Source organism: Bactrocera oleae, chromosome 2 (genome assembly GCF_042242935.1).
Source record: "Bactrocera oleae isolate idBacOlea1 chromosome 2, idBacOlea1, whole genome shotgun sequence".
Classification (NCBI taxonomy): domain Eukaryota; kingdom Metazoa; phylum Arthropoda; class Insecta; order Diptera; family Tephritidae; genus Bactrocera; species Bactrocera oleae.
In genome coordinates, this window is record NC_091536.1 from 13,640,838 (window position 1) to 13,762,952 (window position 122,115).

Genomic DNA, 122,115 nt, shown 5'->3' on the forward strand with positions numbered 1-122,115 from the left:
AAATAGTAGAATATTATTATAAAAATATTAGTTTTTGGAACGCGGCAAGTGATCTAGACATTTAAATAAGTAAATATAATTTGACTACTTTGACAATTAAATAGCAGAGAATACATGCACCCACGGTACAGTCAGTTACAATATTTTCTTTATGAAATTATTTTATTATACTATTACATTTACAATTTAATATTGTATTGTAAAAGTGTGAATTATTAAATAACATAACTATTTTAGACATTGCATAAAACAAAGAACTTAAGAATTATATTACAATTTAGGTGTGAAAACAAAATTATTGAGTTGAATTTATGTAAGAAAAATGTGTGGATATCTCAAGTAGTGACAGTGCTATCATGAAAATATGATACACCTTCGATATTGATCCAACAGTGGTCGGTACGAGAGGAACTGCGACTGTGTAGGCAGCTCGAAATAAAATACACCCACAGAAAACTCTGTTGCTTTAAATTTTGTAAATCTTTTTCATTTTATTTTTAAACAAGTACTTTCTGATATATTTTCGCTGAAAATAAATATATTGGAGCCTAAAAGCCTTAATTTTATTATTTTAAAAATTTTAAAAATAATCTAAATCTAAAACATTAAATGTAATTCATAACACCATAAAGTATTCATAATGACAAAAAATTTCGTACAGGGCACCATTCTGTTAGCTGCACGCCCATGCGTGTTGTTTTTTGGTCGCTGTTTCGACAACGACTGAACGATAGTGCGTAAGTGTACGTGTGAAGTCGACTTGAACAATTATTCTATGAAATGCCGAACACTGCATTAAAGTCATAGATTAACGGATGTGTTTTATGTACTATACATCTCGTGGCATTACATGCGTTGGCATTTCAAATTCGACATCTGGAGTGTTAGTTCCAGGCTATAAAATGAGGAATATTCTGATGTTGTCATTTGTTGATCAACCCTGCTGGAAAACACATCAATACGGGAACAATTTGACAGCCATTGTATTTATAGATTTTAGTTTCAGAAGTAGCAAAAAAACTCTCAATCGAAGAGGAAAGAGTCTAAAAACATTTAGAATATAAGATAGTTTAATATCTTGGTTGTAAATATTAGTTTTTAGTTGCCCCATACACAAACAACCCTAACCCACAAACGACCTAAAATCGTACGTACCTGGAACCGATCTTTTAACCTTGCTTTAAGGAAAAGTGAAACCAAAAATTATTTCATAGAACATATATATAAAATAAATAATATTCATGCATTAGATGACCAGATAGTGAGGTAAGTATAGGTTTATAAACCTTTTAAGTGTTTTCTATAAAAACATTTATGAAATTGTTGTTGTGTGTCCCTTTAAAGCACATTATCATAAAACACATCATCGTATGTCGGTTATTGAAAATTGGTAGCAATAATCTGATTTAAACGTCGCCGTTGTCCGGATCGTAGACGGAAATAGTATCGCTGTGTGTGGATAAATTCAGCACGATTGTGCAGTGGTGGCCACAAGGTAGTAATGCACAAATGTCTAATAAAGTAAGTATAAAATTAATATGATTAAAAATTCATAAGCCTCATAAAATGTACCGATTGAAACGTGCAGCTTCGTATGCCGTGTTCAAATTATTCATTAATTGAGCGATTTCACGTTGAAACTGCTCCTCATACTCCCTTTTACTCCTATGATAGCGATCGCGACATTTGAAGTGGCTGTGGTAGATGCAAATTAATTAATGAAAATATTTTTAATTAAATAGTTTTAGTCTGCTCACTAAGGCACTGTAAATTTCGTATAGCTCGGATGCCGACTATCATCGCGCCAGTCTTCTTTCTTCTTGCGGTCCTTGCATATTTCTTCATACAGCAATTCAAGTTCACGTAGTGAGAATGGCACATTGTCGTCATTGCCAGCTGATGGTATTATTGAGCGGTTTATTTGGGAAGATTTGATATCACTCGGCGCAGTTGTTTCCGTCATTTTTAAAAGTTTTGTAATTATTTTTATTATTTATTATATATTTTGTGATTTTATTTTATCTTTTTACAATTATTAATTATTTCAAAAAAATTTTTTCTGCTTATGACATTTTTAGAATTATCAGATATTTTTGAATGACTCAATAGGCTGGAGTGTTGATTTTTTTTTTGTATTTTTATACCCTCTACAGTGTCTTGCAAGTTTGCCGAAATATTTGTAATATCCGTTTTTTTATTATCTAAAATATACGCTATAATACCATATAGCATAATATATATGTATACGAGTATATGTTAAAAGTGACGAGCTAGTTGATTTAGCATTGTCAGTCTGTATATACGCGAACAAGTCACTCTCTTTCTAAATTGTTCAAATCTGACCTTTTCATTTGCTTAACTATCTTAAAGAAATTTGGCATGGTGTTTTGTCCAAAGCAACGTTACAATTTTCGGGAATTTTTTTTAGAACTGATCACTGTAGCATATAGCTGTCATACAAACTGATCAGTAAAAACCAAGTTTTTGTGTGAAATTTTTTTTATTTGTGAAGGGAATTTAACGTTTTGTCTTATTTTTTGCCATGGCTGACTGTATGACTTCGTAAAGCTCACCTATGTATACTGTTTAATTATTTATTTTAGTTAAAGACGATTCGAAATATTGATTGAAGATAAGTGATTATCCATTTAATTATTCCATTAATATCCAGTAATTCAATTAAGCATTCTTCGGGTACTTCATTATCATGAAGGCATTATAGTAGGGTATTTTTCTCTTATATCCTCACATACTGTCGATACATTGTCTAAGTCAGGCTAGTCGTTGTGTTATAACAAATTGAAATATATATGTTAGTATCTGAGTTAAGTGTTAACTTGTTGTTGCTTTAACATGTAATTTTTTGACAAGCGAGCAGAGAAATGGCGAATCGAAAACAGCTGATATTTTCAATAGGCGTACTACGTTTAATTCCTAATTAAAACCCTTTAGCAGAAGTACCGACTAAGAAATTGAAGCACTTTTGCCACATATACCTATATCATATATGACAACTTTAAAGTGGCACTGGAACTGGACTGGACTCATATATTGTACTAAATATATAATATTTCTTCGTTAGAAGATCATTAAGGATAAAATAAATATGTATTTCAATTTATTAAACCACGCTACATTGTTGGTATACATTTTTATTCACACAGGTACTGAAGTATATTTGCAAATATGTAAACATGCATACGAAAGTAAATTTTTTCATTTATTACCCGCATGTAATCACCAAACCATAACAATATATAATGAGAAAGTAAACCAATTAATTTGATTGAATTATTGCTAACAAATAATTAAAAAGCCCTGCACTGTATTCCTTCGTGCTATTCAATTGAGTAGTTCCACTTACAATGCCTGGTCGTTTTATGTGTAAACTTGTGCACTTTTTGTAACGCGCTGTATACTAAAACCATAGTTACACATACATATACGAGGTATGTTAAAAAAAATAACGAGAATTTTCATTTTATGAAAATAATACCATATTTATTTAAACGTCTACACTAATGTTGTAGCCTACATTCGACATTACGCACTGATGCTAGCGCTTGTGCCAATCATCGAAACAGTTCTCCAACAGCAGCACTTTTAATGTCCTCTATGCTGGTGAAACGACGGACCTTTAAGGTTCTCTTTAATTTTGAAAATTCAGTGAAAGTCACACGGAGCCATGTCTGGCGAATATGGAGGCTGGGACATCGTTACAATATTGTTTTTGGGCAAGAATTCATGAACATGCAACGAAGTGTGAGCTTTTAGCAAACTAAAATCGCTCAGCTCATAAAAACTCAGCTAACCTTAGCAAAAAATTTTAATTTTTAAACTCCCGTTATTTTCTTAACACACCTCGTATTCATAAATACTTATTTACTCATTTTAACATTTCATTATTTGCCGCAAAAAGACACAATACTGCAAGTGAATATTGCAGAAAATTTAATAATTTAAGCGAACTAAATAGTTGAATTTAAATGGATTAATTAAATATGAAAACCATTTTTATAATTTCATTGTCCTTGGTAGTTTTAATAGCGGAATAAAGTATGTAAGAGCACAGGTTTTTACTTTTACCGGAAATTTGCATGCCAAGCACAGGATCAAAATACATATAAAAAATTGGTACATCTGTTAATCAACTACAGGGTGCATCATCATTTGCGTTCGTATGTAAATAATGAATGAATTATTATATTTGTTCTTTGAAAACTTTGATGCACTTTTTGTTTCTTTTCCGAGCATCTTGGTGTGTCTAAGAATGATTTCGGCAGGAATATTTACTTAGAACTCATTAACGGTCCATATTTCGCTGAAATCCACTAACACTAACACTCCGAAAAAGAATATTGGGTAGTCAAACCTGGAAAATTGATCGCCAGTCAATAAAACACCTCTTTGCGACATCAAAGCTCTAAGATATTTTTGTCTTTTTCTTTTTGCTAAAAGGTATATGAAGGTTTTCGTAGATCTCGAATGAAGTTTCTGTTCCCGAAATGAAATACTCAAGGTTAAGCGTCACCTTATCTGCGCGTTGTTTTAGTGTGAAACGAAGTCATATTTAAATGTAAATAGAATTAATGTTTCTAAAGCATGTTTCAGCAACTCAATCGGTAAATATCACAATAATTCAATGCATACTTATCGACTTCAAAGTTAGCGCACCCTGTATATCAATAGAATATAATATTTTTTGTTCCCTATAATTCCATTGTTCGTTAAATATACTCATATTTGACATCTATACATATGTATGGATCTACTTATAGCTTAATTGAAAACGTCAAACGGTACACACGTAGCTTCTCTTTCTCAGCCAGTAGTCAGCGAAATCACACCACTTCTCAACGGTTGAGCTTTACAGCCGAACCCTAGCCAAATACCATTCAGTTAAGCCAGCATCAATTAGCATAAGTGCATTAGTGGCAAACAGGATGCATATTACATCAGCAACTGCAACACGATCGCCCAAGTGTCGAGCGATTTTGCCTCGTCGACTACACAATACAAATTGGTGCTTAATAATGCAACTGCCGTCAAGCAAGGCAGCTGTGCAACGTTTGTATGCAATCAATTAATTAGTCGCTTAAGGATTGTATTGTTGCGCCGAAGGGCATCTTGGTGGAATTATAATCAACACTTCACACTCGGTGTTGAATTGCTTAGGTTTCGGTTTGGGTACGCGGTTTGCAAATGGCAAATCTTATTTACATACATGTGGCTGTATGTGTGTATGCCTGTAAATACAAATGCGTAGGATGAGTAAGTAGTTCAAAACACAAGGTATTTTGAGACGAGGCACGTAGATTTGAGGAATACCTAAGACTACTTACTCCAAAGGTATCCTAAATTTACTCTCTCCGGCTTAGAGCACATTGACCTACTGAGGTTATTATCCAAGCAACGCGACAATATCGTAAAGTTTCTTCACTGCTGAAGGCGATGAGCTTATATAATAGAGCTTACACTCTTAAGAATTGAAAAATAAAATTATTAGTATTATTTACATTAAGGGCCTAAATTTTATGAATAGCGTTGAAAGCCTCCATCCATAGCATGCGATATGATTCAAAATATAAAGCCAAAAACCTGTTAGTATTTCCATAATTTTTCTCTTGAGCGCAATGTTCTCGTAGTGCATACATACGTAGTACATAGTTCTTCACAAGTATTTTTGGAAGTTCAAGAGTAAGAAAGTTCATACAGCATTCGCATTTTTGAAAACATGTTTAAATTTTACTTTGAAACATTAGTCGTTTCCTGGCATTCTTCAGGTCAGTATTTCTTTATTTCTAATTCTATATTATTAAGACCAGAAATTTTCCGGAAATTGTAAATAAAACGAACAATTTTTAATCTTCATCAATATTTATTTGGTCGCCTTCAAAATATGCGCCTTCTAAGGCGATACACATATGCCACCTCGAATTCCATTCCATCGAAACATGCCTTGTAGGTGCTGTTCGGGATCGCCTTCAGTTCCGTCTACGAATTTTCTTTTACGGCCTCAATCGAAACAAAAAAAAGTCGCATGCTGCCAAATCTGGTGATTACGGTGGTTGATCGGTTGTATTGAACGAGTTTTTGGTCTTAAAATCGTTCATTATACTCTGTAGCAAGATGTTGTACTTAAGAACAGAAGGCTTCCGTAAATTGTTTTTTCTTTCGATACTCGCTGTTTAAGTTCATCAATAAAGAATACTATTTGCGCGTTTTGAGGCGTTTGCGTGAAACCATCCGTCGTAAACAGCCGGAATTGTGGGCCAACAATTTCTGGAAACTTTCTGGTCTTAAACAAACTTCAAACTTTACTTTCACTACATTCGTTTTTTTTTATTTAACCGTAAAACCCCTAAGTGGTTCTTTCAGTAAAAAGAGTAAAACAAGTGTGAAAAGCAAAATCATTTTGTAAGGGTTTCAGAAACAAAAAAAACTCGATTTTACCTCAAGCAAACATGAAAATGTCGAATTGGAATGCAAGTTTATCAATGCGGCTGGTTATATGATAGTCGAAAGCATGCAGTATTTGTTAACACTGTTTAACAAACTAATAATTTTTTATTATTTTTTATAACAGTCTGCCAACAAAAATAACATTTTTGCAGAATAAAAATAAAACAAAATGAAATAAATTAAAATATAATAAAATCTACTAAAGCAACTTCTTAAATATTTTATTTTGCCAGAAAAAATTTGCACTTAAAACAAAAATTTTTTAAGTGAAATTAGTCATTATTTGTTTATTTTAACCAGTTATTTTTTTACAAAATCTCAAACTGGCCAACTTTTGATGTTACACAGTGTGTTTGGGTAGACAATTTTTTTGTGGAAATCACCGCAAAGCTCTTGGCAGAGCACTCAGAATCTGAAATGAAAACAAATTTGTAGAGCTTCCGTGTTAGCCTATACCTCGTACCAATTTTGCTTATTTACGTTCAAACAAATGTAGTGGCGACAAATTCAAGGTAAACAGGAGCAAAAAATATTTGTGTGTCTGAATAGCAAATTTTAGCAAAGCCTTAGGAACTGATGCATTAAGCTTGGGTGTCGCAATCGCTACAGTTTTTAGGTTAGTTAACTATGATACATATGAATTAAAATTGTTTAACTAATGTAAAATTGGTTGCCGAAAAACTTCAAAATTACTTCCTAAAAGGCAAACATTGTGTGGTCCATTTAAATGGTGTTACAATTAAAATTGTTTAAGCAAATTTTTCAAATGTCTACAAAACGAGATTTTCTCGCCGGGTACCATTAAGCTTCCATTACACTTCACACACACACATTCCAGTAAGCCCCTTCAAACAAATATACGCATATACATACGCACAAAAGCCGCCCGAAAGTAGTTGTCTACATTCATTTCCTCTTAAATATGAGTTTTTCGATTTCCTTTTACTCTAGTTTGAGATAGGTGCATGCCTTGATTTGCACCCACTTTTTCCGTTTCTCTTTCACTTGGCTTCGGCGTTTGCATTGAAGACGTTCCTGTCTGTTGATCTCCAATTGTTTTGTTTATTGTTTATGCTATTGTCAATCGCTTAGAATTTGTGATGATTTGTGTGCACTTAATTCAATTGCTCCAAAATCCGCACAAAGACCACTTTTCATGTGAGTAGACTTGTGGGTACCTGTGATACCTATAATACTTGCATACATTTGCACAATTTATAGATAATTGAAAACATAAATCCTTATGGTTTTATTCTGGTGTATTTAAGCTACCTTTTACTCAGCATTCATGAAGAGACTGAGTGTTTTGAGATAGTTAGGTACAGAAGTTTGTAAAGAATATAATACAATTATAAATTTACAATGATATATGGGAAATAGACTATTATTTTTGGGTAAGTCTAGTACTCCTAAATGGAGTAAGTTAAGTCTAAAATAATCTCCCATTGAAGTTTCGACGAAATTTTATTAGATTTAGTCATCCACCCCTGAATGCTATATGATGTGAAAAACGTTTAGTTATGTTCGGGGGTTGAAGGAATTATATCCCGAACTATATTGTTTTAATATTATCAGAATGGAAATAAATAATCTTTCTGAAAATTGTACCTACATTAGGGTGGGCTAAAAAAGGAGGCGAGATATGAATTTTTATATCTCATAATAAGACAAAAGTCGAAAACCATTAGGCGGAGTAACTCCCGTTACAATTAAGAGCTCATACTTGTAGACCCTAACTTGTACACCCTAACCTACATTTAAATGATTTGCATCGCTACTTTATCCAGTTTATGACATATTGAATTGAAAATATGCACGCGCTCTTTTCTCTCCAAGAAACTGCTTATTGCGGAAACTCACTATATCGGACCACTATAGGACACAACTCCCATACAAACTTAAGGATCAAATACATGCCTTTGCATGGCAAACTTTTTATTTTTCAAGACATTGGCCAAACATTTGGAAATAAGATCGAACTATGGTATAGCTACCGTACGACAACTTCGGCAAAGATTATTGTCCCAGGCAATGAGATATAGAATAGAGCTGCCGTAAAAACTGATGGCTCAAAATCAAAATAAAAATCTTCATAAAATATATTTTTTCTTTATTATTCGACTTAAAGTATGAAGTTAATATCAAACAACGTGAATAGAAAGGACTAGCAAAAAGTTTTCCGTTGAATATCTAACTTTGGCCGGTTACGTTTTCAGATTAACTCATATACAAGTATATACATTAATAGCTGCCATTCACCTTATTTCTAAGTATATATTTATGTAAGCGGTTTCGTAAATAACAATTTACACAATGGCCCCGTTATATTTGCTAAGCGCTTTGTCATTTGATTTTCAACTCCGCGTTAACGATAATTATAAGTGTAAATACATAAGTAAACAGATCAGAGGGATAGTGAGTTTTCAAGCTAGCATTCCCTTGAAGCGAATTTCTGCACAAATAGATATGTATGCGATTGCAAACCTAAATATACATATGTTGCAATTATCACACACACACGCATACTTATATGTTTATATGCATAAACCAAATCATAGGTAAGTGAATTTGTTTGTAATTGTAGTTAACGGTAATTCCCAATTCACAAAACAATATTTTAATTAATTACCCCACATTACCATTTAACTGCTGCAGCAATTGTCGAAGACGCACACAAGTGCCGTTCTACTCACATACAACACACACTGTATAGCGTACAGATTTGAAAATACAACCCCGCAAAAAATTGTGCATGTAATCTGTAAAGAGAGTACAGCCGGCTTACTCTCTATAGGGTACGATTGGGAATGAATTAGTCGACAACGCATATCATTAGGATACAATAAGTTATCAATTAGTCCCAAATACAATACATAGCTTTAGGATATATATCTATATATCGGATTTTCCAATAGGGATGATATGATTTCTAAGTGCCGTTTCAGCCATTTTTAATATGTCATGGTCTGTAATTTTCATTCATTGTATTTAGTAATGTCTACAATTTTATTATGAAAAGTTATACGTAAGAACAACGTTTACAAATTATTCTATTTTATTGTCAAAATAAACACTCTCCAGTTTATGGTCGTAATAATCGTCCACCTGTGCCCGCCAAGTGTAAGACAAAGAACCACTCGAAGTAATGAAAATATTGCTGCCGTTCAGTCAAGTGTTGCTGCCCAATTTGTCAATTCCAAGCCATTCTCAAGAATTGGGACTGACTCAAACTACAACCTGGCGGATTTTAAGAAAGGCTTTGAGCTGGTATCCACGTAAAATTGTTCTCAGTCACGAACTGAAGCTAAATTTGCTGATTTTACTTTAAACAACTTGAAAAAGATAACGATTTTTTTTAAGAAAATCATCTTCTCCAATGAGGCTCACTTTCAGCTGTGTGGTCGTGTAAATAAACAAAACTGCCGATTCTGGTGCGAAGAAAATCCACAAATTCATGTAAAACTATTACATTCACCTAAATAGACAGCTTGGTGTGGTTTTTGGTATGGTGGAATCATCGATCTGTACTTCTTTCGAAATGAAAATGGTTACTTAGCGCTATAATTAGATGATAACCATCTTTTTATGGCCGCAATTGGTAGAAGTTGATTTTGATAACATCTGGTTCCAACAAGACGAGGCTACGTGCCATACATCACGTGCAACAACTGAATTATTGCGAGAAAAGTTTGGAGATTCGTAATTTTAAGAAATTTTGACTTTGAATGGCCTCCAGAAAGTTGTGATTTTTTGCGACTAATCTACCATATTTTTGTAATCTACCATCTTTAGCGACTAATTGCGAACACATCCCAGATTTGTCGCAATTCTTGTGGGGAATTGTTACCACATAACGCTCGCAGCAGCATACTTTTCTAAACAAGTGTTAATTGTTAGTTGTGTAATGAGTAGTGCAATTGTAATCGATCGTTTCGTAGAGCCGTAAAAATAATTGGTCCAATCGATACGACGCCCAAAAGCATTTCACATTATTTTCCAGTTGTTCATTTAACACTGGCATTGCAGCTATGTAAAAGTAGATTGCAACAATGTGGAGAAGCAACTTGAATTTTCTTAATTAATGTGCTGGCGAAAGGCTTGCAATGCTTGCTGCGGTCCATCACGGCCTGCAACTGAACTGTGTCCCGCAGTACGCAGTTTGCACCAATCGCCGTTATTCGCTTGCACATTTTCAGCGTATTTCCTCTGCTGAAGTTTTATATTATTATTTTAAAAGCTTGTTTTTCTTTGGCGCGCCATTTCTGCAACCTCATCGTCGCTATATCACTCTGATTCTTTGTCGCTCTTAATCTGCCCGCTCGTTTGTCCTTCGTGCCATCACTGTGATTGTGGTCGCAGAATAGCTCGCCACTAAGCATAGCATTTACAATTAAAAACTTTTCCAATTCTTCGTTAAGAAATGTTCGTAAACAAAGAGAAGTTTTAAAATAACGGAAAATTTCAACAAATCTCAAATGATTGCTATATACTGGTAGCTATTTGTTGCGCAATTATTCGGGGTATATAATTGTTGTAATTAACTGACATTGAAAATTTGTTGCTTTAAGAAGATTGACAATATTAAACTACACATATTTCTTTCATATAAAAAACATAATAAGTATTATTGGCATTATCACAGTGGACCAACATTACTGGACTATTTGAGTAGCCGGTAACAAGTTTTTGGAAAGTCGAATTACCGTAGATGATGGAGTGAAGAGCAGAACCTCTATATTACGTTTCTTAATCAGTCGGGATCCGAGAATGAGTGTTCTTCAAGAACTCTCCATTGGGTCATCTTACTTAATAGATCTTCCGACATAAGCATTATGTTAAATACTTTCTGTATGTTTTTTGTTATAAATATTGGCATACTACCTCTGTTGCACAACGAAAGCTTAGTACCTGGTAAATAATTACCTTTCGTTGATGCCTGTGCTGCCCCATAGTGTATGCTGTGGATTAAAGTGGTATCCAAATATCATGCACTTGGATGTCTCGCTGTACCGTACCACCTTTTTTAACAACAGCGTTGGCACTTGTCTTCTCTTCGTTTGACACCAGCTGGTATTTATTTGTGTCCATATCCCAGCATATTGCTGTGTTTTCTTGGTTGCTATAGCTATGTCACATAAGAACGTCTAGGTTTTTCTTAGCCATTATACATTCCGTAACCTTACTCTCTCAATTTCCTATGTATAGTTTTAAGCTCGGTGTTCTCAGTTCGCGAATGGGACCCCATTCACTTGTGGCTCCTAAGTGCGTTCAAAATTCTGTCGGCATTTGCTTAATTAGGGCTAAATTAGCTAACTTACTATGTTTGAGTAAATGTTGAAGATACCACATTAATTATTCTTTTATCTGCATCTTCTTGAGAGATCTATCTCTCAGCATATATAATTTAGAGAGCCTATCTATAAGCTCTGACTTCAAATAACACTCACTTTGCTCAATGCAGCATCGGCGCCTGACTTGTAAGACATCATTTTTTCTTTCTTGAATCCATAGTTTATCTCCCTGCCAATATTAGCCAGCAGTTGGTTCTATGGATACCTTTGTTAGGTGGTTTCTTTTTAGATTTTCCGATGTGTTGTAAGACATCATTTTCACTTTCTTGGTTCTATGGATTAATTTGTTAGTCTCCACGCCAGATTCTGCTGCGGTGTTCTCGAAGGCCTTCTCTATCCCACTGTTAGCGTATTTGGGTTGCAGGGATACAGACCCTTGCCGTGGCGTGGATAGGGTATCTTTCTTGTCGACCGCTAACAGCCTGGCTCCGGTGTATATCTCTACAACCATGGCTATTCCCATTTTATAAAATCAGACCGATCTGACGACGTCACACACTATCATAGCCGTGGTATCAGCCAGCATCTATGCAAGACGGTGGCGGACACGGATATATATTATACTTTGGCTGCAGGGTTTGGTTACGGCTTCCACCGGTGCTGTTACCTTTCTTTAGCTAGGCTTAGCGTCAGCTTCACTCTTAATGTCAGCCCTTGTACCAAGACCAGGCTTTGTTTCTGGCTATTTTCGGGCTCGTGACAAGCACTGCCCTCTTCTTGGAACAGCTATCTTCTTCCGGCTTTCTTCCAAGAGATCCGGACTTCTTAAATCTTTTATTTTTATTTTCGATGTTGTGATTCATTATTTAGACCTACGAGTGTAGGGGGAAGTAACTCCGCTTACGCATAGCCTCCGCTACGCAAGTAAGGCTATCTTATTACGGAGAGCGCCCGTCGCTGCCAACGTCGTGGTACTGGGGTATCTACTACCATTATACACCCTCGGGAAGAGTTCAGCGAGAGATTTTTAACTTAAGTATAACAGTAACTAATTTCAAAGCAAAAGCAAAATTAGACTCATTCATTTACAAGAAACTGCCGTTGAAATTTATAAAAACTTTTCCTTCTATGCCGAGCGTATTTGTAAAGCTTTTGTAAGTATTTAATATGGCTATTAGTTTTACTGTTATCCACATGTACTTGTATGGTGTGTGCATGATCTGTGCAAAGAATTGAAATTATTTAAGCCCATGTGATACTAACAGCCCCAGCAAAGGAGATTTTCATAAATTGGTGCAACGCAGCCGCGGACACAACGATTATGTGCGCATTTGCTGTTCTATGCTTTTGTATTTTAATACATGCACTTTCATATGTATACATAAATATATGTATATAAGAATAAGGCCACATCGGTTGCTCGCTAATCATTTGGTCCCGCAACGTGGATTGAAATACGCGTATTTCGCTCTTCGGAGTAAAGGGTGTATTTTAGAGCAGTATATCATTATTTCAAATCAAACTCAAAACGATTAATGATAGGATTAGTACTGTGGAATGCAAGTTTTACAAAATTTTTGATTCTTAGACATTTTTGGTTGTCTTATGAAGATCATACAGTTGGTGCAAATTTTTACCACATTTTCCAGCATAGTCAGCCTTACCTCGCAAGGCAATACTATTTATTTCCAACTAATCACTTTTAGTTCATTGTCAGATATAAGGTATCATTACAAAATTAGTCCAAGAGTGTAAAATTACCTGATCTAGGTGGCTAATTTATAAGTTCGTTGCTCTATGCGATGCAGTCAAAGAAAAAATTATCTTTCATTTGAAATTGACAAACACATTTTTATACCCAAAACAGGGTATATTAAGTTTGCTAAGAAGTTTGTAACACCCAAAGGAAACGTCGGAGACCATATAAAATATATATGGTACATATTCCATACAATAACTGACAAACTGAACGAATTTTTGTTTTTGTATGAACATTTTTTCTATTTGACAAGATACCTTTGGAAAATTTGGAAATAACCGTAAAATATCGGTAGAAATTTTCTAGATCGAACCACTATAACCTATAGCTGCCATACAAACTGAGCGATCAAAATCAAGTTATTTTACGAAAAACTTTTTATTATATGTGGTTCCGCTTATATCTTTTTACGATAATGCAGCAAATACACTCGTTATTTTGAAGAACCAGCTATAGCTGTAGGTAATTTTATACCTTTGAAAACACCCTATATGAGAGCAATATTATCAACTATCATATTTCCGATTCTTATGGGCAATACAACTTTTGTAATTTGCTACCTATTAAATATATTTGTTGTTGCAATATTTCGATTATGGTAGGCTCTATTCGTAAAAGATAATAACTGCAATTTCCCAATGGTATTACCACTTCATGACATGAAATGTACTTCCAATAAATTTGTTTTTTTTTTTTTGTTTGCGAATGAGCTACAAGCAAAGCATACCAATTTTCAACATGAATTTTTTTTTGAATTTGGTTACTAATGAACGGAGTATATGTTACTAGTCATAACATATAATACCAGCATTTGCTGGTAAGCAGCATGCATTGAATTGCAAATATATTAAAATTATCAGAAATCCGCACAGCAGCCTATTTATTTCCATACAATATTACTAATATTGTACTTTGATCTTTCCATCGTGATAATTTTTGAGTGTGGTAATGTGCCCTTCACTACGATTTTCGAACACAAAATGTAAACGCAGCGGACCCGTATTTATACTCCGTTAAAGACTGTCAATTTGGTAGACTTCAGCACACATACTCATGGAATGTTTAGGAAGTTCGCTGTAGCATTTGCATATAAAGTATCTTGTACATGGACGTTAAACAAATTTTTTTGAAAAAACTTAATATAACTTTCAAAAGTTCGCATCTAGACTCTAGAAAATATTTATGTTAGAAAAGCGCACGACCCTTCTTCTTTAGTGAATACTGAGAACACTATAATAAGACGAGATGACAGTAAACTCAAATTGTTTGACCGAAAAGTTTGTTTGCGTACAATTTTCGAAAATTTTGTGATACAATTATGGTTTATGGTTAAGGTGATGACCTCAACACTATCCAGTGTACAAGAGATAGCGTTGAGTTGCAAACAGTATATTCTAAGTATTTATTGAGCAATATGAGAAAAGAGAAACGGCAAAGTCCATAAAAATCATTTAGTTAGCTATTGAAATCGACTAAAACATGCAACAACAAAATTCCACTTTTATACAAATTGGTGAGAATGTAGCAAAATGCGTTGTGATTTGATAAACATATTTGAACTGGTACTTTGGGTAGAAATATGGGTAAAATGCACCTCATGGAAAATTGGCGGATTTAGTTACTAGACTACAGCAAACGAAATATTTTTGAAACTTTTATGGTGTACATTTTTCATTTCAATAAGGTAAGTTATTTAGTATTAAGTAACGTCTTTCGATTGGAAAACTGCTTATTTATAAAATAATGACCTTTTAGCTGCGGAATGAAAATAATTAAAATTTATTATTGCATGTATTAATACTTTTCGAAAAATCCGTTATCAGCTCTACTTTTATATTAACATTTAAGTATATTGAGCTCAAGAAATTTACGCAATATTCTTGAGATGTGAGAATTTCTTCAGAGGGGATTGCGCAACGATGTCTTTATTTATTTCTTTGAATATGACTCAGAAATCTACACCGATAAACGAAGAGCGGTGCGTCATGTTGAAGATATTTGATTTTGATGATTTTCGTTTTCAGCAGGATGACATGCCAAGCAAACAATTTGTGTTATAGTCTCGCCTAACACTAGTATCTCCAATATATAATTAATTAAACCGAATAAATAAGTACGGTTTCGAATGTAATGTAAGCCTTTCTAGGTTCTATATTTTATTATAATGCTATATTTTACTATAAAGATCAATGCTTAGTGCAAAAAGCAAAATTCTTTTTTCAACTACGGTATTTTCCAGCAGGGTATCCATGAACGTGTGACATCGCAAAGTTTTATGCAAACTAAAATCCTGGCGCGGGCAACACAAAACACATTTACTCGTACCGACTGGAATTTGAATAGCTCTCGATATTTCACTGCTATTGTGTACACTATTTTAGCCACAACATGTTACCACTGGCTTAGCTTGTTATCGGCAGCACACCTGTGTGGCGATAAAAAAAATATTTGCTTTAGACGCTTTTGCCAAATAATTTTTTTATTCCAGTTTTTATATACATTGTGTATTTACCAATTTTATTGTATTGCCTCTGAGCATTAAGAGCATTGTGCCAGCTATATTTTCCTATTTTCAGGCGATAGCATGGATTTTAAAAATATTTTCACTACCTCGCTATGGGGCCGTTAAAATGTTATTAATATGAATATTTAAATATTTTGCATCGACAATGATATTAAAAAAATGCTCTAAAACAGTTATAGTAAACCCCCTGAAGCTGCACATGTACCAGAGGAAATATAATGGCATTTGTAGAGAGATGCGAATGAATGAAGTAAATATATTGACAATTGTTTATAATTCAATAGGCCTACAAATATTATAGCAATAGTTAGATGATTTGATATGTGCAATACCATTGATTTTGAGGAACTGTGATACCTTGGTACTAAATGAAAGGAAGAAGTAAAGTTATTAAAAACTTTCTAAAATATTATCTTTGTAACTCTGAATCACAACTAATCACTTCATTCCAAAATCTGAGGAAGATGTGATTGCCCGGCTGGTTGAAACCCTGCAAAACAAAGTAATGGCATCACTACTTTTCTATATAAAATGCATTTGATGCACTGTCACCTGACAAATCGAATAAATGCACTTAAATACCAAAGCAAAATTTTCTGAACTTATAGAACGCAATTGAAACATACTATAAAGTATGTGACCAGATCGAAACATATATAACTATATCTATTATGCTTCAGTATGCTAGAAGTTCGACGGAAGCAGGGTAGCGTTATCCGTTCTGCGCAAAGAGAAAGGAATTTAATAGCCACAGAGTTATAGCGTTCTAAGAATGTTTAAAGAACGAAAGCATGCAAAAATTGTTCCTTTTGATGCAAAACTAAGTGTTAGGTAGTAAGCATTGCATCGAGCCCGAAAAAAAGAAGTTAAGAGTCCATTGTTGAACTGACAATAAAACGGCTTAATTTAATCGATTATCATAAGCCATGGTACGTAATGCAAAGTACCGAGTAACATGAAATTGAAAGTTGGAAAAATGTGACACTTATGTTCTCGCAAGATGAACTAAAATTTTCCACGAAGATTTCAGGACATGCAAAATTCCCCTAACAAATCAAAAGGAAATTTGATGACTAACATTCAGAGCATATTTAGGTTGAGAAAACCGGTCACGAAAAAATCACAAAGGCAATGTATTTTCGAATGCAATGATCTGGATCAAAAAGTATATTTTCTCCGCGATAGGAACTGATGTCAATATATATAGCTCAAGGAACAATCAAACCAATTGCTGTTTACAAATTAAAAACAAATATTACCAAGCCAACCATTGCCATCGTCGGAACCAAAATGAATGTACAAGATCGACGAAAATATATTGAATAACTTCAATTCTGACTAACAGACATAACAAGGAGGCAGCCGAGTACCGTTGTAGTATAGCCAAAGGTTTCGGCATTTAATCTCAAATCATCATTTTCCAATATGTTTTCAAACGAAACGAAAAAAAAATTAACATATTCAGTCTCGATAACAAATATTATATACGAAATAAACGCTTCAGTTTCTTCAACAAAAACGAATATTGACAAAATTTAATTTCGCTGACCTCAAAAAGAGCTCAAGTTAACATATGGAAAATGTAAAAAAAAAGTAATGAAAGAAGTCACTTGAGTGATGTCGTTTTCAACAGAAAATTTAAATACCTCGTGATAAAACCAACAATATTTTAAATGAAAAAAATAATCAAACAATTTTCGATATTCTCCAGCCGATATAAAATTTGGCGCACCCTTTATAAGTATGTCTGCGTAAGTACAGAAATTTGCGCGAATTTCGAACTATAACATCACTACTAACCGCTCATTCATCACCGTCAGTTGAAGCGCGAGTGCAGCTGCAACAAAAGCAACCAAATGCGCACTAAATTATCAATATCAAGCGGCAGCTAAAAGCAATTGTATCTAAAATTGCTGACAATACTTTACAGTTGCCACACAGCGCGCATGCATATTAACATTTACACAAACCGTTATATGCATGTGCGAGTATTTAATAGAATTCCATATGCTGTTAAAAGTAGCCAAATTTTAGCTATCGATTTAGCCAATGTGGGAACACACATTGAAATGCTCCTTTTGCATAACATTTCATTTCAAAACTATTTACGACTTGCAACAACTACTACTTTAATAGGTTGTATGATTTTCTCATAATTTCACTACAGTCCTGCGCAACAATTGCAGTGCATGTGTGCATGTCTGTATTGTGACTGAATATTGCACATTGTATGCTCGCAGCTAACAGCCAATAAAAGCCATTTTACATGAATTTAGTGAAGCCCAATATTTGCATTTGGCAAAGTACAGTTCGAATTCGTTTTATGTTGGTCTATTAGCTCGACTTTCATTGTGCTTATGCATAAGTAAATGAAATTTTCAGTTAAATATATTTATGAGTAGGAACAATGTTTCATAGTTTACATGCATTCTCTCAGAAAATATATTTAATCTAAAAATAATCTTTTTTCTTTCCGCGATCAATTCGCGGAAAACTAACTTTTTTTTCTTTGCAAATGAAGACATGTTCTATTCCGACCACTGATCCGTAAAATGCGGTAATTTTTTTCGATCTTCTTAATATATTAGGTTGTGCCGTGAAATAAGAAAAATAAGTGCTTAGTATAAGAATCATTGAAGCGATACATCGTAAAGGTCCTAAATGGACTATTGAAAAAAGGATAAAATATTTGAATACGAATTGTTGATTTGTGCAGAGGTAATTTGAACCATTTGATTACAAGCCAGGCAGTGGACGGAATCACGTTACATCTACAAGTGAAGACTAACCTTTTGTTCTCCTTTTCGAGAAGAAACCACTACTCAGTCTTAGAGAAGCAAAAAAATTTTTAAAGTTCAAATAAAACCTCGTAAGTAAATCATGCGACTTTCATGTTTGTGGACTTCTTATCGACATATCCATGCCATGTTCAAACTCGAATGTGATCGATGTTCAGCTAGGTGTAACCGAACCGCTTTATGCTCTTAAGCTTTATCTAAATAAAACAAGAAATAGCGCTAACTACGGTTGCATCGAACCAATAATACCCTTCACAAATACTAAAGATCTATACAAGAACTTAATTTTTAATGGTCAGTTTAAATGACAGCTATATGCTACAATAGTCCGATTTAAAAATTTTTTTCGGAGATTAACTCCAATTAACTAGCGAATGCTTTAAACAATAATCCATGTTAAAATTCTTGAAACTATCTTTTATTATTTGCTATAATGGTCCGGAGTAAAGGATGTGAGCAAACTTAAAATACCCTGTTCATATAAGGCTAATACCAAAAATCTTGGCGACGTTAAATCTTTATCTGTGTTCTAATACATATATATCCATTATCGGCTCAGTGAACAGCTATGAATTTATAGAATATTTTTCACGATTAAAATAGAAAATCTAGTTTTGAGCGCAAATAGTTTTAATCCTTATGCTTCAGTTAGTGACCGACGTTTCGCAGTACTGTCATTAACACCCGTATCAAACGAAAATTGTCAAAAGTAATGCCCGTAATGACAACGTAGAAATCAGTTGTTCTCTTGTGTTTTTATTTCAGCAATGTGGTCATTGCTCAATACGTATATACGGTTTTATACTCATCTAACTTTTTTTTAATTTTTAATTCTTAATAATGTATAAGAAAAAAACTAAAATCTAATTATTCAAAATAGTCTACATATATAAAAATAATAGTATTCGACGATGATTTTGAGTTAGTTTAAGAATATTTTAAATACACTCAAGTTTAGTTTTTAATTACTACGAAATAAAGAAACTGGCAACACTGCGTTGTAAGAGAGCAATCAGCTGACTAATTTCTATGGGAAAATACAACTTTCGTGGATATCCCACGGTAACGGAAACGGTGGGGAATGTTTATTTACATTGCGTTCTCATAAGATAGGTCGTATCAGCTGATACGGTCTGCACCGGTCACTAACTGAAGCATTAATACAAAATAGAAAATTTATGCTCGTATTAGATACGAACAAAGTCTTCCACACAACTTGATATCACTGAATATACAATATTTATGTACATGAACAATTTTCTATATTGAGCCTCATAATTATCATATGTCTTGATTTAAATTCATAATTGCCAGCTATTTAAAATATTTGAAGGCAACCAATCGTTAGCAAATACCTTGTATTATCATTGCTCTCTAGTGAGTGCACTCCCATAAATTATACAAAGACAATAACCACATTATTTCCGATATGTCAGACATAATACCATACAAGAACAGGTGTAAATAGAAACATAAAGCTGCAGCAAAACATATGACCACAGACCACACAAAAGTACTTATTACACCTATGCAGTGTTGTGAAATTAAATAGCATATAATGTAAAATTCAATCTAAATTTCCTGTAATTTCAATGTGGTTTTTCAATAAGATAGGTCCATTTTGATCAATTTTACCACTTGTATAAATTTTGCACAGCAGTGATGAAAGAATGGCCGCTCGTTAGCACGGCTGATTTAACTGCCGTCTGAGTACATATAATATTATTCACTTTACACCGAAAGAAATCGGTTGTCACCATAAAGTTGTACTCAACTACTGTGAAAAATTTAGGTCTCACTATCGGTTTTTTAACTAAAGTAGTAATACCACTATTAACTTTAAATATCCAACAAACAACAACTAGTTAATCCTAGTGCAATTTATGCGGATGGTTTGGTCAAAGATTGAAAGTCGTTAAAGATGGTTTTTGGGCCTAAATGAAGCCTTTTTTGCATTGAGGCATGAGAGAATATGCCGAATTGGGCATTCAAAATCATTGCCAGTTTTTCGCACGATAACATATGAGTATAGAAATATAGAAGATAGTAGTAATACAAATATATATACAATTATCATTGTTCAAATGTAACAGTGTTCATGTTTCATTGAACATATGAATTATGTATTATTTATTGCTACTGATATATACGCATACAGAATTACAAACTTACTCATTTAACTTAATTCGATCATTTGCATCAGTTGCTTGTTATGTAGAATTATTAGTTTTGAAGAGATGAAACCTTAAGTTTTTATACCCTAAACATGGTATATTAAATTTGCAACGACGTATGTATTACACAAAAGGAAACGTCGGAGACTATATAAAGTGTATACATACCTATATAAATGAGCAACGTGACGAGCTGAGTCGATGTCTGTCTGCTGATCGGATAACTATAGCATATAGCTGCCATATAAATTAATCGATCAAAATACGGTCGTTGCATGGAAAACTTTTTTATTATTATTCAAGTCAAGTAAAATGCTCAGATGAAACTACTATAGCATATAGCTGCCATATAAACTGACCTATGAAAATCCAGATAAATATCCTTTTCTATTTTTTAATGCTATAAGAAATGCACCTGTAGAGGGTATATATATATTATTTCTACATCAAGTAAGAATCACAATACAATTGTGTATGTATCATAAACATGTTAGCGCAGGATTTCACAACCAGTGCTGCCCGTTTATTTGAACATCTGTTTTAGCTTGTTCGATTCACTACTCTATCATGCTTGGCGAATCGAAGAAAACTAATGCCAAAACTAGAGCATTGAAATCGAGACTATTTTTCGATAATTATGCAACACGCAGTTCAAAACTGATACTCAATACGTTTTTCCTTTCTCCCAAATAAGTAAGAAGCTGTTTATAAAGCTTTCGGAGTCAGGAGAGACTGCTAATGCAATCACAATTTGATTTTCGAAAATGCTCCAATCCTAATCGACAAAAGTTCGTTACATTTTTATTTACTCGTAAACGACAACGGATACGTACTAAACTTTTGATTTATCATCAATAATCTATTAGCGTCATATAAGTCTTACCGTATCACAAACTATGTGCTGCAGTTTGTTTAAGCTACCCTTACCACAGTTATAATAATCATATATTACGCTCGTTTAGATCTAAATATATTATACCCAAATATATTTGCAATACCTAAAATTCTCCCATATGAATAATTAAACGCAATCATATACCATAATACCCTTCTTCAAGACAAAAGTTTAATCATCAATCTTAAAATTTTGTTTGTCATAACATATTTTGAATATCATTGTGATACATATCAAATTGTAAATGTAGATGTGAACAAACATTTACACTTGCTCATGCACTGTTGTGAAAACATTAATAATGAAGGTAAGCTGGTAAATATTTGCAAATTAATTCGTATTATTCTACATTTTACCGTTTAATAGGTGCTTTTACATATTATATTCATCGTCTTTTAAATAAATAATTTGTTAAGAGAAAAACAAACATTGCGAACATAAAATACATTACATTACATAAATGAGAATATTATTGTATCATATACTCATAGAATATCCAGAATTAGGTTAATAACAAATTAGCAAAATTAATTTTCTAACATTTTAAATAAGCTTTACATAAGTTGTAGCGAAACGAGCAAACAACTGGTATAAATATCAAATAGCATAATTAAAACATTTACTGCCAAGCCCATTTTTTTTTTTGCATCCATATTATCCTCATAGTTTTCATCATAAAACCTGCAGAAATCATCATAGCGCTTTGAAAGTTGGACCAAATTTTTGTGCAGATATCAATGCACAAGATTTCAGACCAATATCTTAAAAACGGAAAGACTAGTTCGCCTGTATATACAGACGAAAGGATAGGCGGACAGATAGTTGGACATGGCTAAATCGACTCAGCTCGTCAAGCTGATTTTTAGGTATTACAAACATCGTGAGAAACGTAATATGCCCTGTTCAGGGTACAGAGAAATAGTTATATCTCTTTAATGAATTAATTATATGTTTAGTTGAAGCGAATTGGACAACTTTGTTGTTGCTTTCTCATGAATATTATTTTTCAATATTGCCGTAATGAGCAGCCGATAAGTGTCGAATCGAACTGACAGCTAGTGTACAAATAATTTTGAGTAATACTGCCTAGTTGCTAATTCTTGGCCGGACATAAATTCGTGCCCGTAGCGTTTATCGAATTTCGTGAGAACATTATCTAGTACTTGACTGTATTATTGTATTTACTGCTTTAAGGTTGCTAAAAATTTCTTTTTAAAGTAAATACTTCTATTGAGCTTTATCTTCTCAATTAATGCAGACAACTTGTTATTTATTATTTGGAAACCTGCGTTTCTTAGTTGTAATGAACTTTGTTGCAAGTTTTCGCCTTCGACCACCAATTTATCAACAAAAAATCGCAATATTTAGGTACATACATAATACATATGTATATATAGTTATTTTGACTGGTATAAGTTCAATTTTTATTACAATAATGAAAAAAGCAGCTAAAGCAAGCGTTTAATTTTCTAAAGTTGTGCGTAAAATTTGGAGCTAAAGGCTAAGTGCAAATAGTGAAGTGAATGTGCTGCCTTTGTGTAACCCATCAATTTCACGCCACACGTTATAAAAGCACTACTGATGATGCCAGAGGATGGACAATTGCGAAGATGATAAATTTTGTCTTCGCTGTGTGTATACAAGTATTAAGTATACTGCTTTACTCGATGGCAGTAGCTAGCTAACAATACATATTCACACCCGCTGCAAGCGTAAAACCACTCGGCCATAATGCATATACATATTTATGTTTCAACGTAAAAACCAATAACTAGAGGCAAACAAACTATACCCGATTTCAAACTAAAGTAATGTAGTTTGCGTTGAAAGAAATTACTTAGAAGATAAACAAATGCAACTGCAGAAAATAGAAAGATTTATCGACATTTAACAAAAAAGTAAACGCGCTCACACTCACACTGCCAGACCAACAACAACACGTACGATTTAAAATTGTATTGAAATCGATACAAAACTAAGGCAGTGAAATGAGAACGAAAACTTAAGAGAAAATTAAAGCAGCAAAAGTTTATAGAATGTAAAGCGACGAGGGCAAAAGATCGACCGTATGATGTGTTAACAGTGGTTTGAATGCATGCTGTGCGGTAATTTAGCCCACCGGAAATGACAGCAAAGACAAAAGCTAAGCGCAAAAATAAAAGCAATCGATGAAATGAAAAAATCCAATGAAAAAATTTCAACAATATGATGCAATCAGATGAAATAAAATAAATAATTGAAATGCATTCAGGGAAAGTGCAACTATGAAATGCATTGCCTAATTGAATAGAAACTTGCTTTTGCAAAGTATGATGCAATTTATTTAAAAAAAAAATTGCTTAAAAAATAGTATTTAGTATTTATAATTGTTTAACGATTTGCTATAGACTATAAGTATATAGAATTAAGAGAAATGTTGTTCCAAAAAGGCTTAGTAAATCAATCAAAATCAAGGTGTGTTAATGTAGTCTATAAGTGAAGGTGCGACGCCATTCTAGGGCTTTGATAAATGAACGAATTGAAATATTTTTTTGAAAAAATAATGACAAGAAATTAAATGGTTTTAGTTAAATTAAATATACTTGTAGTGAAATATTTATTAATTATTATCACAAAATACGGCTTTTTGGGTAGTTTATTATAATCAAAATTAAAAAAAATTCTTTTGGAGTTTAAGGTATGGAATGACCTCACAAATGTTTTGATTGCATTAAACGAAAAAAGTTTTGAGAAAAAAGCATTTTGTTGATAAAAATTTGCAATATCGCCAAAAAAGCGTTCTTCAGTTGTATTATATCTAACAAGAAAACACATTTTTTATGGCGAAAAATGCTTTCCTATATAAACATTTTTTCCCTACAACGAAAACAGTTTGTTAATTACGTTTGGAAAATGTATAATATACCACTTAAATATATTGTATATTGCTACCATCTATGGTTCGAAGATGTTTTTTTTATTATTATCACTGTCGCTGTTGATTCGCAGGGTAAATTTACGATGACCTATAATAGAGTTGAAGTCAGTTCCATTATGTTTCATATAAGCCGTTAAATTTGTAACTCACTCTCGGGTTCGAATACAATATATATTTTTAAGACTTTGTAAAATGTAGCTTATGATAATCTCAAATAATATTTGATTTGAATTGTAATTGGCGAAATTTTAATTATTTCTATGTGAAGGCAAGATAAGCAAGAGAAAGAAAACAGAAAAATACAAAAATTCCTTACACAAAGTTTAGCATATACATAAAAAGATTGCAGTCTGTGATCGGACAGTTTTTATAGCAGCTATATGCTAAAATAGTCCGATATCGACCATTCTCTTAAATGCGCAGCTTCTTGATCGTTTATATATTTATACTTTGTAGGGTCTCTCATATTTCCTTTTGGGTGTTATAAACATCGGGGCAAGCTTAATACAGTACAGATTAAAATAAATCTATAATTTTTTCCCAAATACGAAGAGAATTGCTGGCTTCTAATACCAGAGGTATTATAAACATTTAATTAACTGATTTAAATGGCATTAAACTAATTAACTAAAACCTAAGTATTTACAAATATAAATATATGTGCATAAATATTTACTTCTAAATGCTGAATGCTATTTTCATCAGCCAGTAATGAACTTTGTCACGTACCGCCTACACCAACATCGCATTCCAATTAACTGCTCCCATTTTCCTTTGCTGCAAACAACACAACAACTTCAAAAGGTTTTCAGGCGTTTCTTCGCTTTTTCTTAAAGAGAGAGAGGGTAAGAATATCCTCACCGGTGTTGATTTAATAGATACGTAGTTGCTTGCTCATGCAACATAGCATGCATAATCTCTCATGCGGTTGCCTCATGAGAATAGCAGTGTCTTAAATACCACTGGAAATGGTGATGGAATGACAACTGACGAGTAGGTTCGGAAAAATGCAAATAAGACATACAACGCTAGCGTGGCAGTGTACAAAAGTGAATACATTTCTACGCTTTTAACCGCCCGTTAGTCGTACGCTTTCTGTTTCAAGTATTTTCAATTTGTTGCGTATACGCCCTGTACGTGTATATGTTCCAGCGTATAGAATCTTATATTTTTTATAGAAAGCTTCCGCTGTGCACAACATTTCCAAATTCATATATGTATAGTATTGTTTTCTGCGAACAAAAAAATGTTCACAGTATTTTTTATTAATCAAAAGCACAGGTTGTTCCTTATTCACGTCTGCATGGAGCTAGTATCTACAGTCAATGGTAATATTATGGAAAATTTAGAAATAGGTAAAATATTTAATGATTTCAGCAAAGTGTTTAAACTTTTCACAGTAAGAGGTTGCAACCCCCAAGACAATACATCTGAAGACCTTCTTAAAAGTTTTTGTTTTTATTAGCTGAACTCTTCCTTTGATGATGAATTGATGAAACCACAATTACGCGTGTTTAGCTATTAAGGCATCAACATGATAAGCACTATTTATTATTTACATTAAATATTATTATAGTTATATCAACACTTAGAAGGCACAAGAAGGATGTTGAAGACCGAAGGCAGATTACTTTTGTCAAGGAGAAAGATTTTTATGTCTTTGTTTTGTTGTTGTTGTAGTGATAGATTTTAATTTTTAACAATACTGTTTAGTTGACAATATTTGACCACATAAAAATCCGGCATGGTACATAAGTAACATTTGCCATAGTAACGGCAATTACATTGGTACTACACGTCGTATGAGTAACATTATGATTGGAGCTGAACTTAAGTGCAATAAATATATGTATGGTTTATTATTAGACATCCATTGTTATACTTTTAACGCGCACTGTTTATATATGTGCATTCGATTATTATTTCAACCAGTTTTTGCGTGGGCTTCATTGCGCCAGCTTGCCACCAACATCGCAAAGGGCGCGTAAATCTAATTAACTTTTGCCTGTCAGACGCTTGTTGCGCAACTGACAGATGCGCTGCACACACTGAAGCTGCAATGCAAGTGCAACCTAAATGGTAACATGATGAGACAATAGAGAACGTTGCATTTAATAAGTCGACAAGTCGGGCTTTCGCTAGAAAGATCAAAAGGGGATGTGGTGTTCAACTAGGTGTTTTTCAATGTATAAGTGTATTTATACTATTTATACGCTGTTATTTTGAAATACATTGAACATTGCAGAAGCAAAGCATTTACTTAGAATTTGAGAAATTATATTTTGCTTTTAACGAAATATTTTGTTTATTTGTTGTTGAGTGGCTGCCGCGCTAAGTATTTGCTGCTGAGAAACTAATTTCTAGAAGAATGAACTTTACTTCGAATACTTATATGGTTTGGTTAAAACTTCAACAAATAAACGGATTATTTTATTCGCAATCGCTTCTACACCCAAAAGAAAACTAAATAGCAAAGAAAAGAAACTTGATATATAATGAAAATCAGCTTGCGCGTAAACCTTAACCAACGTCATAAAACGCCACTTGGCTATGCTGTAACTAAAGCGTCGAAATTAAGCGAAAATGCAAAGCTAAAAGCAAGCATTCATCCTCATTTTCATCCTTATTTACTGCAGTAAATTTTCTGCTGATTGAGTTTTCACTAAGCGCAAAAAAATGTTTAAACTTTCTCGTACAGTTTTTTGTTTTTTTTTTTTTGTGGTAGTATGTGTAATACAATGCATGCCAAACTACTGGTAGGGCAACGGTTTTAGCTATAGGAAATTCGTTAATTTATACAGAATGTTTTAAGTAACAACAAGCAATAGTGTGTTAACTTAATGTACTTTTACTAAAATATAGCAAGGTCAAGTTGTTTCAAACTACATATTCACAAAAGCAGCTCACACTGCGTTGTCAAAGTTTTGAATGAGCTTATTTCAGTGTTTTGGTTGTACATTTCGGTGCAGTGCATGAAATACTTCTGGCATGTTTAGCTCTTAAGAGCAATTAGTTGGTTAAAAATTGTAATTGGCAATAGCGCATTTTTAAAGAAGAGTATTAGAACTCTTAGAAAAACACTGTTTTGATCACATAGCGTAGCTTAAATAATTGTTTATGCATTTTAACGAGGTGTGTTCAAAGTATAACGGGAATTTTGGTTTTTTTGAAAAAAAAAATTTATTCGTTTATTATTATAATTATATAATAAAATTATTTGCTTAATTGAAAGTACAATGTCTTGGGAATATACTGTAAAAATTTTAAACAGAAATTCCAAATATTTCGGGAGTTATAATGAGCTTCCTAGAGCGCCACGGAGTCCAACCTTTACGGTTGTTGAACTTTAAACGCGTTTTTCTCAAAACATTGTTTTTCTGTTCGACCCGGGTCCTTAAATTTTAACATGCTGTTCTACACACTTAGAGTTCTCGTCGGTACTAACGAGAATTTTTTTCACCCCTAACATTTTATTTTACAACCCTTTCTTTGCTAAAATAAAAGGACTTTTTTTTCAAAGTCCGCCATTTTGTTATTTACCCTTGAAATTTAACTTCAGTAGTTCGGGCAGAATGACATGTCTATAGATTCAGATAACATCAAGTGCCCAAATTACCCGGGCCACCCACGTGCGTATTTTTTTTTTTTTTTTGATGTTCCAACTTCTAGTGACATTATTAATAGTAATAAACTATTAAATATTTTCAAATAAATTTTTTTTTATATTTTCAATATGTAAATTAAAACACTCTAAATGTTCAAGATAATTTATTTTTATTTTCCTAACAAAAACCACCCTCCAAAGAAGTCATGAAAATAGGCATAAGTTACCAAACTACTACCTTTAATCGTAAGAACATTTCTCCTACTCGATTTTTGGTATAGCCTTTAGCTCTTTCAGCGATTTTTATGTATATTGTAAAACGGTGGCCCTTAAGGGTTCGTTTTATTTTTGGAAATAGCATAAAGTTACACCGAGCCACTTCTAATGAAAAAGGAGGCTGTGGCATCGTTAGATTATTGCTTTTGGCCAAAAATTTACGAGCCAGCAACAAGTAAGCTTTTAACAAACTAGGGTCGCCAATTTCAGAAAAAACACGTCTGACCTTAGCGACTGCTATAGACAACGTAATGAATACAGCCAAAGCTTTTATCGTACTTCAGCTGCATGTAAATCAACATAAACAAAATTAACAATTGGAATTTCCAAACTATTCCCTTTATTTTGTGAACACCCCTCTGGTCTCTTAAATAGTTTGCGCTTAAAATAAAAATCTTACTAATTCTTCTGATGTTCTCAATTCGTGAAAATTGTAGATTCCGAATGACTTTGTCCGTGAATTTTTAGATATCGCATGAACAATTTGCACTGTTAAGGCAATAATCATAAAGGAGGTTAGTCTAACTAACGATTCTTTTCTATGCAAAGTTAGACATGGCAATATGCATGATTTAAAAATCTTAGGCATAGTTTTTAACCATACAAATTACTACTATTTGAGAGTTTTTTGACATTATTGTCTTTAGAAGCAACACTGGATATTTGTATTTCAAAATAAATCTAGTAACATGTCTATGATAAAAAAGATTGTTGCCACATGTTATATATAGTTTTTATTAACCTTGCATCCGTGTGTCCACCAGACCTAAACTTCAATACGCATGTAATTTTACAATTGAGGTTGGAATGAAAAAAGTTGTTAGAGATATAGCTAAGGAATATGTGGATATATTTGAAAACATTGTGCAAAGTGCGGCATACACTTGACCAAAAACAGTTATGAATTAACGATTATCAGCAGTGTTAGTAACAATGAAAAAATATTATTTCATTTCGTTCACCACAAAAGTATCTTAAAAAAATTAAACAAGGGAGGGGTAACTCCATTTCCAGCTCACATTTATTCATTTATTATAATGTACGTACAACGTAGCTGTTGGTATTTGTGTTTCTGTAGCTGAACAGATCTCGACGCTAAAACACTTACTTGCCTTTCATAAGTAGCCTAATTCCGCTTGTATATGAATTGCACCCCTTGCGTCAATTGAGCGGCAGGAAGGTAATCTTTCGGTTATTATTATGAACCTAGTAACCTTAAGCAAAATTTTACCTTACTATTTTTGAACATATGTAAGCATGCATCATTTCTTATCACTTTGTACAAATGATTTTGAGAATATTGAAGTCTTTAGACCGACAATCGAATGCTGCTGAGCACGTGGGACTACTTACTACAAATGTACGCCTATTTCATTGCACAAATTCATATAATAATTGACCTACATTAGCCACGCCTCTAATTATTTTTATTCTGATACAAAGGAAGCAAATTACATATATGAAGGTCTGTATATTTATGTGTATGAATTTTTTTCATTCTTTGGCATTGTGTCCCTAGGGTCTAATTTATAGCCAACAATATGCTTTTATTAAATACTATAATATGAAGCAATGTGCAGTGAGTATCGCGTACAGTTATAGCTATATACCATATATGTTAATTTATCTCTAACTCAAACTGGATACAACTTTGAGCACACACATGCATTTGCATATACTAGGGTTGCAATTATATTTCGGAAACATTATTCGTTACATATTTAGAGAATAAAAAGGAATATGATTTATCGAAAATCGCCTTATTGTTTTTCAAAATATTCTTTATCAATATCTGTACACTTTTTTGGCTGCAAAATGACCAGCCTTTCCAAAAACACAGGGAACTATTTGCTTCAAAGTACTTCGTGCGCGCGAACAACTTTTGTTGGATTCGACTCATCTGAAACCATACATAGAGTCGACTGCTGTTTACTTTTGGGCTCAGACGCATAAATTCACGATTCATCACCTGTCACAAGATCACAGACGTGTGTCGAAGCACCGCTATCGTAGTTATTAACATTTCTCTAGACCAATCGACGCAAACATTATTTAAGCGATTGACAAATTGTATGGGATCAAACGTGAATAGTTTTTTTTTTTCAAACAAATATTTATGCAATCTGGAATACTGGCTATAGCCGACTTATTTCTACAATATGTCACGTGACGTTCTTGCAATATTAGTTTGCGAACAATATCACTAGTTTCCAGAACAACAACTGATTTCGGGCGAACTTCACGAAATTCGTCTTGAAGTGCTCTACGACCTTGATTGAACTCACCATACCATCGAACTGAATTAAGTTCGTCGATACACTGTTGCTGAGTAATTCCATGTTGAAAGTTGTAAAAAATAATCGCACGATGATGTTCGTCATCTAATTTCATTTGTTGTACGTGATGAATATTTTAAGTTATTGTAACCAGTACAAATGCGCTCGTATGTCAAAACGTTCGTATGTCAGTTAGCAATACTAGAGTTGCCAAATCCAGAAATATAGAAGGCAACCTACGTATAAATCCGAACGGACGTTGTATGCACAGGCACATTAACATACCCCTGGGTAATGACAATAAAGGAAATTAGTACGAAAGCCAACTTGCGGTCAAAAGAGAAGGAAGCCTTATGCATAGTTGACCAACTACAGATGAGAGTGATTGTAGTATGTATAAGCATAATTGAATCGCGGTTATTTCCGAATGCATAATGTTTTATTGTCGGCTTGTGGTTAATATGCATATACATTCGTATATGTATAAATAATATAAATTGAATGTATCATATATAGAATGCATAAGGATTAGGTATGGTACAGATATTATATATACTTTTATATCGTATATTGGCATAATATTATATTTGTATTTGTGGATTAAGATAATATATTTTTAATTAGTTGCGCTGACATGATAAAGAAGAGTGTTCTCAACGATAGAAAACATGTTTGGTATTTAATGGATTTGTGAAATTTCACAATATTTGGAAATGCCAATGGAAATTTTTTTGTCTTATTTCAAAATTTCTTATTACATTCTACACAGGTGTCATACAAATTGAACGATAAATTATTTTAATTAACGTTTTTCCCGTGCTTTTCTTTTTTTAATAATTAATTAAACTCTTAACTTCAGCTCAAAATATATTAACACTTCGATTTGAATGCTTGATACGTATCTATGTATGAAACTTATTATTTCCGCAATCATTGGACGTACAATACCCATAATGAATTGTTATATACCTTTTGACTGGATTCAAGAAGTAAAAACTTAAGTCTTGGAAACAAAAAAATTGTGGCATGAGGCCAAATCCGGTGAATACGATGTTTGATCGATGGTATTAAACGAGTTTCTGGTCTTAAAATCGTTGTACATGACGGTCTTTTTGCAAAAAATTTAGCTCTTTTGGAACAAGCCGAGCATTGCTTGACGCGTCTCATGCCCAAATTACCGGTCAAAATCAAAGGAGCTGCTTCACGTCCGATGATTTTCGAGCACGATTTGCTTCACTTTTTTGATGTTATCGTCAATCGTAGACCTCGAAGGATGACCGGAACGAGGCATGTCTTGGACGGTTTCTCGACCATCCCTAAAGGCTTTGTACCAATCGTAGACTTGGGTTTTCGATAGAATAGATTCACCATTCTAACATTCGCAACGATTCCGCACACGAAATTTGTTTCGAAATACAAAATTTTATTCTTAGGTAAAATTTTTTTTTTTAATTAAATTCTTTGTTCAATATTTTTTTTTTCATTGTAAAAATCGCAAACCTCTACTGAGGTCGACTGAATTCAACAGCTGCTGCAAACAAATTGGTTGACAGATCGCGCTCATATTTGGCATAATAATTAAGGACAATGCTACGAACTTAACAAAAAAAATTGCTGAAAAATATTCAGCGCGGTCAGTTTAAATGAAAATTTCGGGAAACTTGTTGGTCGCAATATATATCAAAAGATAAGTGATGTAAGCCAAATCCAAATATTTGATACTCACTCAAATTGTAAGAATAAAGATATTCACATATTTTGATATGTGAAACAGTCTCAATTTTTTTGGTATCTAAAGCGTTTCCTTCTCTTTATGCATTCAATAATAGCGACCAATCTTCTGCAAACAATAAATAATTGCTAAAAGAGTTTTTGCCACCAAAAGTCTTTTACAAAATTAAGAAGCCTTTCGAAAATGGCCTGATATGACAAGAGTTTACAAAAAGAAGTATGATCTATAGTTGGAAAAATTATTTCTTATAGTTTTATTAGAGAAAATCAATATTCGATTGGTTGAGACTACTTCTCGAGTTCTTGCTATTATATATACTTCTTTTTATGTCAATTTTAGCGCTTTATACCATACCAGTATTTTTTTGATTCTACACTCTAAGTATTATATGTATACACGTTTCAACTAACTTACTCTACTTACATTCTCTACTACCCAAACTCTTAACCTATTAAAAAGAATTGTTTCACAAGTAGTTGATTAAAGTTTTATTCATTTATTATATTATATTTTTATTAATTTCCATTAGACTTGCATACACTTTACTTAAAATTGCATGATTAACAACTAACAAACCAATAAACTGTAAATATAAAACAATCGGCACTTAGCGTAAATATCCTTGCTGTAAGCTACAGTCCGTGCGCGAGAAAAGTAATTTCGCCGTCTACTTGTCGCAACTTTATTGCACATTAAGCAACATCTACGGACGCAAACTTTGCGCAATCCAATCTGTATAATCGGCAACATGCGTATATACCGCTGGCCAGCCTTCCAGACCGCAACGATTGCCAAAAGATACCACACCCTCAAGGTACCAGCGATTTTGAGCATTTTGGCGCATCAATGGACCACCAGAATCACCATCACAACTATCCTTGGAGAACTCACCGCCCGCGCATAGTTGCGATGTAATCAAATTGACATTTCGTGAGGAAAATTTACGCGCACATGAATCATGATCCACCACTGGCACGGCCAATTCTTGCTTGACATTACTCTGACGCGCTGTTGCAGACGAGCGAACAAGAAGCATACATTTAAGGTCCAACGATGAGGAAGCATGACGCACATAAAAATGAAATGAAAACAAATATTATAAAAAATGTCACATTGAGCAATGAAAATACACAAGCGTAAAATGTAAATATATACATATACACTTGTACATACACTACATAAAATGGGCTGAATCATTACTTGTGCGCGTGTGTGTGTCGGTGGAATTGTAGTTCAGCCAGTAACGTCTCGTCCGCCCGCTCTCAGCAACATGCTTACGCCTCTTTTTCAATTTACTGCTTTTGCCCAACTACCTTCACACTCACGCATACACACACACATACACTCATTTTTGCGCTTATCTACATATTTATATACTGGCTGATGCTTAATACACACTTACCCAATAATGTACGCCCCCAGCCCGCTACTGTGAGCAGCTCACCCACGTTAATGGCTTGACGTGTGCTGGCCAACGGCAAGCAAACTGGCCTAATGAAATCCGAGTACGTCACGTCCGCAGACATTCGTATCAGCGCGATGTCATGATGACGGTTATTGTTGTTGGGATCGTACTGTGGATGTGGCATCACCTGTTCATAGCCCATTTTTACAACTTTGTTGTTGCAATCATCTTGTATGCAATCGATTTCCTTACTGATATCATACTCGCCCAGATGAATCGTCGAGCTGCAGATTGTGCGGATTGTGGATTACGAAATTTCCGGTGTGACAACGGTCGCAGATAACGGTACGTATGAACGTGCGTACGTACAATGGTGGTTTGCGGTTGTTGTTTTTTTTGCGTATTCGCAAGTATATATGTATGATGGTAGTAGATGGTGAAATCCAAAAGAATCGGAAATCCATTCATTCGTGTGTAAATTGAAAAATACGAGGAATAAAATGAAATTAAATTCAAATTAAATAAACTTTAAGTGACGATATTGCTTTTGCGAAATGATGTGTGAAGTTATTGTGAATATGCTGGGTAATTCCAAATGTAAAGGGTGGTTCAATTGCATGCAGCATATTTTTTTAATAAAATATAATATTTTGCGAATCGAACTCCAATCTTTTTCTATCAATCTCTGCCATAATATATACTATGTACCCCTAAAGAACTATATACGATGCTTTGATAATTTTGAGAGCAACTTAAATCATAGTAGGTTGAAAACTGTTGTAGAAGGTAGATAAAATAATAAAAGAAAAGGAAAACCACGTACGTGCGATCTGAAATCGGGAAGAGGAAGAGGAGATGGTTGAATTTTCGAAGCTTAAAAATGGTTTATTTAGATTTCCAGCAAAACTACGGGACCTATCGAAACAAGTTATATGACTAAGTTGTAGGCAATGAAAGGATTAACAACTTTATATTAACAACTCTTTCACCTAACCTCGAAATTTATGTGAATAATGAAAATAGCCAATTTTTTGGTTTTTTATTTCAAGAAATTTGTTGTAAACTGACTTATTTATGTTCGCAACACACTTAACTTAACTTAGCATCTTAGTTTTTTCTCCATATTTGGACTTAAAATCGAAAAAATCTTACTTGTTAATTAAAAAAATTTTACTTAAAAATATCATTACTATGGTAAGTTTTCTCAGAAAATGCAAAACAATATCTCAATAAAAAAGCAGTTTTAAAAATGCAAACATTTGTCTAGCCTTTCTAAGAACTTGGAGAACGGTTCTTCCCTCTGTCTTATAATTAGCCTGCTCAGTGCTCTAAGGGCTTAAAGCCCTAATAAATTGTTTCTGTAACTTTTAGTCAACAAATGCCTAAAGCAATAAACTACAACACAGAAGAATCCAATTATACTTATGCCTCCTCTAAAATAAACAAAATATAGTTTGTGGGCCAATGTGGTGTTTTAAAGTTACGTTATGTTTTATTCTTTATGGACACATACTTGTAGGCTTTTTGGAAATCATTTATCGAGCTCATTCACGTTATTTATGATAATTTATCCAAACTTAAAATGTTAAATTTTTTCCAGTTCAAAATTATATAATCTTATGATCTTAAATCATTTTGCGACACAATTCTTTCCACTTCTGTTTTAAAACTTTTAAGCAATAAACGAGAGTCCGCTTTTTATTGTATATAATATATAATACTAACATAGCTAGCAGAACACTCTATAATTCCTGGTTATATTGAACAAAATAGTATAATATACACGCCCGCCTCCCATAGAATAATTCTGTTCAGAACTACTAAAAGTACAATAACCGTTTGAACCGAGTTTAACCAATTATAAAAAATATTAGTATCAACAACTGTGCAGTTAACTAAGTACTCGTATATAATGAGTATAAATATCTGAGTGAAATTAAATACTCTTCGACATATGTACTACAGTTTGATGCTAAGCATAATTGAAATTGGTGCATACGTTTGCTCTCTAAACAAATACCCAATTCAATTATTTTCATCCTAATATTCATATTTTCTTAAGCAAACAATGACTTAGTTTTAAAAAAACGCCTTATTTTACCCCTAATATAGCAACAATGCAGCTACTTTCAATTATTATTGAAACAAGCAAGTATATAACCTTTAATATAATGCGATTGTGCACTATAAATTAGTCTTCTTGGTAAATACCTTTCCCAATCACTAATCAAGAAAATTTTCTTCTCAAAAAAACATTTTATGTAGACATAATCACAAAGGACACTTAAAATCTGCAATACTAAATAACGTTAATCAAAATTTATACTATCACAATGAATTCAAATTCCTCATATTCTTATGAAATTTATGGCCCAATAATGCTGGTTACAACAGGAAAATTCTTGTTAAATGTGTTACACATGTATAGTACCATATAATACACGTACTAAATATTCCCAACCAGCTAGAAAATTCTTATTGCCTGCCTGCTTAGGTTGTACATAATATTTATGTAATACGTCTGAAAATTTAGAAAATTTAGCTGATTTTCCATTAAATTGTGTAATGAATAAATTACCATAATAAATCAACTACACGGAAATAAAGAAAAATTATGATTTATTCTTTACTGCTGATTAGCCAAAAACGGCATATCCATAGATTTCGATACATTGTTTTCAAATTACAAAGCAAATTAAGCAAATTTCTATGTGAGCGCTTGATCGCCTCGCACAGCTATTAATCCATTTGGAAATTATTTGAGAAATTAAACAGAAATTTAACTAAATTAAACTGAAATATGTTTATTAGCCATTAAATTATTACGAGTGTTTGAGCAAAATATTCACATAAACATAAAATACTCGTCAAGCCGCATTTATGCAGACACATTTAAATAGGAGCATATCACCGTATGTGTGTGTTGATCTGTTTCAGCTTGGGAGAAATATATAATGCGCTTTAAATGGTATAACATTAAATGCTTGGCATTCGAAAATCACCCAAATCGATTATGTGCGATAACAGCATTTTCTGATCTAAATAATTTTGCCAGCGTAGCTTTATATGGTGGAGTGCAACAGTTGCTGATTAACTTTATTTCCAGGAATTTGATTTATTTACAATATTAAAATTTTAATTGAATCCAAATGCATTGTGTAAAGCTGTCTGCTATGAGAAAAATTGATTGCACCAGTAATTATAATACATGAATTCTATTGCGCTAATGTTGTTGTAGCGGCAGGTAAAAATTGCAAAAAAGAAGTTTTGAGCAGTGCTGCGGAGCATATAGTCATTGGTCGGATAAAAAAAGGAAAATTCCTGCACGCCATGGCGTATGAGTTACTGATGCTTAGTGAAGTTATGAAGTGAACCTTTTTGTACATATTTAATCATATAAAGCAGTTGCTGAGTGTTGCTTATTAACGCAGAAAAAGCATAAATTTAAATATTTCCTATGTAAAATAAAACTGTTGCTTATTTAATTGGTTTTATATGTATTTGTTCTGTAAATTTTGGCCTTCAGTTCTGCAAGCAGTGCAGTTGAAACTATTTTCTGCTCTTAAATTGGCTCTATTGGAGCTATTTTTTAATTACAAAAACATATATTTCCGTTACCAATTTGCCAATTGCGACCTTTTTGAGAAAACAAGTACTGTCAATGATGACATTTAACAACATTTGAGTGAAAAGATAATCTAATTTTCCTTATATGCTAATCTTTAAAGTCTTAAAGGACATATTTACTGAACTTTTTGTAAATGAAATAAAAGAAAAGTTACGGTGAACGACTTGCTCAGACACAATTTTAATTTCAACTTCGGAAATAAAATAAAAATATGTTATTGTGCAGAAAATAAAATTGATTTAAACAAAACAACGTAATTCATTTCATAATTTCCCCGAAAACAATCTTGGAATGAGTTATTTTTTGTGCACTTCAGAGCCGTGTAACCCCTACCAGAATTCAATATAAACATAACAAGATAATTCAAGATACCATACATTATGTCCCCGGAAAAAAATGTAAATGCGTTATTTTTCTTGCACGCCTTAGAGCAGTTTCACTGGCCCTTTTTTAAATTTTTGTTGTCACAACTTTTCCTTAGTTGAAAGCTACAAAGCATAATGCCCTATAAAACGAATGATTTACCGCAGCTTGCCAACATAAATTTTTAAATTTTTTTAGAGCAATTTTTATCATAACACTTTCAGTTTATCAATTTCATTAACAAAAATATTTGTATTATATTTTTTTATTATACAAGTAAGTACAGTAAGTCTTTGCACAGTATTGAAAATCCAGTTGTAAGCATTTTGCTTTTTTAGTAATTTGGTGCCAGTAATATTCCGTTTTGCCAACATTTTAGACTTACATATATACTTATGTACTATACCTTTCTATCGAAACTATTCAATTAAAAAGTAAGTAGCTTATAGGTGAGTATTTCTTGTGAGAAAATCGAGCATTCATTCGAATTCCATGAATTCGTACTGCACGTTGGAATGAACAGATCTTTGCACTTTTTACACACACGAGTATATAAATCGAAAATTGAATTACCACATAAAAGGCTTACGGTTATTTTAGCACGCAAACATATCAGTTGACAAAGTTTGCATTTATATCCTTACTTATTGAGGTACAGATATCATATGTTAATGCAATTATGGCCACACTAATGTTGTTATATGAACAAGTATTTCTATATAGATAAATATATGTAGGTAAATATGTATGTGCGTATTAGTGTGACATCTATTCCATAAATATGCCAGAGCACGTCTACTTACAGTGGACCAATTTCCGTTTCGATAGCTCCCACAACACAGTGTCCTGCTGTCAGCACATAGCGTTGATTTATCAAACTGCCGCCACAATTGAGTATAGGCTTGCCATTCTCTGTGTAAGTACAGGGAAGTGCGAAAATAACAAAAGCAAAAATAAACACAAAACAAGAAAATATGTTAACTTCGGTTGCACCGAAGCTATAATACCCTTTACAAATACAAAAGGTTCCTTACAAGAATTTGTTTCCGATCGTTCAGTTTGTATTGTAGCTATATGCTATAGTAATCTGATCTGAACAATTTCTTCGCAGATTACATTGTTGCTTCAAATAATAAGCCATGCCAAATTATGTGAAAATTGTTTAGTTTTTATGGCAGCCATATGCCATTGTGATCCGATATTGGCCATTCGACAAATGAGCAGCTTCTTAATGATGAAAGGTAAGGTGTAAAATTTCAGATCGATAGCTTAAAAACTAAGGGACTAGTTCGTATATATACGGAAAGACAGACGGACATGGCTTAATTAACTCAGCCCATCATGCTAATTATGTATGTATATACTTGTATTATATTTTATAGGGTCACCGACGTTTCCTGCTGGGTGTTACAAACTTCATGGCAAGCTTAGTATAAACTGTTCAGGGTATAAAGACGGTATTAGTATGAAAGACATTGAAATTCAAATCAATAACGGCGATTTAATCTACAGCAAACAAGAAATAACAACAATAGCAACAGAAAAGCTATTAGTTGCCTTCCCCTCCAGCTATAAAGCCCCACACACACACACATAATACATAGTACACTTACTCTGCATATATTCAAGCAAGACCATCCATGGATATTGATCCAGTGCCGTGTCTTTACCATTGTATATTTTATCACTTAATGAAGTTGGTCCACATTCGGGCGGCACCGGTAACACATTGCCTCTGCCATTGCTTGGCGTTGGCGGATTGACGGTCGATGGGCGACGTGTTGTCGTTGTTGTTGTTGAAGTTGGATTTTGGTCATCATTCGACGAAACATAACCTTTATCAGGCGTACAACAGACATACGGTGAACGTCCATAACCATTAACGCACTGAGATTTTTGCAAAAACTCACGATCCGCTACAGCTAAGTTATAGCGTTGTACTACTTCAAGCAGACTGGGGCATTCGTAAATGGAGACACAATAACCCACTTTGGCATTCGGATTGCGACAGCGTGCTAATCAAGTATAAGAGTTGAGAAAAATACATGTTTGAGTGAGCGTAACTGTTTTTAAGAGCATTGAAGAGAAAAAATGGCGTAAGAAAGAGCGTATAAAATTTACGTATATTGTGCTACTGAGAGCACAACACGCGCAAGTATAAAGAGAAATGAGAAAATTTCCCAAAATGCTTCGGCGCGTGCACGAATCTCTGTTGAGAGCAAGCAAAAGACGATAAGAAAAACGACAACAGCTGCAGTGGCGGCAGCAGCTGGGCGCTACTTGCGGAACAGCATCTGTAGGCTGCTTCCGAATGCCACTATTACACGTTACGCTCCAGTCAAGCACCCTCCCATCGTGAATTGTCGATGTCGCTGTCGTTGTCGTAGTCGTTGATGTTGTTAGTATGACAGTGGCAATGGACTCAACTAAAAACAGCAATTCGCATTGATTGCATTGAACTTTGGCGCTTTGTTTGTATTATATTTTTGTTATTTGCTTAAATCGGTTTCTTTTCTACTCGTCTTATGTTGCCCTTTTTGCGGCTTTGATTTGCTTGCTATTACCCGCGTCAATGACTCACCGACTGGTGGGATTTGCGTAAATGTGCGACGACAATGATACCAACAATCGACGCTGAGCTAACACAAACTAACAAGCCAGTAGATAGGCGTCCAACCAGCCAAGCAGCCGCAACGCTTATAGCGGCAACAACAACAGCAACAATAAACCATTTCATTCAACTCAATTACACTAGCAACTTTATGTTGTAAGATTACTTGTAATGATAATACCGAAGTTAAATACAGAAGAATTATGAGTAGCTGCTGGTTCGTGGCCTCTGTGTATTGAAGCCTATCTACTGATACTCTATGCATACAATGGGCAAGAACAAAGTAAGGAAAAAGGAAAAAATAAATTGCGTTTTCGGATTGAAAGTATTGTAGTAAATGGTAAATGGGCATTAAGGCGTATGACAGGATATTTATATCGATCGTGTGGCTCTAAATTAGCTTGTTTCAGGCAATAAACACAAATTAACGGTTTCTCTGATTAGCACGCACCTAGTGATTGCCTCAAATGTTGGTATTAAGCGCTTTATTTTATCTCAGCAGCCCTAAAATTGCGCTAAATCACATTTCGTGAGAAATTTACGCTGTCGAAGGAGCATTCATTATAAGAAAATTTACATTTGCATTACATAGATTTGAAAACAGAGGACTTTAATTATTTGACTAAGATTAGTTGGGCATATTTGCAAGGAAATTTTTTGATAGATTTTGCTTTATGATACCAATAACGCGCCGAATATAGGACAATCGTCTCGGGCTAATCTTTTCCAGGTATGTTAAGTCGCACGAGAGATAAACGAAAAATAATGCGCTCACCAAAAGTATCTTTCAATAAATTGATTGTTTTATTGGTTGTATGCTATGCACGTCGCCATTTTGTTAGAAGCAAAAGTCGTCCAAATAAACATCCTCCAATTCCGTTAAATATAAACTATAATATTATATAATGGCCGGTTACATTTTTGAAGAAGTATGGACCATTTGCCCATAGAGCACACCAATCAGTGACTTTTTTAGGATGTAACGGCTTAACAATTGCTTGTGAATTATCATCACACCAGATGCGACAAGTTTGTTTATTAATCTACTCATTCAACCAAAAGTGAGCTTCATCGCTGAACATAACTTTCTTGTGAAAATCGGCAGCGGTGGCCATTTCGTTTTATACTTCAATTAGTGAATACGGAAAAGCGTATGCCATTATCAGCTGATACGATCTACAAGTATGTTATGAGAGCGCTTCTACCGACCGCTTTTGCTGTCCGTACCGTCGAATATCCACGAAAATTTGATTTTTGCCGTAAAAATTAGTTGACTGTTTGCACTCCTACAACACAGTAATTGAAAAATAAGCCTGAAGATATTTGAAATATTCTTAAACTAAATATTTATAATATTATATATATTTTAATAGCAACAGAAGGAATTTTGTCTTGATCTTTTACATTATGAAAAGTTATAACTGAAAAGCTGGATGTGTGCACAGCCATATATATTTCATTGCTAAAATGTGAACAAAAGAGAACAACTGTCACTACAGGCGTAAATTTTAAAAAATTTCATTTGATACGGACTGCAAGCACGAAATTTCTGCACGTCGGTAATTAGTTCCAGCATTAGGCGCATACACCGAATGGTCGTTCGACTTCATTTCTTGAACTAGCTGGATTTTGTAAAAACGTATACTATAATACTTCGGAAATTCCATACATTGGATAACCACAGCTCAAATTGTTGCGCGCGTGGCGGATGGACCCATTCGGGTCTTCTTTGATTCACATTATCAACTAAAGTAAACGTATTGTGAAAGCGACCCTTTGAAGCTGATTATAAATCAAGTAACAGTTGTTAAAACACCAACTTTAAAAAATATAGCTTCATTATAACCTCAATGCGCCTAAAAAAACACACCCTTATTTAATTGAAATGGAGACTCTACAACTGACGCAACTTATAGATAGCTCGTTTAATTGACTTAACTTTTCCGGATATTTCTTTAAAGGTCATAAAATCAAAGATTCTTGTTGGCTGAAATTCTTCACAGATATCTAAGAAATATGCCACTTATTTCAATAATAAATATTATATATGTATATACTATATATGTTTATATACATATGATATATGTATATAAAAACTTTTTAGGTCAATATAAGATCTACAAAGGTCATTATGTTTTTCCTCATACATATATCGAAATTAAATCAGCGTCAAAAAAAATTACAAACTCGCTTTTTTCAATTTCACACCTTCACCGTTATAAGAACATAACCCTTAAGTGAGTTAAAAGAGTTCGACAAAACCCGCTGCGTTCCTACTTTTCTTTGAAAAATTACTTACTTAAAAGATTCTTACATGTAGATCTGCAGTTTTGGCTGAATCAGTCATTGCATATTGAATGAGTCCGCTTTTTGCATTTAAGTTCACAGTCAAATAAATGAACGCAATTATTCGATTTTTATAATATTTTTATAATAAATTTTTATAATATATATATTCATAAATGCGTATGTATTAATAAATTCTCAGTTCTTCAGTTAGAGAAATATTTAAATTTATTGAAAAATTATTATTCTGACAAAAAATTCTCTTTGAAGGTATTAAATTTACTTTTCGCTAGCGTAAACAAAATTTATGACGACTACTATAAACTGTTTACCGTCGTATCGAATAAGTCACAGCAGCAACGTTGTCATTTTGTTACACATTTTGCTTTCATTGGGATACCAGGTTGTCGATATTGAGTAGTTGTTGTAAAGTTTTGACCAATTTGAAAGCACAAAAAACAGTATATATATTCTCCTACAGCTCGCCATTCGCTTTGTCTTATTAGTATACACACTCTCCTCTCTCTCAATTTAAAAAATTAATTAATTAGTTCGTATAAAAGTTTCGAATTCTACTTCGTTAAAGTTATCATCATCATTTTTATAAATTTATCTATCAAAATCAATTACATTGTCCGATAACTAATAAAGACATATTCATTAAATGCATTGTATTTTACATTATAGCAGCTTCCAATTATTTTAAAATAACTACAAGGTTTTTAATTACCGTGGTTCAAATGAATTCAACTGAAAATATGAGTAAAGTACAATCAAATTACAAAACAATTTATTGGGATTTCGCATGGTTTTAATTAACGAAATCGGTACTTCATTTATGCATACTCACTCGAAATAAAAATGCATTATATTCGCGTCTATTAACAAGGATGGGAAAAAAAAAAAAAAAAAAAATTACAATTCGCTTACAGTATTTATATGTGTACTAAATTTTATACAATTAGCGAACATGCGAATATAAAATAATTTTAGTTTTTAGTAAAGTTTAATTTTGATTGAATTCACAGAAGATGGGTTGGGACTACTACATTAGAGTGAACTCAGTATTGATTGGTTTGAGGTTAGAAATAGACGAAAACTAGAAAAAACAATGACTTCGGTTGCACCGAAACTAGAATACGCTTCACAAATAAAAACGTTTTCAAGCAAGCACTTTAATTTGATCGTTCAATTGCTATGCCAGCTATATGATATAGCTATTCCGATCTAAAAAGTTTCTGCGAACATACACGGATATGACTGAATCGTCTCAGCTCGTCACAATGCTCATATAAATATATAGACTTTATAGGCTCTCCGACATTTCCTTCTGGGTGTTGCAAATTTAGCCTGTTGCGAAATATTCACCGATTCACGCGACTATTTGTGCTCTGATTTATCCAATCTTACATTTGACTAAGTACACACACCATTATTATCAACGCTTTACTGTGTTCTTAATTAAATTAGGGAAACAATTTCATGCATCTTTTAACACTTTTAAGTCTGCACAACAGCTGTGGTTTTGTATGAAAAGTTAGAGCATATTATGCGCCTCTAAAATTTTTTCTACGTCTACTTTACTTGTTGCTGCCACAAAACCACACACATACGCATGCAAAACTCGCAACGCTAAATATTTATAGCGGCTGTGTGTTGTTTTTGTTGCTGCATGGCTATTCTAGATAGCTTAAAATAGCCACTGAATATTTAATGCTCCAATTCCCCTTCGTAGCACTTTTGTACACGCATCCATACAAATGTTGCGGTGGTTGCCCACCTTCCTGTCGTTTATCGCCTGTCGCCTGCCTCCTGTGGCGGCCTTGTCACACGCCTGTCGTACATATGTTCGATGAAATTGTGCTTACTTAGCTTGTGCTTAAATGTATTTGTATGCTAACGTATGTGCGTGACACATATGTGATTATATATTATTTATGCATGTGTGCGGTGAGCATGAGTATGCAAGTACGCACATACATACTTATACCATACATATTTACGCATTCCAGGTACTTACCCTGCGCTGTGACCGTCGCAAATAACGCAGCGATGAAAACAAGGCAAAATAGCCATTGCGGCATATTAAATTGTGCGGATTTTCCCACATTGAATAACCGCATATTGAGCGACTTTTATTTGCGTTTGATTGTTTTTGTCTGTTTTTTTGTTTGTTGCTCACGTTTGTGTTTGTTATTGTTTTCACTTTTTAAATCGGTATTTTTGTGTGTGTGTATGTGTGAATTTTTTTGTTTATACAATTATTTTCGGCTTACAATAATTTAATTATACGGCGCAAATTAGTTGAAAAACTATCTGCATACACATTCAACTTCATTTATTAACTTTCATATCATAAATATCAATATTTTATTAAAAACCAAGAGTAATTGGCTGAAAATATAATTTTAATTTATTTCCCACATATAAGTTTTACGAAATTCGTTTAAATTCTACTCCAACGTTTCGCCAGCGACTGAGCGTATTTGATCGCTAACGCTGAGATTATAAATGTCAGACATATAAAACTTTGATATAAAACCGGCCGATCGATGAGCTACTACTTGTAGTATAAGGCATCCGACGAGAACACAAGTCTATATTTACTAACATCTGCATGTTTGTACGTATGTGTATGCTGACCCAGCATCGTGTTGTGATAATCAAGACAGACTTGTATTCTATTTGCATGCACAATAGCTCATATACACATATGTACATATGTATGTATGTATGTGTATGCATTTAGTATATACCCGAAGCGTGTTCTGCTCAGCAAGACTGTAATCAAGATGAAATCGCTACAGTTTGTTGCTTTTATTCATGTCTCCACCTCACCTATCGATTGATAAACTTGTCATGTTTGCTGGCGTTTTCACTCGTTCTTATTGTTTACTTTTGGTACATACTGCGCTTCATCAGGTTAGCACAACTCGGTTTTAAACAGTTTTGTTAATTTATATTAAAACCAACGAAGCTAAAACTCCAAAATTATTAGCACTTATTATTAACTCATCAATTTGCTACTAAGACAGCAATTAGTGTTATACCTTTTTCTATTTTGTTTTATAAAATTTTTCCAAAATCAAGAGAAAAATTAATAATTTAAATTAGGTATTCAGGTTAGCATATATCGCCTTTTTAGTGTATTTAAACATTTTAAGCAGGAACATATTTCAAAACCCTTGTGTGCAGTAATTAATTTAAACATTTGTATATTATTTTCATAGTGATCTGAAAGATGCAATAGGGTAGCGATTCATGCAATTTTCCAATTGATAACCTTTCGTTTTTAATACCTTCAAATAATTCCTATTTAGTGGAATAATGCCGACCAGCTTGAAAACTTTGCAATCCAACCATCCCCACGCCTTTTCTATTAAATTGATATCCAGTGAATAAGGCGAACACTGCATTTTATCGAAAATGTGTCCTTCAGCATTTGCCCGTATCATAGCAGTGGATTCATGAGCGTTATAACGAGACATTCCTATCGCAGGTTTTCTTTACCAGTTATTGTTCATACATAGACGAAAAAATCTGAAAGCAATGAAGTAGCTGCAAGTTATTAACAAAAAATAGAAGCAATTGTATTAGGCTAATGAAGGTGTACTAATCTGGTGACTCGCAGTGTATACTACATGTTTACTACACATATTCTTTCGGACTATACGCTCATCTTTATGCGTTGAGTATGCATTGAGCGCTGTTGCTGAGATTCCTAAAACTCATTACCAGTTATGAATTTTGTTGATTACACTGGAAAAAATCAACACACACAGTTGCGTGTCATTTTTCAGCAATAGCTCATAGGCATATCAAGTTGATATATTGTACATACATATTTATAATGAGCTAAAGGCTATTGTTTTAAACTGATATTTTTTGCAACTACAAACACGTACATCTTTTCATACAAACAGATGTACTTATTTACATACATACATACATACGTTAGTATATAGAAACTTATAATATATATTATATAAATGATGAGCTGAGTCGTGTCAGCTACTTATATGTATATATTTATCTGTCTGTCAGCCCAACTTCTGAGTTATCGATCTGAAAGTAGTATTAGTACCCCAAGAAGTCACTCATTTGTCGGAACCGCTGATATCGGACTACTAAAACATATAGCTGTCATACAAACTGAACTATCGCAATCTAGTTATTTTACGAAAACCTTTTTATTTGACATTGTTATTATTGTTCAAGACAACAGTAAAGTCTTTGAACAAATTGTTCAGATTGAACCACTTTTTTAAAGCATAGAGTTGCCATACAAACTGCACGGTCCTAATCAAGTCATTGTATGGAAAACTCTTTTATTTGTGAAATGTCTTGCTTTAAATAATTTTGAGGGATTTTCCCTGCGCAGCATTTATCGCTCTTGCTATTGTCTATTACCGCAACTTGTTGCTAATGACACTTTTTAAAGCTTATTTTATTTTGTTTGCTTATCACTGTTTCATTTGACACACGCAACAGCACGAACGATTACGTATGTAATAAATTGTCAATTGCGTTATTTGCATTTTAATTTTTTTCCCAAAGGTAATGACTTTTGCGGTAGTCAAAAAGTGATTTGCCTTTTTAAACAAAAAGCTAACGGCTAAAAAAATCATATTCAAGTGTTAAATGAAATTAATTTGCAGAATTAAAAAGTAAAACCTCAAAAAAATATATATAATATATGTACTTTTAAAATAATAAATACTTAAAAATGTAATTCGTGCTAAATAAATATAAATAAAAAAAAGAATCTTCCAATATTCGAATAAGAACAAATAAGTTCTGATTCTTTTTGAAACTGTGGGTGGACTTTTATAGAAAAGTTTTTGTTCTTCCAGACAACTCCATCAATGTCAGTATACATATTATATAATATGTCAGTATTTATATAACAACAACCAAGAATATACAAATACATATAACTGATACAGAGCACGTCTCAAAAACAGCTTAACACTTTCAGAGAGTCTTTGAAGAACGTAAGTAATTCACGCGAATAATGTCACGGCGATGTATGAGCGAGACTTGCATATGGTGAAAGATGATAACTACCCTCTCTGTTCATGCAATTTCAATTGATATTATCTAAGTAATTAAATTGCAACTTTGGTGTCAAAATAACCATTTATATTATAAAATATTAAACCGTCTTGTATAATTTAACTATGAGCTAGTTGGGATGCCAAAGTCAGCCTGTCTTATATTATATATGTAGTCTTGGATTCACCAAGCGTTAGAGAGCAGCGAATCGAACACACTATGTCAGATGTTCAAACAAACAAGCAGCACTATCAGTGTAAACCTGTGTTAACTTGGTTTATTACGCAGGCATTTTTGTGGATTTTTATTAACGTCATATTTATAAAATATATGTATATACACATATTGTCATTTTGTTGCAATTTGTTATGTAAAAAAAGTATATATATGCATTTACGAAGATGAGTTCATTAAATAATATTTTAACTATGAATTAACATATCTGGAGTATTTTTTTCTCATTTAGCTATTTTTATTAAGTATTAATTTAAAAGAGATTTAAAAAAATTATAGAAAATGTATTTATATCAAACGGTTTTTTATTTCTAGTAATTTTAGAATATGAATAAAATATTCTCATTCAAAATTTTTTTATTATGAGCATTTTCATTTTGATATATTTATTTCTTTGCACACACACAATTATGTCTGATGATATGATTTTGTAGAGTTCCCCTCCTTACCAGCTATTGGGTATATGTATTCGTTTATTGGTAGCAATTTTCATATCTAACGATATACATTTTCGCACCCCTTATTCACTAAAATCGAACGAGTTATACACACTGACAAAATGCCGAATAAACTACTTTCTGAGATCAAAAAACTAAATTCATATACATATTATAATAATAATCTGTAAACTACAACTTGATTACTGAAAGTAGCGCCAAATTGCAACAACACTCTTTTCACGCTCGCATCAAGCAATCAGCTAATGACTTTGATGAATGTAATTCGAAATAAACTGCTCTTTAAGCAGGCATATTTAAAGCATCTGCATAGACAGTTGAAGTATGTTCCATCCGCTTCCAAATTTTGTAATTCACTAACTAAAATGCTCTCGCACTTCTCAGACATGGAAATTTCGCAGTTAGCATTCAGCAGTCAACCATCAAGACAGATGTTACAGCATGTTACAAGCGCGTTGTAAATAAACTTAATTAGCTGCTTGAAATTCCAGTTCGCAGTTCATTGGCCAATTACTTGTACTTGTATACGAATGCACGAGCTAATTGTATGCCGTTACGCGCCGATGATGCAGGCGCTGCAAAATGACTTTAACAAACGCGATTGCCAATGTTTTGGAAACAACTTAGTATTAAGATATTATATTATACATTATCATACAAACTTTTATACCCTGAATGGGGGTATATTGAGTTTGCAAGGAAGTGTGTAACACGCAGAAGGTAAAGTCGGAAACTCTATAAAGTATATATTTCAATGATCAGGGTGGCGACCTGTTGTATTGAAAAACATTTTTTGTGTGCTGTACTTCATAGACATTTTTCACAAGAAGTGTGATATTTCAGTAGTTGCTCTTGGATTTATTAACAATATATATTGAATTAATCAATCCAAGACATTGAAAGGCTTTGCTTTATATCTGATGCCAACACATTGATTTATGATCATAAATTTCAAAAAATCTTAATTATTACAAGATTTCTACGTTTCACACTTGAAAATTTGTGTTATTGAAGTAATATTTTTACATAAAGTACAAGTAGTCTCAACACAAAAACGTGTATGCAACAGATTCCGACAAAGATATTAAGCTGTCAAGACATCATTGCAGATCAAAAAGTTTATTTTTCTTTCAAATTGTTTTACTTTAAGAAATAAACAACGCTAGAAGTTGTGCTGTAAACTCCTATTTTAGAAAAAAAACAATTGAAAATTCACTAGTAAGTATCATATCAGCTTAAGTCATTGCTTTTCCCTATGTTTACAGACGATATCATAAAATTACTTTGGCCATTTACTTATATAACAAAACGTCGCTAAGAACTGAGTAATTTCCATTGAAACTGAGTTGATTTTATTCTTTTTATTTCCCCACTAAGTAAATTATTGAACTTTCTGAAAAGTAACTTTGCGCAAACGAGTCGAGCAACTGATTGCCTAAACTAGGGATGACATTTTATTTTCCCAAGGTTTCATACAACTTGGCAACTCACCTTACAGCAGCCACTAGTTCACTGCCAGCCACAGCTGTTGCTATTTCCACAGCCTTTCGCTTGAAGTACAAACCATTTGGCAAAAGCGTTCGTCGTTCGCCAACTGCCGTTACTCTCTAACCAAAGGTCAGTGCACACTCAAAGCAAAAACAAATACTCGTACATAGTCACATAAATACACAAATATATGCACTGAAATACACAAATATATAAACACAAAATATGAACACTAAAAAGGATTGGAGTAGTCTTGCGTGTCTGTGAGCTTGTGAGTGTGTGGAAAGTGCGTGCGAAAACTTTTCGGCGAGTCATTAACATTTAAACAAAATTTTCAAATGGAATGAAAACGAATGTTATTTCCCATTAAACTACACTTAACAGGGTGCACAGTGTTAATACCGCTCTACCTACTTACATAATAAGTTTCTAGTATATAAATAATGCATAAAGTGTATGTATTTGCTGTATATGTTTTTTGTAGCTTACGGCGTTTGTGGCGTTGCTAATTGCTGCCATAAGTATATTTATATATATATATTTTTCATATTCAGTAAATAAACATATATATATATATATAGTGTGTTTTTTGTGAGCTTCAGAATTTATTACTGCGATAGCTGTCATATCCGCTGTCAAAGGAAATAAATACATACATATGTTTTACAGATACATGTTGACAGATGTGCATTATTTGTTGGCAAACTACACATCAAATGCTTACACCAAAATAGGCTTTAAAAAATGTGGAATTTTTTAATTTACCAGTTCTGTGCGAAAAACATATTTTTTTACATTTTTAAAGTCAAATCATCTTCAGCGAACACATAATTTTGGTATAATCTCTGAGTACAACTGCTCTCAGACGACGACTCTTTTGCCGCGAACTTTTACGAGCAAAAACGCAAAGCGTGCCACCCGAACACAAACGGCACGGTGCCTTCGTTTTTCGTCGTCGTCCCCTCGCCTACAAAAACCAGTTTGGACGGCAAAAGTTCGCGTGTGAACATAGTCTCAATAAATAGAAACACTAGAAGTATTCGATTTGCAATTTCTCGAAAACTCAATTGATCCAAAGTAGTATGAGGATATCGCATTAATTTTATAATTAAAATAAATTATATTTATTTATAAAAATACAAGACTCGAAATTAAGAAGTTACTAAAATGCTTTTTGTCACCAAAAGCAAAATAGACGAATCAAATGTCTTTCGAATGTGAGCAATGCTGAGCAGACTTTAAAGGCTATATTTTATCAATCAAAAATTATTGCGTCATAATTTATTGAAGATATAGATAATTCGCTGATTTTTGGTTAAGGCTAAAACAAAACAAAAAAAAACATCCTGTCCAAGTTTCAGAAACACTGTAAAACAAATTATAAAGCTGAATACTAGTCGAATATGACATTAGCCGCCTCAACGAATTTGAGATAGGCTCAAAGCGCTTATTCGATTTGTACGGGTCTTATGATCAATTATGGTATATAGCAGTTTTAGGTACCTCAACAGATCGGAAATTTAAGCTATTTAGGTGAGATCGCTGTTAGGAACGAACTCTTAACATAAGCTAATCTAAGTCATAAAGTCGATGAAACCGACACTTAATTGTGACACATAATTTTGAGCGAATAATATTAAGGAATAGATCACTAAAGAACATAGTCTTTAGACTTTTGACTACATTTTGCAGAGCCAACCACTACGGAATTTGCTAAAAAACAACAATCAGCGCGTTATTGATGAATTGGATGCGCTATGCTGGAAAATGTGTTAGAAAATTGGACCAATAGTGCGGACTTCATAAGACGCAGTCGCGTGTGCTTTATGTTCAAGATTCTTTTTGACCTAATGTCATAAAATTTTAAAAATGTTTATGTATAGTAGAATATTGACAATTCTTATCATGCTTCTTCTATTTGTATTATCCTAAAAAAAACACCCTTTATGCAAAAATAGCGAAAGTTGGCATTACAGGTAGACATTTGTTGGGAATTGTTAAATTCGGTTGACACTGCTTGCAATGTGCAATTTGGCGGAAAAGTTAATTTGTCAGAGTGTGCAAAAAATCACAACAAACACAAAAGACATATAGAATAATACAGTTGCTAAATTACTCGCATATATGTATATATGTATATTATACACGTGCAGACCGACCGTTGTTTCATCGGTACGTATATTAGGTTGGGTTAGAAATAAGAATATTTTTTTGCGCTTAGTACACGTCGCTTGACACTTTTCAAATAGTTAAAAGCGAGATTTGAATTTTTCTATCTGATAGTACAAAAAAAAACAAAAATGGAAAACTCTAAGGCGGAGGACCTTGCCGTTAAATTAAGAATTCATACTTGGAGAAACTTTCTTAGAGGTGTCTAAGAATCTACTCTCTCTAATATATATACATATGTGCAGTTACTTTTTGTGCACATGTCAGAGTAGGCTATGTATTACAGTAGTACCATATATATGATATCTATGTATATATGTACATACATATACATATATTTATGTATAATTATGTTGAGGTAAGCTTCATATGCACTTTTGTGTCAACGAACTGACAATTTTTGGGTATTTTAAGCTTACTTGCACTATACTGTGTCATCTGTACCACAATACAGATTCTTAGAACATTAAACTACTTTCACTTTAGTTCTTTTATGTTCAGCTTCTCTGCGACTTCTCTTCGTTTTAGTTGACATTTTAGTTTTGCAATTCGGCAATTGTAATATCCCTTACAAAGTCCTTTGAAATTGTTGTGCGTCTACATAGGGTGTAGCGTGGCGTAGTGGCAACTTTGCAAGTCTAATTTGTTAAAATGTTACAAGTAATTTATGTGCTTCACGACACTTTGCATGTTAAAGTACTAGCGGTGGCACAACCGCATACATGTGTACAAGTGCACATCTGCCACGAATGTATGCAACAAGGCTGTAACTTTGGATATGCCACTCAATCGTACAAGTTTATATGAGTTGTAGCTTGGCAAAACCAAATTGTAGCACATTCAAGTGTCTGACACACGCACGCAGACAACTGTATTTATTTGAAAATTTCAAGAGATTCCAAAATTTATACGCATATATAAATGCAATGAAATGTTGTTTCATTAAAATGACTACGCTTTATAGCACACAATTGTTAAATTGAAAATTGAAATTCAACGTAACTTTTATGAATAAAAACAAATAACATTGCTTAAGCTGTGTGGGTCACGTACTTCAGACTTCTGATTTTTATAGTTTCAATCAAACAGTTTCAATAAAAGTCGAAATGTTCGGTGGTCTCAATTTAACTATCAGGAAGACTGAAAATTTGAGTAAAAGAGTTTGTACATAGAGCTGAATCCATATGTTTCATTGTTAGAACTAACGCTCAAAAGACAGCTTTATAAATTATCAATAGTCAGTATAGCAGGCAGTATGTTATATGTATGTTCGACAATGGGCGAGACAAGGCTCCAACTACTTAAGAAGAAAACTAAGTTAGTTAAAATATTAACCAAGACAATTAAGGTGTTAATTGAGTTCATTAAAATGTCAATTAATTAAGGTGTCATTTGAGAAAATTATAGTGTTAATTGACTCATATCCTATAATATTGGAACATATGTTTTTTAATGTTTTAACAGCAATTGCGAGTAGTCTGTTCTAATGCTTTATATATGGTTATGCCAGTTTTGAATTTGTAGGTAACAAAATACATAAAAGCAACCCACGAAGTGTTATTATAAATATGAAACACAAACACGTTTTTTCACCAACCAGATGTTCACTTCGCAGCTGTAGAGTTAACATTTAAATTAAAGCCAAAATTTTGTAAATGTCCAAGAACTGTATAAACTACGCTTCGTTGCACTTACACTTGCAACAGAAAAGCAATTTGGTAATGATGCCCTTAAGTGACTGCGTATACATAACCATATACATGCAAGTATGTTGAATGCACACGGCTCATGTCTAGTCAATGCAGAGTTGTATATATGTATGTTTATAAATATGTGTATTTATAGACATCGATACATATTAGCTGTAGCTAAAGCGCAATCAACCGAGTGTCATTGCAATAAATGACACATGGCATGCCGCACATCCAAACACCGAGTCCACATACATACATAAAAATTAAACAAAAAAAGAGAAAGAGGTAAATAAAATATTAAAATTTAGTAAAATATTGGGAGTAATCGTAAGGAAAGGGCGCGATTCGTGTTGATTTTATGGGAAAGTGATAGTCGGAGGTTTTCATACTAGCTGGGAAAGCTGTAAGTATAAAGTTGAAACTATGCTAAGTTATAGCTATGATATAGTCTAGTGTAAATAAATAATAGAAAGTGAGAAAATAAAAACCTTTTATCTAATGAAATAAACAATATTGCTATAAATTACACTCTTCGTGAAGTATGTTTTTTAATATTGCTGTTTACACTTAAGAAAATACGTACTTATTCTTTTAAAAAAACTTATTCACAATCGCATTTATTTTCCAGTGATTCAAGGTAATTTAAGTTAGACACATATTTCGGCGTATTTATGTAAAATCCACAAGGCTTTATTGCTTCCAAAAAAAAAGTTATTCTGGCTGATATAATTCTAGTAATTTTCATAAGACGCAATCGTGATCGCCCGAAGCTCAAAAAGCAAATTAAATAAAATTTTATTTGTATTAAAAAAATCCTGCAAATAGAATTACATGTATACAATAGCAGCAGAAATACTTACATGAAACTTTTCATTTCAGTTAAGCTGGCAACTCCTATGTGCGCTGCTTAGTCGGTGAATGGCTCAACTGTGATTAGCTGAAATATGCGGCCAAGAGAACAACTTATGATCATATGTTGGTTATCTGTCATTGATTGAAGTATAATAAAGAAATATTTATTTGAAATTGTTTACAAATATTAAATTAAAATTAACTTAAGCTCCTTAGTTTTATATTTTTCATTTACACAAATTTGAATTAAAGAACCCTAAGAAAAAAAAATAACTGTTAACACAAAAAAAAATATTTTCATTAGCCAAACTATCTATTTATTTGGCTTGCTGCAGTATACACTTTTTCATTAGCATGACTCCATTAGTATGCGTTTAGTAGAAATCAGTCTGTCGAAAACTAATTAATATATAACTACTTAAAAAACCAATAAATCTAATGATAACGTTATACTTAAATTCAAATAATTGCTATTTTTATACACATGAAAACTACAATACTTTCTGAAAACGTGTCGCCCACAAAGATAAAAACGAATATAAGTTGCGCACCATTAAACCTATCACATCGTTGACGATTACACCGTCTATACATAGATAACTCCATCAACAGCAAATAAACGTACTCAAGCGGTAGTTTTCATAAACAATCGGTAACAGCGATAAGTATATAAGCACCTGAAAAATTAACACCGTGCACAGTCGATCAATTTGTTTGCATCCTATGTTGTTTCAATTCAAGGAAAGGACGGTGGCGCCCCTATCTGTGGAGGTGTTCTCATTAATGAAAAAACCGTTCTGACCACTGCACAGTGCCTGACCTCCTACGACATTGAGAAATTCGTTGTTTCTGTGAACAACGGCTCTCAAATCATTAAGATTGCAGCTCACACTTTCGATACGGCATTCGATTTCGTTACTATGGAAAATAACATAGGCATTTTGAAATTGGCAAAATCAGCGAAGGCTAATGTCATTAAATTGGCTCAGGAACAACCAAAAACTGGTGCTAGCGGTGTTATCTACAGTTGGTCTACCAACGGCATACTTAACAGTGTTGGTGTTGAACTCATAAGCACGAGTGATTGCGCTTCTGGAGATTATGGCTGGAGTGAAGATGAAGTCATGAAAACAATGGTGTGCGGTGTGGTGAAGAACAGCAATACTTGCGTTGGTCGTTTTGGCAGTCCAGTAGTCTCTGACAACAAGCTGGTTGGTTTGACTTCATGGGGTGGTTGTGGCACCAACGGCCAAGCAGCTGTTTTCACCGATGTACCATCTCTACGCTCATGGATCAAGAGCAGCCTATAAACATAGGAGCAATAACTTTAATAAATGTTTTTGTTGATACCTAAAATAATAATAAAGTATTATGATTTGTTATAATTTAGTTTTTAATTTAATGCTGCTGAATGCTATAAAAGGGTTGCAAAGTCAAAACAGATCAAATTCTCATATTATTATGCAAAAATCCTAGTGGTACATCTTTTCCTAGCGTAAACAACTTCACTTTATCTTTAGATAATTGATAATTGTTTGAAGTTTTATTCTACCTAAAGTTTTTAAAAATAGATCAATAAAAATGTAATCACGAACCTGACTATCAGTAGTAAAGTCATGAATTAAAAAATATATATAATACATATATTAATTTTAGGGAAAAAACTTGTATCAAACGTTTTCTCAAATAATCTTTTTAAATATTTTCTTCTTGACATTGCTATTGTATTACTTGATTGGAAAATTAGTACTTGTACATTTTTAGTTTAAAGTCGGGTGTTAACCATAGCTTAAATAAGGTTTTACTCGTATATATTATGTAACTATATACATAATATGTTTTAAAATACAAGAAAAAGAAAAAATTTGTATTTTCATTTGTCTTTTGAACCATTCACAATAGTAAAACTTATCTATCATATATAAAACAAAACTTGGTAGCATTGAAGATAACGGCTATACCACTTTAATGCGCCGACCGAATTTTAGGGTTCAACTTATCTATGATAGCTAGTTTATCACTATAAATCAGCTATACTCTAAGTGTGTTCCGCGAAAGCCTAGGGTTCCGTGATACCTCTGTCAGGGTTCCACAAGAATTTAGAAAAAAAAAATCAAAACACCTCTCTCTGGTCGCTGCGCGGCTGCGCGGACTCCGCGGCCGCGCGGAGACAAAACGCTATGAACGTTATTTATTTTTTTATTTGTGTTTGTACAAACATGTGTTACAATAGCTGGTACAAAATGTCATAAGTTTGGTATCAACAATTTTATACTTGTACAACCCGTTCGCTCTAAGTTTGCCGGTCTGTGGAATGCGCGCACCCTCCCCCATGTGACAACAAAACTTATAATATGTCATAGTTTTACCCAAATACATACACAATTTTTGTTGTTACAATTAAATAAAAAATATTTTGTATTATGTTTTACCGATGACGCTACTTTTCGAACGTACTAGGTCATACCTATCGCCAGCGGCAAACTTAAAGTAGCCGCCTCTGAATTAGCGCTATAGTTGTCAACAAGCGACTTTCGCCTCTAACTTTGAAAGGATAAAGTCGATATTGTTTTCAACGCAATTTTTAAATTTCTGTTTTTTTTTTTGCTTTTTGTTTATCAAAGGTGCCGACTCGAGTATTTTTGAGAATATTCGAGATCAAGTCTAGGACTAAGTATAAAAGCGGCGATTGCGCGTCGCGCGTCGTCAGTTGACGATTAGCGTTCGGAGCGATAAGTTACTACCTACTTACAAGCTCGCTAGCGAGAAACTAGTGTTCATTGTTTTACTGCCTGCTGTATTCTGTTGTCTCAGTTTTATCGGTACATTTCTTCACTGTAGGTGCTAAATTTAGTCTCTTATACGCAGTAACGATTGTGCATTATTTAAACCCCACTATCCTGACGTGTAACATTATAAATAAAGAAGAATGGAACGTTGGCTTAAAGGTGTTAAACGTGTTGCAACAACATCTTCTAATAACGCTGAATGTTCAAAAGCAGAAAAGACCACGGAGGCATCATATTTAGTTAGCTATCGCATTGCACAAGCAGGTGAAGCGCACACTATCGCTGAGAATTTAATAAAACCATGTGTATTAGACATAACAAAATGTATGCTCGTTGAAAAATCTGCAAAGCATCTATCTACCGTTCCGCTATCAAACGATACTGTTTCATGACGAATCCATGATCTGGCAAGCTATGTCAAACAAGAACTAGTTACACGTCTACAAAATACACGATTCGCCTTGCAAATGGACGAGTCGACTGATGTCGCTGGTTTGGCTAACCTGCTGGTTATTGTGAGATATCCATATAAAAGTTCTTTTGTAGAAGACATGCTTATGTGTTCACCGCTGTTTACAAACACTACCGGGGAAGAAATTTTTAATAAACTAAATATATTCTTTGAAGAAAATAATCTCAGTTGGAACAATTGTATTGACATTTGTACAGATGGGGCCAAGGCGATGACAGGTAAAACAGCAGGAGCAGTGTCACGAATGAAAAATAAAGCACCTAATTGTAGTTCCAGTCATTGTATTCTGCATAGACAAGCACTTGCGATGAAGCAAATGCCGTCAAATCTAAAATTAGTTATGGATGAAGCTGTAAAAATAATTAATTTTATCAAATCACGGCCACTACAATCCCGATTGTTCTCATTATTGTGTGAAGATTATGGCAGCAAACATAAAACACTGCTGCTCCATACAGAAGTGCGATGGCTGTCTCGGTGTTAAACTTCAACAAGGTTATTTGAACTCAGAGCCGAGTTACAAATGTTTCTTTCAGCAGATACTTCTTTTAATTTGAAGGACCGTTTGTATGATAAAAATTGGTTGTTTCGATTGTCTTTTATGGCGGATATCTTTCAAAAACTTAACGAATTGAATTTATCGTTGCAAGGCAAACAGGTAACAGTATTTCAGGTCTATAATAAAATAACTGCTTTTAAAAGAAAATTAGATTTTTGGATCATTTGCATTGGTAAGAAAGAAATAAAAAGCTTTACGTTACTCAGTGAGTTTATAAGCGAAAACGACTTAGAAATGTTCGAAGATGATATGTTTGCAGAATTGGTCAATAATCTCAGTTCGTTGCGCGCATTTTTTGAAAAGTATTTTCCCGAAGAACACAATACAAATATTTAAGTGAATTCATGGATTCATAATCCTTTTTTACTTAATTTGGAAAAGCCTGAAAACATGTCAAACGAGATATATGAATCTCTTTTAGAAATGTCATCCGATACAAGTATGGAGTCACTATTCAAAACGACGCCTCTCAATGATTTTTGGTGCAGAATCCAAGATGAATATGCAATGCTTGGCCAAATGGCTCTGGATATTCTTCTCCCGTTCCCAACTATATATTTGTGTGAAACAGGATTTTCTACTTATGCAGCCACAAAAACAAAATGTCGCAATAGATTGGACGCCGAAGCTGATATGAGACTCCAACTTTCTTCCATCAAACCTGATATCAACCAATTGATTGAAAACAGTTTCATACCTCCCACTAGTTAGATTTTTTCTTTTTTAAAGTTTTCTATTATCGTCCTTGCCAAGTGGTGAAGTAAATAATAATTAGTCACTGTTACATTTAACTTTTATTATGCTGATTAATAAAGAATACACTTATAAAAACAATTGTTTTATTGTAGGGTTCCATCAAGTATTTTGCTTCCCAAAAGGGTTCCGTCATTAAAAAAGTTTGAGAACCACTGCTATAAATAATAAATGTAGGTTGACAATGGATAAGCCTGGAGATTTTAGTATAGTTCGGGTCAAAGATAAAGAGATGCCCAACTCCTCTCTCACTGAAAATGAGAACGCAATTACTAAACGTCAAAACCTCCTAAACTCAGGCAACTGTTAAAGTTCAGGAGGTCTGACTTTTAGCAATTGCAAAAAGAGGGACGTCAGATTGAAATCCTACAGAGAATTAATTAATTTTTTCACTTTTTAAACATTGAAAGTTCAAAAAACCGTTGCTTTTAATATATCACAAAATCACAAAAATGCATTTAATTAGTTTTTCCATACGTTTAACGGATACATGTTTAATAACATTTTATCATAATAAATGTTGGGTATTATAATTTAAATGCCCAAAAATTATTATTTTATCCGATCTGGCTACAGTGCAATATGTTACAAAAAACGTTAATTTTGAGGTGCTCTCACACTGGAAAGAGTTGGGCATCCCTTTGACCTTGGTTCGGGTACTAAACTTTTGTCCCCATCAAGTAAAATTTTCCGGCGCTGCATGACGTCAACGTGTTTGTAAGGAACCAGAACCACCTTACAATTATTATTGACGACTAAAATCATCACCATTAATAGGAACGTTGTTTCCATCCTCAATATAAAACAAGTAGGTATTTTTAAAATGCAAACTTCTTATTGAATGCAATTTCATTAACTCTCCAAATAAAACCACTTTTCTTTTTTAAGGTCCCATTAACGTGGAAATTTTCCGCATTGCTGAAGGTGATTTGACAAAAAATTTGTTAATTTTATTTATATAAGTTTAATTAAAAGTTTGACGGATAAATTTAAGTCCAGCTTTTTGATTAAAGTTGCACGATTTCTGATTCTGTAAGTAAGTTACATACCTCTGATGGGACACCATGGATGAAGGTTTATTTCAAACACAGCGTTGAATGCCAATGTCGATAAAAAGAGGAATATATAAACATATTTCACAATTTTTTAAATATAGTGCTAAAATAAACGACTTATAAGGAATGGGATGTGTGAAGTATGAACTCATCTTTGCAATGGCAACAGCAGTTGTAATAATTTTTTCGCATACAAAAAAATTATCAAGTGTCATGCATCTAGTATGTATTATCAGAATTATTTTGTTTCAGTAAGTCATCTTAATGATGAACAATTGCTGAAAAAAAGTTTCCCTACTATTCAATATAAATTTGTAAAAATTAACCGACTTATTCCAGTGTAAAAATTCAAAATAATACTCATTCCATGTGGGCATGTGGTCCAATCCAGAAAAATGTGCTTTTTTTATTATTTACTATATTTCGTGCGACGCAGTCTACCCGAAACTGAATATTACTATATTATACTACACATTGCTTTATAATCTCAAAACCGTTTGGCACGTTTTGCCAACTGTTTAGACAACTGTTTAGTTAAAAAGTACATAAACCATTTACTTTTAGTTTTGTGTATTTTGGCACTGGCTGGAAACTGGTTGTCTAGGTATTATTTAGTAGATCACATTTCTTTTTTAGCAATAGATTTTTAGGAACTCAATAGGTGTTGCCAAACGAAAGTGGCCAAATAGATGGCGGTATTCTGTTGTGACCCATATAGTGACTGTTCAGACTCACACACACAGACTTATAGACGAATATAAGTCGCGCACCATTAAACCTATCATATCGCTGACGAAGACACCGTTCATATGTAGATAACTCTAGTTTAAGTATAAAAGCTCTGAAAAATTAACACCGTGCACAGTCAAACGATTTGCTTCAAGTGAAACATACGCAAAAATTCCAAAATAGTTTACTTATTTTGCAAGATGAATCAATTATTCGTTTTCAGTTTTCTGTTGGCGATCGCATCGTCTTACGCAGCCGTAGTTCCTGCAGCATCCTATGTTGTTTCAATTCAAGGAAAGGACGGTGGCGCCCCAATCTGTGGTGGTGTTCTCATTAATGAAAAAACCGTTCTGACCACTGCACAGTGCCTGGCCTCCTACGACATTGAGCAATTCGTTGTTTCTGTGAACAACGGCTCTCAAATCATTAAGATTGCAGCCCACACTTTCGATGCGGCATTCGATTTCGTTACTATGGAAAATAACATAGGCATTTTGAAATTAGCAAAATCAGCGAAGGCTAATGTCATCAAATTGGCTAAGAAACAACCAAAAACTGGTGCAAGCGGTGTTATCTACAGTTGGTCTACCAACGGCATACTTAACAGGGTTGATGTTGAACTCATAAGCACGAGTGATTGCGCTTCTGGAGATTATGGCTGGAGTGAAGATGAAGTCATGAAAACAATGGTGTGCGGTGTGGTGAAGAACAGCAATACTTGCGTTGGTCGTTTTGGCAGTCCAGTAGTCTCTGACAACAAGTTGGTTGGTTTGACTTCATGGGGTGGTTGTGGCACCAACGGCCAAGCAGCTGTTTTCACCGATGTACCATCTCTACGCTCATGGATCAAAAGTAGCCGATAAACTTGAAGCAATAACTTTTGTAAATGCTTTTGTTGATATTTATATTAATAATAAAGTATAATGATTAAAAATAATTTAATTTTTAATTTAATGCTGCTGAATGCTATAATAGGGTTGAAAAGTCAAAACAGATCAAATTCTCACATTATTATCCAAAGATCCTAGTTCCAAAATAGTAGTTATGCAGACAGAATATAGTTCGGAGTCGTTGATCAATTCTTTCCCAAGCATAAAGAATTTCATTTAATCTTAAGTTATTTTCTACCCCAAAATTTTTGAAAATAGATCAGTAAACAAAGTAATCGCGAACTTAGCTATTAGTAGTGGAGACGAAGTGTACGAATGGCCCTCAAATAACCCAGTTGTTTCCCGCTTACAAATATCGTAAGCTGAAACTTAATTCAATTTATGGATAAGTTTTATTATAAATAAGCGTGTGTTATTATTGCTGTAACCAACGAATAACAAATGTAGTATTTGATTTAAGTGCGTAAATTACATAAGTATTTATCACTTCTGTTAAAGACAGTTATGCATACAAGTGTGCATCTGAAATTGGGACTTAAATCTTAGAACGCCATTTATGAGGAACGTGTCTTAGTTCTGCTTTCAGCAGGTGTGTGCAGAGGTGGGTTCGAGCGGACATAGAGCCCGTAATTGCGAGAAAAACATTAATTCTGGAAACATAACGTTCGCCCATTCTCATGGTGTAGGTGTTTTTCTAGGGATATTATGATAGCATCCCCGGAGCGCGGTAGTTTGGTAGGTTTACTTAACAAGTATCTGCATCCTGCTAGTTTCTAGTGACTAAATGTATGCTGAATAATAATTGACAGCGCATTGAGTACTTAGTGAAGATATTCAGAATATCTAATATAAATCTAAATATTTTGATATTACAGGTGGTTAGATGGATAATTTTTAGGACAGTTACCAAATGCGAAAGTACCAGGACAATGTAAAAAAAAATTATCAGAAGTATCAGCGGCTGGTCTCAACGATAAATAAGCAGTCAGTGCAGTTGACCATTACAAAAGCATGAATATTTATCATGCCAAAAACAATACTTAATTTTCAGGTTGAGTAGCTTCGGTTCAGGGCTTCGGAGTAACTATGTTTTGCTCAGTACATTCAAGTTGAAGCCTTCCCTGTTCTTTATTAAAATAAGAGCAGCTGACTAAGTCTCTACTAAAAAATTCTACAGAGTTTTACTTTTTTTTAATTGGCTCTTGTTACTCTATTTCTAAACAAATTGTGACCTGTTACATAAGGTAACGACAACCTGTACAAATAAACTTCGTGCAAAAAGTTTTCACCATAATAAAAAAATAAAAATTAAACATATTTATTGTACTACTGAATTGTAAATATCACTACCATATTCAAGTTAGTTTAGTGAACTGTTTATTGAAATATCATATTTGTTCGCACTGAAATGAAAAAGCTTTCTAAGAAACAGTTAACAAACAACTATAAATTATCTAGAGGTAAAATGAAGTTGTTTATGCAGGGGAAAGATGCATAACTACCTTTTTGGAACTAGGATCTTTGGATAATAATGTGAGAATTTGGTCTGTTTTGACTTTTCAACCCCTTTATAGCATCGTTGCATTTTATAGCATTCAGCAGCATTAAATTAAAAATTAAATTATTTCAAATCATTATACTTTATTATTAATATATTGTATTGTAGATATCAACAAAAGCATTTACTAAAGTTATTGCTCCTATGTTTATAGGCTACTCTTGATCCATGAGCGTAGAGATGGTACATCGGTGAAAACAGCTGCTTGGCCGTTGGTGCCACAACCACCCCATGAAGTCAAACCAACCAGCTTGTTGTCAGAGACTACTGGACTGCCAAAACGACCAACGCAAGTATTGCTGTTCTTCACCGATCCGCACACCATTGTTTTCAAGACTTCATCTTCACTCCAGCCATAATCTCCAGAAGCGCAATCACTCGTGCTTATGAGTTCAACATCAACCCTGTTAAGTATGCCGTTGGTAGACCAACTGTAGATAACACCGCTAGCACCAGTTTTTGGTTGTTCCTGAGCCAATTTAATGACATTAGCCTTCGCTGATTTTGCCAATTTCAAAATGCCTATGTTATTTTCCATAGTAACGAAATCGAATGCCGCATCGAAAGTGTGGGCTGCAATCTTAATGATTTGAGAGCCGTTGTTCACAGAAACAACGAATTGCTCAATGTCGTAGGAGGCCAGGCACTGTGCAGTGGTCAGAACGGTTTTTTCATTAATGAGAACACCACCACAGATTGGGGCGCCACCGTCCTTTCCTTGAATTGAAACAACATAGGATGCTGCAGGAACTACGGCTGCGTAAGACGATGCGATCGCCAACAGAAAACTGAAAACGAATAATTGATTCATCTTGCAAAATAAATAAACTATTTTGTAATTTTTGCGTATGTTTCACTTGAAGCAAATCGTTCGACTGTGCACGGTGTAAATTTTTCAGTGCTTTTATACTTAAACTAGAGTTATCTACATATGAACGGTGTCTTCGTCAGCGATATGATAAGTTTAATGGTGCGCGACTTATATTCGTCTATAAGTCTGTGTGTGTGAGTCTGAACAGTCACTATATGCGCCACAACAGAATACCGCCATCTATTTGGCCACTTTCGCTTGGCAACACTTACTTTTACATAATGTCTAGACAACCTGTTCAAAATTTCCAGCCAGTGCCAAAATACACAAAACTAAATGTAAATGTTTTATGTAATAATTAACTGTTTGTCTTTAATTTAACAGTTGTCTAAACAGTTTGTAAAACGTACCAACGGTTTTGAGATTATAAAGCAATGTGTAGTATAATATGGTAATATTCAGTTTCGGGTAGACTGCGTCGCACGAAATATAGTAAATAATAAATAAAAACACATTTTTCTGGATTGGCGCAATTGCGGATCTGCAATTTTTACCGATGCTCCGTTGTTGAGATCTTGGATTAATTAAACCACAAACCAATTGTGCAATGAGTATTATTTTAACATTTTACACTCGAATAAGTCGGTAAATTTTTACAAATTTATACTGAATAGTAGGGATACTTTTTGTCCAGCAATTGTTCATCATTAAGATGACTTACTGAAACAAAAGAATTCTGAAAATACATACTAGATGCATGACACATGCTAATTTTTCTGTATGTGAAAAAAAACTTACAACTGTTCTTGCCATTGCAATGATGAGTTCATTCTTCGCACATCCCACTCCTTAAGATGAATGATACTCTTAAAATTATAAATAAGCACATTTCTCAAGATGGCCAAGTAATTTTCGCACGCTTTCTTGCATCTCGTGATCATCATCAGCGCAAGTGCGGCAGCCATTCCTGCAGATTCTTACGTCGTCTCTGTTCAGACATCCGACAACACTTCACACTAAAGCACATAGTTTCAAGGTAGATTTCGATTTTGGCATGATCGAAAATGACGTGGCCATTCTGTAATTGGCACAAGCAGTGATAACCCGTTTCATAAAATTAGCGAGTAAGGAAAGAAAAACCGGCGCAAGCGGTGTGGTCGTAAATACAAATTTACTTGAAGTACCTCTGATCATAATAGAGTACAAAGATTGCGTCTCTGGCAACTATGAATACAGCAAAGGTGAAGTGTTCAGTACAATGGTGTGCGGCTTCACGAAAATAAAGAATGTTTATGCTTTCATTTTAAAGCATGTCATTTGTATACTTATCCTATAACAAAAAAATACCATTAGCTTAAGTCGAGACTGTTATTTATTTTCTCAATAAAAGCTATAGGCATCTATTAAGACAATTTCCGAAACGTCAAGAAATGGTAAGATAACCTCACAAATTTGTCATCTCTAAGGAAAGGGGACACCAGCTCTCTCAATGTAGTTTGAGATCATCATCAGTTTCATAAAGTCTGAGAAAAACATTATTATGACAATAACATAAATATATATATACAAAATTTATATTTACAGAGAGGTTCTGCTGCCATACAAGAATTCAGCCGCTCGTATGTATGTATGGCTCAGTCTAATTTAGTCGTTCCCTGGAAAACTGTCGACCAAACAGTTTATTGCGATATAGGGTCTACCAACAAGAAATTGCCCCGGTGTAGAGTTTTGGCTGGTATTTCGGTTTTAGTGCGCGCGCTGAATGCATACCTTTGATTTAAAATGCTGTCAGAGAAAGTAATCTTTAGGTGTTAAATCGCATGATCTGGGAGGATATTTGACTGGGCCATTTCTCGAAAATTACGAGTCGCCAAACTTTGGACGCAATGTGTTCATGTTTAGACGTGAAACATGAGACAGCCTACCGTTCTGTTGGAAATAGAGAACGTCTGCGTCGATTTTAACAAACGGTTAATATTTGGGGCTGCAATTGCGTTTCTTGAATAACAAGAAGATCTAACTTGCCCCAATAGCGACAACTTTTTTTATTTGGGAAGCCATTAAGCCAGAAATGGGCTTCCATTATTTCCATCATTTTCCAACAGGCTTCAGTTGTTGTGCCAACACAATCTTTAATGGATGCAAAGTCAAATGCGCAAAATTTACTATGTCGGCATCGAAGAGAGACCGAATTGTGCAGAAGGACGTTGAACCGACTGATTCGGATTGTCCATCTGATATTTATTTCGTATTATGAAAAGGAAGCCTTAAGAATATTGAAATATCATTTATCTTATATTTATATAAGTTTATGATACATTTTAATAAAATATTTGGATTCATCTCCATCTTCATTTGAAAACATAGGAACACCTGCGAGAGAAAAAAGGTAAAACTTTATTTCTTTAACCGATCAACTTTTACCTACGAAAACAATTAATCGTCTAACTCACTATTGCTTTTTGTTTTTTGTTTATCACACCAGTGAGATCATGTGGCAAAAGCGTGTCCATGACGCAAGATTACACAAATAAAATTTATATTAGCTCTCATTTGTTTACAAAAAAAAATAAAAAAAATTCCGTTATTTAATATGCATATATTTGTTTAAACTAAGCTATAGAAATAGTTAGAGTATATGGATTAAAAAAAAAAAATTCTTGAAATTTAAAAATAAAAGAAGTTTAATACAAATGACTATATTCCAAAAAATATATTTAGAAGTCGAACATATTTTTATAAATTTGACAGAACTGCGAAAAACTTTTTACTTAAGAAAATTTTGTGTAATGCTAGATAAATTGAAATTCATCTCAAAAGAATGAAATTTTTTCGAATTGGATCCGCAATAATCAGGCCAGCTCTCATTGCAGACCTGAAGGAAAATGCCATACTAAACGGTAATCCATTTCGAGGTTTCCTACTTGTTTAAAATAAAAGAAAACAGAAAATTCGAATTTAATGGGGAACGTTAATTATCATTCAAATAAACATTATTTGGCATTTATATTTTGAAGATTATCTCTTTCAAATGTTAGCTACATCTCAGATGGTCCATGGATTGTCCGCACAGGCTTTAGACTTTACATATTCCCACAGGAAAAAGTCTAACGTTGTGATCACACGTTTGATCGCCAATCGAGCAAACATCCACTGATTGATGCGATGTGTGGGAAGTGGCGCCGTATTTGTGAAATCAAATGTTGTCGAGATCACGAACCTCAATTTCAGGCATCAAATAGTCGATTATCATGGCGCGATAACGATCGCCATTGACGGTTACGTTCTCAGCGGCATTATTTTTGAAGAAATATGGACCGATGACACAAACCACACTAAACCGTTATTCTTTCTGGATGAAATGGCAGCTCTTGAATCTCTTCAGGTTGCTCTTTGTCTCAAGTGCTGCAATTTTGCTTATTTACACACCCATTGAGTCAGAAATGGGCCTCATCGCAGAACAAAATTTGGCTCGAATTCTTGGAACTTTTCAAGAACCGATAGAGCGAGTTTTCGTAATAAAGTTGAACTATTTGTAAACGTTGTTCAGGTTTCAGTTTTTCTACGATAAAGTGAAAAACAATGCTGAACAAAATTACAATGACTGCTTGACAAAACTCACGCGTGAGCTGTCAAAAATAGGCTATTGAAAACGTACCTCTACTCGGATCACCCGTTAGAAGCGAGAGACAAATCAACTTATGGCAGAATTTATTATCTCCGCTTTTGGAATGTGTGGAAGTTTACAATTTTTGCAAACTGCAAAGTTTCGCATGAAAGGTATCTGAACTTATCGACAGCGACGTATCTAAACTGTTTTAACCGAAATTGTATGGATTTTAATATTTCTTCTATTTATCTATTAAACTAATCAATTTAAAGCCCTTCAATTATAATTCACTTGTGTTTTGTGATGGAAAAATTTTTTATTTAATTATTTACTACAAAGCTCTCATTTGACCAATAGATAAGCTATATTACAGATAATGAGTTTATTTTAAATTTTAATTAGAATTTTATTAAATAATTTGGCACACCATTTCGATACATAGATAAAGAAAAAATTACGTGCAAAATACTTCGTAAAATTAGTCAGTTGGTCGTTATCTCTTTGACTAGCCGACATCTCAACGGAAAATTGTTTAATCGGCTCTGCTCTCTCTCAGACCTTGAAGTTATTATTGCGCATTTGATAGATCAGTGCGAATTTAAATATATTTTTACGTGTTTCCTTATTTTTTAATGGTAGTGAAAATCTGTGCTATATATATTAAAAACAATACTATTTAAAAACAAGTAAAGAAGGACCAAGTTCGGATGTAACCGAAACATTTTATACTCTAGCAATTTGTAAACTATATACTTATAGAGCAAAGTTCACTTAGTAAATATTACACATTAACCGATACATAACGTATTTATAAAGCCGGCCATAAGGTTGAACAGTTTTTTGTTAGTTGTACGGGGGATAGAGGAAGTTTTGAATCAATTTTATTCATTTGAAGCCCCAGACACTTGCTATTATTAGAAAACGATGCTCTCTAAAATTCTCAATTATAAACTCAACCGAAAGTTTGAAATTTTTGTGTATTAGATGTATGAGAGTTAGGTGAAGCACTGACTAGATTTTACAAATTTTCGGTAGCAGATCATATTATTTTTAACTAGTTTTACTTTTACTAACGAATTAGCGCACTTTTAGTAGTTTTCAACATAACCTTTACATGACAGTGTGGGCTACCCTTACATGGGTTGTGTCGTTATTACGCAATTTCACTCACAGTGTATACGGAAATACTTAGAATAGAATAGATAAGGGTGGAGGTTTGCACCGCGACCTATGGTCTATTGTGCCCTCCCCTAGGGCACAGCGACTCATCTAGCCCCAGCATATTGATGAAATCCAATATACTGCTAGGTGATAGTGAGGCGAGGCGATCCCTGTTGGGAAACATGGATCCCAGGGCCTTAACTCTGCGTCGGCGGACTGTTGTGCAGTCCACTAGCAGGTGATCTGTGGTCACAGAAATACTTAGAAGAAACGCTTCCACCAACTTCGAGTGATATAGCTTTAATTATGTGTGAGCACGTGCTGGTCGATTAAGCCTTGTCCGTTTGTCTGACCGTCGGTCTGTTCCTTAGTCTTTAAGAAATCAATTTGAAATTTTGCATATATCCTTTTTTCTCCTAGAACACATACAAACTGAACGATCAGAATCAGGTGCTTGTTTGGCAAACTTTTTCATTTGACGACATATTTTTACTTAATTTGACATGGGCTATTGTTTAAGGCATAGGCATTATTGTTTTTTCGCCGAAGAAATTGTAAAGATCGGATTACCATAGCATATGGCTGCCTTACAAATTGAAAGATCGGTATAAAGTGCTTGTATGTAATATTTTGTATTTGTAAAGGATATTATAGCTTTCGACAACCGAAATTAATGTTTTTTTTTTTTTTACAGTTGGAGGATTCTTTTTATATCCAAAGAGCTCGGCAAAGTGTACGGTGTGTAGGTGCTGCTTTTTTCATATGTGTACATATAAATATTTTCGTGAAATGCGGTTGCTGTTGGTTATATCTGGCAGCAATGTAAGTACTTAAAGCTTTCTGAATATTTTGCCCTTTCACGTAATCCAGCTGAGCCGACTTTGATAAAGAAAAGTTACCGCTGAGTACACTAAACCGCCTGTAAGTCGCAATTTTTTGTAGCATCACGATGAAAACTAAAAAGGTTACTGAGTCATTCAATACCGCCAACATTTGCAGTAAGTACTCGCTTTGCAGACTGTTGAAGTAGAAGAAGAATTGGTAGAATCATTCATTTAATTAATGTTGACAGGCTTGTAAGTATGCTCGCAGCGCGCCACGACATAATAAGCAAAAAATACAAAAGTAAAAGGAAAGGGGAAAATCACAGCAATCTTAAAGCCGTAGGATGCGAAACGGTTACTTTTGTAGGTGTGTTTGTGTGTATGTGTTTGTACGCCTGAATGATTTTCATAAAAGCACAATGCGAGTGAGTGTAACAAATTTGAAATCATTAAAATCCAGCTTGTTTGGCTGCCTGCAGAAAATGTTCAAAGCACGCGGGTAGAAACTAAACGAAAAATGCAAAGCAGTAGAAAATTAAAAAGAAAGAAAAACTGCATTCGCAAAGAAATCAAAGCCTTAACGTGATTTGCTTTACTGTCTTGCTTCTTGCAGTCGTTTTGTCAAACAGCTGCACTACTACATAGTAGGAAATTTGTTAATTCATATACTTATGTTTGTATGAATGTGTGCGCGCAACGAGATAACAGTTGCAGTTGGTTAAAGCGCTTTTGCCTTCGACGACGAATTTTTAATCAAAGCAAATCACGTTGAGAGGTGACATAGACTTTGAAAAGCAGTTGAAAATAAGCAAATGAAGCTTTTGAAATTGTTGTTGTTGTTGCGTACGGCGTTGGAGTTGGCTGCTGTTGAATAGGTTTGTTACGTGGCACTTTTGCACATTGCACAAAGCCATTCACTTGAATGAGTGCAAAATTTTCAAGTAAAAGGTAACAATCTCTCTGCGGAGTATAACAGGAAATTTTCATTTCCGGTCCAAGTGGCACACTTGTTGCAAAAACTGCTGGCGTGGCAATGGCGCTCGCTCAAGGTAAGACCGAGCTGATGAATAAATTAAGAGCGAAGCGCTCACCGCTCAGCACTTGTACTGACTGAGCAGAAGATTGGTAGTACATGTCAGATTGTAAATATCACGCTGACAAGTGTGGTCACGCAATTGGTCCCACTGCGTCACTTAACAATCACTGCCACTGACTGTTACTGTTGAGTACTGCACGCTTGATTGTGGCATGTCAGAATGCTATTACGGACAATTACTTGTTGCCGCCAGTTATTCTAGTAAAATTTAAATCAAAACTGTTGTCAGTTTTACAGTAGGCGGCTAGAATTTGCACCTGCTGCCGAACTAATGAGTTATCAGGCTTTCGGTGCATGCAACTCTTTACATATAGAACACTTTATAATATTATATTATATGCACACATATATATGTGTGTATGCATTACACACAATTACTTGTCGGCTAAGCAGCTGGGTACTTCATATTGTGCATACTTTTAGGAGCCACAACTACCAATTGGTGACAGCAGTGTACAACAGTTACAGTTACTCATTTATACAACAGATAAAGCCACAAAACGGTAGCCATGAAAATATCAACAAAGTACACACCAAGCTTTATTTGCTTTTTGTAGCCTTGTGTTTGCTGTTGGTGTTGGACAGAAGGTAAAACGAATATTAAATAAAGCAAAGCAAGACACAAAACGGCAGTGCGGAATAATAACAGCAAAAGATAAAATTGCAAAAATCTGATAGTGGTTTGCTAAAAGCATTGCAGCTGTTGCAGGCAATCCAGAAAACGACTGCATCACAGTTTCATGACGGCTGCACAGGTCCAATTAAACTTATGAGTTGGCTAAGAGTAGCTTAAGTGCACAGGCTTGTTGTATTTCATGAGAAAGAACAACAATGATAGGCCAAAAAGAATTATTACGGACTAATTTCTTTTACAAAGTCTAAAAATAAAAATAAAACAAGTTGTATACATACATATTTTTAAAAGCAATTAAATATCGCAAAAAAACAAAAAAAAAAAAAAAACAGGAGAACTGGAGTCTTCTGATATTGAAGAAGCAAACTGTCTAAAACACACACACACACTCCTACATATTCATAAGTAAGCGAAAAGTCATACATATGTATATTTATATACTTATACAACTGTGTGTAATGGCCATTATACCACTACATACTATGCATATGGAATACCAGACATGCTTTGAATCTCTGTTGCACACGTTCTCATTTATTTCTCCATTTTCGTTTGCTCAATGAATATTCACTGAATTTTTAGTTTTGACTAAAACTCACGCACACAAACGCAAGCGCCAAGCATAACTGCATAATGCATGCATGTATGTGCTACTTTGTTGCTATCACAGCAGGATCTGCACTCACCTCAGCATGAGCAACAAACGTCAGTGCCAATGCAAGCAGGCATTCGTCTGTGTCAGCTCATAAGCGTCAAGCAGAAAATATGAAATTTTCATACAAATGAATAGTTGAAAAATAGCAAATAGAAGAATAATTTAATAAGTCTGCTGGCAAAGACATAGTTGCACGGCGGGTATCGTTGGTGAACGTTGCACTGTCAGAATTATTTTTTTTATTTTTAATTTACGCTAGATGTTCAAAAGTGCTTGCTTTGCTGCCAAAATTAGTTGTTAGTGACTAAAGCTACTCTTGCATACATTCTCTCTTATAACCAGCAGTTTCCTTTGTGGTTCGGCAATTCAGTTGCTGAGTTGTGCTTCATCAATCTGGGGCTTGAATGTGTGATATCATATTCATAATTCATCAATTCTCAAATTTTATATTTAATTTCGAAATTCGAAACAGTGACCCAAAACAGCATTTTGCTGTTTAGTGCACTTTTCATATAGCTAATTTTCACCGCGTATATACAGATAGACGGACATGGTTAAATCGACTCAGCTCATCAGGTTGATCATTTGTATATTTACATGCTTGTACTTTATAGCGTCTTCGACGTTTTCTTCTGTATATTACAAACTTCATGGCGCCAACAACGCTGTTTCGAATATCAGCCGATTACTTCACCTTACGTTAAATCATGCAATAAAACAAGCAACAATACAGAAGTGAGGTAATTTACAAATAGTGTTTTCCTAAAACGTGGTAGCTCTCATAAAAAACAATCGAGAATGCGTTCATACTTACTCCAGCTCTCATACATATACCGAATATGAGAATTCGCATGCCTGTGGCTAACTTTAAACCGAAAACATCAGCAAATTCAGAAATAATTCTAGAAATATTGTACCTTGAATGTCTTGAATTCTCACAATTTCGAAGAGTTTGCAATAATCTCTTTACTTGATCATAGCTCTTCCACCTTTATGTAGCGAGGAAGTTTTACTTGTATAAAAATTAATATGATAAGTGCAGTCATTAAACCAGCCTATCTATAACAATATTCATATTTCAGACCTTCAGTTTTTTTTAGCTACCGTTAAATTCAAATTTCCCTAACAATTTAAGTTAATGACGCGTAAAAGCTGCCGACATTAACTAGTTTAAAAACCATTAATTTGCTGTTACTCTAGTTATTTTGCTTGCAAAATCAATATCGGTTGAATGATTTAATTTACCAGCACTCGAAATGACCAACTGAATGCAAAACAAATCATCAATCAATCAGTATCTGAGTGACGTTATAATAGATATCAAATTATCGACAGCATAAATAAATGCCATTTCATGTTTTTTTTTTTTTTGTGTTTTTCGCTCGGCAGTGTTATTTATTTACCATTAGCGTAGGCAATATTACTGGACCATGAGTGACCACTGAACCAACACCGTTACGCTTGATTAATAAACCTTCGCCGGGAAAGTGGAAAAGTTTTAGGTAAATGAAAAATCATGCGTTTTATTGCCATTTATAGCGGGCACGATGAAAGCAACCAATCGAACAATGAAACAATAACGTAAATAAAGTTCAAGCCATTTGTTTTCTCGATTAGGATAATTTGATTTTTATTGCTTTTTAAGTTTTTTCAAGATTTAGTATTTTACCAATCCTCGTATGTTCGTTTCCACATCATATTAGCCAAGTTGACACAAACTTTTGTTAAGAAATAAGTAAATTTATTGCGACTCAAGTTTTACAGAAACTCCGATTGTTAATGTTATTACAGCATTTATTACATAATCACTTGAAAATCATTGTGCTGAAATCAAATGTAAATGGAATTAAAAAAAAAAAATTGTTTTTTATTACTTACATGTGTTGTGAGAAAAGTGGGCAGGTATTACAGAGAACTATAAGATTTAAAAAAAAAAATTTTGGCGTATGTGTGAAATTTTAGAAATAAACCACTCAAATAACGTTAATACTACAAATGTGATGAATATTGTACAACAAAAAATAATAATAATAATTACTGTGTTGAATACATAAGTATACGGACTAGCTTCGGTGTTTCTATAATCCTAATGTATTATATATATAATAATAAATTGGCGCTACCACGTCCATTATACAATTTTTTAACTGATCCTGATATTTATACCCTGAACAGGATGTATTAATTTTACTGCGAAGTTTGTGTTCGTCTATCTGTCCATCTGCATATACGCGAAGTAGTCCCTCAGTTTTTGTCCTTTTCTCTCCAATAAGCTGTTCGAAAACGCCGATATCGTACAAACATAAAATATAGCTGCCATACAAACTGAACGATCAAAATAATGTCCTGATATAGAAAACTTTGTTAAATTACGAGAAATTTGACACAGAACTTTATCTAAGGCAGCGCTATAATCTTTGATAAAATAATTCAAATCGCACAACTATAGCATAAAGCTGCCATACAAAATGACCGATTAAACTCAAGTTAAAGTTTTTTCCATACTCTTTTATGCCATAAAAACTGCTTCGATGAAGGGTGTTATAGCTTCGTTTTAACTGAAGTTAACGTTTTTTCTTGTTTTTTGATTATTTGCGTTTTAACCATCAATCCATATTGTGCTATGCAGGGTCCTTAGCTTTAGGTATTTTTCAAAAAATCGCTAGCTGAAAAAATTTATTATTTTCTATGTAACTAATTGCCAGATTATAAAAACTTTTATTTTCCACTTCACAAGTTGCCATATAATAAAAACCTATAAATGTGTTCGTTGATTACTTTATTTACAAATATTTGAACTGCTACCAGAGGAAAGATTAGAAAAATTCAACATATCGTTTATTTTCCACTGTTGAAATGAATAGCAAAAATAAAGCAATAGTAATAAACCCTTTCAACAAAATTTGATTTTTAGCAGTTATTCTGCCCTAAACACTGAATGAAAAATAGCAAATAGTATACAGTTTCAGATTTAGAATTTTAGCAAAATGTAAAGTTTGTAATGTAAAGGAATAAGCTTGCGGCGAACCAGACAATCTATACAATGCACAGAAGCTTGCTTTAAGCAAACTAATTATTAAATTGTATTTAACTTTTCCGTTTTTCAAATTAATGAATGAAAAATTTTTGATTTTCATTCATTTTGAAACTAATTTCTGATTTCAGCCGTTCCCAATATTTATAAAGGTTTAAAATTTATAAAAAGTGTTTGGTTGCTTTAAAAGCGCCAAATGAGAAAAACTCAATTTTATGAGTCTCAGTTACAATATTCCCAAGTACAAATAAACACAAATGCAATAAATAAATTTAAAGTTCTTATCATAGCAAATTAATCCTAAATTTATGAGCTAATAATTACGCATACTCCATTGTTCTAGGGCATAAATTAAAGGTGTAACATAATATATGATTTAAGAAGCGATAAACATGCAAAGCGACAAATTGCAAAAAGTTTATAAAAAAATACAACAAAATATAACATAATTTTAACCAGTGTAATATATAGCACATCTAAGCAGCATAAAACTAAGCAGTGGATAAAAATATCACAATTCATGCCACGCTAGGGAAGCAAATATCTTCATACATACACATATACACATTTACATCCGCTTAAAGCATACTTCAGAGTGTTTCCGCAACGTTGATTCCAGACGACAGCGGATACACAGGTATGCTATATTGTGGTATGCATGTGTGTGTGTGTGTGTGTGCATTAGTGCAAGCGCGTTGCGGAGATACCTTGGTAACATAAATGCTGATAGAACGAACGCGCTCATTCCGGCACGCACATAATAACAGCTTATCACACGCCTCTGACGTGCAGCGATGTAAGTGGGACAATAGAAAGAACACAGTAAAAGCGACAAGAAATGAAATGATGAACGCACAAAATCAGCGACAAAAAATTGCTTTCCTTTACAACATTAACCGACAAAAAACGAGCTGTACGACTAGATGCGAGCGAAACACTGCTCCGGCAACTTGTTTAGATAGCCGTGCGTAGGTATTTGCTTGCAAAAGGATGCGGCAGAGGCGGTAAGCAGCACATAGCTGTTGTGTCGCGTCAGCGGCCTTTGACGCAATAGGAATCCTCCGGCACTGAGTTGGGCAAACGTAAAAAAATTGAATGAAAATACGTATATTTTAGTGAATTTATGGATTTTCATGTGCAGGAACGTTACATCTAATTTAATACAAGGGATAAATATAAGCAATGTGATTTTCATTTCTTAAAAATGTCTAAAGTTTAACGCATAAAGAATGCATTTGTCGTTTTTGAACTGAAATTTGCTGAAGCAAAATCAAAAATACAAAATATAAAACAAAACAAAAAGAAAACATGAACGTCGGTTGCGCCGTAGTTGAAATAACCTTCACAAATAAAAAAGTTTCCATACAAGAACTTGAGTTTGATCGTTCAATTTGCATGGCAGCTATGTAATATAGTGTGCCGATCTGAAAAATATCTTCAAATATTTTAATACTGCCTTGGGCAATAATTCATGGCAAATTTTGTGAAGAAATCAAGTAGTTTACTATACAATAATAGCAATTAAATAGTATTATTCGTTTTGGGTTTTCTCCCACAGATCATCTAACCTCCTCCCCCACAAAGCACCGCCCTTGCGTACCTGTCCTTACATATGTGTCATGTATGGTTTATGAATCCTCCCTTTGGTTAGTGATAGCTTGATTGTCGGTTTTGTCGCCAATGCTGCGTTGGCTGTTTTGTGACCTCCCCTGTCGTTTGCCGCACTTACATACCTTTTTTCACCGCTTTTCCTTCAAGTTTGCTCTGCTGCACAACACAGGAAGTGTCGTTAGCTTTGTTTATCATTTTCACTTTTACGTTTTTTGTTTTCTTTTGTTCCGTACTGATTTTTAGATAAGAGTTTTCACATCAACGTCAGTCGATTATCACAATAATTCAGTTATTCAAATTTATTTTAAATTGCGCAAACACATTGCAGCAGGCAATAAATTATCAGGAATAGCTCATGGCAAAAATTGAAATATAAGTCAGCTGAAATTTGTAATACATCTTCAATTTGTTTTCGATTATGTTTGATTGCCTGGGGGGTGAAATTAATAGAAGAAAATAAAAGCGTTTAATCGGAAGACACTTCGTTAGTTAAAATTGTTCAAAAGGTGTGTATAGCGGTTAAAGCTAAATGCTAAAAATATTCATATGCACAGGAAGCCGCTGAGATATTTCGTTTTCGCAAGCATTTACTTCAACCTGCGTGGCCTCAAACCAAAAATATATGTATGTATTTCAATTCACTTTTTTCGTTAGTTAAAATCATACATATACTACTACTGTGGCCTTTTATCTTACATTAATCGGCTTATGTTCAACCTATGCACTGAAATACCATACATGTAAAGGGTGCTTTTTAGACATTTGGTTTTCAAGATGAAATAAAACGCATATTATGTCTAATGTTATGACCAAGAATTGAGCTTTATTATAAAACTAAAAGTTTGCCATTATGTTTTGAAAATGATTTCGGAATAGTAACCGCCACGAGCTCGTACAATCAATTCCAACCCAGAAGCCGTATGTCAGCACCAACGTACTGAATATTGCCCTTCAAGGCATCACTCATCTCGGGCTTATCTACGTAGACAAACGACTACACATAACCCCACAAAAAAATAGTCCAGCGGTCTTAAATCGCATGATCTTGGAGGCCACGGCACCGCCCCACGACGCGATATAATGCGCTCACCAAAATTTAAATCAATAAATTGATTGTTTCGTAGTGCCGTCTTGTTGAAACCAAAGAACATTCACAACAACATCCTTCAATTCAGGTGTTCCGGAGTACCTAAATAAATCGTATTGCCTCATGGAAAAGCACACACTAAAAAGAAACACCCGTTACTTTTTCACGCAAAGGGTCACCTAAATGTGGGCATTACCCTTTTTGTCGCAGATTTTTGTATATATTCCCAAATTTTTAACATAATGTAATTAAGTTATCGATTTGCTATTATTTTGGGATAGCTGATGGATATATATTATATATTTTGGGGTTCCAACCCACGACCTTTGCATATGACATATGTAAGCAATGATAAGCAAAGGTGCAGAGTACTTTATTGCCACTTAAGAAATCACCTAATTTGTCAAAAAGCCAAACTCAAAATCGTGTACGTTAAGCGTGCCGCTTACATTATTCTTAAGTTATTAGGAAAAGTAAACACTTTAAATATAAATTTTTTGTATTTCAGAAGTGTAAAATATTGTGTTTCTCTTAATCCTTCTTCCTTTAATTACGCACATTTAAAAGTTAAAATTAAAGTAAAGTTATTGATTAACCGCATGAAAAATTCGATACAAAACTTTACAACTTAAAATCAAAGTTTTATTTTAAAATACACCAAAAAACAAAAAACCAGAAAAATCTGGGAAATTTAGAAAGCTCCGTAAGGGTTTCATGGCTTCAAAAAAAAAAAATAATTATCTTATTTAATTCTATAACAGGAAAACGGCTGAGATAGCTAACAACGTGGAAAAAAACATAAAAGAAGAACAATATATACGTCGATAGCCAGGCGGCAATCATCTCACATCGCATTACGTCCGAAAGTGTCCTTAAAAGCAGGACATTCGAGTGGCTACCAACCAGTACCAGTACCAGTACAGGAAATACAAAAGTCGCTAGCGATACATAATGAAATTTCCGAAAAGCCTTGCAAATGGATCAGGGTAAGATGAAATGCATACAGGATCACCGAGATCATGTGCAAATGAACGGAAGAAAAACACGCATGCTTTTTACTTACATGGTCTCGATAAGACTACAGGTCGATCACAACTTACTGCCATCACATGCGTGTCGTATGGGCATTGTTGACAATAACACAAGTTTAAAAAGCAAGCAAATAAACATGAGAGAGACGCTGGAATAACTACTATGTTTCTGTATAATCGTCCTAAATTATTATCCAAGATATTAGCAACAACTCCGAAGAAATTGTTGAAATCAAACCACTATAGCATATAGCTGTCATACAAGCTGAACAAAAAACCGATAAAAATTAAGTTATTGTAAAATTTTTTTTATATTTGTGAAGGGTATTTGAGCTTTGGCGCAAGCGAAGTTGAAGTTAACGTTTTTTTCTTACTTTATTATCTACACACTTGTATTACGATCTAAGAAAAACCCTAACGCCATAATTTTCCCTGCCGAGGGAAAGTACTATTCTCAACCCATTTCTAATTCTCCGTCAGACCGGTAGTTAACGCACTTAGACATATTTAAAAATTTTTAGTTACATACTGATGTTCATAAACGGATTTATCTGCAAACATTTATTTGCATTAAAGAAAATTTTAAAACCTAACACACTACGCGCACAATCCTCTTTAACCCGATCACTCTCCGTATTCGCTACGAAACTGCTTATTATTGCTGTGCTCATCTGCCAACGCACAACTTCATTTAAAGCTATGCCAAAAACTCTAAACTTTTTCCATAAAATAAGCAAGCAATAAGCGTTCACCTTTAACAGCTGCTGCTAGCAGTTAAGCAACAACAACAACGCAGCAACACGTCGTCACTGAAACTTTTTAATGCAACGTTCCGCAAGCTCAAAGTATTTTTATATTTTTGCACAACTAAAGGGATAGTAAAAATAAATATGTACTTTTATATAATATAATAATAAACTTTGTTCTCACATAAAATAACGAAAATGTATATAAGTACAAAATCGAAAAATGCAATCATGGCAACTCCTGAAATGCCAATGGAAACTTTTAGCCGTGGAAATTGAGCAATACAAGATCGGAGACTACAGTGGAGGACCGGCAAGTATATATAAAAACATTTAAACATAAAAACAGAATGCCACATTGCTTAAGATAATATTTTTCAGATTGAAAATGCTGCCAAAATTATCTGCAGCTAAATTACTACTTTATACTACAATCGCAAATCAACGGTCATCTCACAGTTACCAAAACTAATCAAAAACAACAAAAAAGCGCCGCATGTAGAACAACTTAATATGATTCCAGACCGAAGTTTACATTGCAACATCACCAACTGCAGTCAACGTTTGGAATTTGACAAACAGTTTCCGCATCCGGTTGACATTATCATACGCACACTAAAACGTCCTTGCTCAGCCGTATGTGCGAGTGAGTGATACGCGAAAAATTGCTGCGCTTGAAAAAACAATGGTGAAGGGATGGGATAAAAGTGGTAAGCATTTAAGCCGTATATGTAGTTATAAAGTGATAAAAACGGCTAGTTGCGAACCGTGGCCGACAATATGCAACAGCAGTGCTAGGCAGACAGTGATTTGATTTATTGCCAATTTTATGCAGTGTACATTCCCGCAGACAGATATTTACAGCCAACTGCAACCACGGTGGGGCGAAAAGGTTCGCTCGAACCAATAAAAGCAAAATTGTAGAATTCCTTAATTTTGACATATTCGCGGAGTGCATTTTCGATGGAATAGTTGGTGGTTTTCAAATAATTGTCTCTTAATTTGGAAGTTGTGCTTGACTTTGAGCATCAAAATTATTGATAATGAAAAGGCGATGAATTGTGTGTGATGTGTTTGCAGCTTTATAGTTTTAAGACCAGTCAAAAAGGTAGATAGAGGTTGCTTATCTATGCCTAAATTGTTAATGTACCTAACGTATAGTCATATTCTAATTAGCGCTCTCAAAAGTATGCTTTAAAAACTAGAGCTTTGTTCATTTATTTCAAGGGTTGCTATAAGGATCTATTTTTTAGGATTAAAGGATCGAATATGTTTTTGTCAGTCAGTCCTACTAGTAGCACTAGTGCTCGAATACTGTTTGAATAAGTTTCGACGTAATCAAAAACCGTAAAGTAATGTTGCTCGTTCAAAAAATTAATAATTACCCTTCAGATTTCGCTTATGGCGGTGTTGATGCATCAAAATCGACGTTTATATACAAATTGAGAAAGTAACGTTGATATTTAAATAAAAGGTTTGAATTAGTGGTCGGATTCACCAGAATTCGTAAGACATTTCATACAAGTAGGAAATGATAAATTTACTCAAAAAGTGGCAATGAGCCTGAAATATAACGTAAACCCTAAATATATTTAACTTTCTTTGTTTGGTCACATCTTGAATTTATTTTTACTTATTTGCACGGAATTTGTAGCAAATCCGACTTGTGGTGTTGGGCACAAATATTCTTTAACTCAAGCAAAAATTTCAGTCGCCACAGAAAATCGCAATCATAATCGAAATCGGCTCTCATTAAAAGAAATGATCAAATCTAACGCGAGAATCAAAGCCGATTTCAATGCTTGATCAAAGTGTGCTATTTTACTAACATTCGAGAGACTTTTGTATCTAGGTGGAACGATTTGCCTTGAAGATGACTCAACAAATTGCACTGGGATCGATATACTCGTAAACCGAAAATTCAACTCAAGTAATTTGAATTAATTACAGCTGGTATTAAAAAGTGCACTCATGAAATTTTTCCATTGAAGTTCATCTGCTATGAAACACAGTTACTTCATGAAGCGAATGTGTGCGAATACGTTTTCTTCAATGCCAAAATGCGCTACTGTAGTTACATATATATGTATATATGTGTGTATATGTTCAAAATACACAGAACCAACCAGCAGCCAAATTTCGCGTGCAGATTGCTGTTGATTTCACACCATACCGCCTTTGGCGTGAAATTTAATTTTTTTCCAGCTGTACTATCCCACCAATCTGCGCGAAGCAATAAGATTGTTTTCCTCTCAAACATTTGTCATTGTATTTTGTCTGATTTTATTTTGCGCTGAGGCTTTTTTTCGAACGGCATGCAACAATTGTAACAACAAACATTTGTTAGCCGCTATTTGCAGAACTTTTACTTTGCTGAACTTTTTTTTGTGGCTGCTGACAGCCGCGTCAATGCATATTGCTACGCACAAATTATTTTTATGCTCTCTTTTGCCCTCCGAAATGTAATCGAAATTTTTACGTTTTAACGCTGCATTCTTCATTTTTAAATTTTTAATTTCGCTTTCACTGCGTATTTCCTTTCTTGCCAACCCGCCTACGATGTGCGTCATGGCGTATGAGTGTTGCATTTCCATCAGCAGCACGTCAACCACAACGCGCCAAGTGTTGTCACGGAAGCAATGTTAACAGTTTGAGTGGTGTGGTCGAGCAACTTTAAGTGATTGTGCATAGAAATTGGTGGCAATTGTTGCAAGTTGCACTTGGTACTGTTGCAACAACCGTGAAAACAAATTTAAACCGTTTTTTTTTCCTGAATTTCTGCGTTGCGATTCGACAAGTTTTGCTTGAGCAGTCTCTTAAAATCGCATATATGCTTGAGGCGGGTATGGAATATGCAGAAATATACCATATATATATTAAGTAGATATTAACACATTTCAGGAACGAGTGTCACTGTCAGTCAAATCTACAAATTGCCATAGCGGCTAGTGCAGTCGCTTTTAGCGTGTCTGACGGCACGCCACTGCCTAAAAATGTTAGCTGTGACCTTTCGTTTTATCTATACTTAGACATATAAATGTCCACACAAATTACTGAGTATGAGTTGGTTTTCTCTTTTTCATTTCATACCATTAATTCATTCTTCGGCTTCGCTTAACGTCAGGCGTAAGTGCGAAAGCATGTTGTGGCCAAAACACCTATTTGTACTGGTTTGTTTTCAACACTTTAGTGCACCAGTTTGTTTCCTTTTTAGAACATTTCTTGTATTTCTGTGTCGCTCGTAGTTATACGATTCCCTTTAGATCTACAAGGCGCTTACGGCTAACGTTGGTGCCGATAATTCTACCGACTTCTTCAACTACCACCATCTTGTTAATTAGCCAGCTTTTTGTGCTGCATTTATTCTCTCTTTTTACCTCCTTAAGTTGTTATTGTTGTTTTTTCGTTTCGTTTTGTTATTTTTTTGTTTGCTTGTTTCGCATTCTCTAACAAAGTTGTGCTTGGATGTCATCGCGCAAAACCAACAAATTTGTTAAGCCGCATTAAAGCTCTAAAGACTAAAGGCCACATCCAACACGTGCAAGCGTTTGACAAACACAATGAAAAGTGGGTATGGGAGTGTCTGCGTTTGTGTATTCTCATTGTTATATATATGGATCTTTAAGAATTAAAAAAAAAAAAACGTTAACAATGCATAATAAAATGTATACAGTGAGCCTTGTTTCCAGGATATTTAATTTTTTTTCAATGTATATAAAAAAATAATATTTTTTTTTAAATTAAAACCCGCTTTTTATGAGTGTAAGTCCGCCATCGTCAAGCAATAATCGACCCAACAGCAATTCAAAAGACACAACGTACAAAATATATGAAAATATGGAATATTATATCCTACCTGTCTTAGCGATAAAAAGTATCATAACAAGTAAGGAACTTTCCATACTCTTACAACTTGCGAGGCTCAAATGCGGCGAAATACCTTCAGGTGTTGGCAAAAGTTCATATGAAAAAATGTTGCAAAAGAATTCAACATTCATTATTGACTAAATTGTGATTTGAGTGCAATGAAATTTGGTATCTTATTAAGCTATATTGTAGATCAAAGCGATTAATAAGTTTTACAACAATATTATACTTGGCGTTAGTGAAAATTTAATTAAAATCATCTCCAAATGAGATGTAGCTGACATAAACTTAACGGAAGAGGTTTTAAAGTAAATTTCGAGTTAAAATTCTTTTTGGACAAAAAAAAAATATTTTTGTTTTAAACTCATTACATTTATAAAAAATTACCGAATCTGACGGTTTTTGACTGAAAATTTATTTTAACGCTTAGGGAAAGCATTTTGTCGCTTAAGACTTTTTTTTAAAACTCCAATAATGACCACAAAAAATTTTTTTAGGTTGATAACTTTTATTTGGCCAGAAACAGGACTCTCCACAGCTTTTAGAACACTTATCAAAAATTGTTTACGAAATTAAAATTTTAACTCGAAACTTTACTTTAAAAGTGAGTGGGCCGCTAAGCAAAAAAAAAAATAAATCCACCCTATTAGATATATGGCAAATTGACACTATTTTATCCATTTTTGGCATTACTAGATATTAATAATAGAAACAGATGCCCTCTGAGTTTCAGAATGATACCTCAAACACCGTCAACAGTTTATAAGGTGCAAATTCAACCAGAAATATTTGACATACAGACATATTATTATGAGGTAAAGATTCTCTGCTAATTTCAATAATTAATCTCACACATTGACCGAAACTTTCGATAGAAAGTCAGACATAGGTTCTGGGGTACTCGTTGCCGGTATCTGGGGTCTTAAAGAGTTATGGTCCGATGACAATTTTTAGACCTGAGATGGCATACCTATTATACTCTGTAGCAACATGTTGCAATAGTATAAAAATGAACTCTTTAGAATTTTTCAAATAAAACTTGGGCTAATGTTTCAAAAATCATAAAGTTTGAAATGTTTCTAACCTTACAATTTAAGGTTATTTTTAAATATTTCCATTTAGGAACCGTTAACACTTTAGTATACTGTAGTACCAATTATAAATATGAAAAAGAAGTTGCAATGTTACGTATACGCTATGTGCACAAATATTGTACTAATTTTGATTAGTGGTTAAATTGCATGATAAAAGATTATTAGAAGAAAGCGAATTTAATATAAAATATTAAAACTAAACTTACTGAGGAGTAAAAAATTAGAATAAATAATTAAAATAAAATTTTTTAATAATTTTTTGTCCGTTTTTCATAGGTTTGAATAATCAAATTGTGATTATTTTCAAAGGTTTAAAATATTTTGAAGGTTTTAATGATATTTTGTTTAAAACAAATGTTTGTAAAAATACTCTATGTAGGAAAAAATAAAAACAATTTGCAAACTACACATTTTTTTCTATTTTATGTGACAACTCTTTTTTTTCCAGCGGCTTAAACATTTAAATTGTTCACAAACCGCTATAACATTTTCCATTTATTTTGATGGCTTAATTGTTATGTAGGGACTAATAAATGCTTCTTGCAAAGCTGCAAATTTGTTTTATTTAACTAACTCTACTAAATATGTCATCCAATTCGTTATTTCATTTATTTAGCTAGATGCTTCGGAATCACTGAGCTGTGGAAAAGTGCTTTGTAACTGTACAATTTATTATTTGTTATCCCCTTTCAACACAAAGAATAACAAGTATTTTATTTGTCGAGTGAAAAAAAGCAAGCTTTCCAAAGCAAAAGGTGGGTAAGGGGTTTATTTAAAAACAAAAAACAAAAAAAAAAACAGTACAAACGAAAGACAATGAATGCTTTAGCCTGTTATGAAAAAAGCACTGGGTGCGGCATTGAGCCGACGGCAAAGTGGATAAAAAGAGCTTGAAAGAAGAAAAACAAAAAATGACCGCCTCTTCATTAACTCTTACAAATGCGAGTGTATAAAGTTGAATGTGATTAATTACATTAATTTTTAAATACAGTATGCTCAAGTCCACATTTTCCAGCTATTTAGGCTGTTAAAATTAACAGTGTATTTTTTTTTTCATCCATCCAGTTTCATGCATTTCGCTATATACATAATTGTACTCGTATATAGTATGTACGGAACTGAAAAAATATTTCCAGTATCATGCTTTCAATCCAAAATAACTTATATATCGATCAGAGAAGCAAGGTTTGTGCTTGGGGTACAGAAGTTCAATTTTAGATTCCCCTATTAGTATTTGCAAATCACAAACTCAACAATTATATACAAAACCAAATTTTAGATACTTCCGCAAACTGCGAAAATGTAGATAGTGTTACGATATGTATCTGATTTATTATAAATGTTATCAATATCTAAAGTAGTCGAATAGACTAAAAAAGAGGACATTTTACCATGGTTAAATATTTTTGGTAGTGTACTGTAATAAATACGAATAGAAATTTTCCGCTTAATTCTCAGGTATCATCATTTTACAATTAAGTACCCATATAATTTCGTCATCCTTTACGGCTACTTAAGTCATCTGAAGAAAAATTTATATTAATATTTATATGAATTTTTGCAGTCGGGATGTATCAAGGTGTCCTCTAGAATATCTCCTATATCCTTCTACACCTCTCGCACCTCCAGCATGTCTTCCTTGTTGTTGGCAAAGAGGTTGCTGCGGTAAAGAAGTTCCTATATATAATGTATCTTGGCTATCTCGCTAGCCATCATTGCCTCTCTGGACGTTGAGGAACTCTCGAAACTGACTTTTGGCTTTGCGGCGATTCCTTTTTTTTTTTTTTTTGGTATATTTGTTTATTTGAATAAAATTAATAAACTTAATTACTACAATAAACAATAGTATAACGATAATATATACGTACAGTGTCTCTAGACGAGCTCTCGAGTACTTCGCTATCAATAATTAGTAACATTTTATTAACTAATGATATTATTTATATCTTAACTTAGTAGATATATAGTATATGCTTGTATTTGCTTGCAAGGAAAAAGTAAAAAAAACGATGCATAAATGATTTTATAATATAAAATGGTTAAAAGAAGAACAAGAAATCAGACCAGTTGCGTCAAGAGTGAATTAGTTATCATTATCATTTAATAGCCACCAGCAGTTCTGTTTCGTCAAAGTGGTTTCAGTTTTGTCTCTAAACGAGATGTATGTGTCGAATCGTTTATTTTCAGCAGTGAGTATTTTTGAAGTGACTACTTTGTTGTTAGCTCTTCTAAATATGTGATATATTATTGGGATGTTGTCTTCGTTTTCGATGAAACCATTTTTGTCCAAGTAGAGAAAGGATTCTGGTGGTGCAAATCCGTTTGCAATAGCTAATGCAAAGTAGTCATCACTTTCGTAAAAAGGAGCTCTTATTAAAGAGTTATTGTCATCATATAGGCAGCGACTTATATGCTTTCTAATTAGATTTATGATGTGACAATCAATTCTGGGAACTTTTGCCGTGTCGTATAGTTTAGAGTTAGATATAAATTTGGTAAAATTACTATTCTGTGACCTATGCAGTGATGTGCATGATCGGAGAATTCTTCTCTCGAATCTTCTGAGTCTTTCCATGTATGAAGGAGAGATATTAAACCAAATTGAACATCCATATGAAAGTATTGGTCTCACTAGTGATTGATACATGATAATTTTAAGCCTGTTATATAGCAGTTTTGAAGAAAACATTTTTTTATAAGTATAAAGGGCTCTATTTGTTTTTAGGATTTGTATGTTGATATGATCATTAAAATATAAAAACTTATCGAGGTGAATACCAAGATATTTGATTCTCTCCTTGCGCTGTATTTGGATATTTGCTACACTGGATTTTATATTAAACTCCTTCCATTTTTTTTTAACGTTTGAGTTACATTTATTAACGGGAGGGCGAAAAAGGATACTTTCGCATTTGTTAATATTTATTTTCAGATGCCAGTTTATTGTATAATTCTCAACAGTATTGTATTTGAGTTGCAGGTTCTTATTAACACTGTCGATCGTTCTGTCGGAGTGGTAAATGACAATGTCGTCAGCGAAGGCTACAATGTTGTCCATTTTTTGTACTAAGTCGAGGATGAAAAGATTAAACAGAATTGGAGCATTTACTGTCCCTTGTTGCAGACCATTTACTACGTGAAATTCGCGACTGCTTTTTATATTATTTATATGAACAGAAAATTTTTTGCCGGATATCATGTTATAAATAAGTATAATCAGATGGAGAGGGAATTTATAGCTGATGAGCTTACATATTAACCCTTCGATCCATACTTGATCGAATGCTTTCTCAAGGTCAAAGAAACATGCACCTGTGACATATTTCTTATTCCAGTTCCAGCTTATTTCGGAGACGAGAAGATTAATGGCATGTATAGTCGAATGCCTGTGTTTGAACCCGAATTGCTTAGGGCTAATTAAGTTGTTGGTTTTAGCAACTTTATTTATATTTATGTTAACCAAAACTTCAAAAACTTTACTAATATTTGGTAGCAAGCTAATTGGCCGAAGGTTTTTCAAGTTATTTTTGTCCTTATCTTTCTTTGGTATCACAATTAGTTTAGCTGTTTTCCAATTAGGTGGGAAGTAGGCATTGTTTAACATATTATTGAATAAAGTGCAATATTCTAATATTATTTCTGGGGAGAAATTTTTTAGAATGATATTGGGTATTTGATCTAAGCCGGATGATAGTTTACCTTTTAGTTTAGAGAATACGTCTGAAAGGTCGTTTGAACTAACAAAAAAGTTTTCCGTTTGGTCGTCATTTAAATTATTGGCTATTTTGTTGGTATTGAAGTTTGTTTTGGTCGCTCGAGTGCTGTCGAATAAAGTTTTCATTTCCAAAAACTTTCTGAAACATTCTTGTACCTGGTAGTGGACTGGATTGTTGGGTTTACTTTCTTTTGAAGCATGGACTGCTTCGAAATGAGTCCCGACTATTTCATTTATAAATTTGTTGTTGTTGATGACGTAGTTGTTTTTAACTAAGTCTTTTTGCAGAAGGTCGCGGTCTAAGCCAGCGTTTTGGATTATGTTGGATGAGTTTAAGGGGATATTTATGTGACTGATTGTATTATTGTTATCTTTTATAAACGATTTTTTAATAACGGAAAATTTTGAGGGATCGTTAGTCTTAAGGCTAGTAAGTCTCTGTTCGAGTTGGTTATTAAAATGTTTCTTAATATTGTCATCTATTAGTTTTTTTACAAGTTTCAGTTTTGCTTTTTCTACTTGAAGTGTCGTGGTAGGTAGGTATGTTTGAAGTCGATTATGTTTTTTGATGGCTGAAAGGATTTTACTTTTTTCTGCTAGCAGTTTTTTTATGATAGGCAAGTTTACAAGAGATTGAGTAAGGCTAATGATTTTTGCTTTTGGTACATTATTTTCTATGGCTTCCAAGACAATATTATTTAAATGAAGCAAATGGTGATCAATCTCTGTGTTGCTCAAGTTTCTGTCGTTTGGTACAAGGGGGTTGCTTTGAAGTTGCATGTTTAGATATTTTTTAAATTTTGTCCAGTTAGTCCTTTTGTAGTCAAATGTGGTTTTTATTGGGTTGCCTAACAAAGTAAAATAGTTTGTGTTGTCCCTATTAGTCGCAACGATTTGAATAGCGCAGTGATCGCTATCGTAATCAATGCATCTCAAGCAGTTAATTGTGTTATTGGCTCTGTGAATATCTATTCTGTGATCAGCAATGCAAATATCTAGAAAGGAATTAGCTCTTTCGTAAGATGGAGAAACCGAAGCATACATATTGCATCTGAACTTTAATTCGTTAGAGGTCAGCCAGTTTTTTAGGGCTTTACCTTTAGAGTTGTTTTGTGGGTTACCCCAGTCTGTGTGTTTACTGTTGAGATCACCAGCTAATATGTAATAGTGGTTGGGGTTTTGTAGGTTTAAGGATTCAAAGATTGTGTTGAGTTCAGATTTAAATGTGTCGTTATTATTACCTGACGAGTAATAGGCTGAAATTATATACATGATGTTATTCGGAGGCATATGTATTTTTATTACACAACATTCTAAACAGGATAACGCATCGATGTGTTGGTGAAAGACTTTCGTGTATTTTATGTTTTCACTAATTAGAATTGCGGTTCCTCCCCCTCTCGATCCTAAAAATCTATCTTTTCTTATTAAATTATACCCTATAAATTTTAGTTTGTTTTGTGTAAGTTTAGTTTCGTTCAACAGAAGAATATCAGGTTTATTATTCGATAAGAATTTATGTAACTCTATTCTCCTGCTTATATTAATAAGCGAGTTGACATTAAGAGAAATTATATTTAACTGGGATTGGGTAATAGTAATAGTATGGTCTGAATTCATGCTGTATCTATTATATTGTAAATTGCATCAACTCTTGCCGTTTGTATTTCCAACTGCTTCTGCAGAACTGTTAATAGTTTACTTAAAGATAACATTGTATTTTTTAGTTCTTCGAATATAGTATGTTGAGAATTTTGATTATTGGTATCACAAAATATACCAGATGACTGTTTACAAATATTTGCATAACTTAAATTAGAGTTAGTAAAATTTTGGTTAGTGTTTATTTTCGTGGCTATTAGGTTTTGGTTTTTCATTCTTATTTTTTGTTGAAGCTCTTTATATCGCTCACAGCCTTTATAGGAAGCTGGGTGCCCAAATTTCTTGCATAAAACACAATACACCTTTTCATTTTCGATTGAGTTTGCGTCTAATGAGGTACAATCTTTGGTTTTATGTGTTCCGCTACATTTGACACATCTTGGTGGTAGATTACAATTAGCTGCGCTGTGAAAGAAACTTTGACAGTTTCTACATTGCGAAATCTCAGCTTTCCGTAGGGGTTCCCATTTAATGCAGTGGTACAAAACAGTTTTGATTGCTTTTAATTCGTTAATGTTACTTTCGGCACTTGTTTGAACCATAAACATAGGTAGTTTTATATTGCGTTGCGTGGAAATTTTTGTGGTAAATTGACTAACTTTGAGAATTTTTAGCTTATCGTTTTGGTATGTGCAAAGTTCATTAAAAATTTCTTCGGGGTCGGTATTGCCGTTTAGCCCTTTTAATAGGTATGTTTTTGTTTTTAAACATTTAGGGGTGTAAGAATAGAATTTAACTTTTGATTTTTCTAAGTACCCTCGAACTTTTTTATAGTCTTCAATGTTTGTTAAAAAAATTGCTAATTTATTTTGATTATATTCTTTGATTTTAAATTGTGTTATGTTTAGACCATCTTTTATTAGTTCTATTATTCGTTTTGATTCGATATCGAATGTGTTTATTGGAGGAATGCTTTTGCTGTTTATTTTTTGTTTGACGTTTGGGTTCGAATTAACTTCACTAGTGCTGTTTTTGTGAGAAACGACAGCTGGAGTTATTGCTGCCGCTGCACTTGTTGATGGATTGTTTTTTGTTGTATTGTTAGTTTCATTTTGTTCATATTCGTTACTTAGATTATTGGAACGAACGTGTTGTTCGAATTTTTGAAGTGTTTCATTGCACTCTCCGAGATCGTCATCTAATATAGCGTAATAATTGTTTTTGGTATTTTTCGACATTGTGTGTTCGAACACGTTGTCGTTTTTTCTTTTTCTATTTAAGATTGCGACATTGTTTGCAAAATTAAGCGCATTGCGCTCACTCATTATAAAAGGAACACCTTTACACTGATTATAGAACACGATTGGCACTTCAATGAACTTAAATGATTTATATGATGAGTAACGATTTGATAACACTTTACACTCCGTAGTACGTGCTTACGCTCTCGCCGTCACAATCGGAATCTGCGGCGATTCCTTTATCCCCAGTAATGTAGTCGGTTTCACTATTTCGCTTTAAGCAGACAGCTGCCTTTTGGCTGCAATTATTTCTAGTTATAATTTTTGAGACCGTTTTTTCGATTCCTACAAAAGTAAGTACTACAAAAGTATCTGGTGATCAAAAGTATCTGGTGATCCACTTTTAGGACTTTTGGGGTAACACAAAGAACGAATATTTATCCAAGTGGGATTCACCGAGTTTGGATCAACCCTACACCGAACCTGTCTTAATCAAACTCTGTGTTTAAGTTTAAACTAAATATAAACACAAATCTAACAAATTCTTAGGTCTAGCACACACCTACACTTAAAGATATTTAACGCCTGTCACATATTCACTTATCTAGCACATTTATCAGCTGCTCACATTCGTTTTGCGCCTTTAACTTGCTCACATCCTCAGCGTTACGCTCATTTACTCTACTTTACACTAACTTTCGCTGACTATTTGTACAGTTGTTGTTTTAGTAATTAACGACTTTCATTGCATTTAATAAGCTAGCACTTTGTGCGCTTAAATATTGCTACACAACTTTCATTTAATTATCCAAAGTTACACATAAGCGTGCGAAGTAAGTAAAACACATGTAAACTTTCGCACATACTCGTATATGTACATAAACATATGTATATTTATAGATGTGTATGTATGGGTATTTGAAAATTTGCTGCACTTAATTCCGCCAGCGCTTTTGTGCTACTTCTTCGACGATCAGTTGCCACTGCCACAAATACCAACGAATGACTTTTATTAGACACACTCGTATCCGCGCAATTGCACCACACGCCACGTGCCATACAATCCACAACATTCACATTCACACACACACACACGTAAGCCAACTTCACACTTGGTATTTACCCACATGGTGTGCGGTGTGCCCACCCGCCGCCGCAATTACCGCCATTGAGGCATGCTATGCTCCAGTTTCGAGCCGCTTCAAGTGCTCCGCCACTCTACACCGCTTTTATCTTAAATGTCAGTTTGCCGCTCGCTGCCTCACTGTTACGCTTCTGGTCTTCTGCAATTTAAACTTTTTCCTGATCAGCTTTCATACTTTTTTCCGCTTTCTCAGTGTGCTAGTAACGAACATCTCAGACTACATGACGGCATCATTTTATCGTTTTAGTTGTTTTTTTTTTTTTTTTGTGTTTTTGCTTTTTAACGTTCATTTACTTTTGCTGCTTCCTTCATTTATTCACACACTCATTTTAGCAGTAACTTTCTTGGCTGTTTAATTCTCGTATTCCCTTTGCGCCGCTCTTATGTGTAGTGTGTGTATAGCATATGCGGCGTCCTTGTGCACAGGGCGTATACGTAACATTACTAGCAGCATCACGGGCAAGAGTGTTACACAGTTTTGCATGCTTGTTTCCTAGCCGTACATATTATTAAAAACAAATATACATTTATTTGTATATGCACTGAGTATAGGTTTGTTGATAAAGCTTGTCCGAAAGTACATACGTATGCATGTATGTGTGCGCACAAATCTTGTTAATTTTTATGCCATTGTGGCGGCTTGTTCCGTTGCGGCATGTGTGTGCGCGTAAAATAATTTTCGTTTATCTGCTTTTGAATAGTGATTAAAAATACGACTGCGTAATTGCCCACAAAGCCAATTATGCTCGAGAGCACACATACAACGAAAAATAGCTCATCAACACATACAGTTATACACATACTATGCTCGCATATTCATTTGGTTTCAGTTTTGTTTGTGTGTAAAACATGTGTAAATATTACATTGGTACTTGCAGACAAAAGGATGCGGCTTAAGTTCAAGGTCAAACTTACTTGCTTATAATCGAGTTCAATTGTTTGAGTGGCTGAATCAGTGCTAACATGGCAGAGGGATGCTTCGATAAACGGCTGATTGTAATTATACGCTCTCAAAAGGGGTGTACACTGCGATAACGAATAATAATTAAGTAAAGTGCATGATGCGTATCCTTGAGGTATAAAATTAGTTAAACAAGTAAGAAAGTACCAACTTCGAGTGAATTGTCAATGAATTACAATCAAATATGTAATTTATTAAGTTATATTATATTATTACCTAAAACACTCACTTAGTTTTATTACTATACTTTACTTTGCGTCAGCTAAAATTGTTTGAAGATGAGATATATGGGATATAAGCTCAACTGAAGAAGCTAAATTTCATATAATAAGTTAATGTGAAAAAGTCAAGCAGAGGATCGCAATTTCTTATTTTAGGTATACAGGACTAATTTCATGCATATTCCCACACAATTTTTAAGAAAACTTCTTCATTTAATTTTATTTAAGTATCACACATTTTGTCAGGAAGAAAGTCAGAAATTATTATACAAGCAATATTGGAGACTGAGAAAGGGTTGGGCTGATTGAATTAATTTTGACATTGCTGAGGTATACTTATAATCACATTTTCAAGCAATTCTATAAATATATAATAAACACATTGAACGACATGTTCGGCATAAGGTTTGATAAAATAACGGAAATCAAGGTAGGTATTATTTGGGCGTTGGGGTATTTGTAGACTAAATTCGCATATTTTCTTCATTAAATGTATTATAAATATTAGACGTTAAACTATAGTATATCCAATATTATACGTTCGGATTAATTTTGCTAAGATATCTTACATATTGACTGATATACATATATGGTATAAGGCCAACCGGAAGTTTGAAAATCTTATTTTATGTATATAAGAGATTGGGTTAATATTGACCCGATTTTATCTATTTTTGGCAATACAACGTAATATGAGGGCTGCTATATATTTATATATTTCTGACCTAATAATGAAAATACCAATATTTATCAACGAATATTTATCATACGCATAGATCCATGATTCGTCACCTGTGACGATCTGATAAACGTCTTTTGAAGCACCGCGATCGTATTTTTACAGCATTTCTTTACACCAATCCACACGAGCCTTTTTTTTGAGCGATTGTCAAATTGTGCGGGATCCAACGAGATCCGGCCAGGTGTTCATGCAATATCGAATGTATGCTGGTGGGAGAAATGCATAGGCATGCCTCTATCTGAAGGTATGTCACATGACGGTCTTGCATTATCAGTTCACTTACGGCATCGATGTTTTCTGGCACAACGACTGTTTTTGGACGACCTTCACGGAATTCGTCCTTGAGCGAGCGTCGGCCACGATTGAATTCGTTGTACCAGTTTTTCACAGTGCTATAGGATGGTGCTTCATAGCCATACAAAGATTTTAGTTCATCGATGCACTCTTGTCGTGATAATCCACGTCAAAAGTTGTGAAAAATGAGGCCTAGAGCCAGTTTTCACTCGATTTTTTTAATTTTAAGCAAAAATATGAAGCATTATTATGAATGTATACATCCACTTTATTTTATTGAAATAGCTCATATATTATATAAGCCGATATATGCGATATGAAGTAAATCGGAAGTTTGAAAATATTTCGATAAGATATATGGGTGCTAAGGAAAGTATTACCCGATTCAATCCATTTTTGACATATTTACATGCTATTATAAGAGTCCGAATTACAATAATATACCTCACAGATTGACTGTTATTTCCGGTAAAGAGTTATCACCAGGCACTGAGGTCCCAAACCTAAACCAGAAATTGGATCCGATAGAATATAAAGTTGCGATAAAATAGTCGTTCTAGATTTAATAGGTTCTACAAGAAGTTACCGAAAATTACGTATTCAAAACTAAACGCAACACACTTGTAGCAAGCAAATTTTAACAAAACTCTAAATACATTTTATTTACAAGGAAGCCGACTGCATAATATAGCGTCATTGTTCTAGCTTCTAAATATCTTGGAGATTCTTTTCAAGGCGAGCAAATATTTGCTAATGCTGACACAACCTTTCTTTAATATTTTGTAATATTTAAAAGAATTATTTAAAATCTGTATTTTTTGTATCTATTTTATGCACAAAGCCGCTAAACACTGTACTTGGAAATCTAAAACTTAGTTTAACTAGGTGAATTCAAGTAAAAAAAGATCACTAAAATATGCAATAAGTGCGATTTACACACCATGTAACGTAAAACCTTGCGAATGCTTAACCAAAAAATTCACAAAATTGTGGAATTTATTATATTTCTTTATCCATTTTTATTTGGTTGAATTATGTGGCCTTAATTGCAACAAAATTTAATTGAAAAACTAACTATTAACATATTAACTTAATAGACTATTAACTATGTGATGATTTCTAATATTTATATATCTAAGTTGAACATGTAATGTGTTTCTGAATTACCTAATTTTTGTGATAACGTAGTAAATTTTACTGTAAATTAGTTAATATTCCAAGCCAAGCAGCTTACTTAATATCATCAGAAATAACTAAGGAAAATATTAGATTGAGTAAGATTTTAGGGAAGAAAATCACACTTGAACCGTTATACACTAAGTTTTTGGGGTGAAGAAAAATACAATAACTGAACTGGAAACAAACTCTATGGTTGTGCAATTTTTATCGCTTGCAGCTAGTTCGGTTATATAGCTAAAGGCACGAGATTCAAGTTTTTCCAACGTTAGCCTCGCAAAAGCGTCAAAGTCAAAGATAAAGTGCCCCTCTGTTCGATGGAGGCCTCATACATTAGTAAGCCACAAGAAAACAGCGATACTATAACTTCAGGGTGTTGATATTAAGCAACAACTGTCATTCCTTGAAAGCTCACTTATGCTTAATTTTCGCTATAACTAAGGTCAGCCTATAGTCCTATCACGAAGTAACGCTATGTAATAGCCAATGATGCTTTTTTAAAACCTACATTGCCTTCTTAAGCATGAATAATATTTTAAGAATTTAAAAAGAAAACACTATTTCGTAATATCATAGTAAAAAAAACTTATTAAATGCAAATTTATTTACATGGTAGCAAGGATGTTAACAGAGAAAACTTTAGCAGTCACATTTCTGTAGTTGTTGTAATATTAATTAAGAAACATTTGTATGACCTAATATTTAATAATTTTCAACGGAACAACTCAATTCAAATAATAAGAAAAATCGAAGAATAAAACTTTTCTGTTTTTATTCGAATATTTGATACATGCACATGTTTAATTGGAATTTATTAGATACAATTTCCTGAAAATAATAACTCTTTAGCAAATAGAATGAAGAATAGAAATAAAATATGAAATATCATTTAAACTTCGACTATTCGTTAATAATCATTTCACGAATTCATATTTCAGTTGAATTGTCCATTCTAACATTTTACGCCCTCTGAAATAGAAAACCTCAAAAAACAAAAACATCAAAACCAATCATTTATGCAAGCGCTTCCACAGAGTTCAATAGTGTTTTACTCTTCTCTAAGCCATGTGAGAAGGACTCATACCCTTTGTTGGTTTTTAATTTAAATTTCTCACAAATGCGTGCATATATAATAACAGCAACTATAGCAGAGCACCCGTACTTCATATCGAACTTAAGCAATTTACGAACGCATGCACACATACACAACTCTATACATATGGTAAATGTGCGCGTGTGTGCACATTAAACGCAGCTTGTCTTACCTTCATAATCATTGCAAACACGAACGTTAACAGTTGGATGCATCTGTTCTCAGTAACACACATCATCAAGCGAACCCAAACCCCAGACAGACACATGCTATGCTTTACATGCATACGTGGTATATATGTGTGAGTCTCCAAGGAAAGGGTTAAAGCAAAATGGCTCAATTTCATATGTACGTGCCATATTATGCAACCCACGCAAACAAGCAGAACAAAACAGAATTTCATACAAACTCCGAAACGCGACTCATTGCATACATATGTAGATATATATTAGGGTGGGTTAAAGAAAACGAATATTTTTTTTTTTTCGCTTTGTATCTGAAAAATAGGTTTTAAGCATCTCTAAGAAAGGTTCTTCAAGTATGAGTATGAAGTATGAGTTGTAACGATTACTATTTTTTTTTCCTTTTATCAGATAAAAAAATTCATATCTCGCTTCCAACTGCTTGAAAAAATATCTCGTTTCACAGATGTAGTTTTTTTGGAAATTAACCATAATCATTGACCATTTTTGTAGAGCAGTAAATTTTTTGCAGAACTATCAGTTTTCCGATTTGTAATGATTTGTCTCCATTGAGTTAAAAATAATCAAACTTTAACCGTTAATATCTTTTAAACAGTTAGGTTTACGAAAAACTCTTAAGAGAGAGCATTCCATTTCCTACAAAATCTATAAAACGACATATTTTAGTCAAGTAGTTGCAAGCGAATATGAATTTTTCTATCTGATAATAAGAAAACGAGTAGAAAACCGCTAGACGAAAGACCTTCCCATTGCAATTAAGCGTTCATACTTGGAGCGACTTTCTTAGAGGTGGCGAAAAAAATAAATTTTTTTAACCCATCCTAGTACAAGTATATGGTATATGGATTATACATATGAGTAACTGTATGTTGAGCATAATTATGTATGTGTGAATGAATATAAACAGGGAATGTATAGAATGCAACTGGACCACGTATGCGAATATCATGCAGAGAAACCCGACTACGCGTAGCTGACTCCGGCATTTACCGTTAGTTGGCGTTAAATTTCTCTGATGCGCTTCGATTTCGCTATTACAACTATTCAAAGCACACAGGATTTAAGAATATCAATATGTTTATTGATATGTGTCTATATGTTCGGTAGGGTGGAGCGAAAGAAAAAAAAAATTTTTGCTGCTTAGGTTGAGGGTGAAATCGTAGATTATAAAAAAAAACAAATTTTGGCCAAAAACGTTTTTGACTCAAAATTTATTTTAACGCTTAAGGAAAGCATTTTGTCGTTTAAGACTTATTTTTAAAACTCCAATAATGGCCACAAAAAAATAGTTTAAGCTGATAACTTTTAATTGGCTAGAAAGAGGACTCTTCACAGCTTCTAGAGCACGTATCAATAAGTTTTTACGAAATAAAAGTTTTAACTTACTTTAAAAATGAGTTGGCCTCAAGATGTTAAATTTTTTTATATTTTTTTTGTACAAAAATTTTCTTTTTTTATAATCTACAGATTTTACCCCAGACTAAGCAAAAAAAAAAAAAATTCGCTCCACCCTAATGTTCGGTGGAATTAATTTATAAATGTGAACTGCAAGGAAACTATCGACGAGTAATCACTCGTGTACTGACAAGGTAAGTTCTAAAATATCAATAAGTTTCTACTAAGTAGCTACTAAGATTAAATAGCTAGTTGGTGATAGTTAATAATTAAGTTAGATAAACTTTCTCGCTTTACTGAAATTATTACCACTATGGATGAGTTCGAGCAGCTGTGCAATAATTAGCTTAAGATTGTCTAATGCATAAAACTTATATTTGTGATTAATAATTAAAAAATTTAGTCCATATACTGCCAGAAACTTTTCGTCCCCCTGAACCGCTGTACATTTTAGGGGAACACTATCTTGAAAACGACTCACAGGCATAAAATTTAGCTCAAAAATAAAATTCCATTCACAAAAGAAACCCAGCTATGTTTTGGAACAGTTCATGTATAATTTTGCTTTATTATTATAATTATGAAGTGCAGTCCCTATATTCGGAAACTGGGGATTAAACAGTTGTTCTTCGATTTCGACAATTTTTGATCATAAGGTGGCCCAATTTAGGCATTTACAGAAATTGAAAGAATCAACTGGAATTTAAGCTTTTGTTATGTGGGAAGTAGGCGTGGTTGTAGTCCGATTTTGCTCATTTTCGCACTGGAACATAAAAATGTAAAGAAAATCGATAACGGTCGGATAGGTCCTGAGCAATGGGTTTTCACCGAAATCTACCATCTCGTTTGTAAAATTAAATGTCTCTGACGTAGTATTTCTTGATTTATCGCGCTTTTGATATTTTGTAACAAAACTTTATATGGGGAATGGGCGGGGTTATAATCCATTTTCTTTTATTTTTACAGTATCGGCAGGGGTGCTTAAGGGATATATCCTGGGAATTTGATTATTGTGTATTAATTGGTTTAGGAGATATGTGCATTGAACCTCTAATTAGGCGGGGCCATGACTATTTTCAGCCCACAAGTGCTCCTTGCTACTGCAATCCCTTGTGTCAAATAACAGTTTTGTATCTTAATTTGGTGCTTACTTATGGCACTTTATAGGTTTTTGATTAGTGGCGTTTTGTGGGCGTTGCTGTTATTCGATTTCGCTCTCTACGAACTCGCCCTCTCTTGTTTGCCTAGAAACACGTGTACCAAATTTCATTATGATATCTCGATTTTTACTCAAGACAGACAGTCACTCTATATATATTTAACTCTATTACTTTTAGGCAATACAAAGAAGCTTTAGGCGAACACAATTATTATTCTCTTTAGCCACATGTTGGAAAAGTATAGATATATTACCTGAAAAGCACTTTTTAAATATTTAGAACTTACTACTAGCAACTACTTTGTATTGACTGCATATAATTTTTATATTTACAGCATCAGCTTAAAGCTTTATGCTATCGTTCTCTTCGATCAAGCTCATCAAAAACTTTTACGACTTTGCTTTACTGTTGTAATGTAATAAATGTATATACATACATACATAGTACAAATATATATACATATTTCTTACTTTTCCATCAAAACAGTTGTTGTTGATGCTGGCAATATATTTAATGTTCCGTTGTACATACTTACAACACTCGACGATTGGTGCTTTAGTTTATGTAGTTCAGTGGGTTTTGCAGGAATTTAGTAAGTTTTTAGTATGCAACCCAAGAACAACAACCAACAGACTAAAGGTTGCAATGGTATGTTGTTATTGATGAATACTTTTATGAGCGTCTTTTAAAACTTTCAGCATACCTTAAACTGCATTCTTCCCCAACTGTTGCAGTAAACACACCTTCAATGGCGAGAAAAACACTTGTTTATTTTTATTAATTTATTTTCTATTTTTATTTCATATCACACGATGCACCCTGTGCAAAGTGTTTCACTATTTCCTATCATTTCCTACTTCAGTTATTTGCTTTAACTATTGTACTATTCCTGTAAATAAGTTAATTCTGATCGTTCAGTTCGTATGGCTGCTTTATGCTATACATGACCGATGTTGGCGGTTCCGACAAATAAGCCGACTATGTGGGAGAATTTAGCTTGAGCAAAATTTCAGATCGATATCTCAATAACTGAGGAACTAGTTCGCATGTATACCGACGGACTCAGCTTGTCGTGTTGACCATTTATATATATTTTTTTAGGATCTCTAATTTTCTGTAAACTTCATTGTAAACTTAATATGCACTCTTTAGTATATAAAAAATTGTATAAAATAACTCTATCCCGAGTTAGCGCGAGAGCTAACATTAGATGTAAGCGCCAGACGTATTATAATCTTCTTGCTCTCAGACTGCAAAAAGTTATAGACAATATAAGATTTACAATAATCATAAAAGTAAGACATTGAACACTTTCAGAAATAAATGCTTAATCTAGACTCATGAAAGCAAGAGAATTTGCTAAACAATCAAAGCAACAAATTTTTTTCCTTTGTTTTTGTAAAGCTGCATTATTTATGTTCGTGAAATGCTGCTGTTCATTAACCTTGACAAAAAAAAAAAAGTAACACTAAATATTTTTGTACGCATTCTACGACTTCGTTATATCATCAACAGCGCTTGGCATCTCGACCCTCGGCCCAAATAGAAGTAGTTTCTCAAATTGCTTACAACTACAAGAAACCGAAATAAACATGTTACATGTGCTATGCACTCCAATAGTATAAGCACATATGAATGTCGGTCCATATATTAGCTCCGGTCAACGAAGTGTAATTACAAGCACGTCCTTACGACGCAAAACAATAAATATAAACATAAGCAATACCCACTTACAAAGAAGAAAATAGCCTACTTTTTTGAAAAATTTATTTTTATTGTAATCAAAAGCACCCATTGTAAGTTTTAATTACTCTACCTTTGGGTAAGTGTGTGCACTTGAAAACCGCAAAGCCTTTCGTTTATAAATAATCTTCACTTTCAGCAGCAATTATTGCCCACTACTAACACAAGTTTTCTTATACACTCATACATACATATAATTGCAGACGTGCACACGACTTATGCGAAATGTATGTGTGCAGCTGCGTGAAATATACGTACGCACACACACACATTGTGCGCCATGAAAATACAATATCTTATTTACCGTTCGCCCACACCGTTGATTTTATTTCATTTTTACTTTGGTTTCTTACTCACCTTGACCAAGTTGCATGCATTCCCCTCTTCAACATGCAGTTATCCTGTTTATATATATGCATGTATTATCTTTTAGTAACTTTCTCTCCAGCATCCGTTGAACCGCAGTACTGTTAAGCTAGTTGATGCTAAAACCGTTGCCGAGAATTTATTGCTATGCAAGTGATAAGGCTCCCTTCATATCAGTATAACGAATGTGTAGTTTTTCTAGCGAATTCTTATTTTTTTTTTGTTGTATATAGTCAGCAGTGCATGAGGACTCATTTATACCTATATATATATTTGTGTGTATATAAATATATACATATGTATATATACTATCACCTGCATATATTCTAAGTTGCCGGTCTACTCATGCAATCAGTTTTTATCGCAGCTAATACACTGGAGATTTCATAGTTTTTCAATTTTACTACAAGCGCATCACATACGTACATACATTGAGTTTTTCCCTGCTTTTACTTTGTTGCTTGATTTTTGATGACCCTTGGCAACATGGTTTTAGGGTTGTTGAAAATTTGGTTACAACTATTGTGGCTCCCAAAAACATGTTATGTGCATTAGCGCAAACGTTTTCAAGAGAGTCTTATTAACCAATTACTCTTTCACAAAATAACGGGTGGTAAAGAGAGTAAGGATAGGGATAAGCATTCTGCTCCTATGTAATAGCATTTTGGCGATTTACATTGTTAGTATAATTTATGTAAAGTATTATTTGTACACAAACAGTAAAGCTACGCTGTCGCTGCACGAATTTATGGTATACATGTATGCATGTATGTGATATATACTCTATATATAATTTAATTTTTACAACAATATTTTCTTCGTAATTGTTCTAAATATAATATTAGTTACATTTTACCACACTTTTTCAGCATAGGCAATAATAGCCTACAGAGTTAGTTGATCAGCCTCGACAATTGACACGACGTACTTACAAAAGACGTAAGAGGAAATGACGAGCATGTATCTAAATTTTGTATTCGAAAGCAAAAATCGTTATGTATTAGAATAGTATGGGATAGACAATACCTTTTGAAGTCGGTATTTTTCTCTAGCAGACTACGCGACACAAGACTGAGAGGTCAGTTTATTAGATCGTACATTAGTTATATACTTTATATATGTAACGAAAAAGCAGACAAGTTGGACGGCTGAGGCGCTGTAGAGAACGCGTTCACCGCTAACTGTCCATGCAGTTTAACCTCCGTTAGACATTAGTCAATGCATGATAGAGGAATTCGCCAACATAACGTATTGTAAATAGAAGACAGCTTTAAAGACTTATACATAGGTATATCTAAGCATGAGGTAACTCAGTGTTATGGTAGGGAAGAAAGATTTACTATTGCTTATGTTTAGACTTCAGCCGATTGAGAGAAACTATCTTCAACGGGATACAATATTTCAATCCAAAGAGATTGCATAGCTGCATAGATCTTAAATGCAAATCGCTGAGTTATATATAACTTAGGTCAGGGGTTACCAAAAAATTTAACTCCGGAACTGCACGTTAACAACTTTTTTAATTGAACTCAAAGCTTTCTACAGCACTAACAACGAAGCAATGACAAACAAGACAACAAACCAAATGTGTTTTCTACAGCTAAGTGAATGCGAAGTTTGCATTGCGAGTCAATGTCAGCCAGCAGTAAGGAATTGTTCCGTTAATTTTAAATTCGCCAGACGACGTCGGCGCAAGTCAACTTTCGTTCGGCAAATTGTTCTTAAACAATGCAGTATTTGTTGTAAATGGTGTTGGTGAAAAGCAAATGGAGTCATGGTGATGTCATTGAGAGCTAAGGTGACCCAAGTGAGCTATGGCGTGGGCACCACTGATTTAGATTACTGGAGAGCGTTTGGCCGCATGCGCTCAGGTATACAACGATCTCGCCTTGCAACCAACCAAACAACAACAGTTATAGGTATCCTTTTTCAAGTATACAAAACCCCGCAAAAATGTATTGTATTTACAAAACAAAAATTAAACTCACGCTGCCAAGCTTCTGTATGCAAATCTTTGATTAAATATTAAAAATTGATTTTATTCTCCACTCAACTTGAGCATTTCATTTCAATATATTTATTATGTCATCAAACTCTTACAATTGTATACTTACGGACCAATTAAATATAAAATACATTAAGAAAATTTCTTTCACCAACTGATAAGCGATACAACTTTATGTAAATTTTAAAGCTGCGCAACTTACATTTTCTTATTGTACACAGTACAACAACAAAAATAGAATTTAAATTTTTAATTTTCCTTTCGAAATAATATTTTCTTACAAATACATACATATAGGCAGGTCAACAAACACACCATAGCAGATTGGGATCACGTGCTCGCACATACACACACTGTTCCGGATGTGGCAAGATTACAATACACAGGTAGCGCCAAAAGGTGACGGCTCGCTGCGATAAAGCCATTTTCGAATAAGCTTAATTTACTTTCGACTTGTCGATGCGCCGTTGAATAAGTTAATCTTCGCATTTACTTATAAACGACTATACAGCGCGGGCCGGCGTTGTGTGGCAATTCGATATTGACAACGACGACGACACCGACAGTCGAACCGATTACCAATTTATAACGTTGTATGCGTTATATGCTATATTGTATATGCATACGCATATTTATATGTATTTGAAATTTTATTTTTACTTCCATATGTATTTATATGCTTAAGGATATGTGTGTGTCTGCAAATATGGTACATATAAAGTTTTACATCGATTGCCTGACTATTGTATTTCATATCTGCCAGCTTGGCAGGTTGCGGTTGCCGCAGTAGCGCCACTTCGATTACATTTGCCCACTTCAGTTGCATGTGGCGCAACTCTTTCGTTATACATGTATGTATATGTGTCTGTATGCGAGCGTGTTTCTGTATTAAATTTCCTTTGTTGCGTAAAAATATTTGTTTTTGTTATTGTTTTGTTGGTTTTTCGTGTTTTGCAGTGCGGCACTTTAGTGAAATTTGCGCAATTTTTTTTTTTTTTTGCAGAAAACTTTTCAGCACACTTTATAGAAATATGTATATGTATTTGTTTTAATGTGTGTATATGCGTATGTATGTATGTATTAGAAGAAGCGAGGACGTATTCTGTAAAATTCACTCGATATCTGTATCTAACCGCATCTCTGTAGAGATGAAAATCCGTTCGATGCCGCAGTGGCGCAGCAATTACTTTTTAACCCTTTTAGCAATTTCGTATATATTGGTCAGGTAATAAAAGAATCACACAAACATAAATTTAATACTCAAAGAAGAGTGCAGAAAGTGATTTATTACATTTCTGAGAACTTAAAAAATGATGTAAGTCACTATAATCAAGTACAACGCAAAGGGTGCTCCAGTTGGCAGTGCACAAATGTGCAAAAATGTAAATATTCTTTGTTAAATGTTCCAGTTCCGACAAATCAGCATTTGAAACTATGGTAAATTTCCTCCGAGTGTATTTAAGATATCAAAAGGTGATTAAGCGGTCTATTAAAACTGGTTAAGGGAAGTTCAGCATCGTATTATTTGCAATAGTCTTCACAATACGTACAAGTATTACTTATATGTTTAATTATATATGTCAATCTAACCGGCCAATGTGGGTTAGTTTTTGCTAACTATGAAAGTGTTCCAAGAACTACATTTTGATTGTTCAGTTTGCTATATCCTATAGTGGTCCGTTGTCGGCAGTTCAAACAAAAAAGTAGCTTCTCGAAAGAAAAGACGTTTGCAAAATTTCAGATCGATATCTCTAAAACTAAAGGCCTTCGTAGTGTATATACAAACAAATACGGGGATTTGAATAAATTGACTTAGGCCGTCGCGTTGATCATTTACTTGTTTGTATATATACTCCGACCTTCTTTTTGGGTGTTTTAATACATTTTGTGGCAAACTTAATATTCAGGATATAAAAATCGTTAGCAAAACTAAAGTAGTGTGTTTTAGTCCGATAAAATCAATTATAAGTCCATCTTCATCCATCATTTTACCCTAATCACTTGCATTCTACTACTTGAACTGTTATAGGTTAATGAAAATAGTTGACAGAATATCAATCTGTCCAAAAGCTTGCTGGGCTACAAATGATTTCATAATAACATTCTTAAAAGTTAAGATTTAACCACTATATACTGCATAAAATTGTATGCGCTTTGACTTGGAATTCGGGCATGTATTATCATATTATTGGTTGATGAAATGCTCTCTCTTCAAATAGTATGTTAGCTGTTTCCACATTTTCTGTACGATTTTTACAGAAATTACTAAAATAAATCCCATTTTAATGTATGTATGGATGTAGGTATAGAAATGAACTTGAAGATCATTTTCGCTTAATTAGCAGGCATAACTTTAAAGAGAGAAAATTCAGTGAATGAGGAATTTCTGATTAGGTCTCCGTAGATATAGGGTTATCGCAAGCATGTGGTCTATGTATATGAAGTTATGGAACATTTTATGTACAAATATTGTATTTCTACAAAAATAGACAGGGGTTAATTCGCTTGGCCAGCAGTTCCGATTTGCGCTCAAATTAAACCAAAAATATGTAGATTATGGAGTTTAATAGACGCTGCTCCTCCGCACATTATCTTTATCTTTTCATGCGTGTTTCTTTTGTCGGAAAAAAAGTTAAGTAAAAAACGCCAAGGCGTAAAGAATTAAAGCAACTTTTAAAGTGTCTCTTATTTTTAGATAACATCAACGATCACAACAAAAAACTTGATCAAACCTCTAGCAGAGATATAACCACCAAAACATTTTTCAAGGAGTCGCGTATATCAACAAATATTAAATATTTTCAGCATTCCCAACTTCAAAAAGAATTTCTCAAACAACCCTTCATATCATTGAATTGCACCTGAGACTACCACTTATAACAGGATACTCAAATAAAGCAAACTTAAGTAAATCCTTTTTGCTTTATTTGCACAAGTACTTACGTAACAACCCGTCTATTTGATTATGTTGTGCAATACAGCTGTTATAGCTACACTATTGATTCCATTTTTGTATTATTATGGAAATAAATAATTATAAATAAGAAAAAATTACCAATCATCGTGCGTGGTATACAAATCTACGTCATAGTAACTACGCACGTACAATCATGCGTTGAACTTGGCCACGTTTTTCGTGGTAAGTTAGGGCGCACGTTCATTTCATTGTTATATAAAGCACAAAATGTATAAGGTTTGTCCTTAAAAATTTATCGATTTAAAAATAAGATTATCTAATTTAATTCTATAATTTTGTTCTACATTCATAAAGATGTTGGATTTGAACACATGACTAACGAGAGACGATTTCGCACTTAAGCTACTTGCTAACTACCTTCGTTTCAATTAAAGAGATGCATACACACATATAAATATATAGACTACATCAACATACAATGTCTTTTTGCTTGCAAAGCCCTTTCGTTTCGACGTCTGTTAATAGCGTATGTGTTGTTACCGCAATTTGGTTGTAAAGAAAATTTTCGATTCTGGAACATTTTTGTGTTGGTGTGCGCCCAACACTTTTCCAATCATTTCCAATATCTCGCAATCACAATCTCGTTCACCTTTGTGCGCCTCCTGTCAAGAAGGCATCGCAAAACGTGGTTGGTTGTGGCGCGCAACGCCTTTTATGGTTCAATAAAAATGCTACTGTTACGATACATACAATGCGTCTCCAATTTCAGTAGACACAACAAAACAAAAAACAACAACAACAACAACAGCTCATCCTACACATGCTTGCTATGGGAAAAAAAAATGCGGCCAGAGCATCGCCATTGCACACTTACCATACATTTAGTGAATAGCCGCCAACAACGACAACAAAAAATTAGGTTAAATTGTGGGTCAATAGCCGCTCTTAGGTTATTGTAAAGTGTAATCGTCCAAGCCGCCGCAACGCAAACTAGAATTTGTCAAGTATACACCTGAGCGTGTTTATATTTAGTTAGGCATCCATGTATGTATATGTATATAGGTATGCAAGTGTGTGTGCATATTAAAAATAGAAACCGTTTCAATAAACGTAGGAAACATTAAAACGGCACTGTATTACAACTACAGCGATTTAATGAGGTGGAAAGTAAGCAAGAAATTGGTAAATATGTGGAAGTTTGTTGCACAATTTCTTTATTAACCTTATGGGTATATAAACAGATTTTAACACGTATTTAAAACCAATAAAAAGGTTGTCCGTATTAGGAATAACACTAACCACTTCGGCTATCCTAAGTGCTCACATGCTGCAAATAAAGTAAATACGTAGATAGAAAACAAAATAACGCAGAAGAGGTGAAGTTACATAGAGAGCATTAGCTTGAGATAAAAGAAAATATAGCGCAGATTATGATCGGATAAAAATAAAGAAAAAACGTTAACTTCGGCTGCACCAAAGCTTAAATACCCTTCACATGTGCATAGCATAAAAGGATCTTATCTTGTTCAATTTGTATGACAGCTATATGCTATAGTGGTACGATCTGAATAATCTTTGGCAAGTTTTGTTAATATATCTTGTCAATCTGAGCAACTTTCCTGGATATTGTAGTGCTGCTTTGAAGATTAATCATGCCAAATTTTGTTAAGATACCTTGTCTAATAAAACAGTCAATACATGAACTTGATTTTGATCTTCAATTTTTATTTCAGCTAAATACTATAGTAGTCCGATATCGTCGGTTTCGACAAGTGAGCCGATCTTTGGCGAGAAAAGGATGTGCGCATAATTTCAAATCAATATCTCAAAAACTGAGGAACCAATTCATACATAGACAAACAGACGAACGGATGAACAGATGGACAGACAAACGGACATGGCTTAATCGCCTTAGCTATCCATGCTGATCATTTATGTATGTACTTTTTAATAGTAGGTACAAACTTTTACTAGTAGGTTACAAATGAACTTTCTTGATCTGTTATCCATTATCTTGAGGCTTAGCTGTCAAGCTTGTCTAGCGAATCTTTTAAAAAGAGCTTAATAATTTGTTTTTTAATAATTTTTTTATAATTTACTTTTTCTGAAAACTTAATTCATTTCCTTAAAACCGGATGTGAAACCATATAGATTTAATCAGCTTAACCATACATTTAGTAGGTAGTTAACAAAGCTTGTGGTAAATATTCTCTCATTTTCCTTTTTTAAGTTTCCGAATTATTTAGTTTAAATAATTTTACTTCGGTCGGGGTCCCGCTTTCCTGAAACTCAGTAAACACTTAATTTGTCTCGTATATACATATGTAAGTTTCCGAGTCCCTATTGATCGATATTCCCAGAACTATTTCTTCTGTCTCTAGTAACATCATAGGCGGTAGTTTTCATAACCGATGAGTGGTAATGCTTTCAAAAGGCGAACGTTTCATTGAAAATTTGTTTGAGGAGAGCAACAGGAGCAGAGTATGTCTCAGCAATAAACTACCTTGACATACCTTACTCCGTAAAACAAACCAAAAATATTGCGGTCGGTGAAGTAAATAGAATATCACTTTAATGCTCATAATCAATTAAGCCACATCTCGTAACAATGTGGACTCAAACGTGCTCCGCTTTGTCCTCTCTTTCACTAGACACACACAAATTTATCGACTGAGCTAAGCATCCAATTAAGTGAAACCACGGTATATTAAAGAGGAATCTGTTTAAACTTTAATTAAAATGGCCACTGATTTTCCAACTGATTAGACGATTTCGCCCTTGAACAAATTATATTTATCTTAGCTAATGCACCGAAATTTCATTGTACACCTTAAACTATATGCAGATACATATACAAACAGTTCCAAACGTATGCAGCACTGTCGAAAACTCACGTTTAAGTTTTGCAATTTGCATTTTCGCAGTGAATGGATTGTTGCCACAATGAGGTGAGTGTGGCGTTGAAATGCTGCAACACTCACCTGCTGCACACCAAAGAGCCAACTTAATGACCCTTTGTCCACCAACTACTGTGATTTTCCAATGATAACTTTGTAACACGTCGACAGTCATGTTGGCTTTTCTGATTTTCCGCTTTAGCCATGTCTACGCTCATGTACACGTAATCCGTACAGCTAAGTAAACTCATTAAACGACAATTTTGCCAGCAACGGATTAGAAAAGCCAAAAAGCAAACACTTAGCAAATAACGCAAACCGAGCGCATTGCGCTAAATGCCGTCTACTACGATTGCATTTGCCAATATTACAGTTGGTGCGACATCCACTTGCTTGTGGATAGCAAACCGCAAACTACTCGGCAGTGCTTTCACTTCCGTCCTCCCAATATTTGGCAGTTAACGCCAATAACTGCTTACAGTGTGTTCATTTAAGATTTTGATTGCAATGGCAACGGAGATGAACGGAATTTTAGGGCGAGAGAGCTGGAGCGGAAGGAAACACATTAGAGCTTGCCAAGCTGACGGAAAGAGCCGCGGACGTACAAGTATTTACAAAAATTGTGGCAGAAAATTAATGATTTCAAGATTTTGCGTAAGTGTCTTCAATTCTAAACAGGTTAGCCTATCTTATATCTTAACTCTGCATAACAAACTGCGTACAGCTGTGGAAATACCGAAACTTTCAGGGTTCGGAGGATTTCCGATCACAACACCCACAGTGTTGAAAGCCTTAGTCAACACGAAGCAAAACAATAATAAGATTTGAGACGATGAAGGAATAAGAATACATATAATATCCATGTCTGTCTCAGCATAAGCGATGTGCATTGTCTCTGTAGCCGGTTGGTTGGAAAGTAATGGTTGATATCGAGACAATCACCAGCACCAACAGGAGCAATGAAATTTCGGCGGCTTTTGCAAGTGCAAAGTATATTTGATGAGAATCGGATCTTGTCGGATGACAAAACATCAATTGTAAGACAACATTTTTGGAATAATTAACAAGTTTAAATATGATCGATCATTCGATTTCTGGATCACACAAAATATATTTCATCCAAGACAACCGAGACATAACCCACAACTGAAACCTTTCGAAATCTTTTTGGAAAATTGAAATCGTAATAAGCTTTGAAACAATAAGTTTCGCATAGCTTTTAGGAAATATTCTTTATTCTTTCACCAAAAATTTAGAAAGACTAGTTGTTTTACGCGTGGACTTCATTATTGCTTCACGCCTTTTTTACACGCTTATTTAAACCGCAAACTGTACCAAAACTTCCGTCAATTGAGAGCTTTAGGCTGATTAACCACATACAGGACTACGAATGATTTCTATCTACTAATAACAATTTCAACTGCTTGTATATTTTTGTATTCACTTAATTACCGTATTGAAGTATGATTACAAACAAATTGGTAGTGCTGGAGAAAGTTTGCCCTTTCTATTTCAGTCGAATGAAATAAGCATCAATTTGCAAACACTTAAAAGTGAACTCAAACAGAGAGAGACATTTACATTGAAAAGTCTAGTATCACAACTACTTACAACTAGGAATTCCTAAATGAAATGAAACTAGATAGAAAATAACTACAAAACAAACTCTTTAGTCCAAATTGAAAATAAAGTGGTACGAAAAGTAAATGATTTGTCACCTTTATAAAATGATTTATTAGTGCTTTGTTTTTGCACACATTTTTTTCTCTCCAAGAAGCTGCTCACTTGTCGGAACCGCCGATATAGCTGCCATATAAACTGAACGATCGGAATCAAATGCTTGGTAGAAAACATTTTCATTTGATGAGGTATCTTCTACACCAAAGAAGCTATACAATAGAATTTGATAGTAACTAACTCATCACAAATAATATTTATTACTATGAAGTTTTTCAACTGTTTGCAATAATTTTTGATTAAATTTGGTTTTATAGCCCCGTTGGTGTTTTCGTTTTACGTTATAAATAAGATAAATACATTTTCCCCACACTTTACTTTGCATATTTTAGGATTATAGTTATTTTAGTAGCTATAATATAATTATATTAAAATTTCTTGAAATTCAGATAATATTATATAGGGAATTTCGAAGCACTCTCCACACTTATATGTCAAATAGAGAACAATGGGAGAGACATTAATTAGATTAAAGCTTTTGGGACAAGTTTTGTAAAGCTTTTGATTTTTATGGTTGCTGCTAAACTTGAAGCTTATGTGAAAAGTTTTGTAAAGTTTTTAACATTTATGGCATCATTTTATAAAGATATGAGCTTAAGCTTCTAACAAGCTTAAAGCTTCAAGATTTTATGTGTATGGTATAAATAACCAAAGCTATATTACAGCAGCCGGATAAAGTAAAATTCGAGAACTGATAGATTCATATATGTATGTAATTGGCATACTGCTTTTTTATGAAAATTAATAACAAATAATATTCTGGGTTATATTAAAATATATTTATTAATCTCACGTATGGATGTGTGCAAAAATAATTAGTATTTTTTAAAAATAGTAAGTTTAAAGCTTATACGCACATTTTCATATACATATGTATATGTACATTTATGAAATTAAAGCAAATAACCATAATATCGTTTTGTTCGAAAGCGATTTTTTTACATTTTATCATTTTCGAAATTTTGGTTTATATAAGCTCCACGTGTTGTTTCCGGTGTAACTGGCGCGGTTGGTGCCAATGTTAAGGGTAGAGCATATACTGGATATAATGGCGCAAATTCACATGGTCCAAATGCGTGTAAGTCATCTTCATTTACATCGCCTCGCAACGTGTGCGTAGACTCCTCGTAGCTGGGTGGTGCTTTTAAAAATATACGAGAAATAACAACATTGTATTGAGTTTTAATCTTAAGCGAGTATAATGTTTAATATATTAAAGAGTACCGAAGATTTGTATTCTAAAAATCTACGAAAATATTTTAAACATCTGTATAATGGAATTCAATTTCACATCGAAATATTAACATTCCATTAACTTGAATTTGGAACTTTTGTAAAGAAAATATTACCAAAACATTTCGAAAATGAAGTTTGGACGTTATCTTAGTAGCTAAAATCCAACGATATATTTCACTCATTTTGTTGGTAGAATGTGGGCACTGGAAATTTCGGATATGAAGTTAAAATGTCGTGACGACATCTAACGTAAAATTTCGAGCGGATTATATTATATAATTTATATAAACCAGAGCAGAGAATGTTAGTGAAAAAAGAAAACAGAGAATGTTAATGAATAGAGAAGGCGCAAATGTTAGTTGTTCTGTAATATAAATTATTATGAGGGAATATCGAAAACGCGCAAGTTCGAAAGTGAAATTTCACCACTCTATCAGGGAACCAAGCCGTTCTCGAAAAAAGTGAAGCCTTTGTTTGAATTGAGATATGCTAAGATTCCAATTAATAAAATAAAAATATTAAATAAACTTTAAGATCGGAGTCAAGTTCTTGTAAGGAGCTTTTGTATATGTGAAGGATATTATAACTTCGATGCAACCAAAGTTGACGTTTTGTCTTGTTTATTATTGTATTATCATTTGCCTATTAGATATTGTTCAGGCAATGCACATAAACGTGCTGAAGAACTTATATATTAAATGTGTGTTTTATTCTGTGGTTTTTACCAGTAATCCCTATTTGTAATTCAAAAGGCTTTTCATAATTACAAATTTTGTCACATCATATAAATTGAAAACACAAATCTAAATAGGTATGCGCATCGATAATTTATTTAAGAACATTCCTTGTGTTATATTTTTCGATGTTACCTCTTGTGAAAAGCTCAAATTAGTATTTTTTTAACTTTTGCACTTTCTCTGTTTATTAACATTCTCTGCTGTAACTAGTTACAGTTTCCACAATTACGGCATCCACATTTGAATGACGAACAAAGTCCACAAATGGACTTTAAGTAGATTGTGGATATTTTCCACACTTGGATCGTATTATACACTCTGTGCAAAAAGTGACTGGATGTCCTTAAAACGAATACTTAATTTTATATAAACTATTTTCAATTATTCTATGAGGAATATTAGCGTTACCTCAAATAATAAAACTTCTGTACTATTTCAGTATTCCCAAGCGAGCAACTGCTATTAAGAAACGATTTATTAAGATTTAAAACCAATGACTCAATTGAAGAACTAGACGTTGTGTTGATATTCTAGAGTTTGCTTTCTAAATAAGTTTTAGAGGGAAAATCAACTCCATTATAGAAGCCGAATGATTTTAATAACAAAAGAATATATAATTTGAGAGAGAGCCATAAGCTTATGGATTAAATAACACTTAATACAATAAATGTGTGAAACCGAAAATGATGTCTAAGTGATATCAAGAAAGGAAGAGAAGATTGTATATGTGAAAGCTGTCTTCTGAGAAAAATAAATATTGAATAGAAATCGACTTCGGTTAAATTTAAACCTAGGGTTAACCTACTTTACTGTATAAGGAGTTTTAACAATAACTGCATCATTGGCAACTTGCCAAAGGGAAACTCCAGCAACAAATTTTTCGAAATTTAATTTATACTCACGTAATTCCGGATAAATATCTGTTGGTAACTGAACATCTGTTACTGCAATATTTTGCTCAACCACTACGTCTGTTACAGCTTGCTGTTCGCCCTTATCGGTCGATTCACCACCCTGTAACGGCGCTTCCTCAGTGAGCGCCGGCATACGACTACTGCGTGGTTGTTGTTGTATAATTGGTGGTGTTTGCCACAATGGCACATTTCCAATAAAAATGGGAATTGTAATGGTTTGACTAGAATACCAACCCTTCATGCGTGCCTCGACCTCCAACTGATAGGAAATGCGTATAATACTACACGACCGCAAGCAGGTTGGTGGTGTGGCTGGTACAAGTAATTCTTGCGTCAGCGATCGCGTACATTTACGCAGCACAGACTCACTCTTCGCCGTCGTCATGGTAATACGTTCGAGGCATGAGTTTACAGCTGGCGCCGGACTAGAATACCGAACCAACATTATGAGCGCATAATGCACTTCGGCAACTGGTATGTTGGTGTTATTGATTACTAGCGCATTGATGGGTATACGCTGTCCGGGCACATAACCGGCCTGCGGTAATTGTATTTGCATTTTTAGCGGCTCCGTTTTGCAGGGTCCACAGCAGTATGAACGATAATTCTCTGAAGTTATTGGAATCTATTGTGTAAAATTTTAGAAAAATATTTCTTTAATAGTAAATATACAATATATAGTGACAAATAGGTTATGCACACACTTTTAATTGCGGCGATTCATAGTTAAGATCGAGCATTTTCATCACCGTGAAGCCGCGTGTATAAGTCTGATTGAATTTCCAAGGTATCAGTAGTGTAACTTTGACTATATACCGAACGCAACCATGGAGGCCCTCAAATGATGTCGGACAATTCTCTGGTAGCTTGCAGGCAAAATTATATGTATGCTTACCGGTTTGTATTGTAAAATTTTGACCTATGAATGACAAAAGTAGGTATACCATACAGTGGGTGAAGGGTCGCTATTAACTTTTCGTTTAGCACACACTTACTTGTTTCCGATCCCATTAGATATGTTTTGGATTCCATGTAATCCTCACGTCCGGAAAAGTTTCGTCTTCTACCAAAACGTTTTTCTCGCCATTTTGTAATAGCAAATCCGGATATATTCAATATTACAGCTGGAAGAGATTAACATAATTATATTAGTAATTCAAAGATTTTTAAAAAATAGTTCGAATATAATAAAAATTGTGCCAAAATATTGAAGTGTATGTTAGAATTTTGGCGAATTCAAAGTTTCAAATCTGTTAAAAAGGGCAGAAGCATTCCCAACAAAACATGTTCGGTTAAAGTTAATCAAATTGTATAGCTAAACTTGTTGAACAGGTGTATGTTTGGGATGGTCCACATGAAACTGAGACATGCGAATAATTAAGTATTCGCAAGTGATGCTTAAATACGTCGTATGTCATATAAGAGTTGTTCTACTTAGACTTACAGTATGAGACCGCATTATGTGTAGTTTCTACAATGTCAATAAATTCTTTCGATTTAAACAAAAACCCCGGTGAATTCCAGAACAAGAGATATCAGTTTAGTATGATAAAGCATGCGCTAAAATGCCGAAATCAATAAAAGCTAATAATTGCGGTCGCAAATATTAATTCCTTGATAACAGCAAATACCTGCATTAGATAACACTAAACAAATACAGCAACTGTGTAAATATGTATATGTCAGTGGTAATAAAAATCATACTAAAAAAATATTCAATAAAAGTTAAATTTTTCTAAAACTCGTACATACGGTACTTTGCAATGAACAAATTATAACTGGCAAACTGAAAGAAATTTTATCAAAAAGTCTTGAAATCTGAGCAATTTTCAGTAATCATAATCCAATGGCATTGGAGAAATGCAAATGAGCTTGTTGATTATATACTTATATATACTTGTAAGTTCCAAAATAGTCATGGCCAAAATATTTTTTTACCAACCCTTAAGATTTGAGTACTAAGCAATAATTCAACGATTTTCTCCTACAAAGTTTCTAATCCAGCTTCGAATAGCTATGATAATGTACTTTTTCACTGAAATATATAAGGTTTAATGTCTTGAAAAGCTGGACACATCTTTCTATATATTTACTATATATTAATGCTTAAACTAAAAGAATAGCTCAGTATTTTCTTTGCTAATGCTACAATGACTATAATTCAAAACACCATCGGATTACGCATCTATTAAAAATTGATGAAGAGAAATTATACAAATATGTTACTCTAAACACTCGCTTTACTTTATACGTCCAAAGGCTAGTCGAATGCTGTCTGGCAGCTTTTAGTTGCACTTAAGCCACCTGTACACTTAGCTGCTGTTCAGTGAAATTGTATTGGAAACGTAACACTGTTGAAAAACTTGCTACATTATTATCATTTTTGAGCTGCTTACAACCTAATAGCTTAATATTTTTTGAATTGACCGAAGGTTGAACTGTTTTATTGTAATATTTCGTTATCCTTAGCTCAAGCCAATTCTAATTTACTTAAAATGTTATGTTATGGGTATATAGGATGGTTATATGGTATGTTATGTTATGCTATGTTATGTTAAGCTACGTTATCTTGTGTTTTGTTACCTTATGTTATTTTATGTTGTGTTATGTTATGATAAGTTATGTTAAGTTATGTTATGTTATGTTATGTTATGTTGTGTTATGTTATCTTATATCAATTTATGTTATCTTATGCTATTTTATGTTATGCTATGTTAAGTTAAGTTAAGTTATTTTAAGTTAAGTTATGGTATGTTATGTCATGTCATTAAAATCGATATCGTTATTCTAAGCTTTCTTATGTTATGTTTCTAACTTTATTTCAATTATTGAAATTTTAGTTCAATTTACCGTAATTTATAGATCTTTTTAAAACTTCAAACGTAATGTAAATATTATTTTGCCGCATTACATCACCCTATAGCTAAAGTAAATGCAGTACATATTAAAAGTGTGTGCATATTAATTTCACGGCACCGTATATGCACACAACTACAATGAAAAATCAGACAACATTAATGACTAATCAGATAACCTGAACGACTGATAAGTTAATTCGCAAAATTTGCTGCTTGAGAATCGCTTATGCCATTGCAATTTAAGCCTAATTCCACACTTTTTAGCTCTCTACTAATTCTTAATTTCTAGTTGTTGTTGTTTAATTTTCATGTTAATAACGATACCTTTAACATTTTTGGGCTTATCGGCCTCTAGCACCACCGAGCCATCCACCAATTGGCCAGCGAAATAAGTACCGCACTCATTCTGGTTGAATTGAATATCACAAGTTACGACCATTTTGCCCAGGCAATCGACCGAATCGGACTGAATGTGCCAAAATTCGACAACGCACCATTGGCTTGTTGGCGCATAGGGTAAGTAGCTCGCATTAAGCACGCATATATACACATGTAAATGAGTGAAATGCATGTGTGAGATTGTGATAAAACAATAGCGTAAATGATCTTTCAACAACATGTACACTTACAGTTAGAAATATTTGATATACAAGTAAAATAAACAACAACAACAAACAAACTTGCGGTTTTATTGTAGATAAGCGAACGACGTAATTCTGTTATGAAAAATATTCAGTGTAGAAATGTTGTGGAATCGAAAATTTACTCATATGTTTTTTAAATTTCATTCACTCTCTATAACACTTGTGATTTTTGTCCGCTACTGCCGCTGATAAGTTATTGAAGGTCGGTCCGAAAACAAAAGAAACAAATTTTTGTACTTGTTTATTTATAAGTATTTATTTATTTATTCACACTTTCCGCTCTAAGTCATAGCCAAGTACTCTTTTCCGGTGGTACAACACCGTTAGTCGCTACATCATCAATCTTTGGCTCGGCATCAACTTCGTCTCTGCCTGACGCGCTTGGTATCTTGAAGACAGGATAACGTGGTGCAAATTCGGTTTCGCCATATTCTTGCCCTTCATCAATGGAAAGTTTTGCTGGTTTCATATGCAGTGCGGCTTCATAAGACGGCGGTGCTGTGAAATAAAAATGTATTTGAAACATACTCTTTTAAGGAGGGGCTAAGATCGGGCTTATAACACGTTCATTAAAATCCCTTTATATGCACGGGCTAGGGAAAAAGTCAACTTGGTATATTCATTACTTACTTCCTGCGCGACACTAAACTTCCTTTTCTTTAGAATACTCGCTTGAAATTCCTGATTTCATAAGCTCACCCTATCCTAAATCTTTCTTCATGTTTGATTAAACAAAATTCTAGCACAATAGTGTCACATCCATGTTCTCTTTCATCTTATTATGCGTATGTGGATCTACAAGTATTATATCCTGCCTCACAATATTTGCAATTTTTAGCGTCGTTCGTGACTAATTGGGGTCTCTTTTAGCACTTTAAAAATTACTGTTATATGGCCAAAGGCGTGTTTGTTGCCAAATTTTGCGCAAATACCCTGTTCTGGGTACAAAGTTAATATTTCTCAAAAGTTACCGTTAGATAAACGAAAACAAAAGAAAAAGGTACCGTTGGAGGTACTAAAAATTATAGAAATCATGGCTCAGGGGTATATAAGATAAATCAACAGTTTGATGTTGTCAAATAATTACTCACGTATACTGGCATCTGCGGCCCAGGGACTTGGCGGTGCAGCTGCCATTGTAGCAGTACTTGTCGCAGCACCACTGTTTACTTGTATCGGGTTCTCTTGTACGGTAGACTGCAGTTGGTCAATTTCGGTGAACTTCTTTTCGCCAATATCGCCGCTCTCCTCATCCGCCACGTACGAATGGTTCATAACACCATTAATACTGTTGCTAGGGACAAGGTTTTCAGCTGATGCCAATGGCTGATTTTGTATGACGCCGAGCAACGGCACATTGCCTATTGTCACTGGCACACAGATGACCTGATCCGCGTGCCAACCTTTCACTTTGGCCACAACCTCCACTTGATAGGCAATTTGTATGATGCGGCATAGATTGAAACATGTTGGCGGTGTAGCCGGCACCACAAGTGTATAGTTGAATTGTTTCTTGCAATGCACCGACACGCCATCACCTTTCAACTTAAGCACCGCTATGCGTTCATTCTTCGTATGTGTCAATGGTACTTGACTGTAATAGCAAACGAGCATTACCAATTCAATTTTGAGTTCTTCGACTTTTATATTCGATTCGTTTGCTATGAGTACGCTAACTGGTATCGCTTGTCCAGGCACATAACCACTTTGTGGCAGTGAAACGTGCATCTTTAATGGCTGTGTTTTACAAGGCCAACAACAGAAGACCTTTTGTGCTTCCGATTTGCAAGGCACCTATGGAACGTGTTTATATTATATAATGCATTAGTTAAATCATAAGCAATAATTTGTTGAAAATATGTGCAAAAGTTTACTTACTCGCAATAAAGGACTGTCGTAGTTCAGATCCATCACTTTCAGTACCGTAAAACCGCGCGTAAAATGCTGATTGAACTTCCACGGTCGCACGAGTTCTACCTTAACCAAATATCGTATATAACCGTAATGGCCTTCGAAGGATGAAGGACAGGTGGGGGGTAATTGGCAGGCAAAAGTGTAGGTATGTATGCCGGGCTCAATTACGGAGGATTGGTCTGTTGGCGAAATTTTTGAATCGGTTATAATGTAAGTATACATATGTCAATTAGCTTTTACAAATTCTACACACTTTCGCTGGAGCTAAGCAAGTAAGTCTTCGATTTTATATAATCCTCATGACCTCGGTAGTATGTTGTATGGCTTTCAGTGCTCGAACGTCCATGTGCATCGGTTGTTGACCTGTTAGAATGCTCTTCCCAGCTTGTGTTTGCGTCGCCGGTAATTTTCAGCACGATACCTAAAAACACAAATTTTCATAAACAATCACAAGCAGTACTTAGTTAATAATGTTGTATCATGTTTGATTGTACAATATGAGTGACTCATCTGATCATTTTAATCTGATGAGTAATGCTCGCCAGACTTATGAATCATTACCATAGTTTAAGTTTAATTTCAGTTTTGATAACCTACTGTATACAGTTATCTATTTATGGGGAAAATTAGAAATAACATTATCTCTAAACGAGAGTTGTGTCTAAAGCCTAATTATATTCAATATTTATTATATTATTTTATATTCTACCTTTTTACAAGTTAAAGTAATACAACCAAGTTAGAGCTCATTGGTCAGTAAACAGTGGAAACCATCGAACGATTTTTCTTCGGAAAAATGCATTTGCCGATGAAAGGAAAGCATTATGCAGACGTGGAGGCCATTAAAAAGGCTTGTACCGGCATACTGTCGGCCATACCGGGCAACGAGCTAAAACACTCGTTCGACATGCTTTTGGATCGAGCAAAAAGCTGTATTAAAGCAGAAGGAGACTATTTTGAATAAGATTAATTGATTTTGCCGATAAAACCATGTTTTCTGCCTTTTTTTTAAAGTCCTGTTTACTTTGGAACACTCCTTGTATATGTATGTATGCACTTTCTTGTCTACTTTAAGACAGTACAATGTATCTAAATATAATAGACGTATATATTTAATACTAATGTGTCCCAAACACGAAAATAGTTAGAATGCGACTAATACAATGATTTTTACTTTCAGTATTATTATGTTTTAATTTTTACTTTTAAATTTTATCATAATTATTTACTTTCGCATTAATAATGAACTTTTGCTATCATTAAAGCTCACCTTTCACCTGCTTCGGCATGTCGGCTTGCAGCGTAATTTTACCCGTCATAATTTGACCAGCAAAATAGATGCCGAAGGGATTATTATCAAACTCAATTTCACATGTTACAACCATATTTAACACATAAATCAATTATTTAAATAAATACAACTAAATTTAGCTAGCAAAATATAAAATTTAAATTAGCTTTGAGTATATAATGGTAAACAATGCGTTCTGCCCCGTTCTGTGGCGTCCTATTAACTGCTTTATTCGCAAATAGAGTACTAGCATTTTAGCAATTCTTAAAAATGTTTCACGAATTCAATATCAATCGGCTTCAGGCAAATATTTGCCTACTGGCTTGCGCGCTTAGTTAACGTTCGACGTAATTTTGCTCACATGTGTTGTGTTATCAGTTCGTTGATAAATGCCATCCATATATTTTAACACATTTAATAACACGGAAATATCTACATTTTTGCTTACATTTATATATAAGTAAATATGTATGCGTGAAAAATGTTTTGGCCGTGAAAAGCCATATATGAAAATATATATAATTGTTTTTATACCCTACACAGGGTACATTAAGTTTGCCACGAAATTTTGCGCATATCGTTTAGTCTCCAAGAAGCTGCTCATTTGTTAGTGTAGCATATATCTGCTATACAAACTGAGCGATTAAAATCAAGTTCTTGTAAGAATTTTTTTTTTGTATTTGTGAAGGGTATTTATTATAGCTTCGGTGAAAAAACTTATCGCTTATCGAACAGTTAGCTAACAATTGAACAGCTTGGTGTTATTACAGATAATATAACTTTGTCAAATGTTAATACTACTTAGAGAGCAAGAGTTTAGAAAGCACTTCGGAAGGTTTTAATTTTAATGATTAAATACCCCCATAAAAACAGGTCAGAAGTGTTTATGGAT

General features: G+C 33.8%; 8 protein-coding genes and 3 long non-coding RNA genes across 12 annotated transcripts in view; 3 read left to right on the plus strand and 8 right to left on the minus strand.

Moving 5' to 3' along the window:
- The window catches only part of LOC106621246 (uncharacterized), a 1,123-nt gene extending 1,055 nt beyond the window's left edge, over nucleotides 1–68 (minus strand). Inside the window, exon 1 of the mRNA XM_014240002.3 lies at nucleotides 1–68. This exon is cut by the window's left edge and continues 369 nt beyond it. The gene's annotated coding sequence lies outside the window, so the exon portion shown is untranslated.
- Nucleotides 69–1,203: 1,135 nt separating this feature from the next.
- On the minus strand, nucleotides 1,204–2,078 carry LOC118683778 (uncharacterized). Its single transcript, XM_036378131.2, has 3 exons — nucleotides 1,758–2,078; nucleotides 1,573–1,695; nucleotides 1,204–1,513 (listed from the first exon to the last, which is right to left on the minus strand). The coding sequence occupies exons 1-3, from the start codon at nucleotides 1,961–1,963 to the stop codon at nucleotides 1,378–1,380; spliced, it is 465 nt and encodes a 154-aa protein (XP_036234024.1). The 5' UTR covers nucleotides 1,964–2,078; the 3' UTR covers nucleotides 1,204–1,377.
- A 31,106-nt stretch (nucleotides 2,079–33,184) lies between these two features.
- Sp7 (Serine protease 7) lies at nucleotides 33,185–45,548 on the minus strand. The gene is made up of 5 exons (XM_014243439.3): nucleotides 45,022–45,548; nucleotides 39,718–40,119; nucleotides 38,908–39,016; nucleotides 34,111–34,397; nucleotides 33,185–33,716 (listed from the first exon to the last, which is right to left on the minus strand). Exons 1-5 carry the CDS (start codon nucleotides 45,122–45,124, stop codon nucleotides 33,412–33,414), a joined length of 1,206 nt encoding a protein of 401 aa, XP_014098914.2. The 5' UTR covers nucleotides 45,125–45,548; the 3' UTR covers nucleotides 33,185–33,411.
- Nucleotides 45,549–46,123: 575 nt separating this feature from the next.
- Nucleotides 46,124–49,326, minus strand: LOC138857675 (uncharacterized). Its single transcript, XR_011396872.1, has 3 exons — nucleotides 48,935–49,326; nucleotides 46,301–46,541; nucleotides 46,124–46,235 (listed from the first exon to the last, which is right to left on the minus strand). It is a non-coding gene; the product is annotated as an uncharacterized lncRNA (long non-coding RNA).
- Nucleotides 49,327–55,640: 6,314 nt separating this feature from the next.
- Nucleotides 55,641–56,330, plus strand: LOC138858964 (trypsin theta-like; the record flags this gene model as incomplete). The annotated part of the gene is made up of 1 exon (XM_070113024.1): nucleotides 55,641–56,330. A coding segment is annotated over one exon (621 nt), but the record flags the coding sequence as incomplete, so codon positions are not given.
- Nucleotides 56,331–61,423: 5,093 nt separating this feature from the next.
- On the plus strand, nucleotides 61,424–62,245 carry LOC118683793 (trypsin theta-like). The gene has a single exon (XM_036378174.2). The coding sequence runs from the start codon at nucleotides 61,509–61,511 to the stop codon at nucleotides 62,169–62,171; it is 663 nt and encodes a 220-aa protein (XP_036234067.2). The 5' UTR covers nucleotides 61,424–61,508; the 3' UTR covers nucleotides 62,172–62,245.
- A 1,574-nt stretch (nucleotides 62,246–63,819) lies between these two features.
- Nucleotides 63,820–64,651, minus strand: LOC106623570 (trypsin theta). The gene has a single exon (XM_014243130.3). It carries the CDS (start codon nucleotides 64,565–64,567, stop codon nucleotides 63,905–63,907), a length of 663 nt encoding a protein of 220 aa, XP_014098605.2. The 5' UTR covers nucleotides 64,568–64,651; the 3' UTR covers nucleotides 63,820–63,904.
- A 2,610-nt stretch (nucleotides 64,652–67,261) lies between these two features.
- On the minus strand, nucleotides 67,262–68,390 carry LOC138857678 (uncharacterized). Its single transcript, XR_011396874.1, has 2 exons — nucleotides 68,226–68,390; nucleotides 67,262–68,129 (listed from the first exon to the last, which is right to left on the minus strand). It is a non-coding gene; the product is annotated as an uncharacterized lncRNA (long non-coding RNA).
- A 1,557-nt stretch (nucleotides 68,391–69,947) lies between these two features.
- Nucleotides 69,948–96,829, plus strand: LOC138857252 (uncharacterized). The gene is made up of 4 exons (XR_011396329.1): nucleotides 69,948–70,259; nucleotides 79,041–80,373; nucleotides 80,438–80,766; nucleotides 94,746–96,829. It is a non-coding gene; the product is annotated as an uncharacterized lncRNA (long non-coding RNA).
- A 15,557-nt stretch (nucleotides 96,830–112,386) lies between these two features.
- Nucleotides 112,387–117,855, minus strand: LOC106623569 (arrestin domain-containing protein 17). The gene is made up of 5 exons (XM_014243129.3): nucleotides 117,699–117,855; nucleotides 115,512–115,640; nucleotides 115,221–115,435; nucleotides 114,505–115,141; nucleotides 112,387–112,770 (listed from the first exon to the last, which is right to left on the minus strand). Exons 1-5 carry the CDS (start codon nucleotides 117,811–117,813, stop codon nucleotides 112,568–112,570), a joined length of 1,299 nt encoding a protein of 432 aa, XP_014098604.3. The 5' UTR covers nucleotides 117,814–117,855; the 3' UTR covers nucleotides 112,387–112,567.
- A 391-nt stretch (nucleotides 117,856–118,246) lies between these two features.
- LOC106623567 (arrestin domain-containing protein 17) lies at nucleotides 118,247–121,456 on the minus strand. 2 transcript variants are annotated; one of them, XR_004977915.2, is made up of 6 exons: nucleotides 121,203–121,456; nucleotides 120,186–120,353; nucleotides 119,897–120,111; nucleotides 119,110–119,812; nucleotides 118,649–119,033; nucleotides 118,247–118,516 (listed from the first exon to the last, which is right to left on the minus strand). XR_004977915.2 is itself a non-coding variant. In XM_036369800.2 (5 exons), the coding sequence occupies exons 1-5, from the start codon at nucleotides 121,315–121,317 to the stop codon at nucleotides 118,305–118,307; spliced, it is 1,413 nt and encodes a 470-aa protein (XP_036225693.2). In that variant the 5' UTR covers nucleotides 121,318–121,456; the 3' UTR covers nucleotides 118,247–118,304. The 2 variants fall into 2 exon arrangements, 1 of the variants encoding a protein (XP_036225693.2); XM_036369800.2 differs by lacking the exon at nucleotides 118,649–119,033.
- Nucleotides 121,457–122,115: the final 659 nt, after the last annotated feature.

Excerpts from the sequence above, each read along its gene's own strand:
- LOC118683778 (XM_036378131.2), bottom strand. The coding sequence starts at position 1,963 with ATGACGGAAACAACTGCGCCGAGTGATATCAAATCTTCCCAAATAAAC. Across the intron at positions 1,696-1,757 it reads ACGAAATTTACAGTGCCTTA|CCACTTCAAATGTCGCGATC; the intron begins GTGAGCAGACTA and ends CATCTACCACAG. Across the intron at positions 1,514-1,572 it reads GAAGCTGCACGTTTCAATCG|ACATTTGTGCATTACTACCT; the intron begins GTACATTTTATG and ends TTACTTTATTAG.
- Sp7 (XM_014243439.3), bottom strand. The coding sequence starts at position 45,124 with ATGCGGTTATTCAATGTGGGAAAATCCGCACAATTTAATATGCCGCAA. Across the intron at positions 39,017-39,717 it reads CTTGCTTGAATATATGCAGA|AGAATGGCAAGCCTATACTC; the intron begins GTAAGTGTACTA and ends GTACTTACACAG. Across the intron at positions 34,398-38,907 it reads GAAACGGAAATTGGTCCACT|CTCGACGATTCATCTGGGCG; the intron begins GTAAGTAGACGT and ends CACAATCTGCAG.
- LOC118683793 (XM_036378174.2), top strand. The coding sequence starts at position 61,509 with ATGAATCAATTATTCGTTTTCAGTTTTCTGTTGGCGATCGCATCGTCT.
- LOC106623570 (XM_014243130.3), bottom strand. The coding sequence starts at position 64,567 with ATGAATCAATTATTCGTTTTCAGTTTTCTGTTGGCGATCGCATCGTCT.
- LOC106623569 (XM_014243129.3), bottom strand. The coding sequence starts at position 117,813 with ATGGTCGTAACTTGTGATATTCAATTCAACCAGAATGAGTGCGGTACT. Across the intron at positions 115,436-115,511 it reads TCTAATGGGATCGGAAACAA|GTCAAAATTTTACAATACAA; the intron begins GTAAGTGTGTGC and ends TGTCATTCATAG. Across the intron at positions 115,142-115,220 it reads ATGAATCGCCGCAATTAAAA|ATTCCAATAACTTCAGAGAA; the intron begins GTGTGTGCATAA and ends TTTACACAATAG.
- LOC106623567 (XM_036369800.2), bottom strand. The coding sequence starts at position 121,317 with ATGGTTGTAACATGTGAAATTGAGTTTGATAATAATCCCTTCGGCATC. Across the intron at positions 119,813-119,896 it reads ACGACAGTCCTTTATTGCGA|GTGCCTTGCAAATCGGAAGC; the intron begins GTAAGTAAACTT and ends CACGTTCCATAG. Across the intron at positions 118,517-119,109 it reads GGCCGCAGATGCCAGTATAC|CACCGCCGTCTTATGAAGCC; the intron begins GTGAGTAATTAT and ends TTTATTTCACAG.